Source organism: Panthera onca, chromosome C2 (assembly GCF_046562875.1).
Source record: "Panthera onca isolate mPanOnc1 chromosome C2, mPanOnc1 haplotype 2, whole genome shotgun sequence".
In the NCBI taxonomy this organism is placed as follows: Eukaryota; Metazoa; Chordata; class Mammalia; order Carnivora; family Felidae; genus Panthera; species Panthera onca.
Genome location: NC_138347.1, coordinates 103,789,255 through 103,933,433, shown reverse-complemented (window position 1 = coordinate 103,933,433; position 144,179 = coordinate 103,789,255). Strand labels below are relative to the sequence as shown.

The 144,179-nt window shown below is 38.9% G+C and overlaps 2 protein-coding genes and 2 pseudogenes across 4 annotated transcripts in view; 3 read left to right on the top strand and 1 right to left on the bottom strand.

The window, feature by feature from the left end:
• Positions 1-24,148, top strand: part of LOC144612764 (small ribosomal subunit protein uS2-like) — a 95,297-nt pseudogene extending 71,149 nt beyond the window's left edge. The window contains exon 4 of the transcript XR_013549771.2: positions 23,305-24,148. The product of XR_013549771.2 is annotated as a small ribosomal subunit protein uS2-like (transcript). The remainder of the gene's footprint in view (positions 1-23,304) is intronic.
• LOC144612823 (uncharacterized) lies at positions 200-3,930 on the top strand. The gene is made up of 4 exons (XM_078432559.2): positions 200-596; positions 709-1,239; positions 2,863-2,972; positions 3,561-3,930. The coding sequence occupies exons 1-4, from the start codon at positions 200-202 to the stop codon at positions 3,927-3,929; spliced, it is 1,407 nt and encodes a 468-aa protein (XP_078288685.2). The 3' UTR covers position 3,930.
• Positions 24,149-26,656: 2,508 nt separating the features above from the next.
• Positions 26,657-58,944, top strand: NMD3 (NMD3 ribosome export adaptor). 2 transcript variants are annotated; one of them, XM_060639128.3, is made up of 16 exons: positions 26,657-26,787; positions 27,346-27,401; positions 28,335-28,469; positions 30,164-30,260; positions 37,398-37,478; positions 38,489-38,617; positions 38,892-38,982; positions 46,329-46,407; positions 47,342-47,438; positions 49,228-49,345; positions 50,320-50,465; positions 53,193-53,305; positions 54,359-54,431; positions 55,641-55,747; positions 57,048-57,118; positions 57,558-58,944. In XM_060639128.3, exons 2-16 carry the CDS (start codon positions 27,358-27,360, stop codon positions 57,689-57,691), a joined length of 1,515 nt encoding a protein of 504 aa, XP_060495111.2. In that variant the 5' UTR covers positions 26,657-26,787; positions 27,346-27,357; the 3' UTR covers positions 57,692-58,944. The 2 variants fall into 2 exon arrangements, with proteins under 2 accessions (XP_060495111.2, XP_078288317.1); XM_078432191.2 differs by having other exon boundaries at positions 26,691-26,767.
• Positions 58,945-77,435: 18,491 nt separating this feature from the next.
• Positions 77,436-77,813, bottom strand: LOC132683332 (cytochrome b-c1 complex subunit 7 pseudogene; annotated as a pseudogene).
• Positions 77,814-144,179: the final 66,366 nt, after the last annotated feature.

Here is a 144,179-nt window from a genome sequence, read left to right as displayed (position 1 = left end):
GGAATTTTTCTGTTCGGGTGGCAGACACCCGAAACGCGCTAGCGATCTAAGTGTTGTGTTAAGTATTGTGTTCTCTATTCTATAACCTTTAAGTGTTAAACTCCTTCTCTTTCACAGGTGACCTGGCCTGGCCCAGCCAGAAATCCTCATAACTTTACTGTTTCTCCTTTTAATCCTTTCCTCCACCTCCAGGATACAGATGGGCCAATCTCAAAGCACTCCCGTTTCTCTCCTCGTTGCTAACTTCAGGGATGTTAGAACCAGAGGACAGAATTTGAGTTTAGACATCCGGCGGGGAAAATTAATAACCCTCTGCCGCTCCGAATGGCCAACCTTCGGCGTTGGCTGGCCAACCGAAGGAACTTTCTGCCTCCCTATAATTGCTAAGGTGAAATCAAAGATTTTTCTACCGGGTCGCGAGGGACGCCCGGATCAGATTCCCTACATTCTTGTATGGCGGAACTTAGTGGAAAATCCACCTCCTTTGTTGGCCCCCTTCCTATCCTCGGGAACGTGTAAGGTCCTTGCCATGTGGCCTGCAGATCCCCTAAAATCAAGGACGCCAGCCGCGCCCTTGTATCCCATATTGCCCGATAGTCAGGACCTACTACCCCTAGACCCTCTACCCTATCATCCCCCTCCCCTCGTACCCCAGGCTCTGCCCGCAGCAGCCGCCCCACCAGTCGCCCCGCTAGTTGCCCCCCCCAGGGGAACCAGGAGGACGGGAAGCGGCAGCTGCGCCGGAACCAGGAGGACAGGAGGCAGCAGCCGTGCTGGGCCCCATTGAAAACGAAACCAACCTCGAGGGGCCAGCCGGCCGAACCCGCGGGCGCACCCAGCGTGAGCCAAACCCTCGCCTCCCCGACTCCACTGTGGCCCTACCCCTGTGGGAAATAGGACCCCCAGATGAAACAGGCAACCCCCGACTCCAGTATTGGCCCTTTTCCACCAGTGACCTTTACAACTGGAAAACACAGAACGCTCGATTCTCTGATAACCCTAAAGACCTAATAGCTCTTTTAGACAGTGTCATGTTCACCCACCAGCCCACCTGGGACGACTGTCAGCAGCTCCTCCGCATCCTGTTCACTACAGAGAAGCGAGAGAGGATCCAATTAGAAGCAAGAAAGCTGGTTCCCGGAGACGACGGTCGGCCGACATCTAACCCTGACCTCATTAATGCGGCTTTCCCTCTAACCAGACCTCCACAGGACGAATGGGACTACAACACGGCAGAAGGTAGGGGAAGGCTACTCATTTATCGCCAGACTCTGATGGTGGGTCTCCGGGCTGCAGCTCGCAAGCCCACCAATTTGGCTAAGGTATATTCGGTTGTACAGGGAAAGGCAGAGAGTCCAGCTGCTTACTTAGAGAGATTAATGGAAGCCTTTAGGCAGTTTACCCCCATGGAGCCAGAAGTCCCTGAGAACCAGGCTGCTGTTGTTATGTCCTTTGTAAATCAAGCAGCTCCTGACATTAAGAAAAAACTCCAAAGGCTAGAGGATTTAGAAGGTAAACAGATCCAGGATCTGCTCCGTATAGCACAACGGGTCTACAACAACAGGGATGCCCCAGAAGAGAGACAGATCAAGGCCACAGAGAAAATGACTAAAGTCCTGGCCGCTATAGTCCAGAAAGAACAGCCACCCCCAGAAGGCATTCAAACAACATGCCCTCCCAGGTGGCACTTAAAGATCAATGCGCCTATTGTAAAGAGAAAGGCCATTGGATATGAGAATGCCCCAAGAAGAAACAACCCCGCCCCAGCAAGGACAATGGCAGCCTAAAATAGCCCCCATACTGTTTACCCAAGATACAGAATAGGGAGGACGGGGTTCAGATCCCCTCCCTGAACCTAGAGTAACGTTGCAAGTGGAGGGGACCCCGGTCCAGTTCCTAGTTGATACCGGCGCACAGCACTCAGTTCTGGTCAAGCCCCATGGAAAAGTATCTGAAAAATCATCCTGGGTACAAGGGGCCACCGGAATAAAGAAGTACCCCTGGACAACTCAGAGGACTGTGGACTTAGGAACTGGGAAGGTAACCCACTCCTTCCTGGTCATTCCCGACAGCCCCTGCCCCCTGTTGGGGAGGGATTTGCTTACCAAAATGGGGGCCCAAATTCATTTCCAACCGGGGGAACCCACAGTGACTGACTTCCACAACCAACCCATATCTGTACTCACTGTGAAACTAGAAGATGAATATAGGCTCCATCAGGAACCCACTCCTCTGGATCAGGGCATCGAGCCCTGGCTTCAACGCTTCCCAGATGCGTGAGCAGAAACGGGTGGTATGGGGCTAGCAAAACATCGCCCAGCCCTATTTATAGAGGTCAAGCCCGGGACCCCGTCCGTGTGCGCCAATACCCTATGCCCGCGGAAGCCAAAAATGGCATCACACTGCATATCCACCGCCTCCTTGACTTCGGGGTCCTACGTGCCTGCCACTCAGCATGGAATACCCCCCTGCTGCCTGTGCGCAAACCCAACAGCGGGGAATACAGACCAGTGCAGGACCTGAGAGAAGTCAATAAGCGGGTGATGGACATACATCCAACTGTTCCTAACCCCTATACTCTCCTGAGCGCCCTCGGTCCAGAAGAACAATGGTATACTGTTCTGGATCTAAAAGATGCTTTTTTCAGCCTACCACTAGCGCCTAAAAGTCAAGAGCTATTTGCATTCGATTGGACAGATCCAGACAGGGGCATAAATGGCCAGCTCACTTGGACCAGACTGCCACAAGGATTCAAGAACTCTCCGACCCTGTTCGACGAGGCTCTACATGAAGATTTAAGTGAGTACAGACAACAACACCCTAATATAACTCTCCTACAGTATGTTGATGATCTCTTAATAGCTGCCGAGACACCCGAAGCCTGCATCCAGGGAACTGAAGGTCTCCTGCGAACTCTGGGAACCTTAGGCTACCGCGCCTCAGCAAAGAAGGCTCAGATCTGCAAGTCAGAGGTAACTTACCTGGGTTACTTACTGAGAGGGGGACAACGCTGGCTAACGGATGCCCGGAAGGAGACTGTCCTTCGTATTCCCAGACCGCAGACACCACGACAGGTGAGGGAATTCCTAGGGTCGGCTGGGTTCTGCAGACTATGGATACCAGGGTTTGCTGAATTAGCAAAACCTTTATACCAGGCAACAAAAGATCAACAGCCCTTTAGTTGGATGGAAGAAGCCAAACAGGCCTTCCAATAAATTAAAACTGCTCTGCTATCAGCACCTGCCCTGGGACTCCCCGATGTCTCCAAACCCTTCCACCTATATGTAGATGAAAACCGAGGCATAGCTAAGGCGGTGCTAACCCAGCATTTGGGCCCTTGGCGCAGGCCAGTAGCCTATCTGTCTAAAAAGCTAGATCCAGTGGCCGCCGGATGGCCACCCTGTCTCCGGATGATTGCAGCCACTGCCCTAATGGTAAAGGACGCAGATAAGCTGACCATGGGCCAAGAGCTACAAGTCACCACGCCGCATGCCATCGAGGGCATCCTCAGGCAGCCGCCTGACCGATGGCTGAGCAATGCCCGACTCACTCATTACCAGGGACTGCTGTTGAACCCCCTCAGGGTCATCTTCACCCCCCCAACGGCCCTGAACCCAGCATCACTGCTGCCAGACCCAGACATGGGAACCCCACTTCATGACTGCGCCGACATACTGGCTCAAGTTTATGGGGTCCGGGAGGACTTGCAGGATCAGCCATTATCGGACACAGACGCCATCTGGTTTACCGACGGAAGCAGCTTCGTTCACCAAGGACAAAGGTATGCGGGGGCGGCCGTGACTTCAGAGACCGAGGTGGTGTGGGCAGAAAACTCTACCCCCCGGAACCTCAGCCCAGAAGGCAGAGCTAATAGCCTTAACCCAGGCCCTAAAGTTAGGAAGAGACCGCAAGCTAACCGTGTACACTGATAGCCGATATGCCTTCGCCACCGCTCATGTACATGGGGCGATATACAGAGAACGGGGGCTCCTCACAGCTGAAGGGAAAGACATCAAAAATAAAGAAGAGATTCTAGCCCTGCTAGCAGCCTTATGGGAACACAAAAAGCTAGCGATTGTGCATTGCCCAGGACACCAGAAGACAACCGACCCAGTTTCCTGGGGCAACAATTTGGCCGATCAGACTGCAAAAAACATAGCTCGGCCCCCAGCGCAATTACTGACCCTACAGCTGCCAGACCCCGGACCCCGGGAATTGCCCCCCAGCCCTGAGTATTCAGAAAGCGACATTCAATGGATGAGTAAACTTCCTATGACCCGAATCAAAGATGGCTGGTGGAGAGACTCCAAAAGCAGCATTATACTCCCAGATAAACTAGGATGGCAAGTTCTAGAGCGGATCCATCGCAGCGCCCACTTAGGTTCCCGGCGAATGTTGGACTTACTGAGACAGACCAGACTAAAAATCAGAAATGTCTCTGATAAGGTCGATCAAGTAGTCACTAAATGTACAGTGTGCCAACTCAACAATGCGAGTAGTAATCCTCAGACAACAGGGGTAAGACAAAGAGGGAGCAGACCGGGGACCTACTGGGAAGTAGATTTCACTGAGGTAAAACCAGGAAAATATGGATATAAGTATTTGCCAGTTTTTGTAGATACCTTTTCAGGATGGACTGAAGCCTTTCCAACCAAGAATGAAACGGTGCAGATTGTAGCCAAAAAGATCCTAGAAGAAATCCTGCCCAGGTATGGTTTTCCAGTAATGATAGGGTCAGACAATGGACCTGCATTTGTCTCTAAGGTAAGTCAGTGACTGGCTTCCATACTTGGGGCTGGTTGGAAATTACATTGTGCATACCGACCCCAAAGCTCAGGACAAGTAGAGAGAATGAACAGAACATTAAAGGAGACCCTAACCAAATTGACCATGGAGACTGGTGCTAATTGGGTGGTCCTTGTCCCCTATGCTCTGTTCAGGGTACATAATTCCCCATACAAACTGGGACTCACACCCTATGAAATAATACATGGTAGACCACCCCCCATCATCCCTAACCTAAAAGATAACCTTGTCAAAGCTGAGAACGATAATAGTCTTGAATTTTTGTTCTCCCTACAAGCCTTGCAGAGGGTCCATGAAGATGTATGGCCCAAATTAAAGGAACTCTATGAGACTGGACCCCCGCCTATTCCTCATCATTTCCGGCCAGAGGATTGGGTCCTCGTCAAACGTCATCGGCAGGGAACTCTGGAGCCCAGGTGGAAAGGACCCTTCCAGGTCATCCTGACAATGCCTACTGCCATCAAAGTAGACGGAATCGCCACCTGGATCCATTTCACCCACGCCAAACCAGTGGACCCATTCTCAGACCTCATCGGAACTTCAAAGACAACCTGGACTGTTGATCGGACTAAGGACAATCCTTTAAAATTGACCCTACGCCCCCAACGGATTGAGCCGTAACTATGGTACTTGCCCTCCTCTTGATTGTTCTGCAAATTCTGTCTATAAATCCAAACCCCCACAACTCCTATAATTTGACATGGGAAATTACTAATTTAGAGACTCATGAAGTCTACAACAAAACCCTAGGAACTGCCCCATTAAATACTTGGTGGCCAGATTTATATTTTAATTTAGAAAAAATTAGTCCATTAGAAAAAATGGAAGGAGGTAAATGGAGGCAACTGCAAAGGAGGGTATCAATAAGTAGAAATGGATTTTATGCATGTCCGGGATTTAGGACGGGGGCAGTGAGGCACACATGTGGGGGGTTTGAAAACCTCTATTGCGCAGCCTGGAGTTGTGTCACCTCTAATGATGGGGAATGGAAGTGGGAAGTAAAACCCCAATTTATTGAAATGTCCTATGTCCAACCATGTACCCGCACCAGGTATGATGAAAACTGTAACCTTATTCGTGTGAGATTTACAGAGGAGGGAAAAAAGGACAGGCGGTGGGTCTTAGGACTCACTTGGGGAGTCTACTTATATCAATATCCCCTCTTTGGGACTGCCATTCAAATAAAATTAGAAGTCTCCCCTCTTGTACAACGGGTGGGGCCAAATCAGGTATTAAAAAAGAGAAAAAAAAGAGACGAGCCTATCCCCAGGCAGATCCCCACTACTCCCTCCAGCAGGACCCCCGCCCTTACCCCAGGAGTAAAAGCACAAGCTGTCCAAGAAAATCAGAACCCAGAAGGCATAGACTCCCTATGGAAATTGCTAACAGCAGCGTATGAGGCCTTAAACCGATCGGACCCTGAGGCAACAAGGGCCTGCTGGCTGTTATGATATAAAAGCCCCCTTCTACGAAGCCATAGGTTTAGCTGCCCCTTTTTCACAGTTAGGAGAAGAGTCGCCAGCAGCTTGCAAGTGGAATCGAAAGGGCCCCGGCCTCACACTGCAAGCAGTCACTGGCAATGGGACTTGTATAGGAAAGGTCCCCTCTAGCCATATCCAGCTCTGTGCCCCGACTAATTACTCTATAGATGAATCTAAATGGATAATTCCAGCTCCTGACAGTTTGGTGGATTTGTTCTAAGACAGGGCTCACCCCATGTGTTAGCAGAGATGTTTTTAATTTGTCACCCGAATATTGTATCATGGTATTAATATTTCCAAAGGTTATCTACCACCGAGAAAATGTTGTATATGATCTGTGGACAGAAGGGACGGAAGCAAGAGAGTCAATAAGAACAAAACGGGAACCCTTTACGGCCATAACCTTGACCACCTTATTTGGCCTCGGTGCCATAGGGGCAGGAACAAGGATCTCATCACTAGCCATCCAGCACCAAGGATTCAATAGCCTAAGGGCAGCCATTGATGAGGATATAGCCAGACTTGAGGACTCAATCTCGAACCTCGAAAAATCTCTGACCTCCCTTTCTGAAGTGGTCCTATAGAACCGAAGGGGGCTAGATCTAGTCTTCCTCCAACAAGGAGGCTTATGTGCAGCCTTAAGAGAAGAATGTTGTTTTTATGCTGACCACACCGGAGTAGTCCGAGAGTCCATGGCTAAAGTTAGAGAAGGCCTGGCCAAACGGAAGCGTGAACGAGAACAATAACAAGGCTGGTTTGAGTCTTGGTTCAATCAGTCCCCATGGCTAGCCACCCTGCTTTCTGCTCTAGCTGGGCCCCTTATACTCCTCCTTCTCCTCCTCACCTTCGGGCCTTATATTATTAATAAACTAGTTGCCTTTATCAAAGACCGAGTTAACACGATCCAACTGATGGTCCTTAGGACCCAATATCAACCCATCATTACCGAAACATTTGAGTCAGACACATAAGATCCAATATTGGCTCTTAAGGCACCAAAGAGAGGGGGGAATGAGAGACTAAGAGAAAAATTACCAGGTGTACTCACAACTGCAAAGAAAAGACCTCCCGCGCCCCCCCCCCCCCCCCCCCCCCCACCGTTCCGGGAACCAGCCAGGGCGTGCCCAGTTGTGGTCTGACCTAAAGGCCGGAACCAATCAAGTTCTGCTGAGTGGTTTGAAATAAAGGGGGGAACCAATCAAGTTCTGCTGAGTGTTCAAATTTAAATGTCAACCAATAACAGCTCTGTAACCACCAAAAAATCCCTAACTTGTTTGTGCCTGTCTATAAAAGAAGCTGTAAGATCCTCGCTCGGGGCCTCTTAGCGTCACTGGCAACGAGTGCGCGGAGGACCGGGTTCGAACCTGCAATAAACGACCCTTGCCACTTGGCTTTGACTCTGGACTCTGGTGGTTTGTTTTCGGGGGGTCTTTCGAATCAGGGTATATCATAAGTAGAACATAACTTTCCTATGTGAAAGTACCCTCCTTATAGCAGCAGGGTAGATAGTTTCCTTATCACCAAAATAGGAGATAGGGCCAAGAAGGCTATATAAATGAACCTTGTTAATTCTTCACCATTTCACCTCAAGCCCAAACCTCGTCTTGTCAGTTCTTCACAAGTTTATTGTTTTTTTGTCTAAAATGTATAAAAGCTTCTTGCTTTGGTTCCTTGCTATAAGTGTCATATTTTTGCGAGGCTCCCATATGTACCTACATAATTAAATTTGTTTTTCTCTTGTTAATCTTTTTATTTCTGGGGGATCTCATCCAAAAATCTAGAAGTGTAGGGGAGAAATTGTTTTTTTCTCCTCTTTACCACCTCCTGAAGTGAGACACAACTTGTGAACTGAACTGATGTATATTCTTATGAGTAAGACATTGGTTCATTGAGGTGGAGGAATCCTACCAACTCAGCTTCTGGACTGTGAAACTTCTGGAGGGAGTTTCAAAGGTAGGAGTGAAGGGTAGCAGAATATGCCACACTAAAATATTCCTCTTTGGCATAAGGATTATTTGGGGCTGATTATTATTATTTTTAAGGGTAGACACAGGAGTAGCTCTAAAAATAAAGTTGAATTTACCCTTTGGTAAGAGGATCTCCCTTGATAAGGAGGTCTTTGTCTGTACCTGGAAGAAAAGAATGACTCTAAATCACAAGAAACTCTCATCAATGAAGAGGGTGTTTTCTTAAATCTGCATAACAACCTTACCTTGTTTACTGTGTTTTTCTTGGTAAGCTTCCATAACTGACCTCCCAAATTCCCAACATTTTTCTTTTGTCTTTACCTGAAGATGATGTTTAAGGTCGTGACTTGGGCCGTTTCAGGGAGTTTTACTCATTTTTCCTGGGTATCTCCCACATATATATGAGGTGTACATGTTAATATACTTCTTTTTTCTTGTGTTAAATCTGTTTTTTATTATGGGGGGATTTTAACCACAGAACCCAGAAAGGTAAAGGGAAAATGTTTCCCTCTCTACAATGGGAAGACACCGTAAGACCCTGTAGATAGTCTCCTCTAGATTTAGCATTTATTTATTAAAAATTTTTTTTTAACATTTATTTATTTTTGAGAGACAGAACATGAGCGGGGGGGGGGGGGGGGGGGCGGGAGGAGGAACAGATTGAGAGAGAGGGAGACAGGAGACACAGAATCGAAGCAGGTTCCAGGCTCTGAGCTGTCAGCATAGAGCCCAACATGGGGCTCAAACCCAGGAATGGTGAGATCATGACCTGGGCTGAAGTCAGATGCTTAACCAACTAAGCCACCCAGGCACCCCTACATTTAGCATTTATTGGTGATTTTTACCTGAGCCAATCTTTACTGTCTTGGCTGAAAAATGAAGATTTTCCCATTCAATCACTCTTCATATTTACAAGTCAGCACTTTCTTATACCTGCAGTGCGCGAAATTGTGCTTCTCTTTCCACCTTCATTACCATTTACTATCTTTTATCTAACCTTGTAGGTTAGAAAGTATATCATAATTTTTTGTTTCTAGATTATTAATGAGGCTTATTAATTTTTAACTTTGTTATTAAATTATCTATTCATACTATGTCTACTTTTATTAAGAGCTTTGTGTTTTATATATCTGCATGAAGTATTTATATATTTTGGTGCTGTTAATACATTCTCATATTGGTAAGTTATTTTTCTAGCTTTTTATTTGCATTTCAATTGTGTGTATAATTTTACCTTACATTTAAATATTTTTGTATTGAGTCAAATGTATCCATTTTTCCTTTGTGATTTTTCCCATTGGTATAACAATTAGAAAGTCTATTTTATAGAGTACATAATAAATTAAATAATCAGTATTTTAGTGTTGATTATATACATACTGCCTATACTGAAAGGGACCTTTTTTGTCTGTGTGGAAAAGAAAAGCTCTGGAATTGGGACAATTAGTTCCAAAGACAATTTCATAACAGTAACAGCTATTAATACAGGAACTGTTAGTGAAAAAGATTATGTGTGTGTTTATAAGATCTCTTTTAACACCAAGACCATTCACAACTTTGTCCAAAGGGTCTGGTATAGTTAAAAGGTAAGCAAAAGGTTAGTTGCTGTTATTTATTTTTACAAAAGCCCAAAACAGAAGTCCAAATGGGGTAAAGATGCCCTCTAGTGGAAGGTTAGGTCCTCTTTATAATCAAACTGCAAACATAAAAAATCTGTCCATCATTTTATAAAGTGTATGCAATTGAAATGTGGGGTTTTTGCTTTCTTTCTAAACAATGGAATCAATAACAGAATTAAAAATTAATTCTCATATATAAGAAATGATATTCCCATTCGTATCTTCTTCCTGGATGGATTTTATTTATTTTAATTACTCCTAGAGTACATAATCCTTTACGTAGGAAAAACTAGATTGTCATGGTCAACAGTCTATTTTCTCTTTTGAAGAAAGAATTGGTCACTCTTTATTGACAAGTATATCTACTCTTTCTCATAAGTTTATACAAATAAATATTGACTTGTTCAATAATCTGAATGTGCTATCAGAATTTGTTTTAATTTCATGAAATAAATTGTTTTAATATTTTGAAAGTAAATAGTTTGCAAAGTTATAAGTGCTAATGATAAATATCAGAAAAAGAAGATGTTGACAGAATTGCTTATTATGTGACTTTCAGTGTTGATGTGTTTGAGAAAGAGATAAAAGGGTATAGGAATTGAGTGTGTAGAGTTAATTTTGTGGTCTTTAAAAAAATAATTCTGGGCCGATTGGATATCCATCTGGACCAAAAAAAAAAAAAAAAAAAAAAAATCTTAGCTTTCCCCTCACCATAGAGAAAAATTGATCCCAAGTGGATTGCAGATCTAAATGTGAAATGTATGGGGCACCTGGGTGGCTCAGTCGGTTAAGTGTCTGACTTTGGCTAAGGTCATGATCTCAGGGTTCATGGGTTCAAGCCTAGCATCAGGACAGTCAGGCCTGGAGCCTGCTTCAGATTCTGTGCCTCCCTTTCTCTCTGCCCCTCCCCTGTTTGTGCTCTGTCTCTCTCTCAAAAAAAAAAATAAATAAACATTAAAAAAAATTTAAATGTGAAAGGTAAAATAGTAAAGCTTCTAGAGGAAAACATTGGCATCTTCAGAATAGCAAATATTTCTCAAACTGCATAGAAACAGCACTAGCCACAAGGGAAAATGTTGGTAATTGTACTGAATGAAAATTAAGAACTTCTTTAAGTAAAAACAAAAACAAGAAACTACTAAGGGAGTGAAAAGGTAAATCACACAATGGACGAAGACATTTGCAATACATGTATTCAATGAAGGACTCATCAAGAATATGTAAATAATTCTTATAAATCAATAAGAAAAAGAACATAGTAGAAAAATGGATAGCTAAATAGGTATTTTACAAAAAAATTCTAGTGACTAATAAACTTATGAAAATGTGTTCAACTTCCTTAGTCATCAGGGAAAGTAAACTTAAATCACAGTGTGATAGCACTACAACCAAAACTGTGCTGGTAAAGGTTGGACAATAGGCTTTCCAGGGGGAAAAAAAAGTATGGTGTGTATATCATAAATTGACAAATAATAAAAAAAATACAATATAATATATACTTTTTATTCTAAATTCCATATAGCCAATTGATTTTATAGAATGCTCTTGTTGATTTTTGCTGAAGTCTATCCATATCTGTAATTCAACCATGCTTTGATAACTTTTTAGCTATTCACAACATATCAACTACAAATATGACACTTTTGAGTTTAACCTGCATTATTCACATTTCCGCATCACTTTCTTAAGTCTGTATAAATCAATAGTACAATAAATCAAGTCCTTATAAGTAGCATTTCTCAGTTCCTATGGTGTAAACACTCCATTGTAGTCAATTTCATATTACCCACAGGCTATTGCTGAAGAAATACCTGACAGTGCACCATTATAATGTATTCCCACCATACAAATACAATTGATATAAATAACCTTAATGGCATTAAAGATAGTCAAATGTAATACAATGGGAGGTAATGAAATTTGAATACTTATTACCTTTGTTTTGATATAACTTACTTAAGTTTATATTATTTAATTTTTAATAATGGTTGTGTTTAACAACTAGCTTTCAAAATTATTGAAAATTTAACCATTGGGGCCTGTGACCTGGTAGGAGCCAACTCTAGCATACTCTTCAACCCACCAGAAGAAAAAGACAGCCAGTACCAAATGAGGGCCTAAGACCTGACAATTTAATTCCCAGTATATCCCTGATAAATGCACACATATATTCATCAAAGACATGTACAAGAATGTTCGCAGCAGCACTATTCATAATAGCAACCCCAAAATCCATCAATAGTAGAAAAGATAAATAAATCACAGTGTATTCAGTGGAATAAACCAATTATTACATGTACCAATATGGATGAATCTCATAAATGTGATGTTGAGTGAAAGAAACCAGATCCAAGATATATATACTGCAGTTTACATTTATGTAAAGTTTAAAAATAGGCAAAATTAATCTATAGTATAAATAGGAGAATGAAACCTCTTGGGGTTAGGACTCAAAGGGGACAACTAGGGTCCTGGTTATGTTGTTTACTTAACCTAATCTTTTTTTTTTTTTTTTAAGTAATCTCTACCCCCAACAAAGGGCTTGAACTCACAACCCCAAGATCAAAAGGCACATGCTCTATCAACTGAGCCAGCCAGGTACTCCATGTTCTTTTTCTTATCTGGCATTGTTTACACAGATGTGTCTAGTTTGTGAACATTCATCAAATTGTACAACTTAAGATCTGTGTGCTTTTCTTTGGTTGTTGCATTTCAATAAAGAGTTTACTTTAAAATTTTTTTAACTTACTCTCTCGATTAAAACACACACACACACACACACACACACACACAAAACAAACAAAAAAACTGACCTGATAATTTCAAGGTTAAAGTAAATTGGTTAATATAATTTATCTGAAGAAGTAGGGGAGTAGAAACCAGAAGGCTAAGTAATGGAGTCCCATTGTCTAACCATGAAACCGTGTGAAAGGAATTTTATTCTTTTTGTGACTCTATCCTTTCTACTACAAAACAGTAGTATTGGTGAATTACACAAACTGGAAAATGATTGAAAGAAAAAGCCTATTAAATATCTGTATTAACCTTAAAAACAGCTAAATGCTTTATGAAGCTAAGTTATGTCAGAGTGCTATATCCTAGTGCTTTCCCTAAAAATAGGCTTTAATAATAAGAGTGAAGTAGCCATTTTAAAAGTTTTCAAAGACATTATAACCTGGTTAATTTTTTTCCTTTGGCCTGGATCCACAGAGGGAAAACAGCTGCAAGCCAATAAAATAAAATGGGAAGGAGTGCTTCTTAGTAAAAGATATGGGTAAATGGTTAAATGAATATTGGAAATGGACTGAGGGTTCCATCAGCTGTAAACACAGGAGAATGCAAGAAGCAGCTTTCTGCTGAGTAGACGTTAATTTAACAGGATATGTTGCAGATAAAAATATTTTCCAGAGATTATTAATTCCTGTAAGTCTACACCTACATTTTCAAATTAGTATCAAATTACTTTTGAAGGTTTTCTCCTCCCATATGTAGCATATCAAAATACTACATAAAAAAAGACATTAGATTCTGTTGCTACACAAAGACCCTTCTAGAAGTTTTACCACTACAGCACATTTCACATTTCATAAATTTTTATGCCTGTTTTGACCTAGACTTTCCTTTCTGTGTGAGTTACTTAGCAGAACTTAGTTTAAGAATATGTGATATGTCTAAAAGAGTATTCATTTAGATAGATGTGATGGAAAGAGATCATTTCTTGAAGATTCCTGTTGAGCCTTACATTTTGGTCAAGGATGAGAACCATTACCAAGCACCAGTTTGGCAATAATTCTATACTTTTCTTCTGAAAAGAGTCTTTAATCAATAATCCAAGATCTTGGAAGTTTTTTAGACATTTGGTTCTGCACACACACAAAGTTAATAAATGTGAGTGATAGGCTCAGATCAACTAAACAACCAGATACAGACACCACTTGGGCAAGTCAAACATGGTTTATATATTTAAAGGTGCAGCATGAAGTCAGAGCTGGTAGAGTATGCAGTAGAGAGATCAGTTCTCTTTGCCTGTTAACAGACAGAAGTGCTTCCCCTTGAAGATCCCTCAAAAAGGCCACACCAGCAAATACACAGTATCTGGTAAATCTGAGCAAATGAAGCTCACATCATACCTTTCAAAGCTCAGCTGCCCACTTCAGACCTAGTCGTACACATATGGTACTAAAGCAGTCCAGGACATGGTCTTGTTTGGGTACATGCTGGAGAAAACTATACCGTGGCTAGGTGTACCTCATCTATCTCAGAGTCCTATGACCCATGTAAGGCTTGCAGGTGTAGAGTATGTAGTACTCATACTCCTAAATAAACTTTTCATTCATTACTCTAACCTCTCTAAGCTAAAACATCTTGAGCCAGATATAATCCTGAATTCTGTGCTGTGGAGCAGAGCAAGAATCCATTACCCTGATGGTCCTTGGGCCAGATATATTCCTGATTTCCATGCTGTGGAGCAGAGCGAGAATCCATTACCCATGCTAATGCACCCTTGGACCAGCTTTAGGTCCTGTTCTACAAGTCCAGGCTTACTTAGGTTGACAAGGAATGATAAGACTGAAGAAGGAAAAAAAGACTGCAAAATATCTGCCCCAACCATAGACTGTCTAATTATGTAGTCACTAGCCATTATAAGACAACTTTTCTACTCATTATTTTCTATGTGGTTTTGCTTTATTTTGTTCATTTGTCTTTGCCTTCCAAACCTATGCATTGAGATATGGAGAATTATATCTAACCATGCTTTCATCAGGTGAAACGCCCATTTGCTTTAGACATGTCCTTCCTTTGAACTCAATTTTAAAATGATAGGATGCAAAGTTGCAGTGTCTCAATGCAATCCCAACAATTTGGATTCATCATTGGATTCATCTGTAATATTTTAATTAGGGAAGAATTGCTAGATGTTACACATCTCTGCCTAAACTTTAGTGTACCTTAACTACTTTTTCATGCCGAAACTCTTACTCATCCTGGATCAGTCTGCTAAGGCAGAGAATTGATTAGGATCAGGAGTCAGGTTCAAACCGGGGCTTTACCACCTTCTAGCTTTGTAATCTTTGTTAGGTCCCATAGACCTTGAGCTTTGCTTTCCTTCTCAGTAAGGTGTGATTAAATCTACCTCATGGATTTGTAGTGACAGTTAAGCTAATGTTTGTAAATTTGGCTAGAACTTGACACATAATCCATGCTCAGTAAATATAAACTGAGTCTAAATCTGACAGTTTGGTCTTTTGGTGTATGTAGCATGTGCCAAAATTCTTTATTGTCCACAATTTTTACTGCCAGGGATGGGTTTTATTGAAAACCTTTAAATTTCAGCAATAAATTATTTGCTAGGATTTAGAGGATGAATCGTGAAACAAAAATGTTTGCGGCCAAAAGCATTTCCTTGTTATGTGAAACTAAGACTCGTGAGTGCATGCCAAGCAACTCACAAATAAATACATATCATATTCTGGGCCACCACTTACTTTCTTGGAAGATTTTTGAGAAAATTAATGAGTGTATCCAAGAGTTTGTTGAACTCAAGTAAATTTTCACTGAGCCGTTTGCTTGCTCACTTTGTTAGGTGGATTAAAGGTTATGGGAGGGGGCAGGGTTGACAGTGCAGCTAATGGACTAGGAAACAGTGAGCCTGCACAATAATGCAGGCAAGGAAAATCATTCCACATAGGGATTAAAATTTTAATTGGTTTCTCAAGGCACTTGCAGTCTCTTCAGGAGCTAATTCTGAATTTTAAAGGAATGCGAGAGGAGTGCAGTCATGACCATTTAGGACTTTCTATTTTACATTTATAAATATTAATTGAACACATTACCACTGTCTAAAAATGGCCTAATAAATATTTACCAAGAACAGCTGGCTATTAGATTTCTTAACTTCCTGCTTCCAACTGTGTTAATTTTGGCAATGAATGTGCAAATTACTTAGCTTGTTTAGGGATTCTGAACTTGGAAGGGACAGAGGTGGCAAAGTAGGAGAAGTTATATGAAAATCAGCAAGAAAGGCACAGGACAGTGGCAGGCAAAGGCTCAACTCTCCCTCCATCTCTAATTACTCCCCAGTCTCCATTTACTCATGTGATCTAGGTTCACCTGATTTCAGGTACCAGCCCTGAACTTTGGAGCTAATTGATGCAAAGGAGCAGGGACTTCGGGAAGCCCTATAGGTGCCACCTAGTCGTGTTCCCAGGAGAGCAGAGGCAGCAGTGGTAGCAGCAATAGTGTGTCCATGGTACAGGCTGTGAGAGTGATGTTTGTGTGGGCTTGACTGGGTAAGTTGGCTCTGATGTGTGATTTTGGGTGGTGTTCCTGGCTGCATGGCCCATGTCTGGTTCTCCACCTTCCTTTGTATTCTGAGGCCTACCATGAGCATGTTCACAAATTCCTTTCTGTTAAATAAGCCAGAATCAGTTTCTCTTGCTTGTAACTAAGAATATTATGTGGTGGAGCAATTAACTCAATTTTTGAAAAGCCAATAGTAGGCTGTCAAAAATTTCTACAGATTGGATTTGGTGTGGCCAATTTGAGACCTCCCAGATAAATTATAAGCTTCTTTATAAATGAAGTGGGAGAATAGAAAATATGAACAGAATCATTTCTTCATTTTTTTTCTTTTCTCATTGTCAAAGTAGTACATTATCTCAAATTTTTAAGTGGTGTTTTTAACAGAGAAACAATTACTAATAATTCTTTAACAGATTGTCATAGGTTCAGAGAAAGGCAAGAGTTGAAGTGGAATGACTGATGCACAGGGCGTAACTAGTTTGCCAGAGCTCTTGGCACTGTCGTGTTCATGACCAGCTGTCTGGAAAATGCATATTTCCTAGTAATACCTGGAAAAATAGTGTGGCCTGGTGGGAAAGACAAAGGAGACTTTTCCCTTTCTTTTAACACTCATGCCAATGATGCCAACAGACAACAAATGTCTATTTTAAGCAAAACATTGTGCTAGCAATTTGGAGAAACTCAAAGAAGTGAGATATCTGAATGCCCTTGAAGGAAACATATTCGTTCATTCATCTTTCAAATATTTATTACACTCGATTGTATTAGACACAATGTATACAAAGGTATTCTAGGTACAGCCCTTGTCCTCTGAGGCTTATGGTAAATAAGTACCATCATACCCATGACTAGATGCCCGTGTGGCCTCGTGATATACAGGAGCCTATTAGATATATTTATTTACTTAGCAGGTTATTTATTTATTTTTGGTTAAGATTTTAGACATGTACAACCAATTACCATAGCCGATGATTTTTTTTAAATTGATATTCATTGCAATATCTCAAGTTTGCAGATTTAAGCAGTATATAATCAGCAAGTTATAAATAAACTCAGATTATACATCTGTGTTCCCAAAGGTGGCATGTATAAGTACATTAACTAAAAGCATGCATCTAAAATTATGACTAACCTCTTTTTAAAATGCAGAAATATAAAATTACACTTTTTTAAATAAACAGATTATCTTTATACTTCAAAATCAAATTTGGCTTATATCAGAGATGGATGACAGCTATAGGATTGTGCTCTTCAAAGCCAATTACCTAATTTTTTTTTTTTTGTTACATGAACAATAGCAATGATAGTAAAGGAAATTACCCCCTGCATCTTAATTGCCAATCTGGCATTTAAGAAAGTTCTGCAAAAAGGTAGTGCAACTGAAAGGCTTCAAATTCCAAGTTAAAATCTGGTAGGCTCAGATTAAAATAGGGTATGTTGCAGGGGCGCCTGGGTGGCTCAGTCGCTTAAGCGTCCGACTTTGGCTCAGGTCATGATCTCACAGCTCATGATTCGAGCCCCGCGTCGGGTTCTGTGCTGACAGTTCAGAGTCTGGAGCCTGCTTCAGATTCTGTGTCTCCCTCTCTCTGCCCCTTCCCCACTCATGCTTTGTCTCTCTCTGTCTCTCAAAAATGAATAAACGTTATAAAAAAATTAAAAAAAAAATAAAATAGGGTAGGGTATGTTGCAGATGAAAAAAGAAAGATACCATTGGTTTATTTTTAATGGAATCAAAAGTTGTTGACATTTCTTGGAAACTTGGAACTACTAAATTTCATTTCTCTAAGTATTTCTATTAGTTTTTCTTAGTGGTGCAAGTTATCACAAATAGCTTACAGAGTTATTCTCTACAAGGCACTTCTGTTTGCTGCTGTTCAGGAAGAAAAAACTGTTCTGCATTAACTTCACAATATATGTGTTTTTGCTATAAAATTTTATCATGGCAGATATCTAACAATTTTTTTTCACTAAATCAAAACAGTATAATATTTTTGTTCTAACAGTATTGCATTTAAAAAATGTTAATGTTACACACAAAGAACCATTATCTTATTTGGCTATTAGATACTGAGTTGGAAAAGCCTACAGTTCTTTTGCGTTTCCCCTTTACTCTCACACTACTGCCACACTCATAACACTTTTGATACTTCTGGTCACCAAATGTGTGGAAGTTTTCTGACACCAAGCAATTCTCCAGGACACCTGCTGGGTGTACTACAATTTAACTCTTCTGACACCTGGAGACAGAGTCAGAAGATAGTGTCAGATCCCACAGGTTAAAGCCTCAGTCCCACAACAGTGTTCTCACCCCACTTCAGATGTCAATCTCAAGTAATGGGTCCCCAGGTTACCCACAATTTCTGTCTGACGTGGCTACAAATCAATGGTCTCATGACCAACTTCTTAGATTCACAGAGCTGAGCAGCACACAGAACTCAGGGAAATACTCGTTACCAGTTTCTTAAAGGATATGGTCAAGGATACAGATAAACACCCATATGAAAAGATACATAGAGCAAGGTCTGGCAGGATCCTGAGGACAGAAGCTTCTGTCCCCATGAAATTGGGGTGCGTCACCCTCCTACTACATGGATGTGTTCACCCACTTGGAAGCTCTCTGAAACCCTTCCTGCTGGGATTTTATAGAGGCTTCCCTCACATTGACAGATAAATTCACTTAGGAATTTACAAGAGTTTTAGGAGCCCTGTGTCAGGACTGGAGATGAAAACCAAATACATGTGTCTTATTATGAATCACAATATCACAGATATAATTTAAATCTCTTACTAAGAGAGAAAGCATATGAACAGAATGCAGAATTTCTTAAAGTTTAAAGGTTGAAGAACTCCAAAGGGCAAAATCTAATCAAGTGGTTAGCAACTTTGAAAGAGGTTAAAGGCACTTAAGCATCTTAAGATCCAAGTCAAAATCTGGGCTTCTCCTCTTTCTAGGCATCGTCCCTTTGCTAAGTAACAACCTCCTTGAGCTTCAGTTCCTTCACGTGTCAGGTGGGGATCACTAACCACTTCTTAGGATTGTTGTGAAAATTAAATAATGAGTGTAAGGGGTCTGGCTTGTCGCAGGTAATTTAACACATATTTGTTCTGTATCTTTCTCTTCTCGAAGAGCTTAAGATCTAGTTGAGACTACAAGCTCTAAACCCAGGAAGGGATAAAGAAAAATCCAAGAGTTAAACCACAACTCACACGCACTGAGGTGGCTGGAGAAGACGATCTTTAATGTCCCTTCCAGCTCTAAGCATCGATTACTCTATGACAGCTGTATGAGAAGTGTCATGGGGCAGTGCATGATGAATCGGCAGTTGGGAAGTGCAGACAGTAAGTGCTGTGAGGTCGAAGAAGGGAGCATCTGCCCTGGGCTGGAATGGTTTTGGAAGACCATTAAAAAATTCTGAGCTGTCTCAGCTACAACAAAAGCCCAATTCAATTAGGAGAGCGACTGGCAAGAGTCTGATTATAATACAAATTCAAGCCCAGCTGAGGAGAATAATAAGAAACATAAAATACTGTAGAGAAAGAAGAAAGGAAAATGCAGTGTCAGCAATTTGGTTTCTGAAACACACAAAGAATATTAAGTAGCTATCACGCTTTTCATCCTTACAATAGTCTTTTAAGGTGGACAAAGTATTCAGCCCTGCTGAGAATCTCCCATGAGTGAGGGATTTGTTAGAAATGTGTTCGGTTCCAAATAATAGAAAACCTGCCCAACATTGGCTTAAAAATAAAATGGTGGGTTTTTTCCCCCTAAATAGAAAGAACTTTAAAGGTGGACAGCCCAAGGTTGGTGCCACCTCAAGATAACAGTCAAGACACAGTTTGTCTCTAGCTCTCAGCCTCACTATCCTTAGCATGATGGCATATGCCCTTACTGCTTGTTGCCTTATGGTAGATGGCATCACATTTGCATTCCAGACCCGAAGCAGAGAGAAGGGCAAAGGAGCAAAGAGTGAGGGCAAATGGCATATCCATTGAGTCTGTGCCTTTTTATTAAGGAAGCTAGTTTTCCTGGAAGATTGCCCAATAGACTTCCCCTTCACCTGGTAACCAGAACTGTATCTCATGGTTGCTGCCAGTGGTAAGGACACTGGGGAGAAGAGGTTAGTCAGCCAACAATGTAGACAAAAGTGTTGAAGACTTGTGAAGAAAACTACTACAAGAGATAAAAGCAGGCAGTTGTTTTCCTTAAACAGAAAGCTTTACCCGATTTTTTATTTTATTTTTTATTTTTAATGTTTGTTTATTTTTGAGAGAGAGAGACAGACAGAGTGCGAGTGGGGGAGGGACAGAAAGAGAGGGAGACAGAAATTGGAAGCAGGCTTCAGGCTCTGAGCTGTCAGCACAGAGCCTAAGTCGAGGCTCAAACTCACGAACCCCATAAACCATTTAAAAACTGTAATAATTGTAGATTCACGTGCAGGTGTAAGAAACAATGCAGAGAGATCTCCTGAACCCTTTAACCTTCCAAAAGTATAAGTACAATATCACAGTCAGGATATTGGCTTGGAGATGGTCAAAATACAGAATATTTCCATCACTGCAAGTATCCTTCATATTGTCCTTGTATAGCTACACCTACTTCCTTCCCTCCTGCCCTTCCGTTCATTCTTATTTTCTGGCAACCACTCATCTGTTCTCCAGCTCTCTAATTTTGTCATTTTGAGAATGTTACATAAATAGAAACATATGGTATATAACCTTTTGGAATTGGCTTTTTCACTCAGCATAATTCTCTGGAGAATCTGGAGGGTCACACTGAGTCACCCAGGTTGTTGTTTGCACAACAGTTTGCTTCTTCTTATTGCTGAGTAGTATTTCAGGGTGTGGATGCAACACAATGTATTCACTCATTTACTTGTTGAAAGACACCTGGGTTGTTTTGGCCATTGCAACAACAACAACAAAAAGCTGCTATATACATTTGTGTGCAGGTTTTTATGGGAACATAAAATTTAATTTCATCAGGATAACTGCCTAGTAGTACAATTGTTAGGTTGTATGGTAGTTGCATTTTTGGCTTTTTAAGAAATTGCTAAGTTGTTTTGTAGAGTGGCTATACTATTTTGCATTCCTACCATCAGTATGTGAGTAATCCAGGTTCTTTGCATCCTTGTTGACATATGGTATTATCACTATTTTTTTTTTTTTATTTTAGCCATTCTGATAGATGGGTAGTAATATCTCACCGTGGTTTTAATTTGCATACCCCTAATGATGTTAGACATCTTCATATCTGCTTGTTTGACTACTGAATATCTTCTTCAGTGAACTGTCTCTTCATGTTTTTTGCCCATTTTCTGATTGGATTGTTTTTTTTTACTTATATGTTTTGAGGGTTCTTTTAAATTTTTATTTATTATTTTAAAAGTTTATTTACTGGGGCGCCTGGGTGGCTCAGTCAGTTGGGTGTCTGACTTCAGCTCAGGTCATGATCTCACAGTCCATGAGTTCGAGCCCCGCATAGGGCTCTGTGCTGACAGCTCAGAGCCTGGAGTCTGCTTCGGATTCTGTGTCTCCCTCTCTCTCTGCCCCTCCCCTGCTCATGCTCTGTATCTCTCTGTCTCAAAAATAAATAAAAACATTAAAAGTTTATTTATTTATTTATTTATTTATTTATTTATTTTAGTAATCTCTGCATCTAACACGGGGCTCGAACCCACGACCCTAAAATCAAGAATTGCACACTATTCTGACTGAGCCAGCCAGATGCCCCAGGAGTTCTTTTTATGTTCAAGATACTGGTGTTTAGGTGGATATGGTTTGAACATATTTTCTCCCACTCTGTAGTTTATCTTTTTGTCCTCTTAACAGGGTCTGTCACAGAGCAAGTTTTTAATTTTGATGATGTTCAACTTACCAATTTTTTCTTTTATATATCATGATTTTGTTGTTGAATATAAGAATTCTTTGCCTAGTCCTAGATCCGAAAGATTTTTTTTCTGAAATTAAAAAAAAACTTTCATAGTTTCATCTTGGGTCAGGTCATGATCTCACAGTTTGTGGGATCAAGCCCTACATTATGCTCTGCACTGACACTGTGGAGCCTGCTTGGAATTCTCTCTCTCCCTCTCTCTTTACCCCTCCCCTGCTCATGCTCACTCATTCTCTCTCTCAAAATAAATAAACAAACATTAAAAAAATAAAACATTCAATCTATCTCCAACAAAGTTATATTATAGTCTAAACCACAAGAGATAAAAATCAATATTTATGTTTACATTAATTGGTTGAGAGAGAGATTTTATGGATTCTGATCTAAAAAAATTTTTTTAAATGAATTTATACATAATGAATCTAGAAAATGCACCTGTAACTTCTTAGGAGGTCATACTCTTCCAGCCCTTTTAGGAATTCCATTTTAAGGCCAAGGCCAAACACACAGAATCTAAATTACAAATTTAGATTTGTATCAAATTACACCAAAGCTAAGATTTGAAAAAGGATAGATATCCTGAGCATAAGGACTATGGGATTAGAAAACCCATTTTTCCCAGATGAGATTTGAGGATTAAATAAAGAAGTGCAAAACGAATTTCTTTCTGGTGTAATTTGCCCCTATTATCTCACTCTGAGACCAAGCTCATCCTAGGCTTGTAGCAGACAGATTTGACACAAAGTACTTACTTCTGACATCTGGAGATCTTATTATTGAGGGGCGAGAAGTGTGAGGAGAGATGTAGGTACTTTCTGCCACATAAGTATTTCATTTATGAAAAGCCTGTGGCCTTTCCATGCTAACAAGAGAGGGGTCCATATGGAGGTGTTGTTCTAGGCCCCCATGTAACTTTAAGGAAAACTTGCACAATGCCCAGAGCCCTTGACGTCCTGCAAGAGGAGGATGTCCTCTAATTCCTTGCAGCAGAACTCGCTTAGATGACACTAACATTGACTTCCAAACAGAACAGTACATCTACCAAAAAGAAAGTGATGGTGTATTACAAACCTAGAGAGATCTATGGGAAGCCTCTGCCGGCAGCTTGTTCCGTTGTTGCCATCAAAAACCCGGCTAATGTCGGCATCATATTCTAGGAACACTGGCCACTGGGCTGTGCTCAACTCGACGGCTGCCACTGGAGCCCCTCCTACTGTGGGCCACTTCACTCCTGGAACCTTCACTAGCCAGGTCCAGGCTGCCTCCCGGGAACCGTGTCTTCTGCTGGTCACTGATTCAGGGCTGACCACCAGCCCCTCACAGAGGTGTCTTATGTTAACCTGCCTACCGTTGCTCTGTGTAACCCAGACTCTCCACGGCGCTGTGTGGACACTGCCATCCCACGCAACAGCAAGGGAGCTCACTCAGTGGGTCCGAGGCGGTGGATGCTGGCCTGGGAGGTTCTGCACACACTCCCGTGCACCATCTCCCATGAACACCCGTGGGGGGCCACACCTGACCTCTCCTTCCACAGAGATCCTGAAGAGACTGAGAAGGAAGAGCAGGCTGATGCTGAAAAGGCTGTGACCAAGGAGGGATTTCCAGGTGAATGGACTGCCCCGGGTCCCGAATTTACTGCTACTCAACCTGAGGTCTCAGGTGGTCTGAGACATGCGGGGTCCTCAGTGCCCGTCCAGCAGTTCCCTACTGAAGACTGGGGCTCTCAGCCACTGCTCAGGACTGGGCTGCAGCTCCCACTGCTCGGGCCCCTGAATGGGTGGGAACAACCCCTGAGGGATCCTAAGTTGCTCTGTCCACAGACTCTTAAACAGAAATGGAAATAAGGTTGATGGAAAATAAAGTTTCTTAAAAGAAAAAAAGAGGGGCGCCTGGGTGGCTCAGTCGGTTAAGCGGCCGACTTCGGCTCAGGTCATGATCTCGCGGTCTGTGGGTTCGAGCCCTGCGTCGGGCTCTGTGCTGACAGCTCGGAGCCTGGAGCCTGTTTCAGATTCTGTGTCTCCCTCTCTCTGACCCTCCCCTGTTCATGCTCTGTCTCTCTCTGTCTCAAAAATAAATAAAACGGGGGCGCCTGGGTGGCTCAGTCGGTTAAGCAGCCGACTTCGGCTCAGGTCATGATCTCGCGGTCCGTGAGTTCGAGCCCCGCGTCGGGCTCTGTGCTGACAGCCTGGAGCCTGTTTCAGATTCTGTGTCTCCCTCTCTCTGACCCTCCCCCGTTCATGCTCTGTCTCTCTCTGTCTCAAAAATAAACAAACGTTAAAAAAAAAAAAAAAAAATTAAAAAAAAAAAATAAATAAAACGTTAAAAAGAAAAAAAGAAAAAAAAGAGCCTGTGAATAATAGATGACCTGATCCTCAGAAAGGCAGGCAGCCCAGTGTGGTGGTGAGGACATGGGTACAGTTTAATTAACCATAGTTCGGGTCCCGGTTCTGCCACTTACATGCTATAGAACTCTCAGCCAATTACATAATTTTTTGGGTTATCACCCTTATCTGCTCCACAAGAACAGGGACCAGTCGTGTTGTTCACTGTTGTATATCCAGTGCCTGACAAACCTGGCACTGTGGCATTTGGTGCCAAATCAAATAGGGTATTAAGGAAGTATATGGAGAAAGAAAAGACCAGCCCCTGACATTCAGAAGCTGGCCTGTGTACTCACAGGTAACCCACATTATTCTCCTGTTAGACATAAACAATTTCACACTGTACCAACCTCTGACAAGGTTACTTTGACACCACATTAAAATGAGACAAAGCAAAGCCACTGCATAATTTTGTATAACCATAGATAAATACAAGGTCACTGTGCCACCCAGGAAAATACCAAATACCCCCTCTATTGGCCAAGATGAGTAACTGCTACTTCTTTACTAATTTCGGCTTTCTTTCTGCCTCTCTATACATAAGATTTGTTGAGATATCCATTTATAGAATTACCCCTGCTTTCTGACAGCATCCAATCTAGAGAAGACCTGCTTTCTTAGACCTTCTCTGAGGTTACCCAATGAAAGCCCAAATTCTATGATAGGTTTTTTTCTAACACGCTCCTCCTGATACATTCCATGATTCCTCATGGTATGTTTGCATTCACTTCCGTGAATAGACACACTGTATTTAACTACAGTTGTGTTCCTAGTGGTATTTGGCTTAAGGGAAATGACAATAGGGATGGAAAAAATGGGGACTTACGTTGTTTCTTCAGAGTTGTGCATAACAAATGGATAAATAATTTACCAACACATATTTAGGGTCTGTTTTGCACCAGGCACTGTGCTAGGTGCAGGGAATCTGGAGAAGAACGAGACCAGATTGCTCTCCAGCAGTTGAATCTGTGGAACGTGCAGAATAGAAAATTTATGATCCAATTTAGTGTTGTTCACACTATTATAGAGCCATACACCTTCTATAAAGATGTTGTAGGACCACACACTAAGGAGAAACGTCTTTTTTAGACTTATAACCTACAGAAGTGTAAGATAATAAATTTGTGTTGTTCTAAGGCATAAAATTTGTGATAGTTTATTGCAGCAGCAATAGGAAACTAATATAGTATACTTGAGCTTAATATTTAAGGTGGATTGTCCTAGGCATAAGCCAAGGTAGACTAGTTCCTGTAGGATCTGCCAGTTGGCCTGTATGGCTGCATGCTTGGGAATGTGACAGGGTATGTCTGGATTAGATCCTGAAGGGTCTTCTTTCTACGCAGAGAAATTGGAAATTACCAGAAGGTTATCAGAGACCACTGGAGGATTAAAAGCAGGAGAGCGTGACAAAATCAGATTTGCATTTTAGAAGGATAGGTTGGAGTCTGGGAGTAAGGAGAAGGAATGGGAAAATACTTAAGTATCCTAGGCAAGAAATGAGAGGGTTTCTTTGATCACCTTCTATTAGATGACCTTGCTTAGTCCTTGAAATTGGGGTGAGAAGACAGAAAAAAATGTGCTCTTCAAATATTTGAGATTCTGTCATGAAAAACTGGTTAGCCATGGTCTGTGCAGTTCTAAGATCAAGGTATAAAGTCATAAGGAGATATGAAGTGCGCTATCAGGAAGCACATTCTAATAGTGGACTAAAACTATCAGATTTCTTCACAAATAATTGTGTCTTACGTTTCTTTCTTTCATCTATTCAACAAGTCTGCATTTGAGTATTCAGGATGTAGCAGGCATTAGGCATATGATGATGAACAAAGAGACACTGCCCTCGATGTAGTTTAATTTGTGTGTTGTGGTACTGTTTACATACAACTTTTATATAATCATTTATATAATCATGAAGCAAGCAAGCTCCCAATGAGGATATCTGAAAAGTGATTTATATACAAGGGCGAGGTTAGCGTGGAGTGAACTCTGGCCAGGGAAAATCGGGAAAGATGATAACCCAATAGAGGAGTTGTAAAGTCTATGTAAGTACCACCCACTATCGCAGGAGAGAGGCCGAGCCTTCTCTCCCCACTCCTTCCCGCGTGCCCCGCCTCTGGGCCCCGTCCCCACCGCAGGCTCGCCTGTGCCCTCCCCTTCCTCCGCCCCCACCCGCCCCTTTAACTCCTCGTTCTCGGTCCACGGGATTTCGAGCTCTTGTCTCGCGAGACTTTCGTCGTGCTGGCGTTGGCTGTGTGGCAGCCTGGAGGTGTCACCTGGAGGTGACAGGGGCTGTTTTGTCGCAGATTTCCCGCAAAACTGGGTCTGTCCCAGAGGCGTTAAGTAGGTTCTGGGCGGAGACCTGGCTTAGCGGTCGCGCGGGGTCCCTGAGGAGAGGGTGGGGCGGATTCCCTGATTTCCGGCCGGCCTCAGGCCTCGTGCGTGCCGCGTGTGCGCTGCCCGCCGGGAGCCCGCGTGAGGTTCCACCCGCCGTGTGCGGGGTCCGGGTGGGTGGGCCGCGGCGCCGTGACACCAACGGCGATTTCTGCGGCGCGGGGCTGAGGCCCGGTCGCTGCAGGTTTGAGGGTGAGGGTGGGGGTGGCGGCCCCGGCCCCCTGAGCGCCCTTCTCCTCCCGCGGGAGTTGGCGCCGTGGTGATGCTTGCGGTCAGTAGCCGAGTTTAATGGCTCAGGGAAACTCTGGAATTCTGGAATTTCTTTGGTTCTGATATTAAAAGGAAGTGACTTCTTACAAAGTAGCTAGATGGAATTGGTTATCTGCTGCTTTACGAGGCTTGTCTGACTTATTCAGAGAAAGAGAAGGAAAGAGAAGGAAGATTTGTATAGAGGTGAATAGGCAAGTGACTTAAATCCCACGATTCATTCTCTCTCTTGAAATCAAGGGATACAGAAACATGGAGTATATGACGGAATCCGCCGACCGCACCCCTGGACACATGTGAGTCCTATTCCTTTTTCCCCATCCCCCTTGCATTTAAAGATGCTGAAGTGAGTCTTTGAAACTCACTACCTGGGAGGGAAGCTTTTCGTGTGTTTGTTTTTTGAGATGGAATTCTTTGTCTTAAGTGGGGAAAGCGGAAAGCTTTATTTCTTGAGAAAATGGAATTCAGTTTTAGTTGGAAAGTTTGTCGTAGCAAAATACTTGCTTTAAGAGTATTAAAATAAAATTAAAATAGTTGCTTTAAGAGTATTAAAATATTCACTATACATTCTTCTGGATGTCCATGTGATAGCCATTAGTCACATGTGGCTATTTAAATGTAAAGAAACTAAGATGAAAAATTAAATATGAAGTTCTTCAATCATACTAGGCATGTTTCAGGTCCTCAGGAGCCACATGTGCCTGGTGACTACTATATTTGAACATTACGGGTTATAGAACATTTCTTTGGGACAGCATCAATGATTCCTAAACATTTTCTGTCCCCAGTACACCTGGAGTTAAGACCCCCGTCCATTTTACCGCATCACTAGACATGAGTCTCCGTCCTTTGAAAAATTTTCTGTTCTGGGTAAATGTTTACATTTTGGTAGTCCTATACTGGCACCTTTAAAAAAAAATGCCTTTGGACTATAAAGCTGTCTGATGATTACTATTAGAAATAATTTACACTCTCTAGACCTTCTGAACATCACCATAGTTTGAGGATTTTTGAAGTTCTAGCCATCCTTGTTTTTTTGGTGCAGTATTCCAAGGTGATGCTTTATAGCATCTTTGAAGATTGCTCTGCAAGTTTTTTTTTTTTCTTTTTTTAACGTAGAGATAATATGGCCTAACTTGGAAGGCTTTTGTTTGATAGCCTTTATCAAGGCATCAAATGCATTTATGAAACCTAACATGAAAAATTTATGCTGTATTTATTTATTTAAGCTTGTGCTGCGAGTGTGGTGTCCCAATCAGTCCAAATCCTGCCAATATTTGTGTGGCCTGTTTGCGAAGTAAAGTAGACATCAGCCAAGGCATTCCGAAGCAGGTCTGTGTGTCTTTCTGCAAGCAATGTCAAAGGTATGGTGTAGTACTTATTTTGTCCTACTTGAAGTTGAGATTTGTAGATAGGAGAGCCACTGGCATATGCTGAGATGACACCAACATACATAGAATAAAGTGCATGTAATTGACATTTAATTTTTACTTATGTTGGTGTTGCCAAAGATTTTAGGATTTGCAATTTTGTAATGTACTTTCCTGGTTTGCCCTGCTAATCTGGTAAAGTTAGTGGAAAGGTGCTTGGCTGTTTTTTTAAATTTTTTTCCTTGTAAGAGATTAATAGGTTTGCTGTATACAGTGAACAGATATGAGTTGATGTTCATAAGGGTAAGTGAAAGAGATTACTAAGGACATACTGTTGTTATTATCATGAGGTTTTTTTTTTTTTTTTTTTCATTTTAGTTACCAGATGCTATGTATGACAAAAACCCTCCTAAGTTTTAATGTTTTAAGTATTTGAGCAAAGTGTTTTAAAAATTTATTAAAATTCCCATGTAACTAAATGACTGTAGTAAGCTATCAAGTAACACAAAACTGCCCAGTGACACTGCCCATATAAAACTAATTGCCTGTGATTTCCCAGATGGGTTAGGGATGGGGGAGGTGGCTCATGAATCCCTATGGGAATTTGAAAACTGTCTTTCCAGAAAAACACTTAAAATTTACATATGTACAAAAACATGAAATTTTTCTGTACTATTTTAGGGAGTTTATAGTTTGCAAGTTTGGCGAGTATGAGGCTTGATCATTTACAGATACCTGCTATTGAAAGCATGGTGGAGTGGAAAAAGCCTGAGACAAAGAATCAGGAGACCTAGTTTGTCTTGGATTTCTCACAAATGAGCTTTTTGAAACTCTGCCAATTAACCTCTCTAAACCTTAATTTTGTCATCAGAATGAAAGGCTTTATTAATTGATATATGAAGCCCTTTGTCTCCAGAAGCATGCTTATTACAAATGGACCTGTATAAGGTTTTTGAATGAACCTTTAAAGGTGAAAATCAGAATATGCACTTAAGTATGGCAAAAACAAGCATTCACGTAACATATTTAGAAGTATTATGTATTTAACAAATACTTATTGAGTGTTTACTATGTGCTTGGCACTCTCGTAAGTCCTGAGCAGACTGGGCTAAAAATCTTAAAGCATGTGCACAAAGGATTTAAGGTTTAATTTAATTAGGTTTTATTTAAGATTTAATAACAAGTTTTACAATTTCACATTTGGGAATGGACTTGAAATACATGAAAAGTCTGAACTACTGTTGATACATAGTATGAGGTGCTAATTTATCTTTTTTGTGTGTGAGAAATTAGCAGTTCTCAAGCATCTTAGATGCTTATTATAAACCATTCTAATACCATTTTAAGATGATTTCTTACCTGTTTTTCAGAGTGTAGCTTCAGAGAACTTTTAGGCATTTTTCAGTCCTCACTGGAATTCTTTGCTGGTGCTTGAAGTATTAAGACCTCTTTAATAGATTATTTTAGACTGGCTTTCTCAAATATACTTAGGATTTCACATTTTAAACTGAAGCTACTGATCTAATTGAAAGTTTTCTGGAACTGTTAAATATATTTGGGTTAAGTGCTTCATATCAACCTTGGGTATTATTATATCTTACTAATAATCAGTGGATTGTCTGCAGATTCACATTGAAATTTTTGTCTTTCCTGAGAAATGCTGGGTTTCAGTGTATTTTCTTTCTCAGATATTTCCAGCCACCAGGAACTTGGATACAGTGTGCATTAGAATCCAGGGAACTTCTTGCTTTGTGTTTGAAAAAAATCAAAGGCCCTCTGAGTAAGGTAGGTCAGTTAGTTAAATTGGTTTTTGTAGGCATGTGTTACTGTTTTTATATTTTAATCTCTTATTTTCAGAAAATCCTACCAGTAGGTTTTCCAAAAATAACTTAAATGTTACTGTTGGTAAGCACCCTACTACAAAACTGTGTCCATTTTTAAAGTTATATATATTCTTTTTTTATGGAAATGAAAATCTTTTTGCTTTAAAAGACTTAATGTGAAATGTGTTTTTTTCATTCATTATTTATCGCCAGCCTCTTATGTGCAGTAGTTTTTTCTGAAAATATTTATATAAACGCATTGCTGGGGTCCCTGGGTGGCCCAGTCAGTTAAGTGTCTGACTCTCGATTTCCGCTCAGGTCGTGATCTCGTGATTATGAAATTGAGTCTTCCAGCAGGCTCTGCGCTAAGCATGCAGCCTGCTTAAGGTTCTCTGTCTGCTACTTACCTGCTCGTGCATGCACACTCTGTCTCTTTCACCTCTTTCTCTCAAATAAAAAATAAAACATTAGGGGCGCCTGAGTGGCTCAGTCGGTTAAGCATCCGACTTCGGCTCAGGTCATGATCTCACGGTCCGTGAGTTCGAGCCCCGCGTCGGGCTCTGTGCTGACAGCTCAGAGCCTGGAGCCTGTTTCAGAATCTGTGTCTCCCTCTCTCTCTGCCCCTCCCCTGTTCATGCTCTGTCTCTCTGTCTCAAAAAATAAACGTTAAAAAAATAAATAGATAAAAAATAAATAAAACATTAAAAAATATACCATTGCTAAACATAATTTAGGAGATTATAGTATTAGGGCTATGGTATTCAGTTTCTTTTTATTTTCATTATTGCTCTAGAAAGAAAATATTTATGCCTGTTATTTAAAGTGAGTGCATCATTGTCTCCAAAAAAACAAACAGGATTTTAGTCCAGTTTACCTCTCTCTCTGCATAACACTTTCAGCCTTCTTTGTGTTAAACTTTGATACCAGGTATATTTTTAATTGAAATGGATTCGGTTTGAAAGTCTTCAGATTCTATTTTATTTTATTTTTATTTGAGAGATAGAGAGAGAGTCTTGAGAGAGAGAGAGAGAGAGAATGAGAGAATCTCAAGCAGGCTCTACGCTCAGCACAGAGCCCAATGGGCTTGATCCCATGATTCTGGAATTGTGACCTGAGCTGAAATCCAGTTGGATGCTCATCTGACTGAGCCACTCAGGCACCCCTTCAAATTCTCTTTTAAGCTCTGATAAAATAACATGAAATAGTTCTTTGAAATTTTTTCTTTGTTTTATTTTTTTTCATCCCTGGAGTTTCCGTTAGTCAAATGTTGTCCCTATTGGCTTAAAAGTTTGTCTTTTTCTCCTTGGGATGTTTTTAATCTTTTTGTCTTTTTTTCTGAGTGATTTCCTTTGCTTTATCTTCCAGTCTCTGTATTGATTTTTGTTGTTCCAGCAGTGATATTTTTAAGTTCCAGAATCTTTACCAAAGTCTTAATGTTTTTGATGCATTCTGTTCTTTTAAAAAAAAATTTTTTTTTAATTTTTCTTTAAACTTTTTAAAAATTTGCGTATAAGTTGACACACAATGTTACATTAGTTTCAGGTGTACAGCATACTGATTTGACATCTTTATATGTTACGCTGTGCTCACCACAAGTGTAGCTACCATCTGTTACCTTACAACAGTAATACAATATAATCAACTATATTATCTGTATTGTACCTTTTATCCGCACAACTCATTCCGTAACTGGAAGCTGTGTCTTCCACTACCCTTTCTCCATTTTGCTTGCCCCCACAGTCCCCTTCCTTCTGGCAACCATCAGTTTGTTCTCTGTATTTATAGGTCTCATTCTGCTTTTTGTTTGTTCACTTGTTTTTTTAGGTTCCACATATGAATGATACCATGTGGTATTTGTCTTTCTCAGTCTGACTTCTTTTTTTTTTTCTGACTTATTTCACTTAGCTTAATGTTCTCTAGGTCTATCCATGTTGCTGTAGATGGCAAGATACCATCCTTTTTTTTAATACTTATTTTTATTTATTTTGAGAGAGAGGGAGAGAGAGAATCCCAAGCAGGATCCACGCTGCCAGCACAGAGCCTGATGCGGGGCTTGAACCCACAAATCGTGAGATCATGACCTGAGCCGAAAACAAGAGTCGAATACTTATCTGACTGAGCTACCCAGGTGCCCCAAGATATCATTCTTTTTTGGCTGTGTAATATTCCATTCTCTATATACCACATCTTTTTTATTCATTCATCTACTGAGGGACACTTAGGTTCCTTCTGTATCTTGGCTATGACAAGTCATGCTGTAGTAAACATAGGACTGCATATATCTTTTTCAGTTAGTATTTTTTTTTCCTTTGGGTAAATAGTAGTGGTGTTATTGGATCATATGGTATTTCTGTTTGTTTGGTTTTTTTTTTAGATTTTTTTTAAGTTTATTCATTTCGAGAGAGACAGTGGGGGGAGGGGCAGAGAGAGAGAGGATCCCAAGCAGGCTCTACCCTGTCAGCGCAGAGCCCGATGCAGGGTTCAAACCCACGAAACGTGAGATCATGACCTGAGCTGAAACCAAGAGTTGGTGGCTCAACCAACTGAGCCACCCAGGTTCCCCTGGTATTTCTATTTTTAATTTTTTGAGGAACTTCCATACTGTTTCCCACAGTGGCTGTACCAATTTACATTCCTACCAATAGCAATGCATTTTGTTGAATTTTTCTGAAGGTTTGATAATTTTTTTCAAAAATTTCCTTCTGTTCTCCTAATTTGGCTCTGGAGTCAGTTTTTTGTGTAACTTGGTCTCACTTTTGTACTTCTCACTTTCAGGCTTTTGTCAAATGTCTGATGAGCCTTAATAATTCTTTAGTTCATTCAGCAGTGTTTATTAAGTGTCAGCTCTGTACCAGTCTGCTTTTGGTCTTGGGGATATAGCAGAGACAAAATGTCTGTCTTAGGGAACTTTTATTCTATGTGTTTTTTTTTGTTTTTTTTTTTAAGTAGACCCCATGCTCAGGGTGGGGCTTGAACTCAACTACCTGATCCTGAGATCAAGAATTGGACGTTCTACTGACAAAGCCACCCAGGCGACCCTAGGGAACATTCATTCTAGTTGGAGGAGAGGGTGTGGAGTAGGCACTGAACAAAATAAGTCGGTATATTATACGGTATATTAAAAGGTCTAAATTCTGTGGGAGGAAAAACCAGGAAGGGGCTAAGAACTACACAGGGAAGAGTTGTAATTTAAGCTAGAGCAGTTGGCATTGTATGTCATCTATATTCAAACAATGAAATAGAGTGGTTAGGTAATGCCTCACTGATAAGGTGACATTTGAGTAAACCTTAAAAGCAGTATGAGAGGGAGCTGTGCAGGAATCTGGAGAAGAGACTTAATGGGTAGAGAAAACAAGTAGAGGCAGGAGCATCCCTGTGTGGAGAGAGTGGAGTGAGGAGGGGAAAAGTAGTGTGGGATGAAAACAGCAATCATGGAAAGTCATGGAAGGTCAGGTTTTTACTCTGAATGTAATGGGTAGAGTAGGTGTAGTGTAGAGTAGTAGCAAGATGAATGATTTATGTTTTAGCAGGATCCTTTGCCATTGTGTTTAGAATGCATGTGAAGGAGGTGGGGGTGAAGGTAGAAGTAGGGACCTATGGGGAGTGATTGTAGTAATCATAAGTAATGGTGGTATTTGGGTCAGTAGTAGAGGTGGTAAGAAATGGACGGTTTCTGCATCTACTTTGAAGGTAGTCAGTAGGATTTACTTATGAAGCTGGATGTGTGTATGTGATAGATGAGTATAAGTATGATATGACATCCATGATTCTTGAGCAACCAGAAGGAGGGAGTTGCTGTTAGTAGGTAGTGAAGACTTCAAAAGGAGCAGGTCAGGGTGGGAGAGATTAGAGCTATCTCATAGTGGTACTTAGATGTCCATTAAACATGGAAGTAGAAATAGTAGGCAGCTGGATAAATCAGCAGGGGAGTGGTCCAGACTGGAGGTAATGAATTTGGGATATAGATGCTATTTACAGCTGTGAACTTGAATATTTCCTAGGGAGTTTGGCTAGAGAAGGGAAGCAATTTGAGGACTGAATTCTGGGATCTTTTACTGATAAAAGCTTGGGAAGATGACAAATCAAAGGACACTGAAAAGGAGTTGCTAGATGAAATAGATGAGAAATTAGGTGAGTGTAGTGTCTTGGAACACAAGGGAGGTATTTTACAAAGGAAGTGATTGTGTAATTTACATCTAATGGGTCAAGTCATGAATTCTGTAGATTTAGCAATGTGAAGATTACTAATGACTTTAATGAGCAATTTATGTGTAGTGGTGGAGATAAAAGACCTGATTTGAATGGAAATGAGAGAACAGGACAGGAATTGGAGGTGACAAGTATAGGTAATTCTTTTTTTCCTTTTTTTTTTTTTTTTTTTTTGAGATTTGCTCTAAAGGGAAACAAATGGGGCAATGGGTAGAGGGAAATAAGGGGAAGGGACCCATTTCTCAAGATGTGAGATGTTGTAGTTATATTTGTAAGTTATCTAGGAGTTGTAGAGTACAGAGGGAACAGTTTGCACAGAGACAGAATAATTGCCTGGGGCATGCCCTTGAAGAGTGGAAAAGAGATAGTATATAACATACTTGTGGAAGAATATCAACAAATATTTGGCACTTACTCTCTCCCAGGCACCATTTTGGGAACCTGGAATATTTTTGTGGAACAAAACAAGTATCTCTGCTCTCTAATGGTGCATTCTTAAGGTTGGTCTTGATAGGAGCAAGGACAGTTCATCTGTGGTAACAGGAGAGAATGTATTGGTAAGTGGGAACTTCTGGAAAATCTTCTGATTACTTTTCTAATTGAGAAATGAAGTCTGGGCAGTAGTTATGAGGGAAAAACTATTAGATGTTTGAGGGTGGAGGAGAAGTTGTGAAATAGTCCTCCAGTGAGTGGGAGAGAGAGAATGTACTAGAATGATGTTGTATGGTTACAAAGATTACTGTTAAAAATTTAAAGACTAGCATGATGTGTATTTCTTTCTGTAACCCCATCAGTTGTACAGGTAAGGCATAGAGCAGGCAGTGTACTGAATTTAACAAAGATTGTGATTTAGCCAGATGACTAAGGTAAAGTGAGAGAGGGACCAAGGGAATTGAGTGTATGCATGGGAATGGTTTTGATGATTGATCTTGAAATTAAGCTAGGATATGATGGAAGTGAGTAGATAGAGAGGTATGAGAGATAGTGAAAAGGTGGTAGGGTGAATAGATCGTGGGTTGCAATAGGTTGCAGGGGTTTTAGTGCCCAGGAGCTAGAGCAAATGAGCTGGAAAGATAAGAGGTGGGAGACAGGATGTTTGGAGTTGAGATTTTGGAGAGGTTTCAGTTATTGGTAAAACTTACTGGTAAAAGGATATGAATAGCTGAGATAGAAGGAGGACGAGATCTTGTAAGAGGAACTCAAAGAAGGGAGATGCTAGGGTATTGTAAGGATATTGAAATCACTAAGTACTAATATTGTTGGAAACAGCAGCAGTGAGCCAGGAGCTAAAGTCTTTGAGAAATGAGAGGGGTGACCCAGGGGTTAACAGATGACTATAACAGAGTGGGTAGCATAGCCTTCAGATTCAAAACTGGGTGTGTTTAAGGAGGAGGCAGGGAGGTGGTTTGGAATTAGCAGTTAAGAGCAAGAAGGACACCTGTCTAGCTCTTGGTCCAGTGATAGGAATTAAAACAGAACAATTAGTCCTTAATTAGCTTTAGGGGAGCATTCTATGTAACGAGATCTAGAAGGTGAAGGGAATGTTTAGCAAAAAGATTGAGCATTTAGGAGGCTTTGTTGTGTTAGTGAATGTTGAGTTCCAGAGGGCGCTGTGAAAGGGTTTCAGAATTTTTGGAGGAGTGTTAGATGGGACAGAATAGGGAATATGTGTAATTGGAGTGTGGGAGATGAGGGGTGACTGAAATGTTTGGGGATGTTGTAAAGAAGAATAAAGGGCCCAGTTAAGTTGATCAGTTCTGACTGTCTGAGGACGGATAGTGTGGTGAGGCTGTGTTAGGAAATGTTGAAGTAGGTGTCAAGGGTCTTCTCTCCATTCCTGTGGATGAGGTTGGAAGCTGAGGGAAGGGCAGTCTTAGAGCCTTTGGGCTGCCTTCTTGACTCTTGCAGATGGAGACTGAGGGAATTAAACACTGCCTGTCACCCTCTTGTACCTGGGTTTTGCTTTAGGGGAACCAGTCATGTGAGGAGGGTTTTACTCTGGAGTGTTGCATCTACACTAGCAAGTCTAGTTCTCATCAGACAAGAGTTGACAAAAGCATCATCTGCCCACCGATGTCTCCCAAATCTGTTCTCTCCAGCTCAGTTTTCTCCATAGAGCTCCAAATCAAATATATATCTTACTATCCTCTGAACAATTTCATTTGGGTGTATCATACATAAACCCTCTTAAATGTCTGAAACCAAAAATAGTATCTTCTGTCCATCAAATCTCTCCTTTGTTTCAGAAAAATAGTTATTACCTGGATGCCCAAGCTGGATACTTGAGCATCATTTTAGAATCTGTTCTTTTCATCCTTCCCATATACAGTATCACTCAATCCTGTAAATCTTATTTCCTAAATAACTCTTGGGTCTTTCTGCTTCTTTTATTTCCAGCACTTCTTAGTTCAGGTCACCTGCACTTTCTGCCCAAGTTATTGAAACAGCCTCCATTTTTGTTCCAATCCTCTTCTTCCTTGAAACACCCATTTTAGCCATATTGAGCTACATTCAGTTCTTTACATACAGCAAACTTTTTTGGCCTCTGCTGATTTAGCGGTAAGTTACCATTGTGGATTCAGTATTCAATATGAGACTCCCTTTAATGAATTTTTTAAAAAACCAATGTATTTAATGTAGAGAGAATAATCCAACTAGAAACTTGTTCGTGAGATTTCTTGTAAATGATGAAGTCATTAGATCGTCCTTTTATTTGCTCTTTTTGTTGCCATACCTCTAATGATAATTTTTTTTTTTTTTTTACTGATGATGTTGAGTAGTGATGCCAATGAGATTCCTTAAACATCTTATGAAATCTATTAATGAGTTCTTTCATCTTTTTTCTCTGGTGGGAATTTAGGTTTCTTTTTGTTTGTGTTTTTTTTTGAAGGTACGGCTTGTAGATGCAGGTTTTGTTTGGACTGAGCCCCATTCTAAGAGACTTAAAGTTAAACTGACTATTCAGAAAGAGGTAAGCTATACAAAGTTTCTCAGCATGTCTAAATTGTAGGTAGTGAAAATGAGGAGATATTGGTAAGTTACCTTATGGCTTGAATAGCTTAAAAGGGAAAGAGTAATCTTAATTTTAACTTTTGTTTTCTTTTGGGTCATCTGCACAGATGATCAGGTTGCTAGTAAGACCAGCTATTGCTAATGATTAGTGGGCTAAAGTAATTTTTAAAAGTTAGGAAAAAGATTGAAGTAAAAGCATGAGCTAAGACAGTGTTTCTCAAACTTGGCTAATCATCACAGTAATTCACATTAAGTGAATCCAACTGGATCCGTCTGGATGTGACACCCAGAAATCTATGTTTAAAAACTTCCCAGGTGATTTCTGGTGATTGACCATGTTTGGTAACAATTTAAGTAAGGAATGTTTGTTTTTTTGAGAGTTTTCTTTGTCTTATTTTTTCTTCTAAGGATGAATTCTGCGCGTGCGCGCGCACACACAAATACACACACACAAGTATATAGATACATAGATTCTTCAAAGACTATCTTCACAGCCACTTTAAAAGTAAATATGAAATGCGAATTTAATCCTACGAATTAAATTTACGTGTTTTTCTTAATACTATAACTTATTTTTATAGTTTTTTAATTGGTTTATTATTGATGTCCTCAAAGCATTCATGGAAAAAGACTTTAAGTTAAATAGTAACTTTGTTTTTTAAGTTTATTTTTTTAAATTTATTTTGAGAGACAGATAGTGAGCAACCAGGGGAGGAGCAGAGAGAGAGGGAGACAGAATCCCAAGGGGGTTCTGCACTGACAGTGGGGCTCAAACTCACAGTCAGATCATGACCTGAGCTGAAATCAAGAGTTGGACATTTAGCCAACTGAGCCACCCAGGCTCCCCACAGTAACTTTAAATGTTAAAGTTCTTAAATTTGAAATATTATTTTCTTTTAAGAAAAATGTTACTAAATAAAAAGGAAAGAATGAAGGAGTGATTTTTTTTTTTTTTTTTTCCCTTACCAGGTAATGAATGGTGCTATCCTTCAGCAAGTGTTTGTGGTGGATTATGTTGTTCAGCCTCAGATGTGTGGAGATTGCCACAGAGTAGAAGCTAAAGATTTCTGGAAGGCTGTGGTTCAAGTGAGGCAAAAGGTATTGACAGAAAGATGATGAGTGAATCCTTCATCTTGTATTTTATCTTTGTCAGTTATGAACAGTTAGTAAAACCTCCTTTTTCTTTCCAAATCCTCAGGCACCAGGGATGGTCTAGGTTTCTGCAACATTCATCTTTAAAAATAGGTCACTATCACATTTAAGATCATCTTTAGAGGTTGTTTTGTTTTAAAAATCAGTGTGCTATATCTATAGATGGTTTTTTTGTTTGTTTGCATTTCATCTATTAATCTAATAATGCATTTATGTTTAGACTTTGCACAAAAAAACCTTCTACTATCTGGAACAGTTGATTTTGAAATATGGAATGCATCAGAATACACTTCGTATCAAAGAAATTCATGGTGAGTTAAAATTTGAAAACATTTGAAATGATTTCAAAATTTATTTCAACTAATGTAAGAAGTCTTCTCTTTATTGACAATGGCTAGAATAGTACTGTCCAAAAGAATAGTTTCTTCTGTTAGGAAGGAAAAAAAGTCTTAGTTCTTTATCTTCATTGTCCATTATGGTAGCCACTAGCTGTATATGGCTATTGAATACTTGAAATGTATCTGGTGCAACTGAGGAACTAAATTCTTAATTTTTTTTCTATTTTAATTTAAATTTACACTAAGTAGCTACCAGATGAGTAAGCCAGTAGCTGCATTAATATAATATAAAGTGCTATGATGGAAAATTCTTCGAGATCTTGTTTTATGCAGAGATCGATTTCTGTTTGGAAAAAAATTATTTTTGAGATTTGTAAGTTCTTTTGTAGTATTTTTTAAATGTTTATTTTTGAGAGAGAGAGAGAAAGAGCATGAGTGCACGCACACAAGCAGGGGAGGGGCAGAAAGAAAGAGGGAGACATAATTCAAAGCAGGCTCCAGGCTCTGAGCTGTCAGCACAGAGCCGGACGCGGGGCTTGAACCCATCCATGAGCTGCTAGATCGTGACCCGAGTCAAAGTTGGATACTTAACCAACTGAGCAACCCAGATGCCCCTGTAATATTTTTGTTTTTGATATACAAATTATATATTTAGATTTCTTAAAGGTGGAATTTAAAATTTTTTGTATGATTTCATAATGGCTCCTTAGAGTATGTTCTGTCTTAGCACTTTCTGTTGATATAGTATACATATTAGATGATGGATAAATATTTCCCTGATTGATAGTAGAAAACATAAATATTCTTAAACAGACTCTTGAAGTTTCTTGCTAAAGGTTAATATTTGTTTGCTATTGGTGAACATGTACGTATATTGTTTTCCTAGTCTCTAAAGTATAGGCTTAGAGATACCTGTTCTTGAAGGAATGACCAAATTCTTGTATCGTACTCCTCATTTTTGAGTTCCACTGTTACTAACTGATGTGTTGCTTATATCTTGTATGTCTTGGGAAAGTACTTTTGAGAAGTGTGGTCTTGGGTCCTTACATTGGGGAGAGAATATATGTAGTGATGTCACCTGGAGAACATCTTTTAAGCTTTGTGTCTGACCTGAATGCTTTACCAGTAGACATAAGGTTAATAGTCTAAATTGGTAAAACACAATTTAATGAATACTTAAAGTGTTCTTAAGGAATTCTTAAGGTATACTTAAGGTAAGGTCCCTTCTTGTCTGTGTAACATAGTGCCTGGTTGTTTGTGGCTAGTCACCGGGCAAAAATACATCATTGTTTTGAGTAACTTGGTTTTGAGTAACTTTTTTGGGGACGAGGAGATCCAAATATTCTAGCTAAGAAAGCAAAACACTATTATTTCTCATCACCCTGACAGATATGTACTCACAGAATTGTTTTGTAGCAAAAGACTTGGATAAGTTCTGGGTCATAGTTTTTTTTTTTTTAATGTTTATTTTTGAGAGAGAGAGTGAGAGCATGAGCAGGGGGAGGGCCAGAGAGAGGGAGACACAGAATCAGAAGCAAGCTCCAGGCTCTGAGCTGTCAGCACAGAGCCTGACGTGCGGCTCGAACCACGGACTGTGAGAACATGACCTTAGCCGAAGTCAGACACCCAACTGACTAAGCCACTCAGGCGCCCCAGTTCTGGGTCATACTTTTGCACTCATTTTCAAAACCCAAATATTGCAAATTTAACAGCCCTTTGTTCATCCAGAGGATTTAATCTGTTTTTTTCCCCCTACTAGTTCTTGATTTGATTTAAATAAATTTTTTGAATGTGGTTTATTTGTAACTTTGTTTTTAAAATCATCATAATATTAAAAATTCAGAGATAAAAATATCTATGAATAAAAGACCTCTATGTTCCATTTATCCCTTTGTTATCCCCAGTGTTAGTCCCTTAAAACAAGATCATATAATAATGTGTTCTGTATGTAAATTGTGGTAGCATTTGTTTCCCCTTATGGGGGATCATTCTATAATATTCTGTGACCTGCCATCTTAATGTATTTGGAAACCTTGCTATGTCTTTGAACGTGGTTCTATTTCATTATTTTTAATCACTCTGTGTGTGTGTATATATATATTTGTTAATCCTTGTATAATTAGTTATATCTTATTGGTCCACAAGATATTCCATTTTTTGCTGCTACAAATGGCACTGTATTAAATATCCTAATGTTTGTGCATATTTGGTGGGTTTTCTGTGAGATTGAGTTCAAGAATTGAAATGATAGGGGGTACCTGGGTGGCTCAGTCAGTTAAACATCCAACTTCAGCTCAGATCACTATCACATGGGTTTGAGCCCCACCGTTGGGCTTTGTGCTGACAGCTCAGCGTCTGGAGCCTGCTTCAGTTCCTGTGTCTCCCTCTCCCTCTGCCCCTTCCCTGCCTGCACTCTGTCTCTCTCCTCTCTCTCAAAAATAAATAAAACCTTAAAAAAAATTAAAAAAAAGAAATGACTAGGCAGGAGTATGCAATTACTAAATTTTTACATGTACTGCTAGATTGTCTTCAGAATAGTGCCAGTTTAGTCTCAGCACTTGCCAACACTATCAAATTGGTCTTTGTAATTTTTGCTGTTCTAGTAGGTAAAATAATGGTATCTTGTTTTAATTTGCATTTCCTTGATTACTAATGAGGGTTAATATTTTTATATATGTGTTAGCCATTTATGTTTATCTTTCGCTTCTTATGTGAATTGTCTTTTTTCCTCATTAATTTTGTGTCTTATTCTGGATATTAATCCCATTGTATGTATGTGTATATTATGTATGTATGTTTAGAGAGAGCTAGTGTGCATTTGAATGTGAGCCTAAGAGAGCAGATACTTTTTTGCATTGTCACATGCCTTTTATCATTTAAATTTTTTATTTTTTAGTTATAGAGCTCTGGCTTATAAATTTTGTGCCTGGCATAGGAAAGCTTTGTATACTCCCACAGTTATATTTTTAAAAGTAAATTATTTGGGGGGATTTTTAATGTTAACCAGTTAGAGTTTTTCCTAGGTTAATCTATCCTTTCCCACTGATTTGAAATATCTCCTTTCTTGAATACACTTTTTAAAGTTTTGTTTTAATTACTCATTTCTTCTACTTAAAATTTTTTAAATTGAGATATAATTGACATGTAACATAGTAGTTTCAGATGTACATCATAATGATTTGATGTTTGTATATATGGCTAAATGATCACCACAGTAAGTCTAGTTAATTTTCATCACCATAAATATTACAAAATTTTTTTCTTTCTACCTTTTAAAATTTTATTTTGCTTGAATTAATTGAAAGTTTGTTTTCTAATATAATATAAATATATTTATAAATATAAATATATATATTTATGCATATATATAAATATAAAAATCTATAAATATAAAAATAAGTTTTCTTGAATACATATTGATTCTATGTACCTGGTGTTTATAGCTATAGCTACCTTTTTCCACTATATATTGCATATTTCTTTTATTTTCAGCAAGAGTTTCAGCTGTTTTCTTCTCTTTAGTATATACCTAGGTATAGAATTGCTGAGTCATATGGTAAATTTATAATTTATGTTTATCTTTTTTTTTTTTTATGTTTAGCTTTTAAGAAACTGGAAGAGTTTCCAAAGTGCATGTACCATTTTACGTTGCTATCAGCAGTGTTTGACGGTTCTAGTTTCTACATTGCCTTACCAATATTATGGTCTCTTTTTGTTTATGGCCAGTCTAGAGGGTAGTATGAAGTGGTATCTCATTTTGTGGTTATAATTTACATTTTCCTAATGACTAATGATGTTGATTATCTTTTCATAAGGTTATTAACCATTCCTGTATCTTTTTTTGATGAAATAACTATCAAAATAAATTTTGATGAAATTTATCTGAAATAACTATTCAGATCTTTGGCCCATTTTTTAATTTTTTTTTTAATGTTTATTTCTGAGAGAGAGAGAGAGACCACAGCAGAGGATGGGCAGAGAGAGAGAGAGGGAGACACAGAATCCAAAGCAGGTTCCAGGCTCTGAGCTGTCAGCATAGAGCCTGACGCAGGGCTGGAACTCACGAGCTGTGAGATCATGACCTGAGCTGAAGTCAGACGCTTAACTGACTGAGCCACCCAGGTGCCCCTGGCCCATTTTTTAATTGGATTGTTTGTCTTGCTAAGTTTTAGGAGTTGTTGTTTTTTTTTTTTAATATTTTTTTAATGTTTATTTTTGAGAGAGAGAGTGAGCAAGTGTGCAAGCAGGGGAGAGGCAGAGAGAGAGGGAGACCCAGAATCTGAAGCAGGCTCTAGGCTCTGAGCTGTCAGCACAGAGTCTGATGTGGGGCTCAAACTCAGGAACTGTGAGATCATGACTTGAGCTGAAGTCAGACGCTTAACCGACTGAGCCACCCAGGTGCTCCTCATCATACATATGATTTGCAAATATTTTCTGCTAGCCCATAGGCTGTTTTTTCATTTTCTTAATGTTATCTTTTTTTTTTTAATGTGATATATAAATACTTAACATGAGATGTTCCTCTTAACAAATTTTAAGTGTATAATATAGTATTGTTGACTGTAAGTACAGTGTTATATAGCAGATCTCTAGAGCCTATTCATCTTGCTTCACTGAAACTTTATGCCCATTAATTGGTAAGTAACTCCCTATTTCCCTTTCCTCTCAGTCCCTGGCAGTCATCATTCTACTCTTTGATTCCATGAATTTGAGTATTGTAGGTACTTCATATTGGTGGAATCATGCAGTATTTGTCTTTCTGTGACTGACTTACTTGATTTAGTATAACGTTCTCAGGGTTCACTCATCTTGTTGCATATTGCAGAACTTCCTGCCTTTTTAAGGCTGAATAGTATTCCATTGTATGTACATATACATTATGTTTTCCTCTGTTGTGGAAACAACCCAAATGTCTATCATCTTGTCTACTGTGAATAATGCTGCAATAAACATGAGAGTGCTGATACCTCTTTGAGATTCTGATTTCAATTCTTTTAGATAAATACTTAGAGATTAATGGAACATATGGTAGTTCTATTTTTAATTTTTTGAAGAACCTCCATGCTATTTTTCATAGTGGCTGTACTATTTTGCATTTCCACTGGAGTATACAAAAGTTCCTTTTCTCCATATTCTCATCAATGCTTGTTTTCTGTTGTTGTTTTTTAATTTTTTTTTTAAACGTTTATTTATTTTTGAGAGACAGAATGAGCAGGGGAGGAACAGAGAGAGGGAGACACAGAATCTGAAGCAGGCGCCAGGCTCTGAGCTGCCAGCACAGAGCCCGACATGGGGCTTGAACCCACAAACTGTGAGATCATGACCTGAGCCAAAGTTAGTTGCTTAACCGACTGAGCCACCCATGCGCCCCTGTTGTTGTTTTGATAATAGCCATCCTAAAGAGTACGAAGTGATAGCTCATTGTAGTTTTGATTTACATTTGCCTGATGATTTGTGACCTTGAGCATTTTTCGTATACTTGTTTGCCATTTTTGTATGTCTGACTTGGAGAAATGTCTATACAGTTTCTCTGCCCATTTAAAAAATTCAAACTTTTCAACCAGGTTATTAGTTTTTTTGCTCTTGAGTTATAGGAGTTCCTAATATATCTGGGAGATTAACTCCTTATCTGATATATATGATTTGCAGGTATTTTCTCCCATTTTGTAGGTTGTGTTTTCACTGTGTTGATGTTTCTTTTTTCTGTGCAGAAGCTTTTTACTTTGATGTAGTGCCAGTTGTTTGTTTTTGTTACCTGTGCCTTTGATGTCATATCCATGATATCATTGCCCAGACTGGTGTCATGAAGCTTTTCCCTCTCTCTTTTCTTCTGGAAATTTTGTATTCAAGGTCTTACATTTGATTCCTTAGTCCATTTTGAGTCAATTTCTGTGTATGGTGTAAAACAAAGGTCCAGTTTCATTCTTTGCCATGTGGATATCCTGTTTTCCCAGTGAAAAGGCCATCCTTTCCTCAGCGAATTGCTTGGATCCTCTGTCAAAGATCTGTTGATTATAAATGTCACAGTTTATTTTTGGATTGTCAATTTTGTTCCATAGATCTGTATATGTATCCTATGCTAGTACCATGCTGTCTCTACTACTTAAAATTACCAAGTTTTCAAATTGGGAAGTATATGTTCCCAACAACTTAGTTCATCTTCAAAATTGTTTTTGTTGGGGCGCCTGGGTGGCGCAGTCGGTTAAGTGTCCGACTTCAGCTCAGGTCACGATCTCATGTTCCGTGAGTTCAAGCCCCGCGTTTGGCTCTGGGCTGATGGCTCAGAGCCTGGAGCCTGCTTCCGGTTCTGTGTCTCCCTCTCTCTCTGCCCCTCCCCTGTTCATGCTCTGTCTCTCTCTGTCTCAAAATAAATAAACGTTAAAAAAAATTTTTTTTAAATTGTTTTTGTCTACTCTGAGTTATTTCAGTTTCCTATTAGCTGAGTTGTTTGGAAGAATATCTCTATAAACATTTCATAGCAGGTAGGTCTAGTTTTAATTATCCCTTTGTTGCTGATTTTTAATGCTACTTCATTGTGATCAGATAATATTGCCTAATTAATAATGTTTGGAATTTATTGAAGTCTTAAAAATATTTGTATATGATTGTTTTATGAATGTTCTGTGAATTTAAAAAATAATATATATTCTTGGGACTGTGTTCTATAATCTCAGTTAAATCAACTTTGATAGTTAATTATTCAAGTTCTATGTATCCTTCTTATTTTTAGTCTGGTCATTTTGGTTTTGATAGTCTTATACTAGTCCCCCACAATGTTGCACATGTGTTAACATTTATTAATTTCTTTTTTTCTTTTTAATAGTTTTTTTTCTGCATCTCACTTCTATGTTATTAGGTGCATTCCTATTATCTTCTTAGTAGATTGTATATTATATAAAATATTCTTCTGTTTAGTGTTTTTCTCTCCCCTTTTGACCTTGAATTTTACTTTGTCTGAAATTAAAATTGTGAATCTTTTTGTTGTTGTTGTTGGTTTGTTGTTTTAAAGTTTATTTATTTATTTTGACAGAGATGGGGGGAGGGGCAGGGAGAGAGAATCCCAAGCAGTCCCCACTCTGTTAGCTTAGAGCCAGATGTGGGGCTTGAACTTGGGAACCATGAGATCATGACCTGAGCTGAAATCAGCAGTTGGACGCTTAACTGACTGAGCCACCCAGGCACCCCTAAAATTGTGAATCTTTATGTTTTCTGATAATTTAGTTTTTTACTACACATTTAATTTGTGATATAGTCATGTTAGTAGAGGAAAATGTTATTTGCAGAATGATTTTCATGTGACTTTTCTTTTCTTTTTAAAGATGGGCTGGATTTCTATTATTCCTCAAAACAGCATGCTCAGAAGATGGTAGAATTTCTTCAGTGTACAGTTCCCTGTAGGTATGTTCTGAACCTAAATGTGAGTAAGTCTAAGGAGCTGGTAATGGACATAGGTCACATCCATTCTTCAGGCTTAGACTGCTTCTCTTACATTAAAATATTTAAAACTGTAGTCGAAGGGGCTTCTGAGTGGCTCAGTCGGTTAAGTGTCTGACTCTTGATTTTGGCTCAGGTCATGATCTCATGGTTCTTGAGATTGAACCCCAAGTTGGGCTTCACTCTGACAAGGCAGAGCCTGCTTGGGATTCTCTCTCCCTCCCTCTCTGTCTGTCTCTCCCCAGCTTGTTCTCCCCCCACCCCCCTCAAATAAATAAATAAACTTAAAAAATTGTAAAAAAAATCTGTAGTAAGAATACTTACATACTTACATAATTAGTAAGCATCTGTTTGGGTTAGCCACTTTAAGGGAATTATGAGCCAAAGAGTACATAAGAATCTCTTTGGGGAGCTAGACCTCACCCTGTGATAAGCAGTATAGTGCTAAACCTTTGATTGAATGTATTTAAATAAGACAAAAGAAAGATGGGGGTAGAGAGCTTTGGGGAGAAGCTTCATGGAAGAGGAAGGCCTGAAGCTCCTAAAATGGGAAATTTTGAAAGGTAGAGTGTAGTGAAAGATGAGATTAGTGTGAACAAAGGCTTGTGGTGGACATTAGTGTGGCTTTAAATGGATACTATATATAGACTACATTGGTCTGAGCCAAGGGCATGTTTTAGAGGTTTTGAGTAGGTAAAGTTGAAAAGAGGTAGAGTGCAGTTTGATTGGTGAAGGTTTTGAAGTATAAGTGGTTGAAATTAGGCTTTGCCATAATACAGGCATCAGGGAGCTATTTCAAACCTTGGACAGTGATGGTTTGTTTTGATAAAAATTGATATTCTCTAGACTAAGTAGGGACCTTTGTCTTTTTATTATTATAAACTTTTTTTCTTAACAGACACAAAGCCTCACAGAGACTGATCTCTCAGGATATCCATAGTAACACATACAATTACAAAAGCACTTTTTCTGTGGAAATTGTTCCAATTTGCAAGGTACTTTTTCTCATTTAATTTATGTCGATAAAAGAATACAAATAATTAATTGGCTTATATGTAATTATTATTAACTCCTGATTTTTTTCTGGGATTGGTTAAAAATTTAGAGTAACTCTTAAAGGATTCCTTTCTGACATATGCAGTCATGTTAAAAAGATATTAAAATAATCACGCTTAAATTATAAATTGGCATATGTATCATTTTGGTGTACTAACTAAAAGGCCTGTTTGCAGTTTTTTAATGTTCATATTCCTTAAAATTTTTGATCCTATTGGACACATGAAAAGTTTTATGAAAGTTTGAATACAGGAAATGACATTAAAATAATTATCAGTGAGCCACTTTGTAAAATGTGTGTAAAATGGATTTTGGCCTGATGAAATTAAACAGTATTGTGAAAATGAGATCATAGAATCATTTTTGTGATTTAAAAACATCTGAATAAATGTAGATCATCATTTCATTTAATTGCATTAAAGTAGAACCCTGCTTCAAAAATATAAATGAATTAAAATTCAACAAATAATTACTGAGGATCTACTAAATAGAAGGCAGTGTATTAAAGATTATATGTTTAAAGGTCTATACCATATAGGAACTTTTATATCAATATCTACTAATGATAAATGCCATAATTTATTGTGACCATCCCATATAAAGTTAATATATTTGAGTATATTTCAGTTCTTCACATCTCATTATAATTGGGTTAAATCATATCATTTTGAACGTGAGAAAATTGAAGCCTCGGGAGATTAGATGACTTGCCCAAAGTTACATGACTACAAAATGAAGAAGCCAGGATTTATGCCTAAGTCAGTGATTCTAAAGCTTTTATAAAGATACTTTCTCACTAATTTATGGTGTAGTGTGTAGTAACGGGAATGAAATGATAGCCTAGAACAGGGTCAGCAGGGGTGCCTGGCTGACTCAGTTGGTACAGCATGTGACTCTTGATCTCAGGGTTATGATTTTAACCCCCCGCTGTTGGGAATGGAGCCTACTTAAAAAAAAACCAAAAAACAAAAAACCCCGCAAAACAGGGTTAACAAACTTCTCTAAAGGGCCAGATAATGAATATTTTTATACAACATAAGAGTATTTTCATTAATATTTGGAGGCTTACTAAGTTAAAAAACAAAGTACTGGACTAGGTTCTATTAGGGATGCACAGAATGCTCCTTCAGTGGAGGAGCCTATGATTAAGAATAGATATAGCTTAAAACATAACTCTTTTGTATTTTAATGTAGCTTAAAAACAGGTAACTACATTGCTGATAATGTTTTCTAGTGTACACATGGACATATGTGCTTTTCATGCATTAAGTCTTTGATTACATACTGGTGCATATAGCCATGATAGACATGTAGCTCCTCTGAAATTTGTTCTTTATGGAAATTGAAAGAAATCACAAGTAGATTTAGAAAATCACTCTCCTTCTGATGTTTATAATACTTTAGAATTCACACTGTACTACCATAGAGCAGTAAGCATTCACACTTCAGTAAAATTGAAATAAACTTTATAGCTTGGTGAATAAGATCTGGAAAAATACTTTTAAAACATGTTTATTACAATTGATGTTCCCATCTTAAGAAGGAAGAGCTTATTTTTTGTTTCTCTAAGATTTGATTCTTTTCTTTAGGCCCATTGTTGATAAATAGAATTAAAAATCACATTTTGGTTTGGGCATATACACCTGGGTCAGGCTTATATTGATGAGTGTTTACTGAAGACAGTTATTTAGAATTTGCTTCACTCTAAATATTAGTTCTTATGCCTAGGATAATGTTGTTTGTCTGTCTCCAAGACTGGCACAAAGCCTGGGAAATATGAACCAGATTTGTGTGTGCATTCGAGTAACCAGCGCCATCCATCTCATAGATCCAAATACCCTTCAAGGTGAGTTTTAGGAAATATTTGCCTTGACAGTTTTGTCCAGCAAGCAGTAATAACTTAGGTTATTAATTTTATCAAACATTCTCATTAATATTTGTTACGAGAAACTAGATAAGAGTTTTACTGCTATTTAGTTCTTACAAAACACTGCTTTTGATTAGTAACCCTTATGTTTTTTATTTGAAGAAATCTGTGAAGTTTAAAAAAATTTACTAGTTCTAGTTCATATATTTTTACTGAAATTGACTTATGTCATTTAGTTTTTGTGAATATTTGGGTTCATTGCCAAGTTTCATGTTTAGCAAATATTTCAAAGTTTGGAATATTTGACTTCTTGCAGTGCAGTAAAACATTTAGTTTAAATATGGATTTTAACTAATTCTTATTATCACACATAATTTTTAACATTCCTTTTATAAAAACTAATTTTTAAAGATCTCACATTGATAGGCGTCTCAGTACTTGCTTGCATCTTCTACTTCTTGATCTTTTTCATGTATTTCCTGTAATGTAGTTTTCTGTTATAAAAATAGAGTTTATAGTTTTTAGAGTCCTTTATTATCCTTGTCAATTAGATTCATAAGTCAAAGGTATGTTTGCAGTATTGGGATGAACATCTGTCAGGTAGGACTTTACTTACCATAAATTAAGCAGCTAAGATGATTGATAACATTTCTAACATGCCAGCACATGGAACAACTATACAACTGAATGGATCTGATCTTATTTTAAAGACACTTACCTCTGTGGGATTCTGATGATAGTAACTACTTAAGATATAACTGACACCTGAAATTTCTCTTGTATTGTGAAAAGTTTGGGGCTGATTTATAGGAGTAAATGATGATTCTAGAAAGTTGCCACTGTGGTTCTGTTGACCTCATGCTTCTCAGTTCATATATATCAACTTCTTCCTAATTAACACATTTGAAATACTTCATTTCTGTTGTTCCTTGATGTTCTGTGTTTATACTTAGTTGCAGATATTGATGGAAGCACTTTCTGGAGTAACCCTTTCAATAGTTTATGCCATCCCAAACAGCTAGAGGAATTTATTGTGATGGAATGCAGCATAGTCCGAGATTTAAAACGCAGTGCCGGGGCTGGAATGATATCAAAAAAGGTAAGTTCCGTCCTGCCCATCTTTTTTTCCACCCCCAGTTCATTATTTTGGTCCCTCTCTTGTATTTTTTTTAGTTAGTATAATTCCAAAATGTGGTTCCATATAAAGCTAACACCTCATTAGATTACAAATGCATTCCATATTTGTTTTTAGTGTGTGGTCATTGTGGTGAAATTTATTAGACTTAATTTTTCTGGTAAATTCATGTTTCTCTTTAATGTTGGGAACATTTTAAAAAATGTTTATTGTGAAAAAGCACTTCTTTGCTTTACTGTTATATAGGAGGACCAAATGACAAGCAAACTTTTTCTGACTAAAAAGTTTTAAACATTTTTCGGGGTGCCTGGGTGGCTCAGTCGGTTGAACGTCCGACTTTGGCTCAGGTCATGATCTCGCGGTCCGTGAGTTTGAGCCCCGCGTTGGGCTCTGTGCTGACAGCTCAGAGCCTGGATCCTGCTTCGGATTCTGTCTCCCTCTCTTTCTGCCCCTCCCCCACTCATGCTCTGTCTCTCTCTCTGTCAAAAATAAATAAACATTAAAAAAAAAAATTAAAAAAAAAAATAAAAAGTTTCAAACATTTTAAATTTGAGTATATGTTACCACTACTGAATACTTCAGAATGCATCTCTAAAACAGAACATTTTTCTACATAATCAAAGTATTATCATTCATATATAGTTTATATTCAAATTTCCTTGTTTGTCCCAAAATGTCTCTTGTGTTTTATTCAAAGTAGTACCTAGTTGGGGACCATATATTGAATGTGAATATTATACCTCTTAAATCTTTTACTTAATAATAGTCCCCTTCCATTCTTTCTTTTTCTTTTTTTTTTATAACTCCCTAAGGCAACTGGGGCATTTATCTTATGGATCTCTTATTGTTTCCTCATGATGTCATTTAGCTTTCTTTTTAATTTCTTTTAATGAAAAGTGGATCTAAGAGGCTTTCTTAAACTTAGGTTATTTTTGGCCGGAACATTTCAGAAGTGTTGCTGTGCATCTTTTATGATGTATCAAGTCATAGTAGCATTTGGCTGTTTCACTAATAGCCAGATCTCTTCATAATAATGTTACGACTTTTTTCCCATTGTTATTAGCCTGCCTGTCTTGCTTCTTTCCTCCCATTCAGACTGCCCCATATTTAGCCAGTGGGAGCTCCTGAGTTCTTAAAAAAATGTTTTTGAAAGTCTTGTACTTTTTTAGAGCAGTTTTAGGTTCACCACAAAATTATGAGGAGTTAGAGATGTCCCATATACTCCCTGTATATACATGCAGGGCATATACATGCTGTTGCCTCCTCCATTATCAGTATCCACCCATGAGAGTGGTACATTTGTTACAATTGATGAATCTACATTGATACATGATAACCAAAGTTGGTAGTTTACATTATGTTTCTCTCTTAATATTGTACATTTTATGGGTTTAGACAAATGTTTGATGATGACATGTGTCCCTCACTATAGTGTCATAAAGTGATTTTCACTGCTCTAAAAATCCTCTGTGCTCTCTGCCTGTTCGTCCTTCCCCTCTATCCTAATCTCAGTCACTGATCTTTTTATTGTCTCTGTAGTTTTGCTTTTTCCATAATTGTATATAGTTAGAATCGTATAATCTTTAAGTACCAAATAATATTTCATTGCGTGGATTTACCACGCCTATTTGCCTATTCACCTAGTGAAGGACATCTTGGCTGCTTCCAAGTTTTGACCATTATGAATAAAGTTGTATTAACATCCTTGTGTTTTCAGTTTTGTGTAGACAAGTTTTCAACTCCTTTGGGTAAGTAAATACCAAGGAGCATGTTTTGTCATATCATTTGGTAATGAATGTTTAGTTTTGAAGAAACTAGGGATTCACTTTTTTTTTTTTTCAGTTCTTTCCTAAATCTGGGACCTGGTCATTTTTCATTTCTCCCTCTGTCTCTTTTTGCCTCTCTGAGATTCCTTAATTCCTCTGTTTATTACTCCTAGTTTTTTCCCTCTTGATCCCATTTTACTTAGGTCTCTTTTTGTTAGTAAAAAGTATTGGCAAATGCTATACTTAATTCAGCCTAGAAATTTGAAATGTCAATTATAATTGTTTGTAAAATCCTATCTTGGAAAGGGACTTTAATTGTTTCTAGTTTAAAATTTCAAACTTGGAATGTTGTTTCTGCAATAGGTATTAAGGAAAAAAAGGGTTATAGCTCAAATAGTAGACGTCTAAAAAATTAATTTCATAAAGATTTGGGTTCTGTAGTAGCAGCAGCAGCAGCTACTGGGATTGTGCCGCCACTGGGATTGCTAGAATGTTTTGTCTGAACCTTGGTTTTTTGAACCTTATGTATAAAATAAGGGGTTGCTTAGGATATTTTCTAGAGTTAAGATTCTTGTACTTTTTCACTTATTCTTTTTGCTCTTTGTATTGCCTATCTCCCTGTGAAAACATTTGCTTTGAAAATTCTATATATGATATCTGTATTTAGGTGACATTCTTAATGTTTTATAAAGCCTTGAATAAAATCTTAATAAACATACTTATTTTATGTATTCCTTGAGTTTTTCTGTATTCAATACAGTAATTTGTTAATTTTGACAATGTTTCAGAGATCTGAAAAATAAAACAGTTGCTGTCTTTAAAATGAAAATTTAGAAAACCAAAATCAACATTGTATATAGTTTTTGTGAGATGCATTTTGAGTTATGCCTGGATTATTGAAGAGTGCATTTTCTTTCCTGTCAAGCATACGCTTGGGGAAGTCTGGGTACAGAAAACATCCGAAATGAATACAGATAAACAGTACTTCTGTCGCACTCATTTGGGACATCTTCTAAATCCTGGAGACCTGGTATTGGGGTTTGTATTATTTTATAGTATTTTCTTTTCCCTCCCCTCCCCTCTCCTCCTCCCCCCCCACCCTTCCTCTCCCGTCCCCTTCTCTCTTTTATGAGTGTGAGCATACGCACGTGAGTGGGGAAGGGGCAGATGGAGAGGGAGAGAGAATCTTAAGCAGGTTCCATGCCCAGTGCAGCACAGAGCCCAATATGGGGCTCGAACTCAAGACCCTGAGATCATGACCTAAGCTGAAGTCCAGAGTCGGATACTTAACTAGCTGAGCCACCCTGGGACTCCTATAAGTACTATAGTATTTTAAACTGGCGATTGACATTGCAAATTTTCTTTGGGATCCAGCAAAGCCATCTAAAATACTAAAGCTGTTTATTCCAAAAAGAATTTAAGAGTTTAGGAGCGTTACAGTTTGCTTATTGGTAGCTAAATTAAACTGGATTGGACAAAAGCTCATAGTTATTCCATTTTGGCCATCTTTTTTTTTTTTTCAAAAAATTTTTTTTTTTTAACGTTTATTTATTTTTGGGACAGAGAGAAACAGAGCATGAATGGGGGAGGGGCAGAGAGAGAGGGAGACACAGAATCGGAAGCAGGCTCCAGGCTCCGAGCCACCAGCCCAGAGCCCGACGCGGGGCTCGAACTCACAGACCGTGAGATCGTGACCTGAGCCGAAGTCGGATGCTTAACCGACTGAGCCACCCAGGCGCCCCATTTTGGCCATCTTTTTAAAGAATCATTTTTTTTAGTAAACTAAATGGAACCATCTAACTGAATTCTTAATGTTGTACTGATCTATGTCTGTTTTGATTCTTTTGCAATATGATAAGGTGGACAGTGATGGGTAATACGTGAAACTCACAGATAGCAGTGCATTTTGTCTTTACCAGTATCTATAAAGGCATGTTCACTGTATAGTAAACTGCAAAACTTTTAATGTGGAAAAGCATATTAAATGTTAATCTTAGGAACTCTAAATTCCATAAAATTAAAATAAAATAAAAAGTAATGTGGAAAGCATAAATGTTTCTGTCCTTAAGTGTTTAATTGTTTTTATTTCAGATTTGATTTGGCCAACTGTAACTTAAATGATGAGCATGTCAACAAAATGAACTCAGATAGAGTCCCAGATGTGGTAAGGCTTTAGATTTCTTTCCTGTGTTAAAGAGGATTGATAACTCTTATGGGTAAGATGCACGAGTTCACATTTATGAAAATAAAATCTATTTAGAGGTTTCTTTTGAAATTGGAGTTAAGGTGTAATGGCAAAAGCCTTCATGTTTAATCATGTGTCTTTGAGGAGAAAATCCAAGATTTATTGAGGTTTTTTTGTTGCTCTTATAATCCTATAATCGAATTTTCATTCTCTGTCAGAATGGCTTGGTACCATCAGTAGAGCAAAAATAAATTTGCAGCTAAAAATGATGACCTTTAGAACTTAATTTAGGTTCATTCTTTTAGGCTTAGCTTATTTCATATATTGTTCAGTTAAGGCGTTTAGAATTTAAACCATTATTCAGGTTATTCAGGCTTAACTATAATTGCAGTTGAAAATAATCTTTACAGTGTTCAGTCTTAGAGAAAGAATGTTACTTCTGAAAAAAAAAACTGTTAAATACTAACATGAGTTTATTAGAATCATGAACAAGAGTGAATATGAAATGGGAAAGACTTTATCTCCTGCTTGACTTATCTTTTAAAATAAACACTAATCTCTTTAGCTGTGGGTAAAAATAAAGTCAGGATATAAGAAGGACTCCCCTTCTCACCACCCAGTTGTGCTTTTATTGATTAGTAAATTAGGAAATAGAAGCATAGTTTAGATAAAAGTCTAACAAGGTTGTAAGAGGAGATTAAGACAGTCATACAAGATTTTGCATTGTGTAAAATTATTTTCACTTATTCCACAATTTTTTAAACTTCCCTAGGACATACATTTGTGAAAGATCTATGTACTTCTATAAGTGCTTATTAGTAGTAATAAAAGGAAAAATGCCTGCCTGTGATAATATTTCAGGATGATTAAGACATCAGAAATTTGAAGTTTTGGGTATAAAAAAGCAGTTTAATTTTTAGTCACTGGAAAATTTCGTTAGTAAATTATAACACATACAAATGATGGCTGACTGCATTTTCATAAAATACTGACTACATGAAGAAAAATGTTAAAAGTTCTCTTGACCCTGCCTCTTGATCCCTATTTTTTTTTCCCTAAGATGTAACCACTCATCAGTTTGGTGACTTTTCGGCATTCTCAGAATCTTTCTCTTTTTAACTTTATTGGATTTGGAGGCCCCGTTATTTAGTTCCCATTTTTTTGTAACTTTGCAAATATTTCTTTTAGGTATTAATCAAGAAGAACTATGACCGTACCAAACGTCAGCGTCGTAGAAACTGGAAACTGAAAGAGCTTGCAAGAGATAGAGAAAACATGGATACAGATGATGAAAGGTCCTACTTTTCTTTAAACCTTATATGTTGTCTCAAAGGAAATCCTTATAATAAATCTTTATAGTTTTTATATTTTATATAGTCATCACATGATTATTCCATTCAGTATTAATTTTGTATTTTTATTGTGTTAATTGAATCAGCATAAGAGGATATCGAATCAATGTAGGGAGGATATAATGATATTTAACAGATTTGATTATTATTTCCTGGGTTTTGACCTGAGAATTGCAACATTGTTGTAAACAACACATTTGAAAAGTTAACATTAGTAATTACATTGTGGATATCGCAAATAGCAAATGAGTACTTACGACTCCAGATGAAAAGAAAATAGCCCTTTAATATCAAATATGTTGCCTTTCTTTCTTTCTTTTCTTTCTTTCTTTCTTTCTTTCTTTCTTTCTTTCTTTCTTTCTTTCCTTCCTTCCTTCCTTCCTTCCTTCCTTCCTTTTTAATATGAAATTTATTGTCAAATTGGTTTCCATACAACACCCAGTGCTCCCAACGAGTGCCCTCCTCAGTACCCATCTCCCACCCTCCCCACCCTCCCACCCCCCATCAACCCTCAGATTTTTCTAAATATGCTGTTTTTCAAACAACTTAAGGAGAAATGAAGATGTTGGGTTCTAGAAAATTATATTGGATGATTGAAAAATGGTTTTAATAATGGTTAAGACACTGTCTAAAAAAATGAGTTTAAATAAAATTGTGTCATGAAATGTGAGTGGTAGATAGCAAAATATAGTCTCATGTAGTTTAAAGTAAGTATTTATAAATATATAATGTTAAATTAGATATTATAAGTACATATATGGTTATTTCATCTATAGACTTAAAAGTGCATGTATTTTAACTTAGCCATATGACTTGAGGGGAGGGACATTAAAGTTTATTTATTTTTAGAAAGAGAGTACAAACAGGGGAGGGGGAGAGAGAGAATGAGATACAGAATCATGATCAGGCTCCGTGTTGTCAGTGCAAGCCTAATGCAGGGTTCAAACTCACAAACTGTGAGATTATGACCTGAGCTGAAATCAGGAGTTGCATGCTAAGTCCAAGAGGTGGACTGAGCCACCCAGTCACCCCAATTGTGTATATATCATGTAATTTTGAAAGAAAATATTTTTTTAAATTTGTCAGACTATTTAATTAACATCCATATTTGACCTTCAGTTATTATTTTTAAAGATTTTCATACATGGAACACATTTATCTTACAGTGCTGAAAATGAGGAAAACAACTCCATACTGTCTTGGTAAAGATGAAATATTTAAATGTTTCTTTATTCTTCTGTAGGCAATACCAAGATTTCCTTGAAGATCTTGAAGAAGATGAGGCAATTAGAAAAAATGTAAACATTTATAGAGGTTAGTGTTTTACGAGTGTTTGATTTAAGTTGCATCTTTTGCTTTTGTATAGATATGTTAACCCCGTGTAAGTATTTTGGTATCTTAAACTTTCATTCCATAAATGACTTTTACTGTGTGGTTTTAAAAGTCCTCTAATTAAACATTTGCAAAAAATAAAAACACTTGCAGAACAGTAGGACTTATTAAAATGTTGTTTGCCCTATCACATTTGATATCATTGTATCCGAGCATGACCCTTCAAGTTTCTGATCTCTATACTAGTGGATATTTATTTATATATTTATGCAGTTCAGTCATTCAGTGAATATAAATGCCTGCTCTAGATGTGGTACAAGAACTGCTAATATAATATGTTTAAATGATAGGAAAGATGGTAGAGGCAGGCATTTTGTATATTTTCATATTTGTATTTGAACTCCTCCTTGTATTTTTTTAGATTCAACCATTCCTGTGGAAAGTGACACGGATGATGAAGGAGCACCTCGAATTAGTCTGGCTGAGATGCTTGAAGACCTTCATATTTCCCAAGATGCTACTGGTGAAGAAGGTGAATCGATGATGACACAATGAGATTGGGTTGTAGATGATTTCCATATCTGTAGGCTCAGGATGTTGGACAAAATAACTTTTATTGTCTATTCCATTTGTGCTTCCATATTGAGAGAGGAGAAATTTAGTTTTAAACTTGAATAAATGGGACTATTTTGATTGCTCATTCAGAGCACTGAAAGAGATTGATGGCTTTGAAGTTTTAGATAAAAGATTATGGAGAATGTAATTATTACAGATATTGAGGCCATTTTGCATGTGGAATTTTATAAGTTTGCCTTTTTAGGAGACCCTACTCTTTTCCATACTGTAGCACTGGATTTCAAATCTTAAAAGTTGTGATTATTTGGAGGTTACCTAAATCTTGAATCATAAAACAAGCTTTACATTCATTTTGCATTGATTGCTTTAGTAAAAGTGCATATGAAGAATCATTTTTAATAGGAACTTTTTATGCACTTTGATCATTTTTATGTCATTGGGGTAGGTAAGTTGTGGTTCAGTTTATTCCTGGACATTCGGGAGAAGTTATTTTATTCAAAATGTTAACATCTTCAAAAGCTGTTAAATTGGGATTATCTTGATTTTTATTGCAGAAGAAAATATGTTTAAAATATGTATGGATTTGTAGCAAACATAGACTACTTAAAAGTTAACAATGTGTACTTTCGTTGTTTTTGCTCAGGCCAGCAGCTTAGAGCAGTAGCTTATGTCATAAAAATGTCTTCCTATCACTTCAAACATTTTTGCTTTTAAAATTTTGGTTTACAAATTGAGAAGGAAGGAATTTTCTTCATATTAAGTTTCTGTCATTGAGTAGATCACCATCAAAAAGAATATTTGAATCCAGCATATACATGATGAAATAATGAAGATGATCTTTATGCTTTATAAAACCATGAATCAGACTTGGATGAGAAATACCTTCCACTCTTTGAAAGAAAAACATTGGCTTGAATTTTAAAGTGTTCTGAGAATGAAGTATTAAGATCCTATTTCTGTAAGCAATATCAGACTTACTAAGTATGCCAGAACCAAGAGCTAATTCATAAACTCTAGGTATACCACTAAATAAGGCAATTAAGTGAGTGCTGAATGGAGCATTTTCCTTTTTTTAAGATTAGACTCCCCAGTTCTGAAGTTATGGATAAAGGCCTGAAGTTTTTATAGTGGCTCCTGTTCTGTCTGCATATTTAAAGTTTTCACTTGTGGTTTGGTTTACCTCTTGTATGTCAAGACTTTAAAAAGCATGAAATAAAAACATTTTCCTCTTTTTTGTGTGTCCTTAAAGTGATTGTATTAGTGTCATATTTAAATGATAGTATCTTATGCAGTTTTCCCAGGTGAAATTATTTGAGTACTTTTCATGATTTTTCCACTAAAAATACAGTTTCCTGCTGAACTTATTTAGTATTATTCTCTTTTATGTTGTCTTTATGAGTAATGAAACTTCTTGGTTGAAAGGAGGCTATGATGAGGTGAAGGAATGTAGCTAATAGAAAAGGTGATAGCCAGGAGCCCTCACAGTTACACAGCCTTGATAAACTTACCATTTTAAGAGTATGGTTCCCAGGCTATGGGTCCCCAAATACTCTTGTTCATGTCCCAGAGTTGATACAATTTGGGAAGGCTGGCATTAATCAAATTTTCAAGAAGCTGATTTATAACCCAGTTTATAAATATGAGTAATTTCTAAGTCAGTATGATGAATTATCTTCTTTTGTAGCCAGATCTTCACTTAAAGGTGGTGTTTTAAAGGTGGAAGTCTTTTTATGAGCATGCAAAGAGTTAAGGGAGAATTGCTTGTATAATTTAACAGCATCAAGCTAATCCTTGCCATAGTAGAATCTAGAACTCCAGGCTTGAGTGTCAGGACTAGACACTCCTCTGTAGTCAATACTGAGTAAGTGCCAGTGTTTTCTCTAGACTATTTTAGTAAATTTGTTCATATTGATTCCATCCTTTAGATTACTTGATCTGTTATTTTTAGTCCAAGGGATGTTACTTTTTTTAATAATTTACTTTCAGTTTTGATATAATTTCAGACCGTTACAAGAATAGTACAAAGAATTCCTGGATACCCTTTCCTCAGGTTTGCCAAATGCCAACGCTTACCTCATTTGCTTTCTTTCTAAGTAAATTTTCTTACATAACCATAGGGCAATGATCAAAATCATAAAATTAACATTGACACAATAGTGATATCTAATCAGTGGGCCATATCGAAATTTTGTCAGTTGTCCCACCTATGAAGTCTTTTATAGAAAAAATAAATCTAAGATTGTGCATTGCACTGGGTTCTCATATCTCTTTTTAGACTTCTTTCATCTGGACCAGTTCTTGAGTTTTTACGTTTTATGTAATTGGCATTTTTGAAGAGTCCAAGCCAGTTATTTTGTAAAATGACCCCAATTTGGGCTTGTTTGATGGTTTCTCATGATTAGATTTAGGGTAAACCCTTTTAGCAGGACTAGAGGTAATACCAAGTTCCCAGAAGTAATACCAAATTCTCAATGCATTTGTATCTGGAGACTTGTGCTGTTGATTAGTCCAGATGTCCCTAAGCATTCTTAGGTGGTTAGTTGGTTTTCTGTTTTAAGGAGTTAGAGGATTTATTCCTTTTTAATCATGATTTTTCTTGATTTTTTTCCTTTTAAATTTATTTTCAACTTAAAGACAATGAAATTCAGTCTTGTCATTTTCAGTTCCATAAATTTTAATACATGTAGATTCACACAATTACCACCACAAATTCCAGAACAATTTTATCATTCCTCCAACCTCCCCCCGCCCTGCAAATTCCCTTTGCTACCCCTTTGTTTTCAAGCCCTTCCCTCATCCTTAACCATCCCCCCAACCCCTGCAATTTCTGTTCTGTTCGCTGACTTTATGGTTTGTTTTTTCCAAAATACGTAAATGAAATCATACAGTATGTAGTCTCTGAGTCTGTTTTCACAGCATGGTGCACTTGAGATTCACCCAAGGTTTGTTTCTTTTCATTTTGAGTAATAACGGTGTTCCAGTTATCCATTCCCCTGTTGAGGCACATTTGAATTTCTAGGTTTTGATGATTAGGAGTAAAGCTGCTGTGAACATTTCTGTATAGGTTTTCCTTTTACGTAGGTAAATAAGTATGGATGGGATTGTTGGATCCTATTATAAGTGTATACATGTATTTAACTTTATAAAAAATTGCCAAACTTTTTCTGAAGTGGTTTGTGCCATTTTGCTTTCTCGCCTGCAGTGTATGAACATTTCAGTTATTCTGCATCCTCACCACCGCTTGGTGGTGTCAGGTTGTTTTAAAGCCAGACTGATAGGTGGATGGTGGTGTTTTTCTGTGGTTTTAATTTTTGTCTCCCTGATGGCTAATTATGTTAAGCATCTTCTCATGTACTTGTTACCCATATATCTTTATTGGTAGAATGGCCATTCAGATCCTTTGTCTGTTTTTGGAAGTTGGGTGGTTTGGTTTTTTATTGGTTGAATTTTTTACTTTGATGCTCGCGTTGTCCCAGATTTGGCCAGTGGGTACCCCATCAATCTGGCTTTTGTGTCCTTTTGACAGGCTCTTGTCCATATATATTTGATCTTGTTCATGCATATTGATGTTATAACGTAACTCTTTGGGCAGGTTTTGGGTTTCCCTTGTTCAGGCCCCACATGCAGTCTGCTCTTGGGTTATTTTCATGATACAGACCAGTTTACCTAAAAATAAACCAATTTACTTAAAATTCTTCAGCTTCAGTTGAATCACCCTGTGAATTAAGGAATCATGAAATGGCATCATAAAAAGCACAGATGTAGGCTATTCATTCTGCTTATCAATTCTGTCACATGTTGAAATAGTTTGAGCAGTGGGGTGGTAAGCCTTGATGAAAGCAAGAAGTCAGCCTCAGTATCTCTTTGAATTTCAAAGTAGTGTGAGGAAAATATTCAATTTTAGTTCTTTGACTCGACACATTTTGAAAGAACTGCTTTATTACCTAGGAAAAAGGTATGATTCATGATAATTTCTGGTAAAACAAGAACTCTGTAGTACTCAAAAGTTATTTGGTGTAGGTTTGGTAGCCACTGTGTTTTTTACATAGTAATGAAGCTTGTTGTGTTATCTGATGGAGATTTTGTTTTCTGGTTTTGGTGGAGTTAGTACTGCAGTGGTGCCTGTCACACATTTTTCTTATGACACAGTTTCACATAAATATGGCTTTTTATAATTCACTTCATAGCATTGTTGTGAAGTGCTTTCAGGTAGTATATATACTAGCATTAGTTGATGAAGTACTGCACAGGAAATTCTGGGGAATCTATATTATATAGAAATAAAAGGATGTTTTGGAGCCTGTTTACCTGCCACCTATTAACTATATGAGTTAAACTTTCTGATGTTCTGTTTCTTCACATTTTATTTTTTAAGTTTGTTTTGAGAGAGTGTGAGTGAGCAGGGAAGGGGAAGAGAGAGAGGGAGTGAGAGAGTCCAAGCACTGTGCAGTACAGATCACTCTGAGCTGAAATCAGGAGTCAGACACTTACCCAACTGAGCCACTCTGGCACCCCATATTTCTTCACATTTTAAAAAGGAGTAATACTGCTCATTACACAGATAATTGTTAAAATTCTTCGTATACAATTCGTAGCAAATTGTAACTATTTAATAAATAGTGTCTGCTTTTAAAATTTATAATCACAGTTCTAGTGTTTTGTACTTAAACAAGTTGGAAAAAACACAAATCTTGTATGTATACACTTTTTAGAGCAGCATAGAGCTTATCTTAGAAAATGTGTGTGGTACAGAGAATTAGAAAAACAAAAGCATAAATTTCCAACATTTCCCTTATAGGGAGATCATCACTGTTAACATTTTTTTTTTTAATAGATTTTATGTTTTGTAGTTGTAGATCTTCAGAAAAATTGAGAAGATAGTGCAGAGTTCCCGTGCCACACCCAGCTTCTTTTATTATTTAATGAGCCGGTACTATTAACATTATTATTAACTAAAGGTTGTAGTTTAGGTATCTTTAGTTCTTATTCAGTGTACATTTTCTTTTCCAAGATCCCATCCAGGATACCATGTTAATGTATGTATGTTTGTTTGTTTGTTTGTTTCTTTCTTTCTTTTCTTTCTTAGAAAGGGAGAGAGAAATGGGTGGATACAGATACACACACACATGCACACACATGCATGTGCATATGTGCACGAGTCAGAAAGGGGCAGAAAGGGAGAGAGAATCCCAAGTAGGCCACATGCTCAGCGTGGAGCCGAATATGGGACTCACAAAAGTGTGAGATTGTGACCTGAGCCTAAATCAAGAGTTGGACGCTTAACTGACTCAACCACCCAGACACTTCCTCCTCATGTTACATTTAGCTGTCATGTTTTCCTTAGTCTCCTCTTGGCAGTGTCTCTTTCTTTGATTTCCCTTGTTTTTGAGGACCTTAACAGTTTTGAGGAGTATTCATCAAATATTTTGTAGGATACCGTACCATTGGAATTTAATGTTTTCCCCCTAAGACTGGGATTATGGGTTATTGGGAGGAAGACCACAGGCAAAACGCTATTTTCATAACATTTTATCAAGGGCATATACTGGCAACATGATTTATCACTGTTGATGTTGGCCTTCATCACCTGACTGAGGTAGTGCTTGTCATTTCTCCGCTATACTCTTTTTCCCCCCTTTCCATAATGTGCACTTCAGAAGGAAGTCACTCTGCACGGCCTATACCTAAGAAGTAGTGAGTCATACTGCCCCTCCTTGAAGGTGGGATATCTGTATAAATTATTTGGAACTCTTCTGTATGGAAGATTTGTCTCTTTTCTCCCATGTACTAATTTGTTCAGTCATTTATTTATAGCAATATGGATTCATGAATACCTTTATTATATTTTGGGTTATTATCTAATGCTACTTTATTTTGTTTGAATTGTTATAACTTTGGCCATTGTTCCCATCATCTGCCATCCGTTTACTTAATTACTCAATTCTACTACACACCTGTGTCCCATAAAAAACCTTGTGTTTTATGTATGGTTCCCTTGCCTTAGTCTTACAGACTGTACTCATTTTTAGCATTACTTAGATCAGCACCTTCTCCCCATCCCCTTCAGTGAGCTTGTTTCATATATTTGTAATACAGTTATTTGTCACAGTCTTTCAATCCCCTGACTTAAATGCTTTTTCAAAATTTGCATATAGGGAGATTCATTATTTGTACTATGAAGTCCTGTGGGCTTTCAAAGTTCATGTCTTGAATCAACCATTATAGTATCATACCAAATAATTTTACAGCCCTAAAAATCCCCTGCACTTTACCAATTCATCCTGAACCCCAAGTCCTTGGCAACCATTGATCATTTTATTGTCTCTGTAGTTTCGCCTTTTCCAGAGTGTCATATAATTGGAATCACATAACATGTAGCCTATCATACTGGCTTCTTTCACTTAGCAGTATGTCTTTAATGTTCTTTCTTTTTGTGGCTTGCTAGTTTATTTTTTTATTGTTGAGTATACCCCATAGTATAGATGTACCATACTTTGTTTATTCACCTATCCATTCATCTTGGTTACTTCCAGCTTTTGGTGCTTACGAATAAAGCTGCAATAAACTTCCCTATGCAGGTTTTTGTATAAACATAAGTTTTCAAATCAGTTGGATAATACCTAGGAGCCTGATTGCTGGATCTTGTGGTAATACTATCTTGAGTTTTGGAAGAGGCTGCCAAACTGTCCTCCAAAGTGGCTGTACCATTCTGCATTCCCACCAGCAATGTAAAAAAGTTCTTGTTGCTCTGCATTCTTATCAGCATTTGGTATTGTCAGTTTTTTTGATTTCAGCCATTATAATAGGTGGTGGTGTCTCATTGTTACTTTAATTTACAGTCCCCTGATGACACGTGATGAACATCTTTTTATATGCTTATTTGCCATCTGTGTATCTTTGATGAGTTGTCTATTCAGATCTTTGGCCCATTTTTAAACCTGGTTGTTTGATTTCTTATTGTGGAGTTTTAAGATTTCTTGTGTATTTTGGATACAAGTCCTTTTTATCAGATGTGTCTTGCAAGTATTTTCCCAATCTGTGCCTTGTCTTTAAAAAATATATGAAAATAATATATGTATATGAATTATTTATATGTAATACACGTACTTATACATGATTATGTAGAGGTGAGATCATACTGTCTATATACTTTTTTAAACCTTCTTTTACTTCTTAACTATTTTATGTCTTTTCCAAGCCATTAAAAATTCTTTTTTTTTTAAAAGAATGTTTCCAATGTTTATTTCAATTGCATATTTCACTGCCTTTTTTTTTTTTTAAGTTTATTTATTTATTTTGAGAGAGAAGAAAGAGAGAACCAGTGGGGGAGGGACAGAGAGAGAGGGAGACAGAGTGTCCCAAAGTGGGCTCTGTGCTGACACCAGAAAGCTCGATGCAGCTCAAAGTCATGAACTGTGAGAATGTGACCTGAGCAGAAGTCTGATGCTTAACTGACTGAGCTGCCCAGGCATCCTCGCCATTAAAAATTCTTAAATATATATAATAATAAACCAATATTCCACTGCCAGATTGCAAAAATAGTCCTAATTCTTCACTCACAACTTTTATCCTGTAGCGTAGGACCAAATAATAAACATTTAAGACTTTGCAGTCTAATGGTCTCTGTCACAATCACTTTGCTATAGTAGCATGAATGAGCCATAGCCAATATGTAAATAAAAGGGAGTGACTATATTCTAATAAAGCTTAAAAAAAAAAGACTGTGGGCCACGTTTTGCCTATGGCCTGTAGTTTGCTGACCCCTGATGTAACTTTGTAGGTAGTGCCTTTTTGCTCTGGGCTTTGGTGATTAGAAGGAGGTGGAAGTTCTGAGTTTAGGCTTCAAGAGGGCTTGGGCCTCTATCATAGCTGTGAGAACAGGCGCCCCAGGATTTGTGGTCATTGTACAGCATTGCTGTGGCATTAGCCAGTTGATAGACTGATAATACCACCACCATTTGATTAGTTAGTCTTTGAAGTTGGGCATTTCCAGGTTGGTTTTCTCCGCCTACCCCCCATAAACATCTGTCCATTTTGCTCATTATTTTCTTAGGAAATGACTGTGTCAAAGAGTATATAGGAATCTTAGGACATATTACAAAATTCTTTCCAGAAATATACCTTCCATGGGGTACAGTTTATGAGAGTATCTCTTTTATATTCTATTCTTGATGTTTTACATGTTCTTTCTTTTCACTTAATGATTTCTAGGTTAACTCAGATGAGGCCCAATTCATATTGATCTGTTGAACTTTTGTAGCAGTTACTATCTGTCCTACTTGGTTAGTTTTTATTTGTTTCCTAAGTTTTTATTACTATTTATGTATTTTGTCTTTCTAACTAGACTACATTTCTTTAGTGCAGTGCAGATATAGCACAATGCATAGGTCCTCAAATACGTAGTTAATACTATCTGATTTTTGAATACTTCGAAAAATGGGTAGAAATTTTTGTTGGGTATAGTTTGGCTTTAATTCCTTACAAGTCTGTCCATAAGATAGGAAACCAGATCTTAATGGCATTGGAGAGATGGTAAATGGGATTTGTAGGGAGAGTTGTTTATGTTGTTCAAGACTTCATTTTATTGGGGCGCTTGGGTGGCTTAGTCGGTTAAGCGTCCGACTTGAGCTCAGGTCATGATCTCGCCGTTTGTGAGTTCAAGCCCCACATCGGGCTTTGTGCTGTCAGCTCAGAACCTGGAACCTGCTTTGGATTCTGTGTCTCCCTCTCTCTCTGCCCCTCCCCTGCTCATGCTCTGTCTCTCTCTGCCTCAAAAATAAATAAAAACATTAAAAAAAAAAATTAAAAAAAAAAAGACTTCATTTTATTTATGCAAGTAGGACCTGCATCTAATTCTAAACTTTGGTAAATTTTTATCTGTATAGTGCTAATTAGCCACAGAATTCTGATTTTATAGTGCTAACATAGACTGTTCAGTTTAACACAGTAAATTTTCTTCCTCCAGGGTATTTCATTGTATATAATAGCACAAATGGTATCTGTAAATAATCATGTGGACACAGGACCTATACAGAGAAGGTATACTGTAATCAGAAGGAAATTTATTGGGCGGTAATCAAGAAGTACCAAATATGTGTGGTAGTTTTCCTGTGTTTGTATATTTGGATCAGAATAATGTTGAAGGGCTGACTACTTAATAGAGGCTAAGATAAATCAATGTTCATCTGGCTTTAAGGGTGTCAGTGTAAACAAGTACTGTACAAGTCTCCCTGGAATGTTACCAGACAGATTTCTGGGGTGGTAATACTCCGAATGGTCTGGAATGTGGAGTTGTGACTTCAAAGAGGATCTTTAAAAAAGTTTGTATTTTGATTGTAGAGTTTCACTGTGGCATTTTGTCTTTGTACTTTGAGAATAGATAGACAAACTCTGATCCTAGGTAAATATGTAGAATAGCAAGAAGTTTGGGGCTGTTCCCCCAATCTCTTACTCTTTGCCTTCCGTGGTCATGTTTGCCATTTCTCTTTTCATAGGGAATAAAGTGTTACCCCTGACAGTGTTTTCATTTTTTGGGGGGATCAGAGTCTTAATCAGAGGCATATTCTGATGGAGGAAATATTTTGGGAGATAGCAAGTCTTTGTGTATGTGGTACATTGAATTCTTGGTCACAATTCTTAATTTCTCTGTAGTAATATATAGCTTTATACTTGCCCTTTATTCATGGTGGTGGAATGTATTTCTTCGCCCCTTAACTTTAGATTTGACTTTGTGACTTGGGATGTTAGCAAACATGGTAAGAAGGTAAGATTAAAATGCTTTAGCTTATTTGCATTTGTGCTCTTGTCCTTCTGTCATCACCATGAGAAGAATATGCCCTGGGTAGTAGTCCCTGCCTTCCCCAACTTGGCTCAGAATCGAACATTTAAAGGCAGTGTCATCCTAAATGGCTGATAAACCCATGAGTGGAGATTAAGTGATTATTATTAAGCTTTTGAGTTTTGGAGTGGTTTCTTATGCAGCATTATTGGCAGTAACTAACTGATAATCTTTGGTCTTTAAAATTTGTTTCACTAAGCAGTTTTTGATGGATAATACTTTTTCTTTTTAAAAAAAATTTTTTTTAACATTTATTCATTTTTGAAAGAGACAGATCGCAAACAGGGGAGGGCTAGAGAGAGAGGGAGACACAGAATCTGAAGCAGGTTCCAGGCTCCGAGCTGTCAGCACAGAGCCTGACTCAGGGCTCGAACTCACAGACCTCGAGATCATGACCTGAGCCGAAGTCGGCCGCTTAACCGACTGAGCCACCCAGGTGCCCTGGATAATACTTTTTCTTATAGAAATAGGCAACCTCCCTTTTCCCCACTTGCTTAATTAGGGTTAGATTTCAGGTGACAGTAGATGTACTCTTAAAGATTCCCTTAGAGCAGCCTGACTGTCACTCCTATTTTCACACTTAATCTGAGTGAGTACAAAACCTATTCTGGGTTCATCCCCATATATATTCTCCTTTCTGTATTATAGGTTTTAATGGTTTTAAATAGTGCTCTGGAAGGTGCCTTGGGCAGATGGGGAAGGTTAAGATGATCTAGCTCCAGTTTTTCCTGACTGTTGTCAGGCTGAGCAGCTTCATTTTTATTTAGACATTTGGTTTTCATGCAGTATTTTGTTAGGAAAAGCATTTTTTAGAAAATTAAATATCATTGCTATAAACATACTTGTACATTCATACCATAGAATATTATTTATCAGTATAAAGGAATGAACTATTGATAGAACAACCTGAATGGATCTCAAGGGAATTATGCTGAGTGAAAACAAACAATCTCAAAAGGTTTCATATTGTATGGTTCCATTTAGGGAACATTCTTGAAACAAATTAATAGAGATGGAGAACAGTTTAGTGATGGCCAGGGTTTAGGGATGGGGGGTGTGTGTGTGGAGCTGGGTGTGGCTGTAATGGAGTAGCACAAGAGAGCTTCTTGGTGATGAAACAGTTCTTGGTTGTGATGATGATTACATGAAATTACCCACGTGATAAAATTGTACACATGTGAACACACACAACACACACACACACAAATGCTTATGAAACTTATAAAATTTGAATGAACTCTGTGAATTATGTCAGCGTCAGTTTCCTGGTTTTGGTCCTATAATTTTCTAAAAATTATGCAAGATGTTACCATGGTGGGAGTCTGGGTGAAAAATTCACATTATCTGCCTGTACTTTTTTTGTTTTTGCTACTTCCTATGAGTATATAATTATTTCAGAATTAAAATTTAAGGATCAAAAGCATTGCCATGTAGAAGAGCTAATATTAGGAAAAGAAATAATTCTTTGCTGCTATCAGGTCATTTGTTTGAGGGAATGTTCACATATTTTATTGGGCAATTTATTCATCTTTGATAATCTGAGATGGTCCTTAGAGAAAAGTTAAAGTGATGAGAGAGAGAGTATGTGTGTGTGTGTGTGTTGTTTCAGTTCTGTCTAGTGGAACTTATTTAGAAAAGTCTCACAAAAGAACCCATTTTTTCTTTTGTTATTGCTGATATTAGCAAAAGGGAAGAAGGGCCTCAGCTTATGGGAGGTTATTTTGAGGGAGAAGGCAACTAACAGAGCTAATGCTTTTCAGTTTTGACAATCCAGAGAAATTTCTGTGTCAGGAAATTAAAAGCAGTTTCTTTCTAATAGAAGTGTTCAGAGCTGTGAATGTGCTCACATTTGCAGTAGCATTTTCTTTTGCTGTCAGGTATTTGGGAATAAACTGAAGCTCAGAAGAGTTGGGTGGAGACTTACTGGTTTGAGGAATAAAGTCATCTAATAGCCCCTGGCTTTGGACTCTAACCTAATTATGTGATGATAACATCACCAATTTCCTCTACTTTTTCCTCCATTGTCTATGGTTTTAGAATTTCCAGTCAAGCAAGAACACTAGAAATTGTATAGGCTCAGGAGCCAGATATCCATCCTAGGTTCATATCCCAGCTGTGAGTCAGGCAAGTAAGTCATTTCTCTGCTGAATCTTCTCATTTGTAAAATGGGAATTCAGTTGTTTAAAACTAGAGGGTCCTATTATGAGGCTAATAGAAAAGTGGTATTTTTCAGATGGTTTGTACTGTGTACTGACATAAAGGGGCTAGAAGTGCCAAAAGGAAGACAAGTGGGGCTGGAGTGGTGAAAAGGAAGATCACATGCTGCAGCCATTTGTGTTGACCTCTTGCTGTACTCAGAGGTAGGCCTGGATCTGCTGAAGACATGACACTTAACCGAAGCGTGTTGCCTCTGCCCCGGCTGCTCATCTGGAATCACTCCGTTCCCGTAGCAGCAAGAGTGCCTGCCCACAGCTGTCACACATTGGGAGTCCGAACCTTTCTCTTCCTTCAGCTTCCTCAGTTCCTTTCATGTCTGTCTAATGGAAGCCACCTGGCAAGAGAGCATAGAAATATAGTTTGATGTTCAGAGTAGCATATAGAAGGGTAGGTAAAGTGAAAACCAGTGGGTAACTAATGTATACAAAGACTTGATACATATGCACTGCATAGATTTTTTTTTTAAATAGCCAGTACTATGTATGTATGTATGTATGTATGTATGTATGTATTTAGGAGAGAGCATGACCTGGAGAGAAGGGCAGAGGGAGAGAGAGAGAATCCCAAGCAGGCTCCATGCCCAACGTGGGGCTTGATCCCACAACACTGGAATCATGACCTGAGCAGAAGTCAAGAGTCAGATGCTCAACTGACTGAGCCACCCAGGTGTCTCAACCACATATATACCTTTTATAATCAGTAACTGGGTATCTGTAGAAGGAGAACCGGAGACTGGAGCATAGCCATGGAGGGATGCATTAGTTTTACTTCTGTCTTTACTTTTGGGCTTTTTTAATGCCTTTAGAACCACAGAATTGAATTGATTATACTCATTTTGTGGCATGTTTATTTTGGTTCATGGAAATCATCATGTCCACTGTTTTCTCCCTTTGTCACCCATGTCTCATATGTCCTACCTCCCATACTCTTATGTAGATACATTGAAATTCTTGAAAGATATATAATATCATTCGTGGGTTAAATTTATTTATTTGTTTATTTTTGAGAGAGAAAGAACATGAGTAGGGGAGGGGCAGAGAGAGGGAGACACAGAATCTGAAGTAGCCTGCAGGCTGCAGGCTCTAAGCTGTCAGCACAGAGCCTGATGGGGATTCAAACCCACAAACTGCAAGATCATGACTTGAGCTGAAGTTGGATGCTTAACTGATGGAGCCACTCTGGCACCCCCACGGGTTAAATTTAAATAAAGTCTGTTGTGCTTTACTTTTTTACACTCAGCATTATGTTTTTGAAGTGGATCCATGTTGCTGCATAGAAATTTGGTTCATCCTTCCTCATTTGCATGTTATTTTTCCATATGTTTGTATCACATTTTCTCTTCTCATCTATTTTCTCATTGATGGGCATCTAATTTGCCTACAACTTTCACACAGTACTACAGTGAACAGCTTCATTCCTGTTTCATTATTGATCTGTTGAGAGCTTCTGGGATATATACCCAGTGTGGTGGGCAGCCTTTAAAATGGCTCCCAATGGTCCTTGCCCCCTGATATTCATGTCCTTGTTTAAATTCCTCCCCTTTAATATGGGCTGGACCAAGTGATTCTTTTCTAATGAATAGAATATGGCAAAAGTGATGAGATGTCACCTCTGAGTAGTTTACCAAAGATCTGTGACTTCTGTCTTGCTTGCCATTTCTCATTGTCTCTTCTCTGGGGGAAACAAGCTGTTATGTTGTGAACTGCCCTATGGAGAGGTCTATGTGGCAGGGAACTTATGTCTCTGACCAACAGCTATGTAAGCAAGCTTGGAAACATAATTCTCCACTTAACTTGAGATAACTGTAACCCCCACCTCACCTTTGACTGTAGTCTTTTGAGAAACTCAAACTCAGAGGCACTCAGCCAAACCACATCTAGATTCCTGACCCACATAATCTTTGAGATGATAAATGTTTGTCATTTTAAGCCTCTAAATCTTGGGGTAATTTATTACACAACGATAGGTAACTGATACACCCAGGCACATGACTGTTGGGTTATAGAATATATGCATACTTAGGGGTACCCGGGTGGCTCAGTTGGTTGAGCATCCTACTCTTGATTTTGGCTCAGGTCATGATCCTAATGTTGTGGGATCAAGCCCTGCATCAGACTCCACCTTGAGAGCCTACTTAAGATTCTCTTTCTCTCCTTCTGACCCTCCCTCCTACTCACGCTGTCTCTCTGTCTCAAAATAAAAATAAGTAGGGGCTCCTGGGTGGCTCAGTGGTTAAGCTTCTGACTCTTGATTCTGGCTCAGGTGATGATCTCATGGTTCATGACATCGAGCCCCACGTTGGGCTCTGTGCTGACAGCTCAGAGCCTGCTTGTGATTCTCTTTCTGCCCTCCTGCACTGTTCTCTTTCTTTCTCTCTCAAAATAAATAAAAATGAATAAGAATATATGCATACTTAACTAAGTACTGCCAGACTTCTTTCCAACAGAATACTTGAGGGCTTTTGTTTCCTCACATTTTCACTAGCCCTTGCTAATATCCTTTATAAATATTTTTTTGCCGGTCTGATAAGTGTAAAGTGATATCTCATTTTAATTATATTTATTTGATATATATTGAATATACTTTTGTTTCTTTTTTAGTCAGTGCTTATTCATATTCTTTCCTTTCTTTGGTTTTTCTGCCTTGTGTTGATTTAAAGAAAGGTATTGTGTAAATAGCCCTTGCTGGTTTCAGACATTATAGATATCTCATTGTATTACTTGTTAAATTTGCAAACAATGTCCTTCATTAAGCAGAAATATTTAATGCTGATGTAGTTATAATTTCTTTCTCCTTAAGGTTTGCTTCTCTGGGTCTTGTTTTAGCAGGACCATTGATATCCATAATTTAGACTTTTTTTTAATATTTATTTTTGAAAGAGAAAGGGTGGGGGAGGGGCAGAGAGAGAGAGGGAGACCAAGAATCTGCAGCCGGCTGCATGCTGGTAGGAAGCCCTATGTGGGGTTTGAACTCACAAACTGCGAGATCATGACCTGAGCCAAAGCCAGATGCTCAACTGACTGAGCCACCCAGGTGCCCCCATAATTTAGACTTTTTAAGTAAGTCTTTTCTCTAAAAACCTTTGGATGAATTTAAAAATATGGAAAGGGGTGCCTGGGTGGCTCAGTCAGTTGAGCGTCTCACTCTTGATTTTGGCTCAGGTCATGATCTCACAGGTTTTGAGTTTGAGCCCCACGTCGGGCTCTGCACTGACATCACAGAGCCTGCTCGAGATTCTCTCTCTCCCTGTCTTCTCTGCCGCTCCGCCACTCATTCTCTCTTTTGCTCTCTCTCTCCCAAAATAAATAAACATTAAAAATAAAAAATAAAAATATGGAAATAACTTGTGCTCTTTTGTTGCCCAATTCATTTGAATTTCTTTTGCTACACCACTGTCAAGTACTTATTTTACCTATAATGTGGTAACTTAGCCCATTCACAAATCTGGATGAAGATGAGGTGTGGCCATGTAGTAAGTGACCTGAATTAGGTTGATAGGGAAAACCTAGGAGTGAATTGATATATTGGTCCCCAAGTTACAGAAACTATAAGACATATTTTTTTGCAAAGTAATATAAATGTATTTCTCTGCTTTTTAAAAAAAAAAATGAGGGAAGCCCCAAATTCTTTAAAATAATAATTTTAGCTTTAGTTAATGTCCACCAGATGGCACCAGTGCACACTAAGTATTTATAAAATCGGAAGCATTATTCTCACACTTCTCTTAAAATCTTAAAAATGTATTGTCCATGTAATTAAGGAGGTAATTCTGACTCCCTACTAATTAGTCTTCAAGAAACTTTTTCTGAGGCTCTAGGTTGGGTGAGGTGTTTTGCTGTGTGGTCCTATAGCTAATAGCATTCACCTAATTGCTCTATAATTATTTACTGTAGTCTGTTTCTTCCACTTTAGGTAGAGATGGGGGCATTTTTAGCCTTGGTAGGCCCTGAATAGTGAGGCTTTCATTTATTTTTCTAATAGTCATTAAGTTATGAGTTAGAGCTTTTGGGAAGTAAAATCTAAAATCTAAAATGTAGACTACAATCTAAACATACGTTTCAATGCTTACAAAATCTACAGTTTGGGAAAATAATGGAAGTAAGTATTTCATTGTTTTAATTGTATATATTGAATTGATAATGAAAAAAATAGCAATCATTATCCATCTCATTCACTGGACTGAGCTAGAAATCCCATTTCCTTTTGGGAAATGAACATAAGAGAAATTTACAAGCCTTGAAAAATAAATTTATGAATTAATATGCCCAAGCACCATAAAAGTGACTTCCAAGCAACAGGTTGGACTCCAAATATTAAACTTTCATACCATTTATCCTGAATGGCAGTAATGAAACTCAGGCTCTGTGTCTGTGATGTCTGGGTGTCTTAGAAAAGTTTCCATGAGCTCCCTCTTTCTTGTTTTTGGAGAGATGACATTTTTTTCCTGTATTATCAATACATTTGAGATAGAGCAGGGACTGGACTCACCTTCCCTCTATCCTGACTGCAAAACCCAGGTTCCTTGATGGCGCAAACACTATGCCCTTTGACAGTACATCTTGCAGGAATGTGGAAGCAGGATGCTTACCAAAGGAGAGACTTGACTGTGAAGACTGGTGACTACCAAACCAGTCTATACCTAGGTGGGCCCCAGTGCTAACCTTTCACCAATTTTTTCCCTCTTTATAATACTAAAAATCACACCCCAGGGTGGAGATTTAAAATGCTAATGAGACATGAGATGCATGAGGAAGCATATGCTACCCATTGTGCCTGTGCGCCCAACTTTATATATCTCGCCCTGCCCCTACATGCTTAGCTTGCACTCCTTTTCTGTCTTAGCCATTTTGAAAACTTTCCCTGGCCTTTGTTTGGGAATTCAACCTGAAGGACCCTTTCCTTTGTGCTATCTCCCTTGTGCTAGAGCATAAGCCCCAATAAAAGTCTTTTCCTGAAATTTCTGTTTGGTGCCAGTCTATTACTATTGCTTGCAAAGCCCAAGGACCCAAGTGTGTAACAAATTGAGAGGTCCAGCCAAGCATCAGACTTTCCTGGAAAACATATCTCTGGAGCCTTCTTACTGATGTTCACTTGTGGCAGGTTACTTCATAGGCTTTCTCTATTGAATCTTCTTTTTAAAAAATTATCGATACCAATATTTCCCAAAGTGTGATTAGTGAAACGATAGTCTTCCTAGACTGACTTTCTTGGGAAAGAAAAGTGTTCTGTTGTTAAGCAAGAGAAAAAAAGCGTTCTGTTGTTACATATTCTGCTGTTTCCTTCTTTGTAGGTCACATTGTCATGTTAAAGACTGTAACAGTGATTCTCAATGGAGTGGTACTGTCCCCTAGGGAGTATTTTATAAATTATAAATTTCTGGGAGTGTTTTATTGTCATACTGATTGGCCTAGAGGTTATGGACACTAGCTAGCTTGCATTGCACAGACAGTCCCACAAAAGCAAGAATTATCTCTGGCTGTCTGGAACTTACTCTTGTCATTTATTGTCATATAGCTGAAAAATCTGTTTATAATTAAGCTGAGGACCTATCTCCATTTTACATATAAATACAAAGTAGTTGTGATTTTATAATAGACATTGAATGTCTTAGGACTATAATGAATGACCATGTCAGTCAAGGGAAGATTGTATTTTGTTTGGAGCTTTGCCAAGAATTATTTATTTCAGAAAAGCACACCGTGAGCAAACACAACTGGTTGTATTTGAGTCACTGATGCAGCACAACTTTGTAGCCCCGTTTGAACTGTCATATTCACGTGATTCTCCATACAAGTGTCTGACTTATGTCTTTTGGTTTAGTTATTCCCAAGAATTTATATATATATATATATTTTTTTTTAACATTTATTTACTTTTGAGACAGAGAGAGACAGAGCATGAATGGGGGAGGGGCAGAGAGAGAGGGAGACACAGAATCCGAAGCAGGCTCCAGGCTCTGAGCCATCAGCCCAGAGCCTGACGCGGGGCTCGAACTCACGGACCGCGAGATCGTGACCTGAGCTGAAGTCGGACGCTCAACTGACTGAGCCACCCAGGCGCCCCAAGAATTTATATATTAAAATACATATTTTGTTGGTGGTGGTCCTTTTGGAAATTGTTTATGTAGGATATGTCTATGAATTTTGTTTCAGGGTGTAAAGGAGGTGTTACAAAGATAGACGTTTTCACCAAAGGCATATTAGATCTAGGGTTCGGGACCACTATCCTAAGTAGAGAAATCTGGTGAATTTTCTTAACCCAGCATTTGCTAAGCTAATTTGATAATAGAACCTTTTTTTTGTGTATAGTATCTGTTAACATTAGAGAAAACTATAGTAATTCAAATCCTTCATTAATGAAACTTTTTATAGTACTTTATACTTTTCACAATGCTTTCACATGCCTTATTTCAATTTATTTTCACATGAGGTACTTAGCATAGGTTTTCTCTATTCGTTCTGAAGATGAAGTAAACCAGGAGAATTCAGGTGACCCACCCTAGGACACTCAAAGGTGTGTGACAGAGCCACAGACAGACGAGAGGGCTGATTCCAATTCATGCCCTTTTTTCTACATCTGATGGCTCTGGGAGTTTGCCAGTCCCAGCGTAGGGTTCTCTCCATTTCTCCATGCTTATGTGGCCAGGAAGTAGGGAAGGAAAAGGTGGAACCATGTCAGAGCAGCACTGGGGCAGGTGAAGCTTTCCACACTAAGGGAGCTGACTGTCCAGTCTAAAGTCCACCAGCTTATTTCCCCCGCTTCCTCCTTCTTGCTGTTTGCCTTTCAAGTTCACCACCTTTCTTGTATTTCTAGATCAAAAGGGTGATCAAAGGAGAAAAAGTGAAACTGCAGCTCACTGGTTAAAACTGCTGGATGGAATGTGGAATTTGTGATTTAACATTGCTTTCTCATTATCTTCTGTTGTTCCTGGGGCTTATGGTTAGTATTTGCATCACCAACTCTTGTTGAGATTACAGACCTACAGGATGTCTATTCTAAAGAGGAAATAATAACGGCAAACGGCTTTTACTACATGTCAGGCATCATTCTAAGTGCCTAATATACGTTAATTTATGTAATCCTTAACAAAAACTTTGTGAGGTAGGTAATAGTATTATCTCCATTTAGATGAGGAAACTGAGGCAGAAGAGGTTTAAATCACTTACTCGAGGTTATACAGCTAGTAAGTGATAAAAGAAGGGTTCAGTACTTTGCCCCAAGTGGTTCAGCTAGTAAGTGGCAGAACTGAGATTTGAGTCTGCACAGTCTGGCATCAGAGAAAAGCTTACGGATTACCAAAGAGGAATGGACTGTGGTAAAGTCAGAATATGACAGATGGAATCTTGTGGTTTTCTTTTAGAATGAGTGTTGGGAGAACTTTTATTGAAAACTTACAATCAAGTTTGAGCTTTGTTTTTTAAATCTAAAAGGAGTGTCAGGGTATAAGAGGTCTTAACAAGGAAGTTCCTACCTGTAAGTCTCAAGTGTCATACTCTCTTAAATTCTATCATTAACATATCAAACCTTTGAGTTTTCTTTGGGTTCAACTGTTAGATATATTCTTAAAAGACTAATGTATTTTTTTTTAATAATTACAATAGACATTTATTTAAAGTAATAACATTGCAGCTCAAATAATTCCAAATTGTACATTTCGGGTTTACCCAACTTCTTAAAAATATTTGAGGGCAGCTGCAACCACAGATATCAACTCCATGATTATTTATTTGCCCATTCTTCTCTTTCCCGAATAACTTCTTTCAGATATGGTTCAAGGTAGAATTTATCCTCCTCATATTTTGTCCACTGCTCTTTAGGCAAGACCTGGTGCCTCATGGTCAGGTCCAGTGCTCTCTTAATGCGAAACATCCTGTAGTTATAAAGGTTCTCAGGAAGCCTTCTTATGGCCTCTTTCACATCATCATTCTCATATGTTGTATCATCTTGCGTTAGTCCCAGTTTATTGAACCCTGCAGCATTGTAATACCATTTTCAAATACCCTCCAGCCACTGGCTTGATGCTGCAACCGCAGGCCAGCTCCCCATTTTGACCTGAGACTCTTAAAAGACTAATGTATTAAACTAAATGACAAAGGTCAGTGACTTAGTAGTTTTGAGCAAAACTAACCAAGTGAACCTAGAGCCTACTGGCCAGCTAACTTCTTTCCTTCCCTACTCCTTTGCTCTGTTCTTTGGTTTTGCTTATGGCTGCACTCCAAGTAATACCAGCAGCTTGTAAGTGTCCTCAAAAAATAGATTTCAAAAGAGGAGCAGGACATTTTTATTTCATGCTTGCTGCCAAGTTTCATTAAGCTGTTTTGCTGGATTTTCCGTTTATTCCTCTGTGATTTTGGTGTAAATTTATTACCCAGCCAACATGTGGGCCAGTGCTTCTTTTCAAGCTTATGCTAATTGATAACAGAAACCAGAGCTTGAAGTTGGACAAGACAAAGCTGCAAATGGAACACCGGGTGGCGAAGGGGGCACATATCATGTCTGGAGATAATGGTAAGCATGCTGGTGACCTGAGGTGAGGTACAGTGGGTGGGACCGGCCCAGGAAACACTGGAGACCAGTGGGCACGCACTGAGGGAGTGCCTGCTTGCTCAGGGTTGGGCACTGGGCACTTTGCATACAGTGGCAAACAAATTAAAGACCTCGCTGGCATCCTTCCTGATTCCTGAATTCAGATTTTAAAATAAGGCAATATATGGAATTTTCGAAAAGTCTCTATTGTGATGAATTGTTCCTCAGAACTCCCTAACAGCATGTCTTACCAACCTTAACATACACTTACCAAGTTGTGATTTCAGACAAGCCTGATGTAAAGTTCATTTGTTTTATATTCCTCTTACTACATACAAAAGGAAACACACATCACAAAGAGAAGAAAGATGATTATTTGTTTCAAACGCTACCACAAAACATTTTCATAAAGTATGTAGTAGGTATTAAGGTGTTAGGTGCTTTGAGTACTGAGCAGTTAGCTGTAGAAATTTGTCACCAGAGAAACTCAGATGGAAAGCACCTTGCAGATAAAATCTGGAAATGATTGGATAAAATCATTAAAATCAGTAAAATGAGTGGATCACAATGGTTTTCTTGGTGGCCACACAATCAGGATTAAGAAACCATGGGACTGGGAATTAGTCTTCTTGGGCTTGACTCCTCTTTGCTGTGAAACAGTGGGAGGTCCATGTTAGCCTCTCTGTTAGTGTCTCACTGGCCCACCTCACCAGGGATAACAAGCATTATATATAATGATGAATGGGAAAGTATCTTGGAAATTGAAACTTTGTACTATTTAAGATACTGTTGTTAGTTGTTAATTCTAGTTCATAATATAATTTCTTTTCTTCTTCTTAAGTAAGCTCCATGACCAGCATGGAGCCCACGGTGGGGCCCAAACTCATGACATGAGATCAAGACCTAAACCAAGATCAAGAGTCTGACACTCAACCGACAGAGCCACCTGGGCATCCCTAGTTCATAATATAATTTAAATGAGGCTCATTTATTCTTTGCAAATGGATTCTTTCCTCTATTATGATAATACTGTTGATAATATTTATATATTTCAAATATTTTATTTTTTTTAATTTTTTTTTTTTTAACATTTATTTATTTTTGAGACAGAGAGAGACAGAGCATGAACAGGGGAGGGTCAGAGAGAGAGGGAGACACAGAATCCGAAACAGGCTCCAGGCTCTGAGCTGTCAGCCCAGAGCCCGATGCGGGGCTCAAACTCACGGACCGCGAGATCGTGACCTGAGCCAAAGTCGGACGCCCAACCGACTGAGCCACCCAGGCGCCCCAAGATTTTATTTTTCTAAGTAATCTCTACACCTAACATGGGGCTTGAAGTCACAACCCCAAGATTAAGAGTCAGCATTCTCTACAGACTAAACCAGCCAGAAACCCCTCCTTTAAAAAAAAAAAATTATTTTTTTAAATGGATAATACTTATTTAATTAACAGAAATGTGATTTGTCCACAGACAAACAGCAAATAGCAGTGCTGCAGCTGGGGCCCTGATGAAGTTTGGGGAGATCTATGAATATCCTGATTCACAGCCTGTGGTACTTTCCTAGGGTCTTCAGGTTAGCTGCTTGGGGTCTCACTTCCTCTTTAATTATGTATAACTGGCTTCTTACTCTGTAGAGTTACTATTTTCTAAGCAGTCAAGAGAGATAACTTTCTGGCTTTAATACATCCCCACCACATTTTTACTGGTCATGGACTGTTTCTTCCCATATGGGCATCAGTATCTGGGTCCCAACCTATATCCTATTGATTTTATAGGTACTGCAGGTAAAAAGGTATCCCCTAGTTTATGTCTACATCCGTATGTACAGACCAGCCTAGGTCTTCAGGGAGGCTCTATTTCTGGTGGTCTGAGGAGCTGAGGAAATTGCCATAGGAGGTATCTTCTTGGAGTGACCACAGAGAGCCAGCCATGCTCTAATGGCTCAAATGGTTCCAGGCCCTCTCTGAGGAACCAGAATTCTCATCTGGCTTAGATCCCCAGGGCCTGCAGAATAGCCCCGAAACAGCTGAGGGAACCTTAAAACTGATCAGTGTCAGACATTTTCCAGGCTGAGCTGCATGGATCGTTAGTCAACTTTGGGGGAGAGTTGCAATTGTCATAAACCTTGTGCTCCCAATATATGACCCCAGGGTTCTTCTAGGACATCTCAAGTATATCCTGGACTCTCTGTGATAGAGACTACTTGTTCGCAATTTGCTGTTTACCAGAGAGGCACTGGCAGCCCTAAACCTGACTCTGTTGTCAGGCTGGGGCTTTTCCTCATAGAGTCCTGATATGGTCAGTCTCATCCTTGTTCTAAGTTTCTTTCAAATACTTCATATTTCAAAGCCCAGCTCAAATGTCACTTTCTTTTCCTATAGGCTCCCAACGTGAACATAATAAATTACATACATATATACATACTATACCATACAGTGCTGTGTGCCCATAGTACTTTATCCATACTTGTAGTGGAATTCTTAACACATAGTGTCTAAAACGTGTCTGCCTTTGTGCTTAAAGGGAGCTATAAACTTCTTAAGAGTAAAGACTACATGTGACTCATTTGATCTATTTATATATTTGCAAGGTCTCACATCATGATTGGAACATTCATGTTTATTGCCTTAAATTCTTTTCAAGGACAATGAGATGGAAATCAAAGATAGTACCACTCTTTTCCTGATTAATTATTTCAACACATTTATCAAAACCTACTAACATGTTATACACCAGCCTGCCATGAAGAAGCAGTTATGAATAAGATGCACATATGATTCCCCTACAGGGAGCTTATAGTTGGGTAGTCTTCTCTATTTTCATGCCTTGTTGTCCCTGATAAATCAATTGTTGCTTCTGGTGGTGGTGAGCTAAGCCAGACTGTTCCTTCTCACTCATCCAGGACATGGACATGTGTTGCTGATGCTGGTGGTAGAAGCAGCAGACAGTGAGCAGAATTGTACCCTCCCCTTCTGACTGTGTTCATGATAATTGTGGCATGACCAATCATCATCTACTCTTGCCTGCTCTCCCCAAAGGGAACTCTGGATAAGTTCCGTAGCAGTGGATAATGACAGATTGGATCCTGGGAGCCTAGGCTTGACATCCTGGAGTAAAAACTCTGGGTGGATGGAGCCAGAGAGTAAGGAGGGTATCAAATCCAAGAAGCCAAGTCTATTTCAAATCCAAAGGGCAAGCATAAGATAGAAAACAGGGGGCCGTTTTAGTTTAGAAAACTAGAGTTCAAAGTTTAGAGGCAATATTGGACAGAGATGAAGCTGAAAGGTAGGAATGGAGCTGGAGGTTAAGAGCTGGTTGATGTATCCAAGAGTTTTGTGGTAAAGAGGTAAGATGTCAATAATTTTCTGTTCTTGAATTTCTCAGCTTGCTGAGAGATAAGGGCTGGGCTGTTTGGAGGGTGATGTCAGCTTTATGGCTGAATAAGATGCCCATAGTTTGTGTCCTTCTCCCAACAACAACAATGTAGCATCCATCAGAGTGCCTTCGTAGAAGCTGTGGGATCCAGTACCACATGCCACAGGATCTGGGGGGAGTCTTTGCCCATCCATACATCACATAATAGGCATATAGATGTTGGTCCCAGCTGTGGACTGTGAACTGGCTCTAGCCCCTTTTGGGCTGCAGTCCAGGAGCCCCTGGAAAACAGTCTTCAACAGTCACCCACAAACAAAAGAGCCAGGTTTCCAGTGGAGAAGTTCCAGCGCACCATAGAAACAAAAAAAGCATGAGTTTGGATGCATTGGAAGGGGTGAGAGGAACAGTTTGATTTTATCTGTATCACTTCTACCCCAAGGCAACACAGTTTAGGGCCAAGAGAAATCTTCTTGGCCTTTGATCTCTCCTGTAGAGGAAAAGGAATGTGTGGGTGAGTATCTGGCTTCTCCAGCTGTATGGGACACTGCCAAAGAGGCTCATTTCTCTCTTCTCCATCCAGAGTACTGAGTCATGAGCTCCATGACTGAGGGGGGCAGGAAAAGTTGGAAGAGCAACAATCTGAACTCTTGGAGAGCATGAAAGAGATGTGGATCCTACTGTGTCACAGATTCCACCAAGAAGACTGCCCATGAACCACTAAGGACTCTTTGCTAGTGGATTCCCTCAATTGGCCCATAGGTATCCCCACTGCCTCAATGCCCCACACTGTGAGTGCATTTCTTAGCATAAACCTTACAGGCCTGGAGAGAGTGGTATGATATGTTCAAAGTGGTGAAAGAACAAAACCTGTCAATCAAGAATTCAGAAGGGTACCTGGGTGGCTCAGTCAGTTAAGTGTCTGACTTCAGCTCAGGTCATGATCTCAGGGTTGGTGAGTTTGAGTCCCACATCAGGCTTTGTGCTAATAGCTCAGAGCCTGCAACCTGCTTTGGTTTTTGTATCTCCCTCTCTGCCCCTTCCCTGCTCGTGCTGTGTCTCTCAAAAGTGAATAAACATTAAAAAAAATTCAGAAAAGGAGAGATAAAGACTTTCACAGACAAACAAAAGCTGAAGAAGTTAATCCCCATTAGACCTGCCTTACAAAAAATGCTGAAAGGCGTTCTTCCAGCTGAAGTGAAAGGATCTAATTAGTAACATGAAAATAGACAACACACTGGTAAAGCTAAGCATATGGTCAAATTCAGACTAATACTGTAGTGGTGGTGTGTTAACCACTTTAGTATAAGATCAAAGGGCAAGAGAACTAGAAATAACTATAGTTAGTATAATTTGTTAATACACAATATAAAAAGAAGTAAATTGTAACATCAAAAACAAAAGGGGAGGGGTAGAAAGGTAGACCTCCTATGTGTAATTGAAGTTAAGTTGCTATAAGTTTAAAATGGACAGCTTTAGTTACGAGATGTCTTATGTACACACATCTTGCTAACCACAAAGCAAAAACCTGTAGTAGGTTCACAAAAGATAAAGAGGAGAATCAGCAAATACCGCAGAAAATCAATTCACGGAGGCAGGCAGAAAGAAAGGAAAAAAGGAACAGTGGAAGTACAAAACAGCCAGAAAGCAATAAGTAAGGTGACATTAGTAAGTTCTTACCTACCATTAATTATTCTAAATGTAGGTGAATTGAATCCACCAGTCAAAAGACAGAGAGTGGCTGAGTGGATGACATAACAATACCCAACTATATGCTACCTACAAGAGACTTTCCACTTTCAGAACACACATAGGCTTCAAGTGAAGACATGGAAAGAGATATTCTGTGCAAGTGGAAACCAAAAGAGAGCAGGAGTAGCTATACTTCTATCAGACAAAATAGACTTTAAGCCAAAAATGGTAACAAGAAACAAAGAAGGTCATTATATAATGAAAATAGGTCAATTCATCAACATGTTATTACAATTATTTATATCCTCATCACTGGAGCACCTAAATACAGTAAGCAAATACAGATCTGAAGGCAGAAATAGACAAAATGATACAATTAATAGTAGGGGACTTTAGTACCCTTTCAACAATGGATATAGACAGAAAATCAGTAAGGAAACTCCAGACTTGAACTATACCTTAGACCAAATGGATCTAACAGACATATACAGAATGTTTCACCCAACAGAAGTGCAATACACATTCTTTTCAAGTGCACATGAAACATTCTCCAGGATGGATTATGTGATAAGTCACAAAGCAAATCTTAGCAAATTTAAGAATATTGAAATCTTAAGTATCTTTCCTGACCACAATAATATGAAACTAGAAATCAATAATAAAAGGAGGAAAGATGGAAAATTAACAAACATATGGAAATCAACATGCTTGTGAACAAGCAATGGGTCTAAGAAATCAAAAGCAAAATTAAAAAATATGTATCTTTAAACAAAAATGGAAACACAACATACCAAACCCTATGGGATGCAGTAAAAGAGGGAAGTTTATAACAATAAAGACCTACATTAAGAAAAAAGATCTTGGGAATGCAAGCTGGTACAGCCACTCTGGAAAACAGTATGGAGGTTCCTCAAAAAATTAAAAATAGAACTACCCTACAACCCAGCAATTGAGCTACTAGGCATTTATCCATGGGATACAGGTGTGCTGTTTCGAAGGGACACATGCATCCCCATGTTTATAGAAGCACTATCAACAATAGCCAAAATATGGAAAGAACCCAAATGTCCATCGATGGATGAATGGATAAAGAAGATGTAGTATATATACACAATGGAGTATTACTCGTCAATTAAAAAGAATGAAATCTTGCCATTGGCAACTACGTGGATGGAACTGGAGGGTATTATGCGAAGTGAAATTAGAGAAAGACAAAAATCATATGTCTTCACTCATGTGAGTACTTTAAGAGACAAAACAGATGAACATAAGGGAAAGGAAACAAAAATCATAAAAACAGAGGGGGACAAAACATAAGAGACTCATAAATATGGAGAACAAACTGGGGGTTGCTGGAGGGTTGTGGGAGGGGGGATGGGCTAAATGGGTAAGGGGCATTAAGGAATCTACTAATGAAATCATTGCTGCACTATATGCTAACTAATTTGGATAAAAATTTAAAAAAATAAAATAAAAAAAGCAGAAAATACCCACCCAAAAAAGAAAAAAGAAATATCTTTATCAGATTTCACACCATAAGCAACTACAAAGAAGAATAAACCAAGCCCAAAGTTAGCAGAAGAGGGGAAATAACAAAGAACAGCAGAAATAAATGAAATAAAGACTAGAAAAATAATAGAAAAAAGTCAGTGAAACTGAGTTGATTTTTTAAAAAGAAAAGTGGTGGAGGTGTTAACTAATGCTACCTTAGTAATCACAGTATATAAATGTATCAACTCAACGTGTTGTACACCTTAAACTTACACAATGTTATATGTCAATTCAATGGTGCCCAGTCTTATGGGTGCAAGAGAAGAATTGTAAAGCGTAGCCCTTGTCCTTTAAGGAACCTATTGCTTAGCTGTGAGAAAGGAATCACACTTAAAAAAAAAAAAAAAGAATGGAGTAAGATGGGGTTGAATTTAATTAAGAATCAGAAGACTAGAGACCCAAGTGGAAAGTGGCTGGGCTGGTGTGAGCTGAGGGCATGGGATGGCTTTGTGGGCCTTGAGGCACAGGCTCATTCACAGCCATCAATTTATGCCACACAGTTCTTTCTCATGTTGGGAACCTCAGTGAGGTCTGTGCTCAGGCCATAATTTACATGAAGAAAGATAAGGTTAACAGTAGGATGCTCAGAATGCAGCTTTAGTCCATTCAAATTTTTTTTTTTTCCTAAAATACCTTATAAAGAAATCTCATTTATCATAGAAATATTCTTAGCTCTCATACTTCAACCATGGGAAAGCCAAGAACTACCCAAAGCTTTTTGTTTGGCCTAAAAGTCGTGTATAGTAATGTCAGCTGCTTTGATGTTGGCATTTCACCACAAGTGGATGACACAGGTCAATCTGCCTTTGGGACTGGGAGAGTTTCCCAGCTCCACCTGGAGCCTGACTCACCTCATTGACCTCTGTTGCTCTTTTTGTGGCATGTTTTCCGTTCTGCTAGATTGCCTTTCGCTGACTAAAAAGATGGTTGCTCACCACTGAGGCTTGTGCAGGCACGTAACTGTTAGTACTAAGCAAGAGCCCCACGTGTTCTGGTGTCTCTCCCCAAGTTCTGCACATTTAACACTTGCCTTTGTGTTATGAAGCATGGAGTTCCTTTGATGCATAAAGTAAGGTGTTCTCATTAATAACTGGCTTCCCTGTCCTCGCTTTGCTGTCAGGAGAGAACTGGATGATAAAACCTATGATTTATTTGGACTGGCTCCATTAAGAACTGACAGAGTGATGATTTGATTCCAGTAATGCTTTATTCTTACTCCATGTTTTGACTATCTAGCTGCGCCCCTGCTGAAAGTGACTCTTAATCACTAATTCTGAACTCACCGAAGAGTATAAAACAGTACATGTCACCTAAAATCTCAGTGGAATTACCTCTGTTATCAATAAATTTCATAAGACTTTTAAACTCTTTTTCAAATTATTATGAGATGATTGAAAAGTCCAGACAACTTACAGGTTCACCTTTTGACTGACTTACCGTTACAGGTGTTTCATAGGGACCATGCAATTGACTGTACAGTGATTAATTTGTTCACTGATTTTATTCAACGCGTGTTTATTGGAAGTTAACTCTGCCATGCTCTGTTCTAGGTGCTGGGAATGGAGCAGTGAATTAAACAGAAACCTGCCTTCATTTAGTGGAGGAAAATAGACAAAAAACAGAGGAAATAATTTGATTGGTTATTTGAGCATGAGGAGTGTTCAGAAGGACAAAAATGAACTGGGGCAGGAGATAAAGGCTACTAAGTTTGTGGGAGAAGAATAGGGAAAACATCTCAGTTTATTTTAAATAGTGTTGTTTGGAAACTCACTGAGAAAGTGACATTAGAGCAAAGACTTGAAGGAGGGTTAGGAGTGAGCCACATGTGTGATGGGGGAAGAGTGTGCCAGGCAGAGGATGCAATGGGTATAGGGGTCCTATGGTGGGAAGTATCTGCTACGTTTCAAGCCAGGCTGATGGTAACATTAGAACACACAGGCACAGGGCTGTATGCATGCCAGACGCTGCTTTATATCCATTATCTCATTTAATCCTCCATGTTTCCCTGGTTCCCATTTCTAAAGGAAGAGACTGAGGCACAGACAGTTTAGATAACTTTCCCTAGATTACCTAGCTGGAAAGTGGTGGAACCCAGGAAGTCTGGCTCTAGCGTCTCTGTGCTCAGCCACACTGTTCTGCTGCCTGATATTTAGGCATATATTTGCAGATATGAGGGCGCTGCTTATCACATTGTACTGTGCCACTTTGCTTTCAGGATAAATTATTTTCCCGATCTTAATAGTGGCATTAGTTATGCTGGTCTTGAGCCACTGGTTTATTTCAATTTAATGAACACTGTGATCTGTGACAATTGCTGGTCATGATTTTATGTTAGCCATTGAATATTTAAAGGTCCATCCTTTTTTTTTTTTCTTTCTTCATGTTGTATTTTTTCTACCATAATAAACTACCTTAAATCCTTTTAGTTTTTTTATGACTTTTTAAAATTTTATTTTAGAGAGTGTGCGTGCAATCAGGGGAGGAGCAAATGGAGAGAGAGTATCTCAAGCAGGCTCCACACTGAGCATGGAGCCCAACACAGGGCTTGATCCCATGACCCTGGGATTATGACCTGAGCCGAGATCGAGACTTGGACACTCAACCGACTGAGCCACCCAGGCCCCCCTTATATCCTTTTAGATATAAGGAATGGTGAATGAATAGAAATACATTTATTTTATTATTTTTTAAAATTTTTTTTATTTTTAGAATTTTTTAAATGTTTATTTATTTTTGAGAGAGAGACACACATTGTGAGCGGGGGATGGTCAGAGAGAGAGGGAGACACAGAATCTGAAGCGGGCTCCAGGCTCTGAGCTGTCAGCACAGAACCCAATGCAGTGCTTGAACCCACAAACAGTGAAATCAGACCTGAGCTGAAGTCGGATGCTTAACCAACTGAGCCACCCAGGCGCCCCTAGAAATACACTTTAAAAGAAGGCTCAAGGTACTTAGCACTTTGGTACTGAGAAGCACCCTGGGAAAAGCCACCTTCCAGCTTGGCCTTGCAAAACTGGGATTCCCATTTCTCCATTCTCCCAGCCATGGCCTTTCTCCCAGGGCTCACTCAGGGTTCCCTCTGGAGCTGACAGAAGAGTAAAGATGCAGACTTCTCTCTGAAACCACAGCCCTGACGAATGCAGTCTATGTGGCAGTTAGAAGCAGGGACTGAGATCAGACAAACAGTTCATACCCTGACCACCACCTGTCTGGTATCTGGGTCCTTAGCATCTTCACCTGTAAAATGTAGATCAAAATTAGTGTGTACCTCTTAGAGTTGTGAGGATTTAAATAGGGTAATGTTCACATGTAAAGTGCATAGTACAGGGCTGATGCAAATAAACTCTATGGAAATCTTAGCTGTTATTACTATTAGTTACTCCCTTAAAAACAAAACACCACTGGGCTTGGTTGACATCTGCCTCCATTTTATCCTGTCAAATGCCCCGTGGGGTCTCTCTGTGGTACTGGCTCCTCACATCTTGGATCCCAAAATGAATATGGCCTATTGGAAACCAAAACAAATATGAATAGTGAATGAAACTAAAAAGCACAGCCAGATTCCAGCTTACTAAAAGCCTCAGCCATGCTAAAGATAGGGCTTTGGTGGTACCTGGGTCACTCAGTCAGTTAAGTGTCCAACTTTGGCTCAGGTCATGACCTTATGGTTCATGAGTTCGGGCCCCATGTCAGGCTCTGTGCTGATAGCTCAGAGGCTGGAGCCTGCTTCAGATTCTGTGTCTCCCTTGTTCCCTGCCCCTCCCCAACTCATGTGTGTGTGCTCTCTCTCTCTCAAGAATAAATACACATTAAAAAAAATAAAAAAAAAAAAATAGGGCTTTGAAGAGATGCCAGAGAAGAGAGCACAAGGAGGAGAGGAGCTGTGTCATAAGTACCTCTGCTTTGTAAGCTGGTCCTCCTCCCCCAAACCCCTTTCAATTGTTCAAGAAAAGTCAAGGCTTGTCACAAAATTGGCTTTGACTTTTTTAGGATTACTTCAAGTTCTGCAAGAAGAAAGTGATTCTATGAAAGAGGCTTAAAAAGTCCAATTAAATATTTCATTAATTGTGTTAGAATAAAAGAAAGACTTTTTCAAACAGCCTTACATGCTGTTTGTGGAGTGATGTGGTGCTGTGGGAAGAACATATGCATTGGGCCTGACTCCCCGCTGTGCAGTCGCAGGCTTTAAGAACTTCAGTCAAGGCCACAGGGTCCTCATCTGTAAAATGGAAATATTATCTACCACACAAGGCTGTTGACAGGATTAAGTGGTATGGCTGTGGGAAATCTGGCAGGTAACAGACTTTCAAAGATGTTAGTCTGATTTTTTCTGAAGCCTTTTCTTCATTATTTTACTTTGTGCCACATCATTAGAACTGCTTAATTATTCAGGATTTTTACATCTAGTTTGTGGATTATCAAAGCCCTTTGCTAATAGGTCTGTCTCTTGCTGACTTTAAATATTACAATGTAACTGCCTGTTGGCTTGTCAGTTATGCGAATTAGAGGATTCAACATCAATATTGCCAGATGCCTCAGTAGAATGATTTTATGAAGAACTTTGAAACTATAGTTAATGGAAATTTATTTTTTTTTATCTATGGACAGATTTTGCAAGTTGATAGTTTTCTTAATTTTAAGAGTTATTTTTTTCTGATGCTGCAGTGATCACAAAAATATGAAGACAGAATAAAATCACTCATAATTATTTTGCCTAGAAAAAAACACTACTAACTTTTGATTTTTTCCTTTTTTAAAAGTGTTTATTTATTTTTGAGAGAGAGAGAGAGAGAGAGAGCTCATGTGTGTGATTGGGGGAGAGGCAAGGAGAGAGGGGGAGAGAGAATTCCAAACAGGCTCTGCACTGTCAGCATAGAGCCTGACGCAGGGCTTAATCTCACAAACTCATGAGATCACCACCTGAACCGAAATCAAGAGTCGGATGCTCAACCGGCTGAGCCATCCAAGCACCCCTTAATTTGTTTCCTTTTTATATGCATAGTTCTTTATATGACTTTTTCCCACCTAAAAGTATATCATAAGTCTTTCCTGCATTGCTAACATTTAAATTACTTCCATAATGGATATACTGTGATCTTCATAATTATTTTCCTAATTAAAATATTAAAATGCTCCAAAACTACTCTGCAAAAAATGTTTTGGAATGTAAGCCTTTGTCTGCATTCCTGATTAGTACCTGACGATAAATTTCTAGAAGTAAAATTATTGGGTCAATCTTAAGCTATTTATTGCTATGTAACATGTTCTCAAAACTTAAAACCCAGTCCCTTAAAACAATAGCAATCATTCATTTGCACACAATTTTGCCATCTGGGGACAGTTTGCCTCACCCCACATGATGTCACCTGGCTGGGGTAGCTTGACTGGGGCTGGAGGATCTACTGCCTAGGAGACTGTCTCCAATGACTGACAAGTTGGTGCTGGCTGTCAGCTGGGGCCTTTGCCCTGATCTAGGTGGTCTTCTCCATTGGATTCCAAATGGGGGAGGTGGAAGCTGCCAGGCCACTTAAAGGCTGGGCATGGAACTGGCACAGGGTCTCTTCCAGCTTGCTCTCATGGTCAGAGCAGTCCCAGGCCAGTTTCCAGAGAGTGGTTAGACCACATCTCTTTCTGAGGGGAGTGACAAAGAATTTTTGGTCATATTTAATCTATCATAGTCAAAGAACACATTGTCGAAGGATCTTTATACACATCACCAAATCCTTTCCAGAAAAGTTGTAATGGTATGCAGTTCCACCAGCAGTTCTTGAGAATGCCCATCATCACACTAAACAACATTAAATATTGAAATTTTAGGGGCGCCTGGGTGGCTCAGTCGGTTAAGCGTCCGACTTCGGCTCAGGTCACGATCTCGCGGTCCGTGAGTTGGAGCCCCGCGTCGGGCTCTGGGCTGATGGCTCAGAGCCTGGAGCCTGCTTCCGATGCTGTGTCTCCCTCTCTCTCTGCCCCTCCCCCGTTCATGCTCTGTCTCTCTCTGTCTCAAAAATAAATAAACGTTAAAAAAATTTAAAAAAATAAATAAGTATTGAAATTTTAAAAATCTCTACTTATTCAATATGTAAAATGTGAGATCTCATTGTTTTACTTTGAATTTAGGTGATTATTAGTGAACTTTGATATGCTTGATAAAAATATATATTTCTTTGGGAACTGCTCATTTTGTGGGCCATTTGTTTATGTGTTAAACATAAATTTATATGTCTATTTATTACTGACAATAATAAGGTATCATATTCATTATAAGTATTCCTTTCATTTCTCTTAATTAAAAATCAAAAACCTTTCCCTCTTAATTGAGAAAAAATTAGAGAAAACTATTTCCTATTAAATTAACATGATTCTACCAGATCGCATAAATCTTTCACCTTATTAAATTAATTTGATTTTCATGAGAGTCTGGCAGCAATGCATTGGTCTCAAAATAATGGCATATATTATAATAAAATATTTTTAATCAATGTAAGTTTTACCTAACATGTCAACATAAATCTAAGAAATCATATCATTTATTAATTATCTTCATTTTGGAGGGACTAAACCAAAAAAGTTTAGATAACTTTATCAGAACAGAAATCGATGAGTAAATGTGTTTTCATCCCTTAATTTTCTCATTATCTTTTAGCAATCTCGTGGGCAAGCTCCTTACCCACTCTGAGTCTCAGTTTTTCTAACTGCAAAATGGGGTTATAATAATAGGCTCAGAGAAGATATTTGTGAGGGGCCTAGTACAGGCAAGGCTCGGCATGTTGTGGACACCATCATTCTTTGCTTATTCTGTCCTTTCTCATGAACCAAGAAAGACCTTCCTATTAGAATATCAGAGTCAGTTCTCTGAATGGCTTTCCAGGCCAGGGTTTGCGTTTTGGGAATGCTATCACTTAGCTCACCCTCAGAGTCCATTACTCACAGGTTGGTGTTTCCACAGAGTGTGTTTTGCCTGTGGTGCAAATCAGGCGCCTGTTCCAAACAGCACAGCACTATTATCAGGGCGCAGTGAGGGCAAATGTCTGTGGGACACTATGATACAGTCCCTTGAGAATAACCCTTTGGGAGCTTCTCAGAGCAATCTGGTGTCCAGTCTTCACACTCTGAGGGTTCCATATTTGTATTATGACTAATAATAGTCTTTACCTGCATGGCGCTTGACAGTTTTCATAGGATTTCCACGTGTTTTGTCTCCTTTGATCTTCATAGCTATCCTAGGAGGCCTGCAGTTCAGGTCATATTATTTCCCTTTTATGCATGAGGAAGTCAAGGCTTGGAGGGGTTATGACTTGTCCAAAGTTACAAAGCTAGCAAGTGCCAGGCCCAGTATCAAATGGCTCCTACAGGCCCCATCCAGAATTTTCCCATTGGATAGTGTGCTGCCTAATTCTCCACCACGGGCATTTTAGCAGGTGGCTCTGGGATGAGATCTACACGATGGATTTGTCTCCCTGTCTTCCATTACATGGGTGGGAGAGTGTCATAGTCAATGTGGACTCTAGAGTCATTGTTGGATCCTGGCTCCATCTCTTGTTAATTATGTAACCACTCTGGGCCTCAGTTTCTCCATATATAAATGAGAATAACACTGGTACCCAACTCATAGGAGTATTGGAGATTTAAATGAGACCATCTATGAAAAACACTAGCACAAAGCCTGACACCCAAATGAATGTTAACTAAAGCCCCTCTTTCTACTTGGTGTGATCAGAGAAAGTGAAAGCTTACCTTCCAACAAAATGTCTGCACAGCTGGCCTTTCACTATGCTTTGGACTTCAGGCATTGGTTTCAGGAGGGCTTTGTTGTAAAAGAACCATTTTTCATAGGCACCTGCCCTGCACTGCACCGAGCATCTTCAGCATCCTCAACCACATTATCACAGTTAATCACATTGGGGACAGGTAAGTATTGATTATTTCCAAAAAATAAAAAAAATCACCCATTAACTCTTGTTAACATTTTGGTATATTCTTTGTCTATCTTGTATGACCTTTAAGAAACTGGAACTGAAGGAGAGCAGAATATGCCACCCCCAAAAATACCCTTTTGGCATATTGGTTATTTTGAATTAAAGTTACCTAAAAGATAGCTAGCTGGTATAAGAAGGGCATTCTGACCCTCCCCTGTCCCCCTGAAAACCACATGGAAGTTACTTTTCCTGTACCCAAAGGATAGAAGGCACTCTTATCACTAGAGATAGGGAATTTAGGGCCAAGAAGGGTGCATTAACAAAACTAGTTGTTTCTTCACTAATACCCCAAGCTGAAACCCCTTTATCTTGTCGATTCTTCACAAATTTATCGTTTCCTTGTCTGAAAGGTATAAAAGTTTCCTGCTTTGGTCACCTCTTTGAGTCTCATATTTTTTATGGGGCTCTCATATGTACAAAATTAATTTTTTTCTCCTGTTAATCTATCTAATGTCAATTTAATTATTAGGCCAGCCAAAGCAGCAAGAAGGGAAGAAGGAAAAAGTTTTTTAACCGTGTAGTTTTGGTGCCTAATGTGGAGCTCTCCACTGGCTGCAGCCGCTGAGAGGTCCTGGGACCTGTGACAGGAGCCAGCAGAAGGTGAGAATTCTTACCATGCCAGTCTTCCAGTTCTTTGCCTGCAGAGTCTGGTAAGTGACCACTCTAGAGTGGTGAGAGTTCTTTCCTTTTTCTAAATTTAGATTAGCAGGAGAGAAAATTTGTGTGAACTAGTCCCTCGGGTATAGCAACTCTGGTAAAAGTTTGTTATGAGCACTCTTGTTTTTTATTGATCCTTTTTCTCCCAGAGATGGTCAGTGTTTTCTTTTGTCTCTGTCTTTCGTGTCATTTGTCACAACAAAGAAAACCATAGAGCAGAACACAGGCATGAGTCCTATAAGCCTGTTATTTGACCCAGCATCACAGACTGGTGAGTTCATAGTTCTCACCAGACCAGGATCTGTTTAGACAAGCTTTGCTGGGGGTCACCAGATAAAGTTTTTCTTTCATCTTGTTCTATGTCCTCAGAGCTTGGCTTTGTAACTAGTTAGACTATTCTGTTTGGTCACTGCCAGCCAGAAGATACACATACCAGCTTACATTTGGTGGCCAGTTGAATATTAGGGTCCTGAGGTACTCAGTTACAAGCAGTACTTTCTTTGTCTGGCCATGCCAGTTCTTAGGGGAGTTTGTCATAAGAGCTTCAAGCCCATAAGGGGCCTTTATTGTCTGAACCTTTGCTGTCTTGTTAGTGCTGGAAAAGTCTCATTTTAGTAGCACTTGTGTAGGTCTGTAGCTGGAGTCATCTCATGTTCTCATGGGAAACTGGAGACAACATTTTCATTACACCATTCTTACTGCTTGTGACCCCGAGTCTTTGCTTTCTTAGGCTAACTCTGGGGGTGAACTTTCTGGGTCTGATGAGTGCTGCATCTTTTGTACTCTCTTTTGGGACGCCTCTTATGTCTTGTGTGCCATAATATTGTTATTGATTTGAGTAACTATTGAGATGGATATAAGAGCCTACCTGTCAATGATGGGTCCTTGGAATTGGAAAACTTCTGTATTTGAAAAAAGTTTTAGAGAGCTCTCGTTCCAAAAAATTGTCCTATTCGTACCTATGGAAAGATCAAATTAAAAAGTGGATACAAAGAAGTATAATGGTTAGCCTTAGGGACTTCCTTAACAAGATGGAAGAACAGAAATTAGACTTAAGAAAGAGTTAAAATCCACATTCAATATAAATGCCCCTTCTTAAAATCTAGCTCTATTTCTTCAGCAAATTCCCTTAGCTCCCCAAACTCCTCCACCTTCCCCACAAAATCCCTTAAACAGCTGGCTACCTGTTTTAACTTCTCTTCCCCTACAAGATTTATAGAGAACACTCCAGCCTAATCTTTAGGTCCAGGGCATGCAGGTCACTCATGCAAATGCTGAAAGCCAGGAAGTATATTTAGCAAAAGCAGCAGGAAGTAAATTTAGCAGACTTGTTTTGCTGTCCTTTCAACTGCCCCTGCTTTCCAGGTCTCTATGATCAGGCTCTGCCAGGCTCAGGCCTTCCTATGCAATATCCTTTGCAGATGTATTTTGGAATCTTCCAGCCCCACCTGAAGAATTCATGTCCTCTGGACAGCAACTGATCTTTTAAACTATAAAGCCCTTTTACCTCCACTTTCAGAAGATACTACCGAATTTCGGTAGAAATTAGATTAATGGCCATTTACAACCTCATTCACAAGAGCCTTGATTAGCTGCAAGGGTGTTCTTTTCACCCTTGATTGTACTGTAGTTAACAGACAAGTCAGATGGACCCCTGGAGAAAACCCCTCTCAAAGAGGAAACATGACCAGAATTTCTCTCAAGCCCTCCTATGAATGATCAGGAAATGGAGCAGCTGAAGGCTACTGTTCAGGGGCTGATAGAAGCAGTAGTTGAACTTTTCCCACTAAGGGGAACTGGTCTAAGTTTGAATTGTATGTTGAGAAAGAAGGAGAGCATCCAAAGGCCTTTGTTGAGCACTTCATACAGATTTTTCAAAGGCATACTGCACTAAATTCTGAAGCTCTAGAGCATAGAGATCTTTTAGTTTCTGCCTTGGTAGGAAAATTCCTCCCTGATATCAAAAAGGCAAAATCAAAACAATGTGATTGGGTGGGCTAGTCAACCTCTAAGCATTATAATGGGAGAAGCTATCCAATTCTTTGAAGATAGCCATCAGGAAAGGAGAAAAAAAAGGAGTTGAAATGAACAATTCTTGATTTGCAATTTGGATATTTAGAGAAAAAAAAGCATAACTCTGAGAACAACAAAGTCCACAGAGAGCCTTTCCTACTTGCCTCCAGACATTTTCAAATGTAAAAAATCAGGACCCTGGAAATGCAATTGTCCTGCACTTTAAAAAAAGAAATTTAGAGTCACCTGGGTGGCAAATATTGGGGTATCCTTGTCTATTATCTGAAATTTAAGGTAAATACTATTTAAGTAGGCTTCATGCCAAGCACAGAGTCCAACAGAGGGTTTGAACTCACAACCCTGAGATCAAGACCTGAGCTGAGATCAAGAATCAGACACTTAACTGACTGAGCCACCCAGGTGCCCCTAAGGTAAATACTACTTAAATTTCTCTCTCTTTTTTTAAATTAAAAAAATATATTTTTTAAAATTGTATTTATTTGAGCTCAAATTGAGCAACTGAGCATCTGTTGATTTCAGCTCAGGTCATGATCCCAGGGTCATGGGATGGAGCACCCCATTGGGCTCCATGCTGAACATGGAGTCTGCTTGAGATTCTCTCTCTCTTTCTTTCTCTCTCTCTCTCTCTCTTCCTCTGCCCCTTTCCCCAGTTTGTACTCTCTGTCTCAAATAAATAAAATGAAAAATATATATTTTTTTTAATTTAAAAAAAGAGAGAAAAATTTAAGTAGTATTTACCTTAGGGGCACCTGGGTGGCTCAGTCAGTTAAGTGTCTGATTCTTGATCTCAGCTCAGGTCTTGATCTCAGGGTTGTGAGTTCAAACCCTCTGTTGGACTCTGTGCTTGGCATGAAGTCGACTTAAATAGTATTTACCTTAAATTTCAGATAATAGACAAGTATACCCCAAAATTCCTGAGATAAAACTTGCATTCTTTCTCTGTCCCTTGAAAATGTGAGTCTTACCATATCATTGAAATGTAAACACCATAGGAGATAACTAAAACACTGTCCATAATCACGTGAGACTGAAGGAAATAAAGTGTGTGTAGGAGGTTTTTAAAAATACAATCTGCAATGAAATCTCCCTTGTTCAAACTCTAGTCTACAGCTTTCATAAGATTACTTGTCAAGGGCAAATACAAATCTTAAAAGTCTTCTCCACAAATAGTAAAAAAATTAGCCACATGAGTGGGTAAACTTACCTTATTCCAACTGCCAGAAATACAATTTGGATCCAACTCTTATTTGTAAACTAGTGAGTTTTGTATTATTGTACCTGATTCATGGCTAAAATTTTAGAGTGAAAGCTCTAAGTTCTCAGTTTGTGTCTGCCCTGTGTGTTAATTTATGTATGTTTATCCACATATGTTATACATGTGTGATTGATGTTTCCTGTCTCCAAATGGTATTACCAAAATTAATTTGTAGTAAAACCCTATTTAATTGGCTTAAAGAAAGATAAGCACTTATCAAATTAAATATTTCTAAACTCTCAGAAGTGTAATAGAAATCAACCCATGTACTTTCATTTCATGTCACCTGGGGTAGCTTTGGTAAATAAAACCTAGTTTAAGTTAGTTGGTGTAATTAAAAAAATGAATGTCTTTAGAGTTATTGGCATTTAAAAACAGTTAATGGTACTGTATTTTAGGTTTACTAAAAGTCAAATAAGCTCATGTTATCCCTGTTACAAAATTTGTCAGCAAGAAAAATAAGTTAAGATGATGGCTAGCTGCTTTAAAGTCTTATGAAATTTTCAGTAATCTAAATATGATTATTAAGAATAAGTAAATTAAATAAATGTAAGGAAGATAAAAATGTTTAAGTGAACTTTCAATAATAATCATTAAAATTTTTTAAAATATTTATTTATTTTTGAGAGAGAGGCAGAGTGTGAGTTGGGGAGGGGCAGAGAAAGAGGGAGACACATAATCTGACGCAGGCTATAGGCTCTGAGCTGTCAGCACAGAGCCTGATGCGGGGCTCAAATTCACCTACTGTGAGATCATGGCCTGAGCTGAAGTTGGATGTTTAATCGACTGAGCCACCCAAGCACCCCAACAGTAATCATTTTTTAATGATACGTCTATGTAAATTTTCTTAAATCTCTTTAGCAACTTAAACCCTCAGAGTTTTGCTAAGTTAAGTATAAATGATGGACATTCATTGAATATCTAGGTCATTTCTAAGTAAGGTAAAATACAGAAACATTAATTATTGAACATAGGTTTATATACTTTTGGCTTCTTATTGCAGAGATACTAAACATATTTGGATCTACCAATAAACATGTCTTATTTCACATTAATAAAAATTGTACTTCAAGAAAACATATGCTTCTAGAGGTTATGAAATGCCTTAATGGGTTTGGCAATCTACAGAATACTGGTATAATAGTTCACAATTGCTTACTTAGTTTTCACTAAAAATAAATGTTTCTAACAGTTAAGAATTCTAATTAATATATAAAATAGTAAGGAAAAGAAAACTATGCAAGCAAAGAAAGATGTGTTTTGGCTAAGAAAAGGTATGAGACATGGAGATGTATTTTTGTTAAGGGAAAAAGTAGTATAATAGCTTGTTGCTTAAGAGAAAAAGAGAGAAATAGAGAGAAGGAAAGACAATTTTTCCTGTATGGTCATGCTAGCTAAAATTGAATATATTTATTATAAGCGTTTTTTGAAATAAGGTCTAATATCAATAGTGTATCAATAGTGTACTTATGTAAAAAAAACACTTAAATTTCTTTTGTCTGCTAACAGGACAGTTTTCTTGGACTATTGGTCTGCTTTTGATAAGATTGTAGAAGGTTTTTCTTCATCCTTTAAGAAATCTGCCTAGAAGGCAAAGATTTTGTGTTTTGTTTTAATTTCCTCACGTTATGTTCCCTTTATGAGGTCTTTGATTACTTAAAACAGAGTCTTCTCTATTAAAAGAACAAAATTTTTTTCTACTATGTAACTTTCTGTATTTTCCTGCAAAGTCTTTAGTTGTTTTTAGTTGTCACTTTGGTTAAATGAATAACTTAATATTGTTCCACGCTAACCTGTGACACTTTAATCAAATGTTTAAAACCTACTGATATTTTTGACAAACTTTTCCCAAATCAAATTCTTTTTTTTTTTTTTTTTTGAGTTTATTTATTTATTTTGAGTGGCGTGGAGAGCAGGGGGGTTGAGAGGCAGAAAAAGAGGGAGAGAGAGAAAATCCGAGGCAGACTCTACATCTGCAGTATGGAGCCTGACATGGGGCTCGAGCCTGGGCTCGAAAACATAAACCTCAAGATCATGACCTGAACTGAAACCAAGAGTCAGATGCTTAACCCACTGAGGCACCCCTGCCCCAATCAAACTCTAAGTGAAGTCTTTTTGACCTTGAGCTTACTTTGGGATTTTGTAGAGGGTCCCTGGACCATCTTGAAAGATATATTCTCTCTCCTTGTAAAGAAGAGAGTTGATAAACTAATTGGAATTATTTGATATGTTAAATTACACTGGAAGCATTATTAAATCAGAAGTGATGTTAAATCTTCTTTGTGTTGTATTTGTATGGATATAGATTATTATTATTTAAAGTTTATTTATTTTGAGAGAGAGGGAATAAGAGAGGGAACACATGGGAATGGGTGGGGAAAGAGCAGAGAGAGAAGGAGAGAGAGCATCCCAAGCAGGCTCTATGCTGTCAGTGCGGAGCCGGGCATAGGGCTTCAACTCACTAACCATGAGATCCCAGACTTGAGCTGAAATCAAGAGTCCCAATCCTTAGCTGACTGAGCCACCCAGGTGCCCCTGTATGGATAGATATTATTAATATATGTTCCAGAAATTGCAGGGGCGCCTGGGTGGTTCAGTCAGTTTAATGTTCCACTTCAGCCCAAGTCATGACCTTGCGCTCCATGAATTCGAGCCCCGCATCGGGCTCTGTGCTGACAGCTCAGAGCCTGGAGCCTGCTTCCGATTCTGTGTCTCCCATGTCTCCCTCTCTCTCTGTCCCTCCCTTGCCCATGCTCTGTCTGTCTCTCAAAAATAAACATTAAAAATTTAAAAAATATATACATATATGTTCCAGAAATTGTATAACATTTTTAAAAATATGATAGGTAATGTTATTAGTCATAATTGCATTTATCATCTTAAAATGTTGTGTCATAGAAATAAATTACCTTGTTGATTGCATCATAAAAAATTCTCATCAGATCTTTTACTATGGCCTTTTAAAAGCCTTCTGTCTTTATAGACAGTTATTATTTTAGTCAGATGCTTTTGCAAAAGTGTTCCTGCAAAAATGCTTCATCTTCAAGGAGACTCACAGAAAGGACTCTAACAATTACAGGTTTCTGATTACTTTTAGATAATACCACTGAACTGAGTAAGAATTTATAGAACTCTAATGGAGAAACTAGAGGCTTCATAAAACTAACAAAACATCAAGATCAACAAAATTAATTATATGGAAATGAATAAACTGATGAAGATGATTATAACTTTCTATGACTTTTGTTTGAAATATTGCTGGTTCTTTACTGTTTTGTTTTTCCAGATTTAAGGAAGCCTTTTTCTCTTTTCTCCTAAGCTATCAGCAATTTGGTAAAGTATACCTTTGTGGCAAAGATGAAACAATTACTTTTTCTCCTTACCTGATCCCTCCAGTATTTGAAAACTTTTAGTGAGTATTCTTATTTTCATGGCAATATAGTTATTTGCATAAGTTCAGTAAAAATCTATCTTCTCATAACATAATTAGAAATAGTGGTTATATTATTAAGGCTTTAACTGGCTTTTACATTTGAGAGAGATGTCCATAGACCAGGCAGCTTTAAAGAACTAAAAGCAGCTTTGGGGTGCCTGGGTGGCTCAATTGGTTAAGCATCCAACTTTGGCTCAGGTCACGATCTCACAGGTTCATGGGTTCAAGCCCCATGTCAGGCTCTATGCTGATAGCTCAGAACCTGAAGCCTGCTTTGGATTCTGTGCCTTCCTCTCTCTCCTCCCCTCCCCTACTTGCACTCTGTCTGTCTCTCTCTCTCAAAAAAAAAAAAAACAAAAAAAAACCCAAAATACAAAAAAAGCAGCTTTAAGGAACTAATCACATTGTTCCTTAAAAATATGGTTAATGAATCATATTGACTTTATTGGGGTCACTAAAGCCCCCTTATCAAAAACAGCCTGATGCCTTACTTATAGGGTACCCAAAACCCTATGAGGCAAGTAAGGAAGGTCACTTCCTGGCAGGCCCAGGAACCTCAAAATATTTTGGGGACCTTGCGAAGAAAGGAGTTCACCCAAATCTATAGACATTGCAGGTAAAAATCTGATTACAATTATTGGTTTGACTTCTTAGCCTTAAGAGGCTTTTAAAAATCCAATCTGAGATTTGTTATGAAAAGTTCCAGCAAAGCAGACTTTAAAAGAGTTTATATAGTTAATCACTAGTCTTATTGCACTTATGTAAATAATCAGGCCAAATTTATTAATACAAGACTTATTTGCAAGCAAATTCATCTTACTTTGATTATCTCTGAGAGAAATGGGGTTGTCTATAGAGAGAAAAATGATGTTTGATGGAAAACCGCAGTACAGCATTATAGATATCAGATTCTAGTCCTGTTAATTGTCTTTGAGGTTTTTTTTGTCTACCAGTAAATTGGACTGGATACTGAACGTGTCTAATTTCCTCCCATTTGTAGCTACAACTCTCCAAACTAACATCTCCCATCCCTTTGACTTGTAATCGTTGAGAACTGAAACTGCCCTTTCCCGAAGCCATGAGTGCTGAAGTTGGACAACTTGATATAAACTTCAGAGAAATCACCATAATAGTTCACATGTGGACAGTCTTCATGACTGCTGGCTGCTGTGTGATCACTCAGAAGGATCACCAGAGATATTCAAACAGCAAACCAGGAAAATCTGTCAGAGTGCCCCTGCTTGTCCTCACTCCATCGGAAGATGTTTTGAGCCTGACATCTAAAAATCTTCTTGACTAGCTGCCTTCAGAACTCAGAAACTGCAATTATAGTCTGCTCCAATCATTAACTATTGTTTTTATTTTATTTCCATAGAAATGTATGCTATTCAATACTTGGTGCAGATGCTCACACCATGTAAGCCTAACCTTGGGAGCCTACCTGCAGCACCGCCTCCTGAAATGAGACACAACTGTTTAACTGAACTGACCTGTTTTCAAAGACAAGAGACTTGTTCAATGAGATAAGGGAGAAATTTGCCAATCAGCTTCTGAATTGTGAAACTTCTTTGAAGTTTCAAAGATGGGGCAGAATATTGCCACCCCAAAATATGCCACTTTGGCATATTGATGATTTTGAACTAAAGTTACTTGAGAAACAGCCAGTATAAGAATGCTCTGACCCTCCTCTGTACTCCAAATGTAGAAAATAAATCTATCATGTGAAAGGTATTCTCCCTGTACCAGAAAGGAAGAAGCATTTATCACTGGAGACAGGGGATTTAGAGTTGAGAAGACTGGATAAACAAAACATGTTACTTCTTCACTAATTTACTACCTCAATCCCAAACCCCTTTATCTTGTCAATTCTTCACAAATTTATCATTTCCTTGTCTGAAAGTTATAAAAGCTGCTTGCTTTGTTTCCTTCTTGGAATCTCATATTTTTTATAGGGCTCCTGTATGTATGAAATTAAATTTTTTTCCCTCCTGTTAATCGATCTTATGCTGATTTAATTATTAGACCAACCAAAGCACGTAGAAGGGGAAAAGAGAAAATATTTCCACCCCTGCAGGTTCATATTGTATAAAGATTTTTTGTGGTGTGCTTTCTTTTCTTTTCTTCTCTTTTCTTTTCTTTTCTTTTTAAGTTCATAGCAGCTTTATTTGTAATAGACAAAAACTGGAAAGAAACTATGTTTATCAATGGGTGATTGGTTACATGGATATATTCATACCATGGAATAATACTTAGCATTAAAAATGAACAAACTATTAATAGATACAATAACTTGCATAAACCTCAAGGATATTATGTTGAATGAAAAAAGCCTTTCTAAAAAGGTCATGGACATCATGGTTCTATTGAAATAACATTCTTGAAGAAGATAAAATTATAGAAATGAAGAGTAGTTTAGTGGATGCCAGGTGTCAAGAACAGAGGAGGGTGGGGAATATGCTATAAAATGGCAACACAAGGGATCAGTGTGGTGATACTATTCCATAGATATATATTTTTAAATTTTTTTTAAGGTTTATTTATTTTTGACAGAGAGAGAGCGAGCATGAGCTAGGGAGGGGCAGAGAGGGAGGGAGACACAGAATCTGAAGCAGGCTCCAGGCTCCGAGCTGTCAGCACACAGCCTGACGTGGGGCTTGAACTCACGAAACGTGAGATCCTGACCTGGGCCAAAGTTGGACGGTTAACCAACTGAGCCACCCAGGTGCCCCCATAGATATATATTTTTTAATTGAATTATGGCTGACACACAATATTACATGAGTTTTAGGTGTTGTGGGTTGCTTTCTTCACTTCATGTTTACATTGTCTTTCCATATCTTTGGTAATGCTGAAAAATACTCCTTTATGGTTGCATTGGGGATTCCATCTGTGAAGATGCTATTATTTAATACCAGTTTGATATGTGGGACAGTTAGTTTTATTTTCCTATTATAAATAACACTAGGATAAACATCCTTTTACACAAGTCTTTGAGATCTTATCTGATTATATCAATTAAATTACCTCATAAGTAAATTCCTTAAAATAAGTTCCTGGAAATGGAATACGTTTTTAAAAATAAATTCCTAGAAGGGGCACCTGTTTGGCTCAGTTGGGTAAGTGTCGGACTTCAGCTCAGGTCATAATCTTGGGGTTCGTTGAGTTCAAGCCCCACATCGGGCTGTCTGCTGACAGCTCAGAGCCTGGAGCCTAGTTCAGATCCTCTAACTCCCTTTCTCTCCCCCTCTGCCAAGCAATCTCTCTCCCTCTCTCTCTCTCAAACATAAACATTTAAAAAATTCCTAGAAGAGAGATTGCTAAGTCAAAAGGAATGTGCATTTTGAGAAATATTGCTGACCTGCCCCCTAGAAAGTTGTGTCAATTTACTACTCCCACCAACAGTGTTTGTATCAGTGATCAAATCACTCAAAGCCTTCCACATTTTCTCCTAACAGACTTTTCTTTCCACCCTTTATTCCTAGTACATTCCTGTATAAAGCCTTTGCTTCAGATCCACCCTCAGTTCTAGTTACATCGTTTTGCTCAGTGTCTCTCAAACATTCTCCACAGGCACCCTCTCTGGGCCTTTGCCATACCTTTTTAGAAATGTCTTCCTCCTCTTCTTTCATTTCTGAGTGATGTTTCCACAATTCAAGTCCCAACTCTTCTGCAAAGCCTTGCTTGATTGTCCAACTAGTAAACTAACTTTCTGTCTCTGAAGTTCCTCTACCTTTATTGTCTATGCCACTCATTTGTCATTTGTCACATGCTGTGATTTCTCTTTTTACGTTTGCCTGCATTGTTTCCTGAAGGACTCATACAGAACAAAATTATACTTAAAAATCCTTTATATTACCCATAGCACACACAAATGTAGCTTTGCATATGGAGCTGTGTGGTGATACATATAATGTATGTAATAATGTATAGTATAAAAGTCTAATGAGGGATCATAATGAATCCTCCCCTTTGTTCCAGTCACCAACAAAACACATGTATCCCTGTCAGGGCTGTCCCAGACTTCAAGAGGCTCAGACCTCAACTTTCTTGAACTTAAACTTCCTTTGTACTATGTTTATCTAAACTAAAAATGATAGAGGCTCTTTTCCACATAGCAGTTAAGGAATAGCTGAATTCAATTTTAAATCATAAAATTGTGACAAGAATAATCTGGCCAATGTCTAGAACCAGGAATCAAAATCAATTTGACAAAGAATATCTATCTATCTATCTATCTATCTATCTATCTATCTATATATCTAGATATAGATATAGGTATAGATATAGATATAGGTATCAACAACAAACCTAAATATCAGTTTTTAAAAACATTTAACTTTGAATGGCATAGAAAGTCCAGATACTGTTAGTGATTAAAAATGATAGCTCTTTCATTTTACTCCTGAAATCATTATTATACTATATGTTGATTAACTTGGATTTAATGAAATTTAAATTTAAAAAAAAGATAGTTCTTTCAAGAAATACTGAGATCCAAAGTTTGTCAAAATCATATTATATAAATAATTGACTACATAATGCAAATATACCATAAGAAGCTGAAAATTCTATAATTTTATGTTGCATTTAGTTACATCAAGTGCTGGGGTGCCTGGGTGGCTGTCAGCTAAGCACCAGACTTTGGCTCAGGTCATGATCCCACATCTGTGGGTTCGAGCCCTGAATCAGGCTCTGTGCTAACAGCTCAGAGCCTGGAGCCTGCTTCGGTTTCTGTATCTCCCTCTCTCTCTGCTCCTCCCCCACTTGTGCTCTGTTTCTCTCTCTCTCTCAAAAATAAACATTAAAAACAACAAGTGCTTCTTCATCATAACTAGATCATTGTAACTAGATCATCAAATGATCTAGTTAATAACATTTCTGGCAATCCTAGAAGATATGGTATATGAGAAGATAGTTAAAACGGACATTTGTAATCCTCTACAGTTTATAGAGCACAGTATATAGAGTCTATCATCCTGCTGGAGTAGCATGAACATACTCTTCAGTAGACACTGATTGTACAAATGAAGAATTGGAGACCTGGGGAGCCTGTCTGGGTGGCTCAGTTGATTAAGTGACCGACTCTTGATTTCAGCTCAGGTCATGATCTCACGGTTTGTGAGATCCAGCCCCAGGCTCTGCACAGACAGTATGGAGCCTGCTTGGGATTCTCTCTCTTTCCTTCTCTCTCTGCCCCTCCCCCACTTGTTCTCTCTCTTTCTCTCTCTCCCTCTCTCTCAAAATAAATAAATAAACTTTAAAAAAATATAAAAGAATTGGAGACCCAAGGAGATTAAAGCTTGGCTAAAGCCACACAACCAGTGAGTGGTGTCCCTGAGTCTCACACCCAGCTCTGTCTGATTTCTCAGTCTAGTTCAGAGCTATGCTCTCAGATATAACTTGGACTTCTACTACATATTTAGGAGCAGGTTTTAGGTTTACAGGCCTCACCCTGGCCTCACCCTGGCCTCAGGATCTTTGCACTTTCCATTCTCTCTGTCTGGACTGTTCATCCCACAGATAACCACTTGGCTTGTTCCCCCACCTCCTTCAGTTTTCTGCTCTGATGCCACTTTCTTCGTGAGTTCTTCCCTGATTATTTAAAATGCCAGTTACCGTCAACATCCACCCCAACACACACTCAATAATTTCTTTGCCTTAAGAAAATAAAAGCAAAAATGAATTACCAGGACCTCATCAAGATAAAAACCTTCTGCACAGCAAAGGAAACAATCAACAAAACTAAAAGGCAACTGACATAATGGGAGAAGATATTTGCAAATGACATATCAGATAAAGGGTTAGTATCCAGAATCTATAAAGAACTTACCAAACTCAACATCCAAAAAACAAATAATCCAATAAAGAAATAGTCAGAAGACATGAATAGACACTTTTCCAAAGAAGACATCCAGATGGCAAATAGACACGTGAAAAGATGCTCATTATCAAGGAAATACAAATCAAAACCACACTGAGATACCACATCACTCCTGTCAGAGTGGCTAAAAGTAACAACTTAGGAAACAACAGATGTTGGTGAGGATGTGGAAAAAGGGAAACCCCCTTGCACTGTTGGTGGGAATGCAAACTGGTGCAGCCACTCTGGAAAACAGCGTGGAGATTCCTCAAAAAAATAAAAATGGATTTACCCTACGGCCCAGCAATAGCACTACTGGGAATTTATCCAAAGGATACAAGAGTGTTGATTCGTAGGGGCACCTGCACCCCAATGTTTATAGCAGTGCTAGCAACAATAGCCAAATTATGGAAAGAGCCCAAATGTCCATCAACTGATGTATGGATAAAGAAGATGTAGTATATATATGCAATGGAATACTACTCGGTAATGAAAAAGAATGAAATCTTACCATTTGCAATAACATGGATGGTACTGGAGGATATTATGCTAAGTGAAATAAGTCAGTCAGAGAAAGACAGATGTCATATGATTTCACTCATATATGGAATTTGAGAAATTTAACAGAAGACCATAGGGGAAGGGAAGGAAAAATAAGTTACAGACAGGGAGGCAAACCATAAGAGACTCTTAAACACAGAAAAAAAACCAGGGTTGATAAGGGTGGGGGTTAAGAGAGTAGGGGAGGTGGGTGATGGGCATTGAGGAGGGCGCTTGTAGGGATGAGCACCGGGTGTTGTATGTAAGCGATGAATCATGGGAATCTATTCCTGAAGCCAAGAATACACTGTATGTTAGCTAACTTGACAGTAAGTTAAAAAATAAATAAATAAACATGAAAATAACAAAAAATAAAAAAATAAAAATAATTTCTTTGCTTTTTTCTTGCTTTATTTTCCTCTAACCACTTATCACGTCTGATACATTATGTATTTGCTAACACTTGCTTGTTAGCTCCACAAGAACAGGAATAAAAATTCCTAATAAAAATGTTTTGTTCCCTGTGGTATCCTAGACCTAGAGCAATGGATGGTGTATAGAAGACAATAAAATTTGTAGGATGCACACAAATTAAAAAATAAATCCATGTAATGTCAAATTGAACTTATAGTAGCACAATTGGCTTTTGTGGCAGTAGTTTGAACAGCCTGATTTCTAGCTCAGAGGTTTTCATTCATTCCTCATTCCCTCTGTTTTGCTTTTCTTCACATACTTTATTATATACTTATTCATTTACTTACTTATTGTCTGTCTCTTTACCTTACTATAGTATAAGCTCTAAAAAGGCAAGGGCTGTTCCTGTCTTATATAAAGTGCTATATCCACACATAAAAAGCAGTATCTGGTACATAAAAGATGTCCAAGAAATATCTCTGATGAGATAATAAATTAAGGGGTGGGTGGATGGCTCAGTTGATTAAGCAACCAACTCTTGATCTCAGCTCAGGTCAAGATCTCGTGGTTTGTGATGTCAAGACCCGCATCAGGCTCTGTGCTGACAGTGTGGAGTCTGCTTGGGATTTTCTCTCTCCCTCTCTCTTTGCCCACCCCCCCCCCAAATAAATAAACAAACTTTAAAAAAAGAAATATTAAAAAAGATAATAAATTAATAAATGTATTCATTTAAGAAACATTTATGGAACACCTACAAAACACCTGGCACGGTCTGTCTTTAATCTTATGAGGGAGAAAAACAAGTGAACAGGGAATTGCAACACAAGTAAGCTTTTCCATGGAAGGGAGAAATGTGGAGACACCCCTCACCTGATCCTGATTGTGAGAGGTCACAGAGAACTTTCCAGGAGGGATTATTTGAACCAAGCTTGAAGGGTGACAGCATATGCAAAGGGTCAAACAAGAACACGGCAAAGTGTTGGGAGTACAAATATTTAAGACTGGGACTTGCGTTTAGAGGAGAAGGGGTCAGAGGAATCTGGAAAGCTGAGGAGCTTGTATGACATGCCAGGATGCTGGACTTTATTCTGAGGTTAGTGGAAGATTTTAAGCAGGGATTTGACATGAGCAGATTCTCTTTATTGTCTCACTGTAGCATTTGAAAGGAAGGACAAGACAGCAAAAATCAATCCTCATACCAGATCCACAAAGTCAGCAAATTTTAGGTTTGGCCCAACAACTGAGCTCTTCACTTTGTCAAGCACAGGCATAAGATAGGACTGTACAACCTAATTAGCCTCCACCCTGGCTGGTTAAGAAACCCAGTTACGGGCCCAGCCTTCTGTAAGTGGGCAGGCTGGAATGTTCCATGGCTCTGTGGAAACATCCAAGCCCAGTACAGCTCTTGGTGACAGTGCATGGGTGTCTTTAAGATGCCTGCCGGGAGCTTTCTCACTAGGATAAAACACAGAAATAAGTTAAGCTGTAAACATCTAAATATCTTGATGAGCTAGTAATTCACATTCTAAATAACTCTAGAGAGTAATAGAAAGATTAATAACTCTCTTTTCCCCATTTCAATCATGCATATAATTTTAAATAATACATACAAATATTACATTTAATACTTGGAGGAGATTTATCTAAATAATTAGCTGGGTAAGCAGAAGATAGAAGTGATAATATGAATCAACTTTGACTTACTTACCAGTTTCTTGAGACCCTATGATAATTTGTGTCAGCAAAGCCAACTACTTCCTGCATGTAATAAGGAGAGAAATAATAGGGGACCTGTGAATGTATGTTGGGGCAGAAGAGTCTGTGCCTCTGGGGAAAGCTTCCAGCACAATGAGGGAAAGAGCTTAGTGAAAACAAGCATCTACTCATTCAGCTCACCAGTGGTTGAGACACATGATTTTATTTATTTTATTTTTTCTTTTAAAATTTATTTTTATTATTTTTATTATTTTTAAATTTATTATTTTAAAATATAACTTATTGTCCCAACACCTAGTGCTCATCCCAACAAGTGCCCTCCTCAATGCCCATCACCCACTTTCCCCTCTCTCCCACCCCCCATCAACCCTCAGTCCATTCTCAGTATCCAAGAGTCTCTTATGGTTTGCTTCCCTCCCTCTCTGTAACTTTTTTCCCCCTTCCCCTCCCTCATGGTCTTCTGTTAAGTTTCTCAAGATCCACATATGAGTGAAAACATATGGTATCTGTCTTTCTCTGACTGACTTATTTCACTTAGCATAACACCCTCCAGTTTCATCCACGTTGCTGCAAATGGTCAGACTTCATTCTTTCTCATTGCCAAGTAGTATTCCATTGTATATATAAACCACATCTTTTTTATCCATTCACCAGTTGATGGACATTTAGGCTCTTTCCATAATTTGGCTATTGCTGAAAGTGTTCCTATAAACATTGAGGTACATGTGCCCCTGTGCATCAGCACTCCTGTATCCCTTGGGTAAATTCCCAGCAGTGCTATTGCTGGGTCATAGGATAGTTCTGTTCTTAATTTTTTGAGGAACCTCCATACAGTTTTCCAGAGCAGCTGCGCCAGGTTGCATTCCCACCCACAGTGCAAGAGGGTTCCTGTGAGAAACGTGATTTTAATTATATACCTATAGTAATCAAGGCTGGATGATAATAAATAGACCCACACAAATACATTCAACTGATTTTTTTTTAAAGAAATTGAGTTAAAATTCACATAACATAAAATTAGCCATTTTATTTTTTTATTAAATTTTTTTTTTTAAATTAGCCATTTTAAAGTGACATTTAATATATTCACAATGTTGTGCAACCACCATGCCTATCTGGCTCCAAAACACTTTTAGCACCCCAAAAGCAAACCATATACCTGTTTAGCAATTGCTCCCCGCTCATCCTTCTCCCCTGCCCCTGGCGACCACCAATATGCATTCCATCTCTATGAATTCACTTATTCAGGATATTTCATATAAATGGAATCACACAATATGTGACCTTTTGTTTGTAGCATCTTTCACTTGACATAATGTTTCAAGGTTCATCCACCTTGTAGCATGCATCATGCTATGGCTTAATAATATTCCATTGTGTGTATGTGCCATATTTTATTTATCCATTTCTACCTTTTGGCTACTATAAATCATGCTGATATGAATATCCATGTACATGTACTTATTTGAGTACCTGTTTTCAAATCTTTCCAGCATACACTACTAACTGGTTTTTGGCAAAGAGGCAAAGCAGTTCAATAGAGGAAAGATAGTCTTTTCAACAAATTGTGCTGGAACAATTGGGCATCCATAGCAAAAATAAAATAAATAAACCGCGACTTACCTCCCATTACCTTATACAAAGATTAATCCAATATAGGCCATAGAGTTAAAAGTAAACTGTAAAGACGGGGCGCCTGGGTGGCTCAGTCGGTTAAGCGTCCGACTTCAGCTCAGGTCACGATCTCAAGGTCCGTGAGTTCCATCCCCGTGTCAGGCTCTGGGCTGATGGCTCAGAGCCTGGAGCCTGCTTCCGATTCTGTGTCTCCCTCTCTCTCTGCCCCTCCCCAGTTCATGCTCTGTCTCTCTTTGTCCCAAAAATAAATAAACGTTAAAAAAAAAAATTAAAAAAAAAAAAAAGTAAAGTGTAAAGCTATAAAAACTTCTGAAAGGAAACCCAGGAGAAAATCTTTTAGACCTAGGGCTAAGTGAAGCTTTCTTAGACATGACAACAAAAGTACCATCCACAAAAGGGAAAGTTGATAAATTGGACTGCATTAAAATGAAAAACAATTTTGCTGCAAAAGACCCTGTTCATGGCAAGAAAAGATAAGCTACAGGCTGAGAGAAAACATTTTAAACCACGTCTTTGCCAAAGATCTTGTATCTAGAGTAAACAACAACAAAATTCCCACACTCAGTAAAAAACAATCCAACTTGAAAATGGGAAAAAGACTGGAAGAGATATTTCACCAAAAAAGGAGATACAGATGGCAAACAAACACACAAAATATCATAAAATATCAATATCATTATCCATTAGGAAAATGCATGTTATAATCGCAGCAAGATATCACTACTCACTTATCAGATGAGCTAAAGTAAAAAAATAGTGATAACACCAAGTGCTGGAGAGAATGCAGAGAAACCAGATTTCTCAGACATTGCTGATGGGGATGGCATAGCCACTCTGGAAAGATACTTTGGCAGTTTTTTTAAAAACTAAACATGCACTTACTATAATGACCTGGCGATTGCACTCTTGGATTTTTATGCCAGAGAAATGAAAACTACATTCACACAAACATCTGTATATGAATGTTGTGTTTATAACAGCTTTGTAATCACTCCAAAATGAAAACAACAAAACTCTGGTACATTCATACCGTAGAATACTACTCAGTAATAAAGAGTAATGCAATATTAATACATGCACAACCTGGCTGTATCTCAAGGCATTATACTCAGTGAAAGAAGTCAATCTCGAAAGGTTAATACTTTGTGATTTTTTTTGTGTAACGTTCTCAAAATGACAAAACTACAGAGATGGAAAACAGATTAAAGTTTGCCATGGGGCAGGGACAGGTGTTAGGATGGGATGTGATTATAAATGGAGAGTATGAGGGGGTTCCTTTGTGATGAGGTAACATTCTGGTGTCTTGATTGTGGTGGTGGCTACATAAATATATGTACTTGGGATTACATATGCATATATTGCATAGAAACACAAACACACAAATGAGTGCATGTAAAAATTGCTGAAAATTGAACATGATCTTTGGTCTAGTTGACATTATTGTACAAATGTCGATTTCCTTTTTGCTATTATATGTAAAATGTCACCATTGGGGGAAGCTGGATGAAGGATCCTATCAGTATTTCAAACTAAAAGGTTAAAAAAAACTAAGTAGTGAATAAAAATACTTGTAAAAAGCTTAGAAATACCTGTATTTTTCATGTACATCTTAGAATTTTTTTGTTTTGGTTAGTATTTGTATTTGTATTTTTATTTATTTTTTATTTTTATTTTATTTAAAAATAAAATAAAATTTTATTTTATTTCTTTTGAGAGAGAGAGAGAGAGAGCGAGCATGTGAGTATGAGTGGGGAGGGGCAGAGAGAGAAGAAGAGAGAGAATCCCAAGCAGGCTCCACGCTCAGCATAGAGCCCAATGCGGGGCTCTACCTCACAACCATGAAATCATGACCTGAAATGAAATCAAGAGTCAGACGCTTCCTCCACTGAGCCACCCAGATGCCCCTTTGGTTAGTATTTTTAAAACTGAACTTCTGCTTTCCCCCCAAACTTATTCTTTTATGCTTTTAACCTATGAAACTCAATGAGTTTATATGTGGTAAAAATGCACCACAGAGACTGGCTTGAAATGTGCTTATTTTGAAGCTCAAAGAGTGTTTAACGTCACTTTATAGTTCTCCAAATAGAAGTACTTTGAGAGAGAACTTGAAGTCCTGGGTCCTATAGCTGTTTGCCTGGAGGCACCAAGCCACAGTCATAGCTGGGAACCCTGCCAAAATAAAAGAGCGTGTCTTATATCCTCATAGTTTTTTATCAAGAAGAACTTGAAAAATGAATCAAAATTAAAAGCCAGGCACTGCTGACAATAAAGAATATGGCCCCAGGTAGGGACACAACAGACCATTTGCAGTTTAAATAGAGTCTTGATTCTGTATTTTCTTGCATTGACTTAAATTTGGGCTCCAGCCCAGAGGAGCCCAATTCCAGAGGAAAGCTAAGTGCCAGCTATAAATAGACCCAGAGCACAGGCAATTTATTCTATCATTTGTTGTAATGAGGAACTTACATTTTACTTGGCCCTGCCTTACCTTATCGGCAAGTATTAACTGTATTGTTTACATAGTGAAGTTTTACTCTATTTTTGCAAATATGAATTTGTACTTAAGAAAGATGATTGAGGGGCACCGGGGTGACTCAGGCAGTTGAGCATCAGATTCTTGATTTTAGCTCAGGTCATGATCCCAGGGTTGTGGGATTGAGCCCTGCATTGGGAGCCACTCTGAGCATGGTGCCTGCTTGAAATTCTCTCTCTCAAAAAAACAAAACAAAACCAAACAGAAAGAAAGAAAGGAAGAAAGAAAGAAATAAAGAAAGAGAGAAAGAAAGAAAGAAATTCTCTTTTTCTTCCCCTCTGACCTCTCCCCTACTCACATGTGCTCTCTCTTTCTAAAATTTAAAAAAAAAAATTTTTAGGAGGATGATTTAGAGTCCTTTCAGCTATCTGTAGAGAAAAGACGCCCTTGAAGAGCAGGTTGGGGAGAGTGACTGGAGTGAGGAATTGTTTATCAGAAAAAAAAAATAGGCATTGAGAATGGGAAAAATAAGAGTAGATCCATTTTGATAAAGCAGTAAATGAAGGCCTCACTCAGAAGTTGACATTTAAGGTGAAATCTAAAAGGTGCAAAGAACCAGCTAAGAGAACATTCCAGACAGAGGGAACCACAGGTGAAAAGGTGCAAGGGAAGAAATGGCTTGGCAAGTCAGAGGTGAGTGAGAGGAGCTATTGTGACTGCAGGGCAGGGAATGAGATAATCAAAAGAGTGGTTCCTATTTTTCGTATTGCTCAGGAACAAGTTTAACACTGTAACTTAGAGGTGCAAAAGAAATATTGCTTTTTCTCCCTCTATCACTGACCTGATTTTCCTCACAGCTGTTACCCTGAATAGAAGTGGAGACTGAAAGAAAGGGCCAGAAGTTTAAACCTGCCAATTTGTGGTGTATTCATTGCTTTCAGATAACTCCATTGCCTTTGCAAGGTGGTGGGGAGGAGAGAGGCTCTGAGTCCACACACCAGTTGTCTACTGCCTTCAAGCTCCCCTTGTCTCCATCCTGACAGGGGCCAAAGCTTGTCCTTGTCCATCCAGTCGGGTGATGTGTCTTGGGAGGGCTCTTAGTCTATTCTCTGGACTCAGTCGGCCCAAAGTCCTTTCCTACAGACTCACCCCTACTTCCATTTTCTCTGATGCCACAGTTCCTTCTCTCTAAGGTTGGAGAGTGCCTATGAATCCCAACATAAGGCACTTCAGAATCACGTCATTGTTGCTCTGTGGCATCTTTACTACCACCACCACCATCACCTCATATCCTTCATGAGGCTGGAACATCTGGGGCTCTTCTGGGCCATATGGCAACCAAAGAAGTCTCTGAGTAGTTAAGTATTCTCACTACCTAAGTGAGCTTGTTGTGGTTGTTCAATGGAAAGTCGTAGCAGCTCCTCCACTCCTAACTTTCTTCTTGCCCCTTGTCCTATCTGATACCTCCCCCCCGCCCCGCCCCGATCTCATGGTCTGGGGAGGTGTGGTGGTGATCCATAACACATATCCATCTGATAACTTGCTTTCTCTACCTCTCTTCTTTTTCTAGCAAATTCTCTGACCTAGAAGGGGTATCTTTCTTCCTCCTTATGGTAGTTTTATTATTATTTTTTAAAGGTTTATTTTTGAGAGAGAGAGAGCACAGGGAAGGGGCAGAGAGAGGGAGACAGAGGATCCGAAGCAGGCTCTGTGCTGACAGCAGAGAGCCCGACACAAGGCGTGAACTCAAGAAATGAAGGATCATGACCTAAGCTGAAGTCAGAGGCCCAACCAACTGAGCCATGTAAGCACCTTTCCTTATGGTAGTTTTAAAACATATGCAAAATCTTTGATACTCTTTCCATCAAGAGGTATAGTCTATGTCACTTCCCTTGAAACTGGATGCACATCGGTGACTTCCTTAATGAGAAGAACATGGCATGAGTGATGCAGTGTGACATAGGCTGGATTAGAAAATGCTGTGCTTCTGGGAGCCTTTAGCCACTATGTAAGAAGCCCAGCTACCTTGTGGGCACCATTTGGGGAGATTATGTAGAGAGATGAGATAGAGTAAAAGAGGGAAAAAGAGAGGAGGGAGAAACCTGAGGAGCTTGAGCTGTTAGCTGTTCAAGTATGCCAGGCCAGGTGCCGACATGCTAGTTAAGAAGGCTTCAAGAGGATATCAATTTCAACCACGATCTGGCTGCAAACTCAAGGGACACCCGGAGCAGGAATCACCTGACTGAGCTCATTCAATGCTCTGATTTATGAGAAAACGAATGATTTCTCTTGTTTTAAGTCACTCTTTTGGAGTGGTTTGTTAATAGATAACTGGAGTACTCACTCCTCCTGGAGCTCACATTCTTACCAGGCTTTTTCTTCCTTAAGTAATCTGTACACTATGGCTCATAATTAAGCCATAGGTCCAGACCTCTAGGTAGAATGACCAATTATACTGACTTGCCTAGGATTGAGAGGGTTCCTAGGATGTGGAGTTTTCAGTGCTAAAACTAGGAACGTCCTGGGCAAATTGAAATGAATTGGTCACCCTACTCCAAGGTTTGCTTTGAAACTGAAGATACTTAGGGATTTTAGACTTATTGCATGATTATGTATTTTAATAAGAAGCAGCTATGGGCTTGGATGCTGACCCATTGTTGTAGCGGATATCTGTCCTCCCAAAGGGATGGATGGTATAGAGTCAGTAAGTAGGCTAATGTAGGCAAAGATAATTATAGGATCTGAAAATATTTCAAAAATATCTCATACAGATGGGGAAAGTGGATCCAGGCAAGGTCATTGACTTTTCCAAGGGTAAAGAGTGACAAAGCCATAATCTGGGATACGGATATTTGGACTTTGGTCAAGGGCTCTTACCTCCATTTTATGTCATTTCAAATGCTCATCAATATTTACCCTGTACCTATGGCATAATAGTGAGCCCTGGATAATAGTTAGGCTGAGGGAGAGCTGTCTTTGCCAGTAGGATAGTTTCACCATCTTCAGCTTTAGGCAGTGCACACATTAGACTAATCTGAGCCATACCTGGGCAAACAAAGCACCAGGAAATACATCTCCCTTGAAATAAAACCTTAAACCAACTTCAGGTCCGTTTTGAAATGGAGTTTTCATAATCTCACCAGAAATGTTAGTGAAAATTTGTAGGCCCTGTCCTGCTGTCCCAGAGGAAGCCCAGTTAACTTTGGCTCCATATCTCTGGGCTCTTGAAAGTGAAGGATGGGGAGGCTTCCAGCTGATATCAGGGCTGGTGCAACTAGATAGGGGCAAACATGTATTTCTGGGTGTGTCTTTTGGCAACGAAGCCCAGACTGCTTTGGCAAATACACTGGAGGCTGGTAACTATCTGTTCTGCCTAGAGCTGAAGATGGAGGACGAGGTGGGAGGAAGGGTGGAGAAGGAGAACATTACTTGAAGTCTGACGTGGCAGGAAACTTGCCATTACAGTGTTTGCCCCACCTCTGTTTAGAAAGTGTATGCGGAGTGCTTGGGTGTGGGCTGCATGTGTACCTAACAACTAGAGTAGAGCTTTTACCAAAGATAGAAAATTGCTTACTGATATGATTCCAATGACATGGCCGCCCCACAGCCGGCCCCATCCCGTCCAGGGGATCCAGGAGGAAGCTCTGTTTTGGCCGGTAATGCGACATGGTGACGAAGCTGTGAATCATACCCGGTTAGATTCAGTTGACGTGTGAGCAGGCGTGAGTTACATTTCATGTAATGATTATACGATAAAGCCCTATAATTTTGCACAACCTTAAGATTCATTCAGGAGCAACTGCAAGTTTAAAAAGAGTCAAAGCTCTTGGGATGGTACTATTTTGAGGTTTTTAACCTTTGCTCTTCTTCTGTATTTCTTCTTTTCTCTTCCTTCCATTGAAGCAGGTAATTAAGTCTGTTCTTTGCTTCCATAGGGTGATATGGTTGAGAGAAGAGCAAGCCCAGTCTGCTTGTCTTCCTGGCTTTGGGAGCAGAGGTGGGGAAGGTGTGGGTCAAAAAGCACAGAAACAACATACTGGCCATACTGAACACATGGTCTGCACTCACTTGCCAAAAGAAAAAAGATTTCACCAAGACTAGAGAGAGATTTCCCAGGACTAGAAAGAGAAAGCAGGAGGAGAACAGAGAGCTCTGAAGTCCTGGGACAGAGAAAAACATGCCCTGAATCTTTCAATACTCACTCACTCAACTCTTGTACACACCATGCACAGTTCTAAGATTGCTGGACAGATACATATAGACCCTTGCTCTTATGGAGCTTACATGTTAGTGAATATCAAAACATATGGGGTTCCTATATGCCAGACACTATTCTTAGTGCATGGCACGTATTTACTTCTCACAACCCATTGAATTAGATGCTATATTCTCAGCTCACAACTGAAGAAATTACCACATAGAGAGGTTACATAATTTGCTGATCTCATAGCTAGTAAGTATCGAGCTGAATGTCGAACCCAGACAGGCTGGATTCATTTCTCTTAACTGCTTGCTTAATTTCTAGGCAGGGCTTTGGGAGGGTGGCAAGACACTAGTGTTGAGAAATCTGCTTGGGGCAGTTTCACAGAGACTCCCATGTCCCAGGTAGGTTAGGGCAGAAGTGAAAAGAACCTGGAACTCTAGGGGCTGCTACCTGTGATGGCGGATGTCTCTGAGCCAATCTTCCTCTCATTGTGTTCCACTGCTCCAAATTCTGGGATGCCAGCATGACCAGAGAGGAAGAGCCCTTGCCTCCTTGTCCTGCATGATGGAAGCCCAAGCAGAAATTAAGCTGAATTAAAAGAATCCAAATTTAAAAAAATGGCCAAAAATAAGCAGAGAAAGAGAATAAATGTTTTTGTAATCCTGAATCTGTAGACTAAGATCCAACTATATATTCTTGTGTGGGGTTTAGAGAAAGCTATGTGCTGCTAGTGAGAGGAGTTAAAAATCCCAGTCCCTTTACTCATTCCCACCTGGAATTGAGGTATTGCACAGGGGGACTAGTATTTCATGACTGCTAAGATGGAAATTCTTCAAGTCAGCATTTTCACTCATTTTTTACAGAGCAACGAGTTGTTAGAATTCCACATGGGTATGGTATATTCTGTGTGCCTATCGACATGCCATTAAAAAATGCACACTGTGCAATGTAATTACTCTCTAGTCAGTACGAATACGTCAATCCAATCATTTGATTCTGTCACAAAACACAAACCAGGATGTGCAGTAGAGTGTAAATTCTGCAGTACACAGTATAGAATCGAACTGCCTGGAGACAGTGCCCCCAGCAACCCATGCTGGGAAGAGATTTTCAAATCTACCCTACTTGTTAGAATGCAGACACTTGGTAGTTGCATAAACAGAGGCAGGTCTTGTCCTGTTCAGTTTCTCTCTGTTAAAAAACAAAACGAAACAAAACAAATTAGAAGTCACTGCTAATATGTTTGTTGGTTTTACAAGCTAACTTTTCAGGGCATCTGGGTGGCTCAGTCAGTTGACCATCTGACTCTTGATTCTGGCTCAAGTCGTGATCCCAGGGGAGTGGGATGGAGCCCACTGGGGGCTCCGTGCTGAACATGGAGCCTGCTTAAGATTCTCTCTCTCCCTCTCCCCCTGCCCCTCCACCAATCCTCTCTCTCTCTTTCTCGAAGACAATAAATTAATATACATTTTTAAAGCCAACTTTTCTAAAGGTGTAAGATCATTTCCATTGAATCATTGTTTGTAATTCATCCAGGTGCTCTCAACTCGCTAGATTTTTTATCAAGTTAGATTGCCACAAATAATGTATTCTGACTCAATTTGCGTTGCTACTATAAAATTTGCTTCTCCTGGGCTGTGACCCAAAGAATATGTTCTTGTTTTCTTGAGGCTTTGAGAACATCATTATAAGTCTGCTGCTTGAGGACATTACTTGTTACATTACGAATTTCCCTTCGTATAAGAATCCAATGCTTTGTTGGTTCTAAAATGTATGGCTAAATTAGTTCCCTTTCACAACGAGCAGTGTGAGCACATGGTCTGCACTCACTTGCCATCTGATTTCCTCATCCCCGGCTGGTGAATCAACCCGCTGAAACTAGGCTTTCTACCCTGAGCACACATTCAACTCAGAGGACAGTGCCTTTTCAATTTTCTACATTCCCAGTTCAGTTCTTATCACAGGTGCCGAGTGGATGTCTTGCTCTTCCTCACGTGTGCTAATACAGAAATTTGTGTCACTGCTGCCTTGTCTGTTCCTAAACGAGCCGAAGGCCTAAGGTAGTCCACAGTGTCAGACAGGGAGGAGACAGTGTTTGTGTTAGTTTCCTAAATGTAACAATTGCCATAAACTTAGTGCCTTAAAATAACACAACTTTATCCTTTATGGTACTGGAGGTCAGAAGACCCAAGTCAGTCTCCCTGGGTTAGTCAGGGTACTGGCAGGGCTGATGCCTTCTGACAGCTTGGCAGCGGAATCCACCAACTTGCTCCTTGCAGCTTCTGTAGCTACCTGTATTCCTTGGCCTGTGGCCCCTTCCTTATCTTTAAGACTCATCACTCCATGGGGTGCCTGGCTTGCTCAGTCAGTAGAGCATGTGACTCTATCTCAAGGTCATGAGTTCAAGTCCCACTTGAACTAATATATATATTATATAAAGTAAAGTTCATTATCGCTCACCTCCCTCTTGTAAGGACCATTGTGATTCGATTGGGTCAACCTGCATAATCCAGGATAATTGCTGAGTTTCTATTGACCAAATTCCCTCTTGGTCAGATTGCTCCAAATGTCAATTAGTGATGCACGGTCTTAAAACTGCAGGTTGTGTGAACTGCTTTTAAATAAGGCAGAATGGCCCATGTTTTATATTTTATATAGCCCAGAATAGGTTTTTATTTTTCTAGGTACATATCCTTGAATTTACTAAAGTTTGAACCTGAAATACCTCAAATACAATGTCACTCACCAAAGAGGAAACACAATTTTACACAAATGGATTGTGTTTACTTAATACAAACTACACTGATTTTCTCAGCTGAAGCCCCAGGAATTCTTTGCTCCTCTAGCTTGTGTTGTCCTCTAGCTTGGGTATCTAGTACATGGAAACTTTGTGAATTCAGTCCTAGGTGGTTACCTGCTCTTTCTTCGGAAGAGAGAACTACTGACTCCAGTAAGTGCTTCTGTAATATCTTGCACATATTTCAACTGCTAAATTCAGTTCATTCTATTATCATTATGTGTCTGTCTACCCCATTGATTGCTGGGCTCTTCAGGGCATTTTTATATCTTCAATCTTTGTATCCAACACAGTGAACATGGCCTCTGAGGCATTATGAGTCCTCCAGAAATATTTGTTAAATGGATTCATTTATTGAAGGAAGAACTCATACACTTTTTTGATTACATGATGAGAGCTTTATATAATACTCTGGTTTTCTTTTCCCTTGCATGCCAGAAGACTTCAAGCCAGATTTTATGCTCTGTGACAATAACTATGTCATCCTCATTCTGAAAGATATATTACTTCCATTTTTATTTTTCTTTAAATTAACCTGACCACATAGGTTTATTGTAAGTAATGCCAAATGCTTTTTAGAACTACAAAGAACATAAATTAGAAATAACGTACTTGGCAAATTTTGGATTTATGTTTAAGGAAGACCAATGCCTTTCACCATATTGAACCTAATCACCACGATGGTAACATTGAGAAAAATCAAGGAGCAATAAGCATTAGATAAACATGGGAAGGTGGTATGTATTGTGATTATCAATAGGAAAGACCAATGGGGATCATTCAAAGAATTTACTGCTGATGTATAAACTTCAAACAGGTACATTTATATGAGGAGAGTTGCTAAAGTTGTCTGGCACAGATGGATATTATGTAGCTAGAAGAATCATGTTGAAAAATTTATTTCAGTTTTTAATAGTTTTGGTTTTTTTTTTTTCTTTTAATATCTCGGAGAAAGAGAAAGGGACATAGAAAATCTAAAGGATTTCTCAGAGGAAAAGGAATATTATAGACCTGGTGAGAAAGCTGCCCTGTGGTTCAATCATGAGAAAGGCAGAGTAAGATACAGGCACCAAGTTCAGACAGAGTCTGAAAGGTGCACCTCAATCATGAGGAGAGAAAAACAATATTACATTTGAGATTGGGGAATGGTTGCCTTGGCTAGTTACAGTGACATAAATCAACAAGAATATTATTTTGTGAGGTGAGGAGGATATTCTCTGTCAAATTACTCTTGGTTTTGTTATATAGGCTTACCAGAAAGCCTAGGGCCAGAGTGAAATGGGAAAACATGAAACAACAGGAAAAAAAGAAAAATCAAAATGCTTGATGACAAGGCAGAGCTATATTTGTCAAAGTTTTACTTTGGAAAATTTAAGAAAGTAAAAAAAGTTAAGCGTTTGTTTTGTTTTGTTTTGTTTTGTTTTTGAGTTGAAAGCGGACCATTGGTTTGACTTATAAAGCAAAAAGCACTTTCTAAATGGATACAAATAAACAGAAAAGTCAACAAAGAAGCAATCATCTCATCATTCTGTGAGTCAGTATTTGCTCTGTAAGGTCACTAGAATATCTGGTTTTGCTTTTTAAGCCTGATGATGTAAAATTTTCTAAAATTTTCCTAAAGGTTAAACAAAGGTAGTTCAATCTTTAATTTAAAAAAAAAAATGCTCTTATAAACGAACTCCAGTTTTAATTAATTTTTTTTAATGTTTTTTATTTATTTTTGAGACAGAGAGAGACAGAGCATGAACGGGGGAGGGGCAGAGAGAGAGGGAGACACAGAATCGGAAGCAGGCTCCAGGCTCTGAGCCATCAGCCCAGAGCCCGACGCGGGGCTCGAACTCACGGACCGCGAGATCATGACCTGAGCCGAAGTCGGACGCCCAACCGACTGAGCCACCCAGGTGCCCCGAACTCCAGTTTTAAAATGAAGTGTCTTCATTTAAAACGTTTTTGTTGGTCAAAGTTAGTAGAAAAAAACCCCATATTTGGGAGGTGGGAGAGGTGCCTATGGATAATGCTGAGATTTAGACGTGGGTTTAAAAGAAGCTCCAAAGGGGTTGGCTGGGCTTGACTGTAGTGGGAGCTCTCATCCTCGAGCTGCTCTCAGAGGGCACAAAACCTTTAGCCCATTTGAAACTTTCTACAGTTGTTTTTAACATTTAATCATGAGATTTCACATAAAAATCCACATTTCTGATTTCTTTTAAAAAATCTGGTAGCAGGGGCACCTGGGTGGCTCAGTCGGTTGAGTGTCCTACTTCAGCTCAGGTCATGACCTCACTGTCCGTGAGTTTGGGCCCCGAGTCAGGCTCTGTGCTGACAGCTCAGAAGCCTGTTTTGGATTCTGTGTGTGTGTCTCTCTCTGCCCCTCCCCCGCTCATGCTCTGTCTGTCTCTGAAAAATGAATAAGCCTTAAAAAATAATAATAAATAAAAAATCTGGTAGCATTTCACCATAGCAACTATCACTAAATAGCTGCTGCTCACTGGGGACAGGGCTGCTCCCTATTGTCCATCTTCTTCCTACCCCTCTGCTTTCTTCAGACATGGAGGCTGATTGTCAATTGCCATCCATCTATGTAATTGCACAGTTGTCTTATGGTAGAATTAATAAGATATTAGAATATATCCTGTAACCTTGTCTATATCAAAAGTGTGATATAGACCAAGATGCCACATAATTCGAGAAAGATGGGAGAAAGCAAATTACCTTGTGGAAGTGAAGAGTACCCTAGGGATTCATATGCATATAAAATAAATCTGTATAGAAATCACCTGCCTGTTTTACTCATTTGTTCCCTTGCAGACTTTGGGTTTAAAATGCCTGGTTTAACTTTTGTACTTGTGATCTCATCTTTGGGCACAGATCACCCCTGAGGCTAAAATAATATGTTTCTTATTCCAAGAGACAGTTACTTTTTCTTTCTTTTCAGTGAAACTCTTGAGTTTTTTAATGATGGTAAAGTGCCCACAGCTGGGTCTATGCCAAAAATTTTAACCACATTTAACCCTTTCTTCTCAGCTTCCCTTGTTGCTAGCCATGTAACCCAGTTCTGACCAATGAGATGTAGGCAGAACATGCTGATGAGCTGAGGACTTTATTTCCTTGTAAAAGGGAACGGGTGCAACTTGTTTGGCCCCTTACTATTACCCCTTTCTTCCCACTTTGAAAATGGATAAGTTCTCTGGAGATGCAAAAGCCATCTTGTACCCACAAGGAGACAGCCACAGGGGCAAAAGCCAATTTGTGAAGGATACTAAGCAGAAATAAAGCAAGAGCCTGGGCCTTGGGTACAGGTGAGTAGCTCAACCAATTGCCAGTAACTGCCTAGGATTGATTATATGAGAAAAATAAATCCTTCATCATTTAAGTCATGGTTGTTTAGCTTTTCTGTTACTTGCAGGTATAGGTATTCCTATTGATTCATTCTTCTTCCCTCCCCTCCATTCATATTTGCACAATGCTTCCCACTATTTCTGTACTCCCCACATCTGCCAAATTATGCCAACACCCCGATTCCGTTCCTATTAGACAATGTTTGCAAGGTATGATGCTAGCATTTGGAATGGGGGTCCTATAAAGATGAGTAAGTCAAGTTCTTTGTCTTAAAGTACCTTGTTCTCTAGAAGGGAGAATTAGATACATGCACACATAATTGCAACACAAAGTGCAATAAGGTCAATGTCATGGGAGAAGTGCAGGTTGATTTGGAGGGTTCAAAGTGACATAAATGCCATTGCACCTACTTCCAGACTGGAGTTGTCAGGAGAGATTTCTTAGAGGAGGTGGGATTTGAGATGAACCTTGAATGTTGGATAAAATTTTAGAGGACAGCTTTCCAGGAAGTGGGGCTGGCAGGAGGAAAGGCATGGTGGCAGAAATGTGTAGAACACTTTGGAGAGCTTGGGTTCCGCAGCTCCCTGCTCCCACACTCGAGGCCCCCTGGTCTCTACTTGTTCCAGTGAGCAAGCCAGTCCCAGCTCTGTACCCTCACAAGTGCTCCTCCTCCCACTCTCTGCTCTTCCTTCTCCTGAATGCTGGCCATCTGGGAATATGGTTTCCTTAGAGAGGACGTCTCTGGGTAGCCACACTCAAGTAGGTCCCATCTGCCATTCTCTCTTGTACTGTATTCTTTGGCTTCACAAAATTTAGGTACTCATTTGTTTAGCAATTGTTAACATTTATTGAAGGCCAGTTGTGTTCCAGGCATTGGCCTCACCTAGTAGTTATATTAGTGAATAAAAAAGTCAAACCTCATGTCTGTACATTCGGGTAAGGGGACAGATGATAAAGAAACATAAAATTGTTATGTATTGTGTTAAATGCTAGGAAGGAAATAAGGGTAATCTGGGAGACACCTGGGGGCTGGCAGGAGGAGATAAACTCTGTAAATAACAGAGCCTACTTCAGAGGATTTTGTGATGATAATAAAGATAATAAACATAAAGAGGTAAATAGAGTGACTGGCACGTAGAACTAAAATTAGTAATTGTAAATTTGTGTGAGTGTCTGAGTAAATTTTTATTGCTACATATACAAGAAAGAGCACAAATCAAAGTCTACAGCTTGGTGAATTTTTATAAATAAAACACACACATGTGACCAGCCCCAGATCAAGACACAGAATATGATTCAGACCCTCAGAACCCCACTATGCTTCCTTTTAGTCACTTCTCAGGTGTACTTATTATTTTACTTCTGACAGTAGCGAATGATTTTGTCTGCTTTTCGAACTTTGTATAAATTACATCATAAGGTATATACCCCTTTGTACTTTTTTTCCCCTGGAAAATGATACATTTAATGATATGGGAATTAAAAAAATGTATATATTCTATTGAAAATATTGATATTCAAAGAAATAGTTTTGTATCAATTTTTTAAATTGTATTTTAACAATTAATTAAAATCAGAAATGTTGATTTTATTGTTAGAAGAAATGTTCATCCTCGTAAGTCTTAACTGAGACTTAGTTTCTACATAAATGGTTGCTACACAATGTATCAAATACAAACAGTGTACCAAGAAAATAAATGGACATAAATTATTTCTTACACAGCAAAAGGAAAAAACAAGGCGAAAAGACAACCAATGGAACAGGAAGAAATATTTGCAACTCATACATCTGATAAAGGGTTAATATCCCAACTATATAAAAAACTCATACAACTCAATAGCAAAACAAAACAAAACAAAATAAAATAAAACAAATAGTTCAACTAAAAAATGGGTGAAAGATCTACATAGACATTTTTTTCCAAAGAAAATATACAAATGGCCAGCAGGTACATGAAAAGATACTCAACATCACTCATCATCCGGGAAATGCAAATCAAACACACTGAGATATCACTTCATGCCTGTTAAAATGCCTGTCATCAAAAAGACAAGAGATAACAAATGTTGGAGAGGATGTGGAGAAAAGAGAACCATTGTGCATGTTGGTGAGATTACAAACTGGTACAGCCACTATGGAAAGCAGCATGGAGCTTCCTGCAAAAAATTAAAAATAGAACTACTATATGATCCAGCAATTCCAGTTCTGGAAATGTATACAAAGGAAACAAAAATACTAACTTGAAAAGATATCTGTGCCCCCATGTTCATGGTAGCATTATTTACAATAACCAAGGCATGGAAACAACCTAAGTCTCCATTGGTGGGTAAATGGATAAAAAAGGTGTGGTATATATATACACAATGGAATATTATTCAGCCATAAGAAAACAAGGAAATCCTGTCATTTGTGAAAACATGGATGAAACTTGAAGGCATTATGCTAAGTGAAATGAGTCAAACAGAGAAAGACAAATACTGTATGATCTCACTTATATGTGGGATCTAAAAAAAAAAATAACAAAAATCCCAAACCAAACTTATAGAAAAGAAAAGAAAGATTTGGGATTACCAGAGGTGGGGGGTGAGGAGTAGGGGGAATTGAAGTAAGGTGGTCAGAACTTACAGTTATAATTAGTAGGGTTGTAATGTACATGATGACGATAGCTAACACTGTTGTATGATATATAGGAAAATTGTTAGGAGAGTAAGTCCTAAGAGTTCTCATCACAAGGAAAATGATTCTTTTTCTTTTTCTTTTTGTTGTATTTATGTGAGGTTATGGATGCTAAACTAAACTTACTGTGGTAATCATTTCACAGTATATGTAAGTCAAATCATTTTGTGGTACACCTTAAACTTATACAATGATGTTAATTACTGCCTCAATCGAACTAGAAACAAGAAAAAAAAATTTAACCAGTAATAATAATTCAGACTACCTTTTCAAGGATTCTGGAAACATACAAGGATTCTGGATACACAAAGAATGGGCAAATATTGCTATAAGACTTTGAAGCATACAAAAGCATTTGATCTTGAGGCACATGGGTGGCTCAGTCAGTTGAGTGTCTGACTCTTGATTTTGGCTCAGGTCATGACCCCAGGGTCGTGGGATTGAGGCTCCATGCTGAGTGTGGAACCTGCTTGGAATTCTCCCTCCCTCTCTCTCTCTCTCTCTCTGCCCCTCACCCCTGCTCACACGCTCAATCTCTCTCTAAAATAAAGAAAATAAATAAAAATAAATTTAAAACAAGAAAGAAAAAAAGCTTTAGATGCTAATTCATTATCATTAATACCTCTTTCTTCTTCAGCGGTGATGGACCTACATTATTTTCTGTCAGTTCACTAAGATTATTACATCACCCATAATGCAGGCATGTGTGCAGGGTAGGTCTTGAATGCCAACATCTGCCATAGGCTGCTTTAGTGAAACACAGGATTTCAATATTGATATCATTTACTGGGCTTTTCCTTCTTTCCTTCTGAGATGGATCTTGTTATCCTCCTGGTGTTTTTTTTCTCCAGGAGGAATGGATGAGCTGTAATAACCAAGGCAGGGCAGTAAAGACATTCTGACGCCTCTGTGTTCCCAGGGGTGGAGGTGGCGTAAGAGGCACAGGAAGCAGCACCTCCCCCACACAGGCCCCGTTCTCTAGCTCCTCCCGGGAGAACATTTACCTTTAGCTGAGACTGCTGCTCCTGCCCCAGTGTGTGCAGTCCCAGTCTTAGCCGGGCTCTGCTCTTGCTTGCGGTCATAGTTTGCTCATTTTCATTGCTGTATAGCATTCATTGTGTGACCGTGCCACAATTTATCCATCCACTTCACTGTTGATGGATTGTTTTTAAATGTTTGACATTTCACTAGGTTGCATCTCCACACAGCGTTCAAAACAGTTTTATTGGATGAGTGGATATGGAGTAGGTGACGGGAGATCATACTGGAAAAGCTCAATAGGGCCATTTTTTGGAGAAATGTAAAAGTCTGGTAAAAAGTCTGTAAAAGTCTGCACCAATTTCTTCAGCAAGAGGTTTAGGGAGAAGGGGTTAAAAGCATGAACTATGGGGGCGCCTGGCTGGCTAAGTTGGTTGATCTTGGGGTTGTGAGTTCGAGCCCCATGTTGGCTTTGGAGTTTTATTTCGGAAACAAACAAACAAACAAACAAACATGAACTGTGGAGCCAGAGTATTTGGATTTAATGGTCAGTTCTACTTACTAGCGCTTAGCTGTGTAACCCGAAGCAACTTACCTAGTATCTCTATGCTTCAACTTTCTTATCTAAAGTAATAGTTATCTAAGGAGATTGTGAAGTGTCAATGAGTTAATAGTTATACATTACTTGGACCAGGATCCAGCACATAGTGAATTCTACAGCAGTGATTGGTAAGTAGGAGGAGGGTCCACTGTAGGTTTTTGAACAGGGAAGTGGCATTCTTGGAGCAAACTGACAGGTTGTAATAAAGGCAAGACGAGGAGGGCGCCTGGGTGGCTGAGTTGGTTAAGCATCTGACTCTTGATCTCAGCTCAGGCCTTGATCTCAGGGTCATGAGTGTTAAGCCCTGAGTTAGGCTCCATGATGGGCATAGGCCTACTTAAAAAAATAAATAAATAAAAGGCAGGACCAGTGGTCCAGCGAAAGGTACTGTTTTTGTCAGGAAGCTGATTGTCACTGACCCAAGGGGTGTTCTTATACAGTGTCCTGTATAAGAAACACTAGTGTGCAAATCACATGCGGAGAAAAAACTTGAAAACAGGGATGACAAGACTGCATTGCAAAGATTCCATCCTCTGCCTCAGCAGACAGCTGTGAATGGGCGCTTTGGAGTTATAACCTGTAATTAGAAAACTTTCATCTTTTATAACCATCAGTTAGTGAACAACCTATAGTTATAGAGGTAGAATTTCAGACCAGCAGAACAGGGATTTTTTTTTTTTTCCATCCTACTGAAATGGCACAGTGTAAGAATCTTCCTCTGTTCCTTGATCTATTGAGATTTGCAGGAATTGCCACGGGATGCTTCCTGCAGTTGAGTTGTCTGGGTTGTGCTAGATTATCCCCTTGGAGCCAAACTACAGAACAGTGAATGTGTAGGAGTCTGGGAAGAAACAGGTGCTACATTCCAACTGCATAATTTGAAAAGAGGGTAAGAAAGGGACCATTTTACAGAGTCAGGAAAAAAAAAACAAAGGTAGTGCAGAACTCTAAGACGAGCAAACTTGGGAAGATCTGACCACCCTAGGCCTGGGAGGTAGAGCTTACCAGAACCCAGAGAGGGCTGAGGACAGAAGCTGTGGGCTTTGGTACAGTGGGCACCCAACCCATGGTTCTCTGGTAAGGAGTGAACTGTGAGAACGAATACTGTACTTCCCCACACTCCCCACTCTGCCAGTGCACCCACTGTCAGGGCCTGTCTGGAGGCTGAAAGACACTGGGATCTGCTGATGTAGTTCATAAAGGTCATCCTTCCCAAGACACAGAGCAGGTGGAGTCCACAGAGGCATGAACCTGAAGGGGCAAATAATGGATGTCCAGCAGAAACAGAAAACCATGGCATTGGCCAAGCGGCGCATTTTGCTACTTTCAGAGTTAACATAATCTCATAAAACAGCTGTGATTAATATTAATAGTAATAATTGGTATAGTTAAAACATGCCTTTTATCTATTGGGCACTGTGCTATGCCAGGCATTGTGCTTAGCACGTTGCATGCTTTAATTCATTTAATTTTCATAATATTCCTATAGTCACTACCACTGGTATTTTGCAGATTAGGAAAACTGAGGCTTTAGAGGATTAGTTGACTTGTCCAAAGTACCATTGTTCAAAGGAAACACCTGAATCAAAATTTAGTCCCATGCTTTCTGAAACCAAAGTCCGTGCCCTTTTTATCACTTGAGTAATCTACTGATCCCTTTTATTTATGCATTTACTTACTTTCTACTCTGTCAGATGAATAAATTTACATATAAATTGAAACAATAGAGAAATTATAAAGTCAAAGTTCAGGTTGCTCCTTCCCATCTCTATCCCTCAAAACACTTACCTCCTCGGTTCTCAGAAGTCTGTTAATGGTGTGGTATGTCTCCTTCCAAACATTTTTGATGCATTTACAAATATACATGTACATATGTTGCTCCTCTATTTTACATAAATAAGATCATTTTGTTTATAATTTTCTTCAACTTTAAAGAAATTAATGAATTTTTTGATATATAATTAATTGACAACACAATGCTATATTAGTTGTACAACATAGTGGTTTGATATCTCTGTACATTATGCGATGCTCACAAGTGTAACTGCCGTCTGTCACCATATGAAACCATTACGATACCATCGACTATATTCCCTATGCTGTACGTTTCATCCCCGTGACTTACTCATTCCATAACTGGAAGATTGTACTTCCTGCTCCCCTGCACCCATTTTGGTAACTTCTTTTTTACTCTGCCTACCCCCCCCCCCACCCCAACTTTGGACCCCTTCATACCATAGTGACTTGAATTTTTTATGTAGTGGCTTCAATACATACAGATATATAATTAGGTATAAATTATATAAGCACCTTGTGCTTCTAGGTGGTACACAACTATAAAACCCAAATGAATTAAGGACCAACAAAATTTCACAAAAATAAAAAATTATCAGCATTGATGTAATGCAGTTTAATGTAACTTAAATGATATAGATGTTTGGGTTTAATGTAATTTACATTATAAAGATGGTTGGGTTGAATAACAGGGAGATGTTTGATTATTTATTTATTTATTAAAGTTTATTTCGAGTGAGAGAGAGACCATATGCACATGCACACAAGTAGGGGTGGGGGGCAGTGGGAAGTGGGAAAAGAGCAGAGAGAGAGGAGAGAAAGAATTGCAAGCAAGCTCTGTGCTGTCAGTGTAGAGCCCACCAGTCTCAACTTGGGCTTGATCTCACGAACTGTGAGATCATGACCTAAGCCGAAATCAAGAGTTGGATGTTTAACTGACTGAACCACCCAGGTAACTCTTTATCTTTCAGTTGTTGAGTTGTTGGCTTGATCCTTTTGATTCTGAGTATGGTAGACTATTCTTTATGTCATCATCATCATTATTTTTATTTTTTCTTTAAAAAAATTTTTAATGTTTATATTTATATTTGAGACAGAGAGAGACAGAGCATGAGCAGGGGAAGGGCAGATAGACAGGGAGACACCGAATCCAAAGCAGGCTCTAGGCTTTGAGCTGTCAGCACAGAGCCCGATGCGGGGCTTGAACTTGTCAACCGTGAGATCATGACCTGAGCCAAAGTTGGACACTCAACCGACTGAACCACCCAGGCACACCTGTTTTTTCTTTTAAACAATAAATAATACACTCTTTTTTGATCCTATGACCAATCAATGTAATAAAGCATGCCTGTTTTACAAAGGACCATTGAACAAAAATATTTTCCATGTATCTCTTCAATTACACGTTCTGACAACAAACTTTTGCAAGCTGATTGGTATAGAAGAGGATACATACAAAAAATCATCTTGCTTCTTGAGTGGTGCTAACAATCATACCATTACATCTAAACTGCTGTGGATAGTATGACTTGATTCTCCAGATGTTAAGCTTTTGCATAGCACAAGATGAGGTAATTTGACCTCCTGTTGAACTTGGTGCCTCATTTCCATTCTAGGTCTGTTTGAATTCTTTCCTCATTAGCTTGCTGCATTTGAGTATGTTACTGCACATTCATTTTCATGATGTCACATCAAAATCCCAATTTATTTTTAAAAAAATTTTTAATTGTTTATTATTTTTGAGAGAGACAGAGACAGAGAGCAAGAAGGGAAGGGGCAGAGAGAGAGGGAGACACAGAATAGGAAGCAGGCTCCAGGCTCTGAGCTCTCAGCACAGAGCCTGACGCGGAGCTCAAACTCACAGACTGTGAGATCACGACCTGAGCTGTAGTCGGCTGCCCAACTGACTGAACCACCCAGGTGCCCCTCAAAATCCCAATTTATTAAGTAAATTAAGAAACTCAAGTTTTAGGGGGGCCTGGGTGGCTCAGTTGGTTAAGCATCCGACTCTTGATTTTGGCTCAGGTCAAGATCTCACAGTTCTCTGTGAGATCGAGCCCCATGCTGGATTCTATGCTAACAGTGTGGAGCCTGCTTGGGATTCTCTCTTTCCCTCTCTTTCTGTCTCTCCCCGTTCACATGTGCTCGCTCTCTCTTCCTCTCTCTCTCTCAGAATAAATAAGTAAACATTAAAAAAAAATTTTTTTTTAAACATTTTTATTTATTTTTGAGACCGAGAGAGACAAAGCATGAGCAGGGGAGGGGCAGAGAGAGAGGGAGACACAGAATCTGAAACAGGCTCCAGGCTCTGAGCTGTCAGCACAGAGCCCAACGCAGGGCTCGAACTCACAGACTGTGATATCATGACCTAAGCTGAAGTCGGACGCCCAACCGACTGGGCCACCCAGGCACCCCTAAATAAGTAAACATTTTAAAAAAAGAAATTAAAGTTTTAGTCCATGAAAATTTCTTTCAGTTTTGAATATCATTGCAAATATCAAGATTTATCCTTATAATTGGCCGAAATAAATCATTTAAGTCTAATAACAGATATGTTGCCATTTGGGTATTAAGATGTGCCAGCTCAAGTGTGGCTAGTTATATCTATTAACACATAAAAGTAAAATGCTATCTCTTCAAATGATTAGGTGATATTAAACTGATTATAAACAACAGTGCAAATATACAGGCACTGGAATTAGTGGCAGTTTGTGGGTATTAAGTGGTCATTCAGATTGGCTCAGAATATGCCTATGTGTTTTTTTTTTTTTTTTGAGAGTATCAACCATATGAAAATAAAGGTATTTGTGGATACACCTACCTCCCCCCAATTATGTGTAAGTGAACATTCACAGTTTGAAAACCACTGTGCACTATGTTTTTATGTTCCTGCATATGGGGTATAAAGGCAATCAGGATCAGGGGCAAGAAGGAAAGGATTGCTGGAGTAAAGAATTTACAGAGTTTCTGTCTGTGACTGGCAAGAAAGTTGGTGTTAAGAATAGGATACTGTGGTCTATGTGGGCTTCTTCCTCCCCAGTCCCCAAGCCAAGGAGATATTTCTCCCTTCTTCAGACAGACTTAGACTAAATTCTTTCTGTGCATGTCTAGGCCCTAAAAGATTGACGTCAACCTTCCAAGTTACCACTCCACTAGTTTGTACTGTGGCTTGAGGTCCTTGATTCCTGTTCCAAGGTATACTCAGTTACTATAAAAGGTAGGAGGGAAATCCATAATGGTGTTTGTATGGTATGCAGTGGCCTCATAAATGTGTCACCCTGCCATATACCTCACCCAGGGGGCATGAGTGCCAGAAACGTGTTTTGTTTCTAGACCTTTTCTTGGGATTCAATATGGGTTTATTCCATTGGGGGAAAAAAAAGTGTCCTCTTAAAATACTACTTTTTCAGAGTAACCAATAGTTAAGGAAAATTACAAAAGGTTAATTTTCCCTTTTTTCTCTCCTTCCCTCCTTTCCTTCTTTCCCCTCTCCTCTCCTAGTCCTCCTTTTTCTTCCTTCTTCATTTTTCTGAAAGATACCCTTTAGGTTACCTCCTTTAACTTGTAAGTATAAAACAGACATTTCCAGGTCTATAAATCTCACTGGGCAGAGCTGTTGCTAGACAAGGATCTGCAAGACTCCCAGAACTGTGCTCGCCATACTAGACATCTGCTAAGAAGCTTAAATCAGTAATATATTAATAAACACTGAGCCTTAAAGAATTCCAATTAATAAATCTAGAATGAATGAGGGAAATATAAAGCCACCATTAGGCAAATACCACAGTAATAACTGTTGCAGGCAAGATCCATTGATAGATAAAATCGGTGGGTGAAAGTTAGAATAGAAGCAGGTTATTAGTAAAATCTGAAAGTATGTCCCCCATTCTATTTTTCAATTATAAAGAGAAGATAGTAACTTGCAATGGAGGAACCCAATAGATGCCACAGTAACCAAGTGGCCAAGATTAATGTCACTGGCACTGAGGCATACCAATATCATATACCTCTTGTTATGATGCACTGAGAAGGACACATCAATTTTTCAATTTTAAGTCAAAAAGCCTTAAAAACCTCTGTTTAATCATGAGAAAACACCCAATAAATCCAAATTGAGGAACATTTTACAAAATACCTAGTACTCATTTAAAAAGTCAAGGTCATGAAAGATAAGGATAGCCTGAACAACAGTCACGGTTGGCGGAAACTAAGGAGACAACCAAATGCATACGGGATCCTGAATCAAACCTGGAGCAGCAAAAGGACAGTAAGAGAAAAACTAAATAAATTCAACTAAGATCTATAGTCCAGTCAATAGTATTGTACAACTATTCACTTTCTGGTTTTGATCATTGTGCAATGGTTATACACCATATTAACAGTAAAAGAAGGTGGGTGAAGGGTATATGGAAATTCTCTGTACTGTTTTTGCAACTTTCTGGTAAATCTAAAATTATTTCAAAATAAAAAGTTAAAAACAAAAGAAAAAAAAGAAAAAAAATACTCAGAACAGAGAGTCTTTCTTGAGAAGGGAAGAAAAAATTCAATCTTTAGGACCATCTTTAAAGTGTCAGGCAGGTTGATGAGATAAAGATCTTTGAGAACATTTGTATATTTAGTTTGTGTGAAGATGTGTGAGGAATTGTACTGATTTGATTTTGTCCTCCCTTTCCCATTTTTCTGCCAAAATAGCCTGTTTTTCCTTGATAAGTGTGATTTGAAAATTGTGTTGTATTTTACAGTTGTCATTATAAAATTCTGAACACACAATTTTTCCTGTTGGGAACTCATCTCAAACTTTTATAGGGAAATAAAATGAGTTTTGCTTCCCACAGTTATCTGTGGTAGTCTGCTTTTAGTGACTATATCTCATCTTTTAAGTGAGTCACAGTTACATCCAAATCTGATAAAATTAATCAATCAGCAAATGTCCACTTACCACTTGCTGAGAACTCAGAACATAGCTGCAGTCCTCAGTAAGTTCACAATCTCCTTGGAGAAACAAGGTGAACACAGAGAAAGCAGGAAAAAACCCTCAATGAAACCCTGAGTGAGGTTGTAGTAGAGAATTTAAGTGCTGTGTGAGGAAAGGTGGTAAGACAGTTGGAATGGTCACAATAACTTTCCTACAGAAGAAATTATTTCAATATCCAAACAAACATCAATTCGTACAGATTAAGTATATACAATTTTTATATGTCAAAGATATCTCAATAGAGCTGTTAATAAAAAGGCATGATTTGATCTCAGTCTTGAATTGTGGGCAGAATTCCATAGATGGTAGAGAAGGGAAGGATTTCAGACAGGGAGAGAATAAGCCAGCAAACCACCACTTGAGTGATCAATGACAAGCACAGCCTGTCTGGAGTGGGCAGTGGATGTGGACCTGAGGTTTGGTCAGTAGCCAACAGTAGGGGAAGGAGGAGGACTGGATTATGTAGATTCTTGAAAACCAGGTCAAGAATATGAGATTACAAGCCTATAGCAGATAATAGAGAATCTTTGCACATTTGGGAACACAGAGTCTGTCGTAACGATCCAGATGGGACCTGAGGCCTCGCGAGGTTTGCACGTTGATAGTGGGGATGGAGAATGGACCTAGAATATCATAGGAAACATTCAAGATTTGATAAATGTGAGGGAAATGGAGAGGAGTCATAGAGGACTTGAAAATTAGGCTCAGGTAGGTGGATGTCAGTACTATTGACAACAGGAAATTCAGGAGGCAAATAATTCAGAGGCAAAGGACATCATTTTGGTGTAAAGTCTGACATATTGTAAGAGAGTCCAATGAAAATGTTTTGGTAATAGTTTTATAAACTCATTCATTCATTCAAAAAACTATCACATGCTTTGTGCCAGGATTTATGCTAGGTGCTGCACATTTTATTCTAAGGGAGTCTGGTAGAGACAGATATACATGCTGTGATTATAGAGAGGATGAAAAGGCTCTAGGGGCATCAAGGAGGGGCAAGTTTCTCAAGGTGTTGGGAATACGGGACGACAGGTCAGACAAAATATGGAGGATCTGAAAATGTTAAAGTCATCTGCAAGAAGTGATAAGTAGAAGCCTTGATTGGCTAGATCCAATTTTAATGAGAGCCAAAAAACAGGAGGTCAAAGTGTGAGTCCTGCTGTGACACAGAGAAAATAGGAGAAAGTCGAGTGTCAGTGACAGGGAGAGAGTACTGGAAAAGTTCCTGAGAATATGTAGTGGTGTCATAGACACTAAAGAGAGAGTTTCAAGGAGTTTTCCAGTTGTTCAGATTTTGAAACAGCTTTGAGCTTTGAGGGGATGGTTTCAGTAGAGCTCAAATAGCAGAAGTTGGAGAGGAACTAGAGAGGAAGTGAAAGCATTAAGCACTTATGTGAAAAGTATGGTAATAAAAGAAACCTAAAAAATAGGGAGATAACCAGAAAGAGCACAAAGAGAGAGTGAAGTAAAAACTCCTCCGTTCATTCACTCCATTAAAAAAAATGTTGATTTGGTTGCCAGGCACAGTGATGGGTGCTTCATATATATTTTCTCTTTTAGTCCTCACAACTTCTTGAGTGGGTAGTGTCTCTTCAGCAAACATTTATTGAGGGCTACTTGGTGCCAGGTAGTGTTTCCTGTGACAAGGATATAATAGTGGACAAAAATAGACAGAGTTCCTGCCCCCTTGGCACTTACTGTCTAAGGGGGGAACTGACATTAAATAAATCATGTCACACGGTATGAAAACTTGAAAAAGAAACAAGGTGTACTTGCTATGGGACTTGTAATCAAACAGGGCTGTGTTCCAGTTCACCTTTGTACTGTGAACAAAAATTTTGCTAAACAAATTAATAAAGGAAAGGCCATGACACATCTTTATGAAAAATGCTCTAACTTGCAGAGAAGTGTGCAAATGAGCACACTGGGTTTGCTGTAACTCTGATTGTGGGCACTGATGTTAGGTGACTTCAAGTGGAAACTTGTTCTGCTGCCCTCCTGAATCTTCTGACTCATCTGAGGCAACGTATCAAAGTCAAGAATTATGCTCTGTGTGTGCTCTGATAGAGTGGAGCTGGTGTTTAGCATTGAGCCTGGGAAGCGGGATCAGGTTGACCAAATGTCCCCTCCAACCCAGCCTCCCAGGGGCAGTGTGAAATTTAGAACCCCAGACATGCCTCACCAAGAGTGGAGACCATGGGGTTTCCAGACAGCATTCCCCCTCCAGCTTCTGGTGTTTCTCACTGGGTCTTGACACCCTATTTCTGTTCTCCTGGTTCCTGATTATTATTTGTTTTTGCCCAGATCTTGATCTTGGTTTTTCACTCTGGCCCAGTAGACTGAGATCACCTCTGACTGATTTCTTGTCTTTTCTAAGTTGGTTTCTGTCTCTGGAAGAGTCAGGCTCCCACCACCCTGATAGATTGCATCCTTTTTTCTCCTGCTTCCCATCTGGGAATTTAGAGGATATATGACCATCTTTAAATCAACTTTTTAGCTCCGTTTGAGTGTCCCATTATGGTAACTAACCCAGAGTCAACCCAGGCTTTGAAGAGGTGAGAAGCAACCATGTCCTCCTTGACATTTCTTCCCTGAGCTTCTCGATGCTTTCAGGTGCTACAGGTAAATGTATCTTATAAGGCTTGTATCTTTGCATGTCTGTGGAATAAAGTCACCGTCATGGTCAGGTTGAAAGTTATTCATTATTATAATTAATATGAAAAATATGGCTGTTAAATAAAAGGCATGATCACTAAACCAGAAATAAGTAAAAACAGGATTCCAGTGAAGTCCCTTTTTATTCTCTCTGATCAGCGTGCTTTCCTATCGGCCCAACCATCCCTAAACTAGGGCTCAGAGTGTATACGTGGAACCAATCTTTATTTGTCTGAAACTCACCAAACTATAGCATCTTTTCCTTCACGTCTTCATGGAGTTACCGGCTCATTACCTTTGATTTATTGGAGATTCTGAAGCTCTTGACTGTAAGCGGAACAATTTTCCTCACTTTCTGGTGCCCTGAAATATTTTCTCCTTTCTGAATCAAGAATTTTATTAAATCTTTCCCTCCCTCTCTACTCTAAGAACCCAGAACATCACTTGGAAATGACATTTTAAGCCTTTTGTGTGTAAAGCAAATTACCACAATTATGATAGGAAGGTACTTTAGTCTTGCATGTGACTTAATGGTGTGGCTTTTCTTCTTTTTGAGTTTTGGGGAGGGGTGGTCACTCCATTTATAAAATAATGTATTTTGGGGTCCAAGCAATATAGCCAACTAGAATGGAAGAATTTTTATATTAGAAAATAAGCTGATTTTAATTGCTGATTTTAATGTGGCCCGATTGCTATTTATTCTTTAATATGTAACTCAGATATGATCTCAGGTAGAAAGCCTCTGAATTTTCCCACCTCCACCCAAAGACATTGGCTGGACAAACCAGGATGTATGATTACCCTCTATAAAATTCTGTCTAAATCTCAAAGTGCTTACCACATTGATTGATCTCTGGTAATCACATGGAATCAATAAATAATAGAATGCAATATGGTGAATGGGGATGGTTGATACAGATGTTCAGAAGAAGACACCATTTCATCCAATGGTTAACCACATTTTCTCCGGTGCAGACTGCCTCAATTCAAATTCCAGCTCTCTCATTGACTGTGTAACCTTAAACAAGTCACTTAAACAGCCTGTGCCCCAGTTTCATCCATCTGTAGAATGGGGATAATAATAATATCTACCTAAATGGATTGCTGGGAGGGGTAAGTGAATTAAGTGCCTGACACATAGTACATGCTACACAAACGTTACCATTTATTATTATGGCATGTGGTTGATCTCTTCTAGTAGAAGAGATAGATTTGAACTGGAGCTCAAGGGTAAGTGTGACTGGGTAAAGACAACTATGGGCCAGTATGTGTGTACGCGTTTTTATATGGCTGTAAAGATTAGCAGTAAGGTGGTGTAAATAGCTGTTTTCATTTTATTTCCACTGGTTTCCATCCAGTGTATTTTTTTAATGTTTATTTATTTTTGACAGAGAAAGAGACAGAGTGTGAGTGGGAGAGGGGTAGAGAGAGAGGGAGACACAGAATCTGAAGCAGGTGCCAGACTCTGAGCTGTCAGCACAGAGCCCGACGCGGGGCTTGAACTCAAGAACCGTGGGATCATGACCTGAGCTGAAGTCGGATGCTTAATCGACTGAGCCACCCAGGCACCCCTCCATCCATTGTAGAGTTGGGAAAGTAATTCTCTCGTGTTTGGCCCAGTGGAACTTTAGCTTCATTTTCCTTCTTCTGACCTCGTGATAGACACCGATATGTTGATAATGGATTTCTTTCCAGTGAGCTGACACAGCCTCAGAATGCTTCTCAACTCCCTCTCCAGGAAGGCCCTGCCAGTGCCTGAAGAACCAAAAAAGACAAAAACATATATGCCATCCCCAGGTGAGTCCCTCATTTCACAGCAGAGAAACCTGGAGCATAGAGGAAAGTGACCTGCCTAAGGTGACACACAGCTACCAGAGCAAGGACTAGAACTTGGGCTTTTCTACTCTCTGGTTGGTATTTATCCTTTCACCATCCACGACTCGTATTTATTTTTCAATTACACATTTTCACTTGGTTAACTTAGTTTCTAATTAAAATGGCTTCTGTTACCACCCACACTGCTATAGTTTTAGGTGGCTTAAAAATGTGTGTGTGTATAATTGTCAAGAGCTTGTAAATAGCAGAAGTAAAACCAGGAATCACCTAAGTAGTAACCAGTAAAAGTTTATTGTGCACACACCAGAAAGACAGTCCTCAAACTGAGAACCCTCAAACCAAAATATGGAATGAGACTCAGACGTGTATCGTTATAAAGCAATTTATATCGTAGAAAGGCAGTGACTATTCTTCACAGTGATTGGTTTATAATATTATAATTTTCTTAAATGATAAGGAATTGGTTAGTGGTTACCTCATATCAACTTTGGGAAACTTGTTTATGATTTCGACAGGCATAAGCAAGAAATGACCTGGTCAAGTTAGTCTTGCCAAAAAAAAAAGCTAAATTAAGCATTGCTTATATTACTCATCTGGTTTTGTCTGCTCAGAGAATTTTCAAGGCTGGTCTCTGTTTGTTTTTGATGTGTAACAACATCTTATATTATGTGTATATTACATGAAAGACGGGTAACTACAAGTAATTGAAAACAAAAGGAAGCCAAGGTACCATCATTCATCCACATGATGCCTTGATGCCTTCCAATGTTCTGGTGAAATGTCTAAGCCTTGCTCCACCCTCTGCTGCAGTGTTGATGGCACTATCTATCTGGCTTAACCAAATTCTTGTGACATGATCTTGTACTCAGGTTGCAAATGAAAAAGCTCCACCAAGCCCATCAGTGGCAGATTGAGTGTACTTAGAGCTTCAAGCCTCTAAGCATAAATTGTGATCTTTTACTGCTTCTAAATTATGCATGATGAAATGATTGAAGACATCATTATGTGGAACCAAACCCGGTGGGGAGTGTGATGTTCTTAACTATTTCGCACTTCCAGCTCTAAAGGGAGTGTTAAGTACTTTTACAGAAAAACTGTAGGGAAGTAGTATTTGTTGCGATTCAAGCCGTATCTAGAGAAACAGTGGAGCCTTGACCGTATCACAGACATATTCAGGAACCCGGCAAGTGGGAGAGAGTAATGGAGAATCCGGCTCTAAATTGGATTTTAGTGACTTAATTAGCACTTCATGATGACCTGGTAAAGTGGTCCTTAGTCTGGACTGAATATGAGAATCACCTGGGGAGCTTTTTAAACTACCAGGCTGGGGCTCCTTCCAGGGATTTTGATTTAATTTTGGGGGTGGGGCCAGACACCGGTGGTTTTTAGAGCTCCCAAATGATTCTAATGTATAGCCACAGATGAGAACCAATGGTGTAGTACTTGAGGAGGAAATTCATCAATTAACCTTTAAAAACCCTCTATCTTTTAGCAATGCGCATGCGGGGATTGCCACGAAAGGAAATGTAGGAGCAGAAGATGAGCAACAGGTAGGAGAATATAAGGAAGGGTCAGTAATTTCTCAAAACCTTCACCTCCTTATTCAGAGTTTAAAACTCTCCCTTATAGGGGCACCTGGGGTGGTTCAGTCGGTTGAGCATCCGACTCTTGATTTCTGCTGGGGACATGATCCCCCAGGTCATGGGATCTAGGTGGAGTCATGGGATCCAGCCTGGGATGGAGCCTGTCTGGGATTCTTTCTTTCTCTCCCTCTGCCCTTCTCTCCTGCTCAAGTGCACATGCATGTTCTCTCTCTCAAAAAATTTTTTTTAAAAAAGAAACTCTCCTTATATGTGAATCACTCAATACAAACTCTAATGACAAATCATATCTGGAATATTACTCTATGCCTTTCAACCTGGAATTGTAAAAAGGACTTAATTTATTCATCAGTTCATTCAATGAGCTTTTACAAAATTACATGAGGAAAACCACAACAACAACAACAAAAACCAAACACACACGCAAAACATGTGGTCTGTGCTCTCCAGAAGCAACACCCACATACCTCTGTGGGAACTGACATAGGAGAGGCATGGAATATGCATATGTGAGTAATGGACTTTCCTTTTTCCCCTCTCCTTTGGAGCCATTTACTTTCTCTGGCTCGAAGAAATACAATTCAGGGCTAGGAGGTTGGTAGTGCCTTTGCATAATAAGGTGCACAAGATAAGCTACCAGAGGTTACACTGACAGCTGATTTTTTGGACACTTTGTCTATTGGCTAGACCAATAGACACGAACCACTTCTCTCTTTTTGGATTCTCCTCAGAGCCGCCCTGCCTATCCCCAGTCCGTTGTGTTCATCCAGTGGTGAAAACGGAGGTTGCTGAGAATGACAGTAAACCTTCCTGGGGCTCCAAGTAGGTGTAGGCAGGAGGACCTTGAGAAGGTCTGGGAGGTGATGGGGAAGGTCTATGCAGTAGGGGTGGCTACTGAAATGCAAGATGCAAGCTGAATCCCCCAGGAAGGCCTCTCCTATAAACCCACCATCCATTCAATGAACTAGATTTTCTCAATTGAATCTAAGGTAAAGGACTGACCGATTACTCTTTGGGATTATGTGTGTTTGTTTGCTTGTTTGTTTTATGTATGGATTATATTACCTTTCTCCCACAACAATGATGGTCAGTGCTAAGGTTACAGAGACCATAGAATTTCAGAGAAATTCTGAATTTCCTATCAACAACCAGGGGATGGGGTGCCTGGGCGGCTCAGTCAGTTAAGTGTCCGACTTTGGCTCAGGCCGTGATCTCACAGTTTGTGGGTTCAAGCCCCACATTGGGCTCTGTGCTGACAACTTGGGGCATGGAGCCTGCTTTCGATTCTGTGTCTCTCCCTTTCTATGCCCCTCCCCTGCTTGTATTCTGTCTCTGTCTCTCTCAAAAAATAAATATTTAAAAAATTTAAAAAATAACCAGGGGAAGCTTCAAGCAGCTGAAATATTGAGAGTCACTAGAATTTCATGGACTGTAGACCTTAATTTGAAGAATCCCTGGAGAGACCCAAGTCCATTCTCTAATTTTCTAAGGAGGTTATTGAACTTTGAAAAATAGTGACACAATAGGCCTGGGATAGGGTGAGGCAGAGTGAAACTTAGAAGCCAGGCGATAGAGGAGGGAAGACATAAGACCCACTGGAGGATGGAGAGAGGATCGATTGCCTGATTATTCAGAAGACTTATTTAACTGAGGGAAAAGGAGAATTATTGTGACAAAAGAAACAAATATTAATATGAATAAGATGTAAAACATTTGGATATTGCTCATGTTAGGAAAAAATATGAGATCAGGGAAGTTCTTTGAGGAATGAGGACAGAGAAGAATTGCACTTTGCTTGGAAGTGAGACTTCCCCAGTATAAACTTAAAGAACAAAAGGATAAACCTTCTTCCCTCCCCTTCCCTCCCCCCAATCTCTCTCTCTGTCTCTCCTTCCTCTTTGTCTGTTTTGATCAGGTCGGTGCCATCCAGGGACTTTACTGGCTGCTCGGTGTGGGTGTGGCTTTGGCAGGTGGAGGCTGGGAGGGTGGAACCTGGGGTGCTCTCCTCTATTTTGCAATCTCCCCTCCCCCATAATCAGACATCTGGGTTAAATGCTGCCTCTTTTAGGAACAAAAGTACAATATTAAAAGCAGCAATTTGAATTTTGAATTCCATCTGGAAATGATGAGAGGTGTGAATATTGTTAATGGAATACATCATCATTTTGTTCACAAAAAAGCTACTGAAATAGGCTTTGCCATAATAGTAAAGGCAACTGTCATTTTATTTTGGAACTCCTTCTGTACCCTATTTCTTTATAATTTCCAACCAAATAGCTAAAATTAAAAATTGGTCAGCCCAGTATGATAAGACCGCCATTAAATCTTCTCAGTACTATTACTTTCACTGTTGTCAGCATAATAATTCAGGAATGAATCAAAGAGACCCCAAGCCCTGAAGTTTTCTTTCAAAGCCTTTTCAAGCTCTAGAATTAGTGTTGGGATAATTTAATCCCTTGGAAGAACCATGCTACTGATTTTTTGGTTTTAGTCTGATGATGCAAAGTACCTAGAGAATAACATTCTGTTTCATGGTGGAAAATAGGAGTCCTTTCTTCCAATCAGAAGTATAGACTCTTGGTGTGCCTGGGTCGCTCGGTTGGTTAAGCATCTGACTCTTGGCTTCGGCGGACATCATGATCTCATGGCTTGTGTGATTGAGCCCCGTGTTGGGCTCCATGCCAACAGCGTGGAGCCTGCTTGAGATTCTCTGTGCCTCTCTCTGCCCCTCTCCCCCGTTCATGGTCTCTCTCTCTGTCTCAAAATAAACTTAAAAATAAAAAGGATAAGGATTCTTGATGAGATATAGTGAAACTTTAAAAGCTGGAAAAAATAGTAAAAATACATGAACTTGGTTTCTTTCTGTCTCTCTTAGGACAGTTTATCATTTCCGGAAATTACCAAAATGAGAAGGAAGTTTCTTTTGGGTAGGTTAGATGTTTAAAGAAAAAGGTCTTGAGGGGCACCTGGGTGGCTCAGGTTGGTTGAGCGTCCAACTTTGGCTCAGGTCATGATCTCACATTGGTGGGTTCAAGCCCTGTAAGGGGCTCTGTGCTGACAGCTCAGATCCTGGAGACTGCTTCGGATTCTGTGTCTCTGTATCTCTGCCCCTCCCCTGCTCATGCTCTGTCTCTGTCTCTCAAAAAATAAAATTAAACATTTAAAAAATTTCTAAAAAAAAGGAAGAAAGAGGTCGTGAGTATTTCATGGAATTACTCCTTTGATCCAACCTATAATCAAGGCGTGTTGGCTTTTTAGCTATAAAATACATGTGAAATCAGACCATCTGTCTCTCTGCTTCTGATGCTTCCACCTTAGTCCAGCTCTCTCCTGCATGGGGTATCCTGGCTCTGACCCCTGCCCATCCCATCTTCCCTCACACAGCAGCCAGGTGTCCCCATCTTACAAGGTAAGATCACCTCTTTCCCACATCGTCCCCCTGCTTAACCTCCTACAGTAAGAGAAGTTTGGATTTAAGTCTCACTGGGTCCCCCAATTGCTCTACCTGCCTCGACCCTCTGTTTTCTTCCTCTCTAGCACTCTGCTGTTCCTTTCATAAGACCTTACCACAACTCATAAATATTTTGTTTGCTTATTTTTTTTCTTTGTGTCATCTTGCCTACCAAATTGTATGATTCATGAGTTGGGGAATGTTACTGTTTCTGTCTCATTTATCTTTGTTTCCTAGTGGCAAGCTCAACAACTAGCACATGGTAGACTTGTCCTCCAATGTTTTCTCAATAAAAGCTTTCAAACGTGCAGTAAAGTTGAGAGAATTTTACAACAAACATGTGAATACCTACCACCTAGTTTCTACGATGCT

Excerpts from the sequence above, each read along its gene's own strand:
- LOC144612823 (XM_078432559.2), top strand. The coding sequence starts at position 200 with ATGGGCCAATCTCAAAGCACTCCCGTTTCTCTCCTCGTTGCTAACTTC. Across the intron at positions 597-708 it reads GTATCCCATATTGCCCGATA|GGGAACCAGGAGGACGGGAA; the intron begins GTCAGGACCTAC and ends TGCCCCCCCCAG. Across the intron at positions 1,240-2,862 it reads GGACTACAACACGGCAGAAG|CTGCCGAGACACCCGAAGCC; the intron begins GTAGGGGAAGGC and ends ATCTCTTAATAG.
- NMD3 (XM_060639128.3), top strand. The coding sequence starts at position 27,358 with ATGGAGTATATGACGGAATCCGCCGACCGCACCCCTGGACACAT. Across the intron at positions 30,261-37,397 it reads TCAAAGGCCCTCTGAGTAAG|GTACGGCTTGTAGATGCAGG; the intron begins GTAGGTCAGTTA and ends TTTTTTTTGAAG. Across the intron at positions 55,748-57,047 it reads ATGGATACAGATGATGAAAG|GCAATACCAAGATTTCCTTG; the intron begins GTCCTACTTTTC and ends ATTCTTCTGTAG.